The 113516-nt window shown below is 40.7% G+C and overlaps 5 protein-coding genes and 2 pseudogenes across 5 annotated transcripts; 6 read left to right on the forward strand and 1 right to left on the reverse strand.

Annotated features, from left to right (window-relative positions):
• Positions 1-120: 120 nt before the first annotated feature.
• Positions 121-22892, reverse strand: LOC131970538 (von Willebrand factor A domain-containing protein 5A-like). Its single transcript, XM_059331959.1, has 23 exons — positions 22813-22892; positions 20955-21157; positions 20647-20869; positions 19703-19878; positions 19497-19611; positions 19236-19384; positions 19059-19147; positions 18824-18968; positions 18576-18655; positions 18356-18470; positions 18055-18213; positions 17751-17854; positions 17194-17417; positions 16073-16141; positions 15003-15056; positions 11547-11582; positions 10888-10956; positions 6743-6802; positions 3465-3533; positions 2415-2468; positions 751-920; positions 520-646; positions 121-412 (listed from the first exon to the last, which is right to left on the reverse strand). The coding sequence occupies exons 1-23, from the start codon at positions 22856-22858 to the stop codon at positions 333-335; spliced, it is 2616 nt and encodes an 871-aa protein (XP_059187942.1). The 5' UTR covers positions 22859-22892; the 3' UTR covers positions 121-332.
• Positions 22893-25920: 3028 nt separating this feature from the next.
• vwa7 (von Willebrand factor A domain containing 7) lies at positions 25921-37327 on the forward strand. Its single transcript, XM_059331748.1, has 17 exons — positions 25921-26140; positions 27345-27627; positions 27781-28014; positions 28995-29091; positions 30423-30557; positions 30721-30916; positions 31084-31253; positions 32454-32566; positions 32651-32767; positions 32901-33110; positions 34036-34168; positions 34350-34502; positions 34592-34684; positions 34803-35098; positions 35990-36126; positions 36208-36367; positions 36477-37327. Exons 2-17 carry the CDS (start codon positions 27379-27381, stop codon positions 37023-37025), a joined length of 3042 nt encoding a protein of 1013 aa, XP_059187731.1. The 5' UTR covers positions 25921-26140; positions 27345-27378; the 3' UTR covers positions 37026-37327.
• Positions 37328-42613: 5286 nt separating this feature from the next.
• LOC131970675 (sodium- and chloride-dependent GABA transporter 2-like) lies at positions 42614-52764 on the forward strand. The gene is made up of 14 exons (XM_059332105.1): positions 42614-42773; positions 42853-42987; positions 43764-43904; positions 44150-44237; positions 44340-44472; positions 44551-44685; positions 44758-44861; positions 45017-45141; positions 50357-50469; positions 50552-50689; positions 51560-51662; positions 51866-51966; positions 52074-52244; positions 52660-52764. Exons 1-14 carry the CDS (start codon positions 42614-42616, stop codon positions 52762-52764), a joined length of 1752 nt encoding a protein of 583 aa, XP_059188088.1.
• A 263-nt stretch (positions 52765-53027) lies between these two features.
• LOC131969773 (sodium- and chloride-dependent GABA transporter 2-like) lies at positions 53028-62675 on the forward strand. The gene is made up of 14 exons (XM_059330973.1): positions 53028-53187; positions 53267-53401; positions 54899-55039; positions 56434-56521; positions 56624-56756; positions 56837-56971; positions 57046-57149; positions 57285-57409; positions 60081-60193; positions 60276-60413; positions 61432-61534; positions 61738-61838; positions 61946-62116; positions 62532-62675. The coding sequence occupies exons 1-14, from the start codon at positions 53028-53030 to the stop codon at positions 62628-62630; spliced, it is 1746 nt and encodes a 581-aa protein (XP_059186956.1). The 3' UTR covers positions 62631-62675.
• Positions 62676-63118: 443 nt separating this feature from the next.
• Positions 63119-89719, forward strand: LOC131970676 (sodium- and chloride-dependent GABA transporter 2-like; annotated as a pseudogene).
• Positions 89720-89983: 264 nt separating this feature from the next.
• LOC131970677 (sodium- and chloride-dependent GABA transporter 2-like) lies at positions 89984-103768 on the forward strand. The gene is made up of 14 exons (XM_059332106.1): positions 89984-90143; positions 90223-90357; positions 92862-93002; positions 93256-93343; positions 93446-93578; positions 93659-93793; positions 93866-93969; positions 94100-94224; positions 101235-101347; positions 101410-101547; positions 102571-102673; positions 102877-102977; positions 103081-103251; positions 103664-103768. The coding sequence occupies exons 1-14, from the start codon at positions 89984-89986 to the stop codon at positions 103766-103768; spliced, it is 1752 nt and encodes a 583-aa protein (XP_059188089.1).
• Positions 103769-104194: 426 nt separating this feature from the next.
• LOC131970678 (sodium- and chloride-dependent GABA transporter 3-like) lies at positions 104195-109298 on the forward strand (annotated as a pseudogene).
• The last annotated feature ends 4218 nt before the right edge of the window (positions 109299-113516 follow it).

A 113516-nucleotide genomic window follows, 5' to 3' on the forward strand; every position in this document is an offset into this window, starting at 1 on the left:
TTACTTAAAACTTGGCACAATGTGGCCAGAAATGTACGCAGGCAGCTCAAAGTTTGATTTGCAATCCAGTGTTTATTAAAGTGCTTGTAAGCTCCCAGTGTAAATGCATGATTTTACTTTACTTTTACAAAGTTAGGACAAAATTGGTATACATTTCAAAGACCAGTAAACATAAGGACAAGGGGAAACACCAAATGAAAATGTAAAACAAAAGAAGGGTATTTTATTGTTACTAAGGAGATAGTATGGTGATTATTGACAATGCAAAGCTTGTAGGATGCATTAAATCTCTTGTATGTTAATCCTGAGGAGAATCCACTTCAATGAAAACCTCAGAGCCCCAGGACGTCTTTCTGCACCTTACAGCCCAACAGAGTATTTCCTGCTTCCACACACTCTGTCACACATGATGCTGAAAGAAAACCCAGAAAAAAGTCAACAGCAGAGTAAATGTGGGTGAACAGCTGATTTTAACCAGCACAAACTGTTAAAAACAACACTTATTATTCTGGCTGTTACCATTTTGAGCATGGAGCCATGACACAGCCTTCATAGCCAGAAGCTCCCACTCTTCCTGAGCATCCATCTTGAAACCATGAAGCCAGATCAGAGCCAGAATGGTGGCCCACACATCCTGCTTCACCTGCTTCACCAAACCAAAGGAAGAAATGCGGAACAGACGCGATTCAATACTTTCACAGAAAAATCTGTTCTATTATTAATTTATATGACTATCTGACAGTAACCCACCGAAGCAGGTTTGGGCTTTTCCACCTCCTCGCTGGTCTTTCCCAGTGCAGCAGCCAGAGCTGGATCCAGCACCCAGCAGCCAGACGCCTTCTGGAGGGAGACCAGCTGCAGCAGAGGGTCTCTGGGAGGCTGCTTGGGGTCAATGCTGCTTCTCTCAGGTAAGGAGTGATCTAATATATAAAGAGTAAATGCAAAAGTCTGTACAGCAATGCAAGCATTCTATATATATGTATACATACTGATATATATATATTTTTAATTTGCTTTGCTTTTTATGAATAAATGCTTTTTGGAAAATACATGCTGTCCATTTAATGTTGTACATGGATGAGTGATGCAAACCACCAAATCCCTTAAGCCATTATTAATTATAATATGATAATTTAGTTATAATTATTAAGTTAATTATTAATCAAAGCTCGAATTTGATGGTTTAGTAACTTTATGAGACTGATTAAGTTGACTGTTTCATTCATTCAGGGTCGCTGGGAGGCTGCTTGGGCTTGGCAACCTGTTCCCTTAAATCACAATTTTGAATGGCTCAGCAAAAGAATCAAAGGAAGTGCAAAGACAAAATGATCCCCAGAAATTATTCTACAGTTATGAGTATTATGTTTTTAAACTTATTTGATACTAATGTTTATATGTAATATACTGTAAATGAAAAAAAACAGCCAGGGTTACTCCAGGTTCATGTCCATTTTCTTTATTTGTCTAAATCATATCTTTTCTTGCATGTTTATATATGCTTATGTTATATTTTGTGCAATAAAAAAGTGAGTGTAAGAAACGGCTTTAGTCTACAGTGTGTGAGCAGGTCTCATGGAATGACATTTGGTATCTATTGTTGATTACCTCTACCCTGGCTAACACCAGACCAAATCTCATTTGAGATTAGGTCTGGACACCTCCAATGCTTTTCTCCGTAGAGGAGGTGTGGTTTACGATCCTCCGGAGCCGTTTATTGGGTGCTTAGAATGTCTATCAAAAGCGTCTGTAGGTAGCTCTTAGCCAATCAGATCAGTTATACCAGATGACGTAGTAGAACAACAGAAATGGATGTTTGTTGTGTGTGTGTCTGTGAGAGAGTGTTGCTTGCTGCTTTGCTTCTCCAGTTCTCGCTTTCTGCAAGATTATTTATTTTCACGCTTTATTCCCCCTCATGTCATTCAGCCACACACATCCACTGATTTTATGGGCAATAAACAAGCTGCTGCGGCTCTCTCGGTGGCTCCGCTGTCCCCTGGCTCGAAGCGGAATCACCGGCGGTCTCGTCGGTGCGGCGCTAATAGCCCCGCTACCGGTGATCTCACTACCAGCCGGGGGACAACTTTCGCTCTAAACTATTTAAAACATCATCTACAGCTAAAGAGAGTTTTGCGTCTGCAGCAGCCATGTTGGATCCGGAAAGCTTCCAAGTGCCGAGTAGTACGCGTCATCGTCTCACCGTCCCTCCCCGCTCTGTGATTGGATCCCTAAAACAGAGCTAAGAAACTGCCGTGGTTTCCAGACTGGATGGAGGTTCGAAATTAAATTCGAGCGCGCAAGGCAGTCTGGGTATACCCAGGCTAGATTACCTCCATGAATAAAATCAGTTTGTATAAAAAGAGTCAATACATTTCATCAAGTCTAAAAAGTTTGTGTGCCACTGAAATACAACATACCTTCCTCATTACAGTCATCCAGATCCAAACTGCAAGGTACCGCACTGCAATCATCTGAAAGTCACAATAGCAACAGCAAACCAAACGTTCATGATTCAAAATGAGACTGTTTCCTAACATTAAATAGTGCAGTGCAATAAATTAATGCTTGATCTTGTTTTCCTGAGCTGCTCTGTGTGATCTTGGTTTGCTTCACTTCGATGACCCTGACAAGATTCATCAGTCCAGGGGAGCAATACATTCTAGTAATACCCATTAAACTGTTGCTGGTTTATTCAAACGCCTTCTGGAGGGAGACCAGCTGCAGCAGAGCGTCTCTGGGTTGTTGAGAGCTCGAGGATAAGCACAGCCTCATGAAACTTCACAGAAATATTTTATCATAAAACTCCAAAACTTTTCATTCCAAATCACAGCATGGGTTTTCTATGTTGTTCCTCAAGGTCTAGGTGTCTAGGTGAATTTCATACTTTTAATTAATGCTTAATCAAAACAAAAGGTTTATTACAAATATATGGCTAGGAAACCTGCACCCCCTGATAATAGCGTCATTCATTTTACAGGTATTTGGTCTTTAACGTATCAAAGTAAAGTAAAGTACAAATAAAAAGTTTGATCTGCATGGCACTGGACTAAAACTAAGAAAATCCCCCATTTTTTTGGCTTATAAAGATTTCTGCCATAACTCTTACTTGCTGTGCATGTTGTTTGTTCAGTGTTTATCCATTCCGTCATTTTGTAGAAATACACAGATATGTGTTAAAATCACATTTTGTTTTTATACTTTCCATATAAAATGACACCAATGTTTAGTTTGTTCATATATATAATCAAATAAATCATATATTCCACCCTTGCAAATCTCATGTTCTGATACCAGCTGTAATTGGAGTGAGTCAGGCATTTAGTGTGGCACAGCAGTCCATGGTCACAACAATAAAAGTGGCCAACGACATATCAGTAAAGTGATGCCAGTATGGTGTGGTTAACTATTTCTGTCCTGACATGCTGAAAATAATGGATCATAGCAGCTGACTGCATGTGTCTACTTACAATCTTCAGCATTGAGACTAGAAGGTGGTTTCTGTGCACCTCCCCTCTTCTTGTTTAACATGTTCTTCACTGTTGAGAGAGTAAAAGCAGCATGATGCAGTATAGCTTATCCCAATGTGCCACAGAACGCCTTACCACGACCACCACGTCTACTACCATCATTACCAGTACATCACCATCAAGTAGTAGTAGTGGTAGTGGTAGTTGAATAAAAATACACACAAGAACCATATTTGGCACTTTGGTGACATATTGCTTCATTATGATGTAGTTTGTTCTTTCAACATTCTGATCAGCACAAAGCTATTCTCCAGACACGGAAACTACAGGAGTTGTTTCTGAATAAATTCACTGGCTGTGGTCATTCTTATGACACAAGATGTCACCCAGTGCAATGGAACGTCTCTTAAATGCGGGATAATGACAATTATAGACTAGGCCTGTAAACAGGGCTGAACGGGACCGAGCCGAGTGGAGCCGTCGGGGGAGGCGATGTCAGCGGAGGCCACGTCGGGCGCAGCGCTGTAGACTCAGTCTCTATGCGTACCAAATGGCGTGTCTCCTACCACTGGGCGCATGGTAGGTTTAAAACATGTTACTTGCTGTTGCCAGCAGGGGGCGCTATGACTGTGTGTCACTTTTGACACGTGGGTGTGTCCCGGGCTGGACCCTCATCACGTGTGTGACATTTGGGACAGATTGGACAATACATTGTCAAGTTATGCAGTCTTGTGTTAGATGGCGAGACGCCATATTTTGCTGCCATGCCACGCCCAAATGGTGTGAGCGGCGGTGAAGCTTTCAATAACTTTTGATCCCAAAGGCCTTGTGATGCTACTGACCAAGTTTGAAGTCAATGGGGTGAAATCTGTAGGAGGAGTTCATTAAAGTATGCAGCATGGAAATGGGTGAAATCGATGAATTGTGCGAAATTTGAACCAAGATGGCGGACTTCCTGTAGGGTTTGAGGTATGGGTCCAAGAGGCTTTTTGGTGCTTCTCCACATGATTCATGTGTGTACCAATTTTCGTGTCTCTACATGAAACCTACTGCTCGGGCTAGGCGTAAAACATGTGACTTCCTGTTGCCAGCGGGGGGCGTTATCACTGTGTGTCAATATTGACACGTGGGTGTGTTCAGGGCTGGCCCCTCATCCCGTGTGAGAAATTTGCGACAGATTGGACAATGTATGGTGAAGTTATCCAGTCTGGTGATAGATGGCGAGACGCCATATTTTGCCGCCATGCCACACCCACATATTGTGAAGGTCAGTAAAGGTGTTGATAAGTTGTGTTCCCCAAAGCCTTGTGATGGTACTGACCGAGTTTGAAGTCAATGGGATTAAATCTGTTGTAGAAGTTATGTAAAGTATACAACGTGGTCATTTTATGAAAGGGGGCGTGGATAAAGCATAAGGGGCGGGGCTTTATGAAAAAATTGTTATGTAGAAGTGTTAAGGGCTGTACTCTGATAAAGCATGAGAAGTTTGGATCAGATGGGACAGAATGGAAAAGTTATAATGATCTCGTGTTTTAAGGCGAGACGCCATATTTTGGCGCCATGCCACGCCCACATAGTGTGACTGTCGGTAAAGATTTGAATAACTTTTGATCCCAAAGGCCTTGTCATGGTACTGACCAACTTTGAAGTCAATCAGGTTAAATTTGTAGGAGGAGTTCATTAAAATATGAAATGTGGTCATTTAATGAAAGGGGGCGTGGATATAGCATAAGGGGCGGGGCTTTATGAAATATTATGATATAGAAGTGTTAAGGGCTGGACTCTGATGAAGCATGAGAAGTTTGGAGCAGATTGGACAAAGAATGGAGAAGTTATAACGATCTCGTGTTTTATGGTGAGACGCCATATTTTGGCGACATGCCACGCCCACATCGTGTGACTGTCGGTAAAGATTTGAATAACTTTTGATCCCAAAGGGATTGTGATGGAACTGACCAACTTTGAAGTCAATCAGGTTAAATCTGTAGGAGGAGTTCATTAAAATATGAAATGTGGTCATTTAATGAAAGGGGGCGTGGATATAGCATAAGGGGCGGGGATTTATGAAATATTATGATTTAGAAATGTTAAGGGCTGGACTCTGATGAAGCATGAGAAGTTTGGAGCAGATCGGACAAAGAATGGAGAAGTTATAACGATCTCGTGTTTTATGGCGAGACGCCATATTTTGGCGCCATGCCACGCCCACATCGTGTGACTGTCGGTAAAGATTTGAATAACTTTTGATCCCAAAGGCCTTGTGATGGGACTGACCAAGTTTGAAGTAAACTAACCCTAGCCCTAACCCTAATTAGGGTTAGCCCTAGGGTTAGGGTTAGGGCTAACCCTAACCCTAGTCCTAACCCTAACCCTAATTAGGGTTAGGGTTAGGGTTAGGGTTAGGGCTAGGGTTAGTTTACTTCAAACTTGGTCAGTCCCATCACAAGGCCTTTGGGATCAAAAGTTATTCAAATCTTTACAGACAGTCACACGATGTGGGCGTGGCATGGCGCCAAAATATGGCGTCTCGCCATAAAACACGAGATCGTTATAACTTCTCCATTGTTTGTCCGATCTGCTCCAAACTTCTCATGCTTCATCAGAGTCCAGCCCTTAACACTTCTAAATCATAATATTTCATAAAGCCCCGCCCCTTATGCTATATCCACGCCCCCTTTCATTAAATGACCACATTTCATATTTTAATGAACTCCTCCTACAGATTTAGCCTGATTGACTTCAAAGTTGGTCAGTACCATCACAAGGCCTTTGGGATCAAAAATTATTCAACAACACACAAGACCGTATAACTTGACCATACATTCTCCAATCTGTCCCAACTTTCTCATACGTGATGAGGGTCCAGCCCTGAACACACCCACATATCAATATTGACACTCAGTCACAGCGCCCCCCACTGGCAACAGGTAGTCACATGTTTCATACTTAGCCCTAGCAGTAGGCTTCACTTAGAGACACGAAATTGGGTACACACATGAATCATGTGGAGACGCACCAAAAAGCCTCTTGGACCCATACCTCAAACCCAACTGGAAGTCTGCCATCTTGGTTTGAATACTGCACAAAATCGTTTTTTCCCATTTCCACCTCGCATACTTTAACGAACTCCTCCGACAGATTTCACCCCATGGACTTCAAACTTGGTCAGTATCACAAGGGCTTTGTACTTTGGGATCCAAAGTTATTGAAAGCTTTACCGTCTGTCACACTATGTGGGCGTGGCATGGCGGCAAAATATGGCGTCTTGTTTTACTTACATTTCTTGAAACCACCAAAGGACTTTGGAGCACGGCGTAGCATTCTAGAGTCCATCATCGCTGAAAGATTGTAAAAAAATTACAAATAAAGAAAGGTTACAGAAATATTAACTAAACACCTGGTGTCTGATAAACAAATACATTTCTCTTGACATAAATTATTTCCATAATTATCAGAGAACCAGATAAGAGGAAAACAAGAGCCTACAGTCATACTAGCAGCTCTTTGAGGCTGCACTAACCGCAAAATGCTAATGTCAGCATGTTAACATGCACACAGTGACAAGTTTCATTTTTAGCATGTTCACCATCTTGGTGTAGCATCTTAGCATGCAGACATATTAGTCATAATAACTACGTACAGTGGTGGTTTACCCCCCTACATCTTGGCTGATGTGACTTTTTAAGAGGCAGTAGTGTGTTCTTTTTTACATACAGAGTGACAACCTACAGTATCCTTTGGTACCAGTGGTGGGATGTAAGCAAGTACTGTAGTCGCTATAAGTACATTTACTCAAGTACTGTACTTAAGAACAAATTTTGAGGTACTTACTTGAGTATTTCCATTTTATGTAAATTTAAACTTCTACTCCACTACATTTTGGGACAAATATTGTACTTTTTACTCCATTACATTTAGCTGACTGCTTTAGTTAATTTTCAGGTCAATTTTAAACTTATTAGGGCCATGGGGCAATCGCACCGAGCACTGGTCCCATACAGCAATAGCTGTAAGGACCAGTGCTATATATCAAAACGTGCGGTTTGATCGGGATCGGTGTGCTATTACTTTTCTCTACAGAATACGAATTTTTTGCGACGTAAGTCTCGTAAAACTGCCCAAAATTTTGCATTTAAATGAATGGGACGGCCGAAAAAAAATGAGCGAAAAAGAACAATAATTGGAGATATTTAAACGTCTACTTCTCCAGCATAATTTCACCTAGAGACTCCATTTAAACTTTAAACAGTAGACACAAGTCTTGTGTATCGGTGTATTAATCCACGTTTCGATAGGTCATATAGTTTTTTATCAATCCCTGTTCAATGACCATGATAATTTTTGGAGAAATTCTGAGATTATAATGGGTGTGTATTGCACGGAATGTTCGTGTCACAGTGTGTGACATCATCGCCAGAGTGTAGAGGGAGAGAAAAAACTGTCAAAAAATACATTTGAAAACTGCGCTCCAGGCCGCAAATTCCACTAATTTATACATAGAAATGTAGGAAATATGGTGAATTTCATACTTTTAATTAATGCTTAATCAAAACAAAAGGTTTATTACAGATATATGGCTATCGTGGGGCGGATTTGCTCAATATTATACACCAATCGTTCACTTTGTGATAAAAGCATGAAATTTGGTAGATGTGCTGGTGAATATGTTTCAAACAAATCTGGATATTGGGCCACCTCAAAAGCGCCCCCTAGTGGCCGTGGCAGGCATTTGTTATACGAATAAATCAACGATGAATAAAAACTGCCCTTTTAATAATACCAACTGGTGATGAATTGTATATTGTTGGAAAGCCTGATTAGTCACCTTTACAACGAGGTACAGCTTGTAATGATCGTGCATTCATGGAATGAGCAACGGGGCTAAACGTGTGGGTAGCACCCCCCAAAAATGTGCATCCCCTGTGGGGCGGATTAGCTCAATAAATCACACGAATTGTTTATTTTGTGATAGAAGCACACAATTTGGTGGATGTGTTGGTGGATATGTTTCAAACAAATCTGTATATTAGGCCATCGCAAATTCGCCCCCTAGTGGCCATAGCAGTCATTTTCTTCGTTAAAATTACAAAAAATATTTAAATAATTTCTTAAAATATTTAAAAAATGTAAACTAAATATACAAACGTAAATTAAAAAAATGTAAATACATATAATAAATTAACAAAAATCCAGTTAGACACTCTTTCAGTTATTTTTCCTGCCCCACCACAATCCGGCTAGCCATCGAGCTATCTAGCAAATGAGCTAGCTAGCATTTGCTTCCTGGGACAAGCAGTGCAGTGGACTCTCCATCAAGGTATGTCTAAATATTTTATTTCACCTGTTATAATTATGAATAAAATATGCTATGAACATCATAAAGGCTAAAGAGAAAAACAATCATCATGGGCCTTGGCGGAAAAGTAAATTAGCAAGATAGCAAAAATAGGTACTTAAGCTAGCTAGTTAGCTTGGAACATGTATCAGTGGCTGTTGGGTGTGAAAGCTTAATAAGACACTGTTAAATTATGTCCTGTGGAATGTGGACATCCCTCTCTGCACACACACACACACACACACACACACACACACAGGCACACACACGCACACATACACTATATGTCATATGTCTCCTTTGCCCATGTGGTTCTTTTTTTTAAATGTATTTTATAACTCCATCACAGTTAGTCAGGTGCCTTAGGACCAGATTTGAGAAGAAAGGGGACACGCCGGACAAAAGCACCAACATTTTTCCACATGCTCTCTATCACCAAAGGTTTTAACTTTTGGTAGGAGCCACTTCATCAAGATTGCAGATCAGAGATGGCAGCCATATAAGCCATAAGCCATAAGTCTATGAGAACCAATATATCTTCCAAGCCACTTAGAAGGTCAATCTTGGTGTCAAAATATACATTTTCTGGGTCAAAGAATCATTTAAAGCTATTGAAAATATCACTAGATGACTCACTGTAAATAATTTGTTGATCAAGATCTGACATGAGATGAAAGCGTACCCTTGATTTTTTTGAGCAGTGCACATGGCAGCTAATCCACACTCTCCCGTGAACATTGATTCCAAACATTTTCAACTCAGGATACCCTGCTGCAGCACTTGAAGTGAGTTGCCCAGTCTGAGTGAAAATGAACATATCTATTTGATCAAATAATCATCTAGTGATATTCTCAATAGCTTTAAATGATTCCTGGACCCAGAAAATGTATATTTTGACACCAAGATTGACCTTCTAAGTGGCTTGGAAGATATAGCATTTCTCATAGACTTTATATGGCTGCCATCACCGCAATCTTGATGAAGTGGCTCCTACTAAAAATTGAAACCTATAATGATAGAGAGTTTGTGGAAAAAATGTGGTGCTTTTGTCCGGCGTGTCCCGTTTATTTGGCTAAGCCGCCTGACTAAGTCACACACCTCAGTACAAGGATTTTGCCAGAAAGAGTAACCTGCTACAAGCAACCCTAGTAGAATTTTTAAAATGTATGATTTTTTATTGTTGCAGGTCATACAATATTGAAAATTATTTTTTCTTTTTAAGGAGCGACAGAAGAATACAAGCCAAAGAGGAGGCCGTAGCCTGTGAATGGGAATATCAAGACCTAATAAAATGTTATACAAAGTTAATGTTCTTTTCTATTAGACTGTAATAAAGCTTTTGTCACTTTAACATGTCTCTAAATTATATTTGTGGTGCTGAAAACATGAAACAGCAGCTGTAGGGTAGGCAAAGCATTCCACGCAAGTAACCACCGGCGGCCATTTTTAAAAATGGCCGCTACAGCCATCAGAATTTTTTTTTGCGATGGCACAATATCCAGATTCATTAAACGTGTATTCAGCAATGAGTGTACCAAATTTGATGCTTTTATCACAAAAAAAAACGTCATTCATTTTACAGGTATTTGGTCTTTAAATATTGTACAAATAAATAGTTTGATCTGCATGGCACTGGACTAAAACTAAGAAAATCCCCCATTTTTTTTGGCTTTTAAAGATTTCTGCCATAACTCTTACTTGCTGTACATGTTGTTTGTTCAGTGTTTATCCATTCCGTCATTTTATAGAAATACACAGATATGTGTTAAAATCACATTTTGTTTTTATACTATCCATATAAAATGACACCAATGTTTAGTTTGTTCATATATAATCAAATTAATCATATATTCCACCCTTGCAAATCTGATGTGGTGCTTTTAAAATCTGATGAAATCTCATGTTCTGATACCAGCTGTAATTGGAGTGATTCAGGCATTTATTGTGGCACAGCAGTCCATGGTCACAACAATAAAAGTGGCCAACGACATATCAGTAAAGTGATGCCAGTATGGTGTGGTTAACTATTTCTGTCCTGACATGCTGAAAAAAATGGATCATAGCAGCTGACTGCATGTGTCTACTTACAATCTTCAGCACTGCGACTAGAGGGTGGTTTCTGTGCACCTCCCCTCTTCTCGTATGACATGTTCTTCACTGTTGAGAGAGTAAAAGCAGCATGATGCAGTATAGCTTATCCCACTGTGCCACAGAACGCCTTACCACGACCACCACGTCTACTATCATCATTACCACTACATCACCATCAAGTAGTAGTAGTGGTAGTGGTAATAGAATAAAAATACACACAAGAACCATATTTGTCACTTTGGTGACATATTGCTTCATTATGATGTATTTCGTTCTTTCAACATTCTGATCAGCACAAAGCTATTCTCCAGACATTGAAACTACAGGAGTTGTTTCAGAATAAATTCACTGGCTGTGGTCATTCTTATGACACAAGATGTCACCCAGTGCAATGGAACGTCTCTTTAGTGCGGGATAATGACAATTATAGAAAATCGTTAGAACAAAGCTAGAGAAAAGGCTCTGGTGTTTGAGGAGTGTCTCATTATTCTGAGCAGACATCCAACTGTTTGTTTTCAATGCCTAGGACTGCCATAAAGCTTTCAAACAGTAAGGAGTTCATGTTGTTTGCTCAGTGTTTATCCATAAAGTGTATTTATAGAAATACACAGATATGTGTATAAAATTTAAAAATCATAGGTTGCATTAATACTTACGTCCAGATGGCATGGAACAGGGAACACGACGGCTCACTTTGAGATTAAAAAGAAAGAGAGCATTAGGTCAGAACGTTACCTGAGAATAAGTGAACATAAATATCACCCAGAAAACCATTGAATCACATGTTTTAAAGAAATATATATTTATAGTGTTTGAAAGTGAATATATGTGCAGGACACACACAGAGGCAAGAACTGATGCACAAATGGGCAGACACAGATACGACAGCCTAACCTTCCTCACTTGCTGCACTCGGACATTGCATGATGCCTGTTAATGAAGCTCCTACTCTAGACACATCCATCAGAGCTAAACTCCTATTTATTTTTTTACTTACATCTCATTAAACCACCAAAGGACTTTGGAGCACAGCGTAGAGAGTCAAAGAGTGTACAAATAAAGAAATTAAAGAAAGGTATGAGGTCAAGACATCAGAATTAGTTAACAGAAATATTAACTAAACACCTGGTGTCTGATTAACAAATACATTCCTCTTGACATAAATGATTTGCGTAATTATCAGAGAACCAGACTAGAAAATTTCCTCTGGGGAAATTCTGAAAGGGCCACGGAGGCTACTGCCGGTGTGTGTACACTATGATGAGATTCTTCAGAGATTTCAAACTATGCCCTTTAACTTCAAAATGTGTGTGTGTGTCTGTGTGTGTTTGTGTCTGTGTGTGTGTGTGTGTGTGTGTGTGTGTGTGTGTGAGAAACATGTATCTTGAGGAGTGTGCGCGCTTACGCGCGCATTTGTGTGTGTGTGTGTGTGTAGCGAAAATCGCATAAAGTTACCTGTGTGTGTGTGTGTAATTAAAATCACATAAAGTTACCTGTGTGTGTGTGTAGCGAAAATCGCATAAAGTTACCTGTGTGTGTGTGTGTGTGTGTAATTAAAATCACATAAAGTTACCTGTGTGTGCGTGTATGAAGCATGTGTATGCATGTGTGAGGAGTGTGCGCACTTTAGTGCATGTGTGTGTGTGTATCTGTAACTGTAATCACATCAAAGATCAAAGGCAATCAGATCAAAGCAATCAACAGAATTAACTTACACCTGTTAATGAAAGAGTGACAGCAGCCAGAGGTGGACTGGAAATTCTGGCCTCGAACAGAAAGCATTTTTGGCAAAACCATAATACCTATCATTGATCCGACTTCACTTTGAGCATCCCGAGTTCTTCCTGAACGTCTACATATGATTTTTTTAACGAAAAATTAAAAAAATAGCTTTGTTAGAGCGATCTAAAAAAAAAAGTTCCATCCTCCTTTTTTCCGAAATCTTCCTGCGTTTTTAATATGGGACCCAATGAGGCTGTTGGTGGTGTTGGTGCCGCATCTGTGCGTCGTATGCCCAAACTATAACTCTGACAGCTTTACCAGAGGATTGTGAGTGAGAAGACAAATTTTCCTACATTTCTATGTATAAGTTATTTCTGTAGAGTGGAATTTGCGGCCTGGAGCACAGTTTTCAAAAAAAAAATTTGACAATTTTTTCTCTCCCTCTACACTCTGGCGATGATGTCACACACTGTGACACGAACATTCCGTGCAATACACACCCATTATAATCTGAGAATTTCTCCAAAAATGATCATGGTCATTGAACAGGGATTAATAAAAAACGTTTACCCAAGTACTGTACTTAAGAACAATTTTGAGGTACTTACTTGAGTATTTCCATTTTATGTAAATTTAAACTTCAACTCCACTATTGGGGCAAATATTGTACTTTTTACTCCACTACATTTAGCTGAAAGCTTTAGTTAATTTTCAGGTCAATTTTAAACTTATTAGGACCACGGGGCAATCGCACCGCGCACTACTGTTATACTGTGGATTTTTTCTTCTTCCTCTTCCGGACGCAATTTCGTCCTGCTACTAGTCCTATAACTTGAAGAGTTGCAGGACAAATTATATATCAAAATGTGCGGTTTGATCGGGATCGGTGTGCTATTACTTTTCTCTATGGAAGACGATTTTTTTGTGACGCAAGTCGCGAAAAACTGCCCAAAATTTTGCATTGTAATGAATGGGACGGCCGACAAAAAATGAGCGAAAAAGAACAATAATTGGAGATTTTTAAACGTCTACTTCTCCGGCATAATTTCACCTAGAGACTCCATTTAAACTTTAAACAGTAGACACAAGTCTTGTGTATCAGTGTATTAATCCACGTTTCGATAGGTCATATAGTTTTTTATCAATCCCTGTTCAATGACCATGACAATTTTTGGAGAAATCCTGAGATTATAATGGGTGTGTATTGCACGGAATGTTCGTGCCACAGTGTGTGACATCATCGCCAGAGTGTAGAGGGAGAGAAAAAATTGTCAAAAAATAAATTTGAAAACTGCGCTCCAGGCCGCAAATTCCACTCTACAGAAATAATTTATACATAGAAACGTAGGAAAATTTGTCTTCTCACTCACAATCCTCTGGTAAAGCTGTCAGAGTTATAGTTTGGGTGTACCACGCACAGATGTGCCATCAACACGCATTATCGGCTCCCATATTAAAAACACAGGAAGATTTCTGAAAAAAAAAGTTTTTTTAGATCACTCTAACGAAGCTATTTTTTCATTTTTCTTTAAAAAAACATATGTAGACGTTCAGGAAGAACTCAGGACGCTCAAAGTGAAGTCGGATCAATGATAGGTATTATGGTTTTGCCAAAAATGCTTTCTGTTCGAGGACAGAAATTGCAGTCTGTCCACCTCTGCTGTCACTGGAACAGGTGTCAGTTAATTCTGTTGATTGCTTTAATCTGATTGCCTTTGATCTTTGATGTGATTACAGTTACAGATACACACACACACATGCGCTAAATGCGCACACTCCTCACACATGCATACACATGCTTCAAAATCACACGCACACACGCGCACGCACACACAGACACACACACACACAGGTAACTTTATGTGATTTTAATTGCACACACATACACACACACACACACACAATTACACTTACTCTCTCTCTCACACACACACACACACACACACACACACACACACACATTTTGAGGTTAAAGGGCATAGTTTGAAATCTCTGAAGAATCTCATCATAGTGTACACACACCGGCAGTAGCCCCCGTGGCTCTTTCAGAATTTCCCCAGAGGAAATTTTCTAGTTTGATACTAATATTTATATCTAATATACTGTAAATTAAAAAAAACAGCCAGGGTTACTCCAGGTTCATGTACATTTTCTTTATTTGTCTAAATCATATCTTTTCTTGCATGTTTAAATATGCTTATGTTATATTTTGTGCAATAAAAAAGTGAGTGTAAGAAAAGGTTTTAGTCTACAGTGTGTGAGCAGGTCTCATGGAATGACATTTGGTATCTATTGTTGATTACCTCCATGAATAAAATCAGTTTGTATAAAAAGAGTCAATACATTTCATCAAGTCTAAAAAGTTTGTGTGCCACTGAAATACAACATACCTTCCTCATTACAGTCATCCAGATCCAAACTGCAAGATACCAGACTGCATTCATCTGAAAGTCACAATAGCAACAGCAAACCAAACGTTCATGATTCTAATCAAAATGAGACTGTTTCCTAACATTACATAGTGCAGTGCAATAAATTAATGCTTGATCTTGTTTTCCTGAGCTGCTCTGTGTGATCTTGGTTTGCTTCACTTCGATGACCCTGACAAGATTCATCAGTCCAGTGGAGCAATACATTCTAGTAATACCCATTAAACTGTTGCTGGTTTATTCAAACGCCTTCTGGAGGGAGACCAGCTGCAGCAGAGCGTCTCTGGGTTGTTGAGAGCTCGAGGATAAGCACAGCCTCATGAAACTTCACAGAAATATTTTATCATAAAACTCCAAAACTTTTCATTCCAAATCACGGCATGGGTTTTTCTATGTTGTTCCTCAAGGTCTAGGTGTCTAGGTGAATTTCATACTTTTAGTTCATGCTTAATCAAAACAAAAGGTTTATTACAGATATATGGGTAGGAAACCTGCACCCCCTGATAATAGTGTCATTCATTTTACAGGTATTTGGTCTTTAAAGTATTGTACAAATAAAAAGTTTGATCTGCATGGCACTGGACTAAAACTAAGAAAATCCCCCATTTTTTTGGCTTATAAAGATTTCTGCCATAACTCTTACTTGCTGTACATGTTGTTTGTTCAGTGTTTATCCATTTAGTGATTTTATAGAAAATACACAGATATGTGTTAAAATCACATTTTGTTTTTATACTATCCACATAAAATGACACCAATGTTTAGTTTGTTCATATATATAATCAAATAAATCATATATTCCACCCTTGCAAATCTGATGTGGTGCTTTAGAAATCTGATGAAATCTCATGTTCTGATACCAGCTGTAATTGGAGTGATTCAGGCATTTGGCACAGCAGTCCATGGTCACAACGATTAAAGTGGCCAACCACATATTGGTATAGTGATGCCAGTATGGTGTGGTTAACTATTTCTGCCCTGACATGCTGAAAATAATGGATCATAGCAGCTGACTGCATGTGTCTACTTACAATATCCAGCATTGCGACTAGAAGGTGGTGGTGCACCTCTCCTCATCTGGTATGACATGTTCTCCACTGCTGAGAGAGTAAAAGAAGCATGATGCAGTATAGCTTATCCCACTGTGCCACAGAACGCCTTACAATGACCACCACGTCTACTACCATAATTACCACTACATCACCATCAAGTAGTAGTAGTGGTAGTGGTAATAGAATAAAAATACACACAAGAACCATATTTGTCACTTTGGTAACATATTTCTTCATTTGATGTAGTTCGTTCTTTCAACATTCTGATCAGCACAAAGCTATTCTCCAGACATGGAAACTACAGGAGTTGTTTCAGAATAAATTCACTGGCTGTGGTCATTCTTATGACACAAGATGTCACCCAGTGCAATGGAACGTCTCTTTAGTGCAGGATAATGACAATTATAGAAAATAGTTTGCTTGGTGCCTGTTCATGAAGCTGCTACTCTAGACACATCCATCAGAGCTAAACTCATATTTATTTATTTTTTACTTACTGTTCTGATGAGCGATAGGAGCACAGAGTCGCATTTTATGGCCATTCATCACTGAGAGATTGTAAAAAAAATTATAATAATTATAATTAAACAAAGAAAGATTTGAGGTCAAGAATTAGTAAACAACAACATTAAACAACTGGTGACTGAGTCAATTACACTCACATCTCACAACAAGCAGTTACATGTAGTACTTAAGATATTCAGGTGTTCACAATATTCCAAAATCTCAAAATTTAGTTTTTCCTTACAAACACAAAGGCATGTGACATGTGAACAGAAATGCTTTCTCTCAACTTCAAATCAAATGCAGGTATAACAGTGATATGTTTATCTGCAAGTGATCAATCATGTCCTTAAATGTACATCTCTTAACTAGAGATTGACTTTTTAAATTGATTTATCAGAAATACTCATTGGGTAGTTGGGAATACACTGGAAACAAGAGAGAAGGATTGTAGATAAAGGTCATCAACTGGTGCAAAAATATCAATAGATTGAAAATAAATAGATAACTGATCAGAACTGTTTAATACTTTGATACTCTGGTTAAACTGAACATATTTCTTGCTATTTATTTTGTTCTTGGAAGAAAACACTTACTGGATGTTGGGACATTTCTGCGCACCAGAGGTCCTTGGATCGCCTCGCCGTCACCTTTGTTGACAGCAATGAAGGCAGTGAAGGCACTGCTCACTCCTGATTGGACACTGAGCTCCACCACCTTCTTCTTCTTCACTCCTCCATCTCCCTCCCCTCTGTGCTCCTTCTCCTCCATCTCCAGGGAGCGAATCAGAGTCCGAGCAGCCAACCTGTGGACTGTTAATCTGCAGACAGGAGAGAAGGATAAACACATCCGCACATTTGCTGTATTAAGTAACATTAGTAACATTTTCTAAGTATTGCATGTAAACAGTCTATTCTAGTTTTGTCTCCTTTTTGAAAGAATGTTTAGATTTAAAGCCATTCTCCACCAGCCACTTAGCAGACACCTAATGCCATGTATCAGTGCAATATTCTTTTCTTAAAAAGTGTGAAGTTTATCAGCGCTTGCTACCATTTAATCTAAATTTATCTTAATAAATGGATACATTGAACTTGACATTCATACGGTCAGGAGACCCAATGCACCCGTGCAGTCTGAGTGAAACTTGTTTTACCCAGTGTCCTCTGCAGGTTTGAGACTGAAGCGGAGCTGATTCTGAGAGGGTTGACCTGCCAGGCTGTACTTCACCGTCACACAGCCCTCTGCTGCCTCTGAACTCTGAGAAAACATTTCAGTATTAGAAAACATGTTTATCACTGTCATCACATCATAATTAGTTTGAGGGATCACATTTTAAAAAATGTAACAGTTCCAAGGTTTGCTGATCACTGGAATAGAGTGTACATTTATTTTGCTAAATACTAATTTAAATAATAAAGAGTAGGGATGTATTCCTCTATGAGATGAACTGCTCCTACCTGTCCAATGAGCTGGGCATAAACCAGTGACCTTTGACCCTGGAAAAGAGCTGTGATTGGTGGAGAGAGATCAGTGACAGAGACTCCCTCTGGTAAATCCCACTTGACTGAGATGTCGACCACAGCTGGTTGTAGAGCAAATCGCAGCGACTGCATCACCTGATGAGGAAATAAGTTTACAAAAAGTTGTGAGAGGCACTGAGATTTTGCTTAATATATTTACTTCCATTTGTGATCATGTCTTTTGTCCAAATTGCATTATTCATTAAAATGTACATTATTACTGTGATGTCTCTCTTACTTTGGGTTGCATCCTGTCAGTCCCTGTGATGAACTGAGCGTGACCTCCTCCTTCCTTGGCCAACCCGTTGATGAGAGCAGAGCTGGCCCCTTCCCCAATCCCAAAAGAGAAACACCTACAATACAGGAGTTTAGTTTTTAACACACACAACATTTGAACAGTTGACATGTTTTAAGAATTGTGTGGGTGTTGATTGTGCTTTGTGTTTCAGTAGTTTCACCTGTGGGAACCTGAATTCTTCTTCACCTGATTGATAACTTCTTTGGTGTTCCCCACCTCTCCGTCAGTAAAGACAAATAGCTAGGGAGGAACATTTTTAAGTCACAAGGCACCCAGAAAAAAAACATGCAGAGTATGTGTTGAGTCATCCACATAATTCTCTTCTGTGTGTGTGCGTGCGTGCGTGCATGCGTGTGTGCGTGCGTGCGTGCGTGCGTGCATGCGCGCGTGCGTGTGTGTGTGTATTACTTGTCTAGGTTGATTGGGAATACAGCTCTGGCTGTAAATGTGTTTGAGGGGATCAAGGATCTTTGTTCCTCCCAGATTAGCCTTCATCTCCTCAACTTTCTTCAGAGCCTCCTCCATGGTCTGCTGGCTGTACTCCACACTCTTACTGCCATCAACAGACACACACATGCACAAACACTGATGCCAAATGCAGGAACTAATCTGTTAGATTGAGTGGACTGAGGGAGTGACTAACGGGAAGATGTGTTCATATCTGGACCCAAAACTGATGATGTTGAAATAGCAGCCCATTGGTAAACTCTTCAACAGGAGCAGCAGAGTATCCTTAAAGGAAAAGAGAAAAGTTCATGAAGGCCACTGTGTGAAAGAAACAGTAGGAATGATTTATGATGTAAGTTACACATATAGATACCCTGGCACTCTTCATACGTGCCCCAGCCATACTACCAGATCGATCCAGTAAGAACACAAACTCTCCACATGAGGCGACTGAAGACATCACAGCCTGGGGGAACTCAGGGTACAGACTCAGCATCACTACTGGATCACCCATCAGAGTGCCTTGAACACAGAGACAGACAGGAAAATTGCAACGTTGTTCTAACATAACGTCCAGTGCAGGATGAAGATGATTAACTTTTGCAGAGTAACATGTTCACTAATTTACACTCACCAGGTTTGGCAGAGGCCTGTCCTGCCTCCACCACAGCAGTGGGCTGGTGAGCATCTTTGTAATAAATCAGCAGTTCAACATCTCTGTCAAACTTGTGTCCTGCAGACAACTTCACCTGCAATTCACAAAACACATTAATAAAGTGATATATTTCATTCTCATTAATATTACAGAACAATCATTAGACACATGATCAGTCTACCTACCGTGGCCTGGGTTTGCTCTGTGTTGAGGTACTGGAGAGGGTCAAGGGGACAGTTGGACTCTACTTTAGAGACTGGACAAGCAGAGGACACTCTGGCAGAGAAAGACAGACTGTAGGGCACCAGAGAGGCTGGAACAGAGGTCACCTGGACAGTGCCACCTACATTACCTCCACTCCCTGCAAATAAGAAAGAAATGCTATCATCTGAAGTGCCTTGGTAATCAAGTGGTTACAACACATGCCACATACCGTAACTACGATCTATTCCCATCAGAAACTTTCTCTCTCTGACTGTCCTTCCATCTCTCTGTCGTTTCCTTTCTTTTAGTGTATTGTAATGAGGGGAAAATATAATTAGGGAGAAGGGTTCTATTTACAACTGTGAATGCAAGCAACACACACATTGTGACAAAGTTGGTGAACGATGCACATGTCAAAGGAAAGTGTCAAAGGTAAATTTGGATCGGAGCTTTCAAAAATGACATGCTTTGAGGGCGAAAAAACAAGAAGAGTCTGCAGCCATGTAAGCTTTTCTGTGGGTAGTAGCCTATCAGGACAGAAGCCTCTGCATTTGCATCCATCACAGTCCCTCTAACATCCTACATCATAGCAATACTTATAGCGCAAACTGTCAGCTACCAGTCTTTGCATGAAAACTATTTATTCAAAATGGAGTGTTTTGTTTCAGAAAACATAATATCACAATACTTAAGTCTATTGACATGTTTTTAGTATTAAACTACTGGGATTCAGTGGATGCACTAATTCCATCTAAGCCCTGTGTCAAACTATGAATTCAACAGAAATGAATTTAATGTGTGAAAGACATTTTTTCAAAAGCAGTCTCGAAAGGCAAGTGCACTTTAGTCACAAGATATATTACTGTTGCAATTATGTGCAGGTGTGGTTTACACTAAGCTGAAAAGGGTTGGCTGGTTATCCTACCTCTAGGTTGGTAGCGAGGGTTGAGCACAGCGGGCAGACAAAACCTGAGGCCTTCATCAGCCTGCACAGCCAGCTCAGTGACGTACTCCAGCCTGATGGAGGCGCTCTCTCCTGGAGGCAGACTGCCCACACTCATAGAGAATATATCTGGACTCTGATCACTCTCCTCCAACAGGAAGGCCTGCCGACCGGAGCTCAGTGCATCATCATACTCCTCACGAGCCTGGAGTACAGATGACACATGTCACCAACATTCACTGTGTTTTTAAGCTCCATTGTAGTGAGTAAGTCTTTACTGTCCAGCTCACCTCCTGTTTCTCCTTCACCTCAGCTACAATCTCTGTCTGTCCAATCTTAGCACTGAAATGACAGACAGCAGCATCTCCAGGCAGAGGGAAGACAAAAACTGCCTCCAGTGGTTTGTCCTCCTTGTTCTCATAGTTCAGAGTGGAGACCACTGTAGCCACATGGTCCGTCACCTCCACCTCCACCTCCACGCTCTTCAGAGGAACTGACCGAGAAACAGAAATAACACAATGAACACAGACTCTCAGAAAACTTCCTTGTGTTTTGTGGGTGACAAAATCTGCAAATGGTTAATGATGTGACATGTCCATTGTATATACAGTTTTAAAGATGTTTGGATAAAGCCCTGTAGAACCTGATAATGTAATAATTCCCGATAATGTAATAAAAATCTGCACTTGAGTCCATTGAAAATGTAATAAAACCTGATAATGTAATAACTTCCTGATAATATAATAAAGTTATGATAATAAAGTATAACATTAATGGGAGGTTATTACATTATCAGGTTAGCCTTCATTTCGCAAGTCCTGATAATGTAATAATTCCCCAATATTGTAATAATTTAACAGCAGACCACCCATTACTTGGGTTCAAGTGGTGATACTGTGTAGGCAACTCTAGCTCAAGAGCTCTGTTGTGAGCTCTGTTGTGTTTGACACATTTGTTCAACTTGGTCTGAAGATCATATGCCAAATTTCATGACGATTGGACAGAATATGTGGCCCCCTAGAGGTCAAAGGTCACCAGATGTTTTGGGTCATATGATGATGTCATATGTACCAAGTTTGGTTAAGATATGCTAAAGGGTTACTGAGAAATGGGCTTACTTCCTGTTTGGCAACCTCACCATCAAATTTGATTGGCTGTTACAGTCAAGTGCCTTGAATTTCAAGAAGATGTTGAATGTATTCGTGTGTCATGGTCTGAAGATCATCTGGGCCAAGTTTAGAGAAGATTAGGCAAAATTTGTGATAAGAGAGGCCTTTAAAGGTTTTTGATCAAATCAAAGATAGCGGAAAATCCAATATGGCCGAAAAACCCCATTGAGTATCCATTGAGCTCGGATTGGCCCAAGGGTTCCAGTGATACATCCTTTGTGAAAAACGGATGAACAGGTCAAAAGTTAATAAACATTCAACTTTGACCTGTTGGTGGCGCTAGAGCTCTTGAGCTAGAGTTGCCTACACAGTATCACCACTTGAACCCAAGTAATGGGTGGTCTGCTGTTAAATTATTACAATATTGGGTAATTATTACATGATCAGGACTTGCGAAATGAGGGCTAACCTGATAATGTAATAACCTCCCATTAATGTTATACTTTATTACATTATTGGTAAAAAAAAAAGAAAGTATATTACATTATTTGGAAATGCACTTTTTTACATTATCGGGAAGTTATTACATTATCAGGTTTTATTACATTTTCAATGGACTCAAGAGCAGATTTTTATTACATTATCGGGATTATTACATTATCGGGAATTTATTACATTATCAGGTTCTACAAGCCCTAATAAACACTATTGCATGGACAAATATAAGCACACACAAGCCACCATATTCTCATGTACAATCATTCTGCACATGTACAGAAGGGAAATAAATGATTTATGGAAACCAAACAAACAAAAAGGTGAAAAAAACAACAACGAACAGCTTCAACAGAAAATAATTCCAAACTTCAAATCAGTTTTTGTTACTGAAAGCTGAACCATCAATCAATCAGTTTAAGGAATTATGAGACATGCAGGTCTGTCCTGATTTTGTGATTATGAAGGAAAGTTAGGAAATCCAGCTTTTGCATGGTTAAAACATAATGTACAAACACAAATATGTGTTCTAAAAGTGCAATACCTGGTTCCTTATTGGTCGTGAGCAGTCCACAGCCACTCACCATCATGCCAGTTCAACAGGTTACCGTCAAGGAAGTTATTCCTGTAATGATAATAGACAATAAACTTTTATGCAAAGGAACATCACAGCAACATTTGTACATGTTATGAAACCATTAATGTTCATTTTAATTTCCTTGAAAGTATTATTTATAAATAATATATATAATAATATATAAACCGAATCAGCTGCATTTAAGCACAATATGAAAGCTTAGGATGAATAATGCTTTCTAAATTAGTTGCTGAAATGATTCACGCTATGGAGTTTGTGAGCTCAGTAGAATTAAGGAAACAAACCAAAATAAATCACAATGTTAAATGTAACCAACGCATTGTCATCTTCAAATTAATTTCCACGACACTATAGCTACTGTCGACAAATATTATAGTCTAACTTATATTCTAACAGTGTAAACAATACCAGGTGCCTACCTCTGCGAAGAAAGCGCACTCCAGTTGAGGAAGTGTCCGGAGAGGGATGTCAAATACTGAAGGCTGCCTGTTTAGTAAATGCAGTCCAACCTCAACCACGCCTACAGGTTACGCACTTGGCAGGTGGAGATTTCCCGTTTCTTGTAAAACCTTCCATAGGAATGCTGCTCGGCATGAAGGCAGGCGGGGCACACAGCTGTGCAAGGTGTAATAGACGTATGTTTCCGTCTTGCATTTGGTTGTTTAATAACCTTTACAAGTAAACAAAGGTCAAATGATTATTCTGGCATTTGACAGTTTGTTTTGTAGCTTCTGTTTCTCCGCTGAGCGCGTGCACAGTGCGATCTGCGGCGTGTATGGTACCAGTATATTTTTAATTTAAGTTAGGTGTTTGGTACGTACAGTCACTCACAACCCTCTGATCTTTAAATTAATTTTGATGGTGGATAACCACTTGAAAAAAGTTGATGATGGTTGTTTGAGTTCACTTTATCACTTGATTAACTGTTTTACATTCCAAGGCAAAAAAAAAGATAATCTCTCAACTGATATTACCAATCATTGATTATGCTGACATTGAATATCAGAACACCTCTGGCATGTATCTTAGACCCCTTAATGTTTTGTATAATGCTCTATGTAGATTTTTTAGGTGTCCATATAGAACTCACCATTGCATAATGTTGCTTGATTGGTTGCAGCCTAAATTTAGAAGACAATTTTACTGAGTTATATTCATAATCAAATGTGTTCACTTTATTGTCCCTCCCATTTGAATCAGACTCCATATACGTCATTATATCCACTCAGATGAATACAACACCCATTTTTCTTTGTCCCCAAAATATACAAGGAAGTTGGGCGTAGGTCATTCTGATAAAGCTATAAAGTTCCATCTGACTGGTATCTTCCTCTTTCCTTACGATCTAGCTCCCCTTTCCACTGCTTCAGGACTTCTCTATAATTTCATCTTAAATCAACCTGTTCATGTTTTTAATTTTGTCTACTTCTCTCTTGACATTTCTACATGGCTGTGAAACTAGGTCATGAAGATCAGCTAACCACTTTTTAGAGTTTCAACAGAGAAACAAACTGGGTTACCTGACCACAGGAATCATGCACTCACCTCACCTGCAACTGGCTTCTTGTAAATTTGAGCGACTTAGCAGAATAGTTACCAGACATGGTTTTGCTTTTACAAGTACACTGATCAAGCTGCATGCATTCAGTGCTGGAAAAGGTATTCAGATCCCTTGAATAAGTAAAAGTACTAATACAACACTGTGAAATTACAAGTAAAAGTCCTGCATTAAAAAATTACTGAAGTAAAAGTACAAAAGTATCAGCATCAATATGTACTTAAAGCATCAAAAGTAAAAGTACTTGTTATGCAGAATGACCCCACTCAGATTGTTTGATATATCCTAAATATATTATTAGATTTGAATTGAGGCATTTATGAAAGCAGCATTTTAATTTTCTCGAAATGGTGCTCAATTGAACTTCTTAATTTACTGGTATGAGGTTTAATTTAAAAAACAACAACATCTTTTACAACATCACTTTAAATCATAATAATAATAATAATGTCAAAACCTGGGGGTGTTCCCGGTACCACAGAGGCCCAGTCCTCGTAAGCGGACGGCCCGGGTTCGAATCCGGCTCGGAGCCCTTTCCTGCATGTCTTCCCCTCTGTCTCCCCTGGAGAGCTGGCAGCTAAATGTAGTGGAGTAAGAAGTACAATATTTATCTTAAAATGTGGTGGAGTAGAAGTATAAAGTTACATCAAATGGAAATACTCAAGGAAAGTACAAGTACCTCTAATTTTTACCTAAGTACAGTAGTTAAGTAAATGTACTTAGGTACATTCCACCACTGCATGCATTGAACACTGGCTAAATGTTTTTACCATCCTTCCCTGACTCCGTGGTGCTGTGCTTCTGTGCGGTCACAGATCTACTTTCACTGTCTGACTCACTCATCAGATAAATACAAAAACATGAGACTTTTTGTGGTTTACAAAGGGGCTACAACAAAAGCCAACATAGACAACACTTCAAAACTGCATCAAAACTTATTTTTGTTTCTCTTTCACTCCTTAGAATGAAACATTTAAATTGTTTTCTTATTAAGATAGTTGAGAAACACACCTAACCCCTGAAGGCCAAAGCTGATATATAGCCCAATCATTCACCTCTTCTTTTTTTATAACACTCAATCCAACAAGTTCAACACTGTCCCTACGGTTGGCTAGCAACTGATGCCCTTCTTTCCATGAGAAATGTGGGTTACTATGGAGAGAGGAAGGGGTTGTAGTGTTTGCAGTTGTGAAAAGCAGTGTTTTTTGGTTTTGTGAGGAAAACAGAGAGTGATAGATGGAGGGCAGGGGGGTTGGGGAAGGCCTAAGTTGAACACCCTGGCTGGTAATATATGCAGCCCTATTGTGGTGAATCAATGCACCGTGCAATAATGGGGGGTAAGGAGGGGCACAAGGCTGTAGGGGAGCTATGACGAGACGTCTTCTGCCTCATGGTGTGCCCCCCAAATCCACTCAGCATCAACCAGACTGTTATCAGAGTTGAACAAAGTGCTTCTTCCATTCATATCTTGGTTGTTATTTGTCTTACTGAGGAGCTTGCCAGAGACAGGAGCCCAAGGACAAACTAATGTGAAGACTCAATATTTTTGTTACAGACAAGAATGCTGTGAGACAGTTTCCTCTGCTGACAGGTTGCGGTGGAAGGCTACGTTTTCATATGAACGTACAAGATTGGTGTTCCTGTGCACATACAGGACTGTGGTGTCTGCTAAATGCTAGGGTGTCTGAACAAAAGTCTACGCACCGATGAACTGAGGTGAGAACATTTTTATTTTGTGTAGAAAGTAGCAAAACTTTTGAGTTGCCTTGCAATATATACAAACCATGATCACATTTAAGTCAGAAAATAGTTTGTGCATTCCTACAGTAGTTGACATTATTGACTGTGATGAAGGAGAATATTTTGTATGAATCTAATCTATATGAACATTATAAGATAATGCACTGTACATACATGTTTCCGTTTATTTATGGGCACATTAAGCAAAAGATGAGCAGTCACTTAAATATGTACACATGTTACAGCTTGTACTTGTTAAAAATGTAAAAACAAAATACAAATGTTGTCAATAACCAGTGCATTAAACAAGGATTTTGCATCACTTGATTGAAAGTGGGCGCCCAATTTAAGAGCCCACGCCAATCAATTAAAACTGCTTTGCTGAATGGAGGCTGGCAGAGTTAGAGGGAGCAGTTGTTTATAGGCTTCATGCTTTGTTTCAGTCTCCTCTTGTGAAAGCACAGACCAAGAGAACAAAACCAAAGTATTGTATCAGAATAAAGATGGAAAAGAACAATAGGAGCCTATGTATAGACAATGCTGAGAAAAATGTGAGAGGAGGGTTTTTTTTGTGTTTTTTTTTTAGGGGAAGGAGGGCGGGGGTGACAGGAAAGGACACATGGATGACTGGCAAGAACTGATCAAATTAGCACAAAACATCCCTGAACAATAGGAGTTAGGTAATTTCAATACCATCCATTTAGCAAGCAGAAAATGCTTGTTACATGATTAAATCATGACTCATCATTGAACTCATTAAGAAATGTTTGCTCAGTTCAGCTAAACATGATGATAATACCATTTTAGCTTATTGTTTTTTTTCTGTCAACAACTTTACAGTTTTTGTTCAATTTTCTTGCTCAGAAGCAGCAGATAGCAGTTTTAAGAAGAAGAAAAAAAGGGGGGGATAAACTGAAACTACCAGTAATGGGCAAGTGACATACAGACAAAGATGGTGACTATCTGGTGAACATAATAAAGCATTTACAAATTCAGGAGCAAAAGGCTGGTGGAGACTAAAAAAAAGTAATAACAGAATTAACATTGGACTTTGTCAGGTGTAAAGAGACTTGCTCTACATCTGCTGGATGAGTTAATGTCAATCCCTGTCATACAAAAAGGATGTAATTTTGTATTGCAACTGACTGTAAAATCCATAGATCTCTTTCATTCCCTGCAGGTAGGATGTGACCTACTGACCCCATCTCAGGGACATGATGTCACAGGGCAGAGGAATAATTTGGGAAGGGAGTGGAAGGCAGATGCACTTGTTCATTCTCGCTTACCTTCTCCTCCTGGCTTTGCCATGTATGGGCTTCCTCCCCAACTTTTGGTCTCGAGTGTTAACGCTGTCCTGGGACTCATACACGCACCAGTACATCACAGAGCAGGCTGTTCTCAATGTCACCCTGGAGACTCTGAAGGGGAGCAGAAAACATCAGGGAAACCATGCAGAGGAGCACGTAAGTCAGGATACTTTACATTCAGTATAAAAACATTTATTACCCCATGGGGTTATCGAGAGCTTTCTTGTATTAAAAACCCCTTTCTTTACATTGTGATATTTGAGCACAGAACTACTTCTCATCCTAATGATCTGCCTGTGTCTCTCTCAGACCAGACTGGGCCGCGGCTTCTGGAGAGCTGTGGGAGAGGTGGTGAAGTCCAATGCGGCCATGGACTTCTGGAGCCACACCAGGTCCGATCCCGTGTACCACTTTGATTCAGAGCGGGTAGACAGTTCCATGGGGATGTTGCGGCAGTTCTGGACACAGACTCTGCTGTCAGTACGGGCCAAAGAGTACCAAAGTGCTCGCCAAAGCTTGGGCCAGCTCTTTCATTCCCTGCAGGTAAGCAGCGGCACTGAAGAAGGGTCAGAGGATATATGGATGAAAATGCTTCCAGTTTTTGGCATCTTGTGGGACCATAACAATAATCTCCAGGGACATCACATTTAATCAGCCCACATGTGATTATTATGGGCAATGCAGGCTGTATTTCCTAATATTGTTCAACAATTTGAGAAAAACGTTATGTAGGTACACAGTAATGATAAACAAAACATGTGCACAAAACATATTTTATGATTTTACAAACATATCAATAATAAACATATTAATCCCTCAAATGTTCAAACTGTTGCCCCGGCATTCACACACTCCACTAGTCGAGTGTAGACACCCATGCACACTCCAGCACAAGGGTCTTTATCAGCATCAATTTCCTGGCAAGCCTTCCATATGAACTGAATCATGGCATCAACAGAACATGGCTTGCATGCAAATAAACCTATCTTTAACAAATCCGCAGAAAAAGAAGTCCATAGGGCTGAGATCTGGCAATACTGGAATAATCCTTACTGTATACCTAATTTTGCAGCCCCCGTATATATATGTATATCTCCTTTATTTACCGAGGTAAAAGCCTCATTGAGATTTAAAAAAAATCTCTTTTACAGTTATATATTAGGTATTAGCAGAGCATTATCATTTGCATAATACAGCTAATAACAAGGCTAATCCTGGGTGAATATGCCTCAAACACTCCAGTTGTGTTTTGCAGAGCTATCTTTTAAGAGATCTTTCTGCATGTGCAATTTATTTTTTTCTCCATTTACATTCTGCTTGCATGGTTACTAAATGTGTATGTTGCAATGGTTTAAATGTTGCAGTGACAATGAAATGTTGTGAAAAGAGTATGATCTAGACCGACTATCATATGTGAAAAAGTGGGACTTCTGTTGTTATTTGATGCTATATAAATGAAATATGACTTGACATGTGATGGCAAAATCTCAAGTAATGCTTTGCCTTCCACACTGTCATGTCAGGACTTCTACAGCCACAGTAACTGGGTTGAGATGGGCCAGCGCGCCATCTACCTCCACCTGCTGCAGCCAGAGGAGCCGGCCATCCCTGTGGCTCAAGGTAACTCCCCACACTTGGGATTATACCAGCACATTAAAAAGTCATTAAGGAGGCTATAGAAGATGGTTCAGCAAAACATTATGACAATATGATATTATATAGGATCTCTTAACAACATTAGTTACTAAGGGTTCCATTTTTTGTGATTGCACACCTAATTTTTGATGTGATTAATATTGTGAAAATGATTTTATTACAACTCTAAGGGGCACATGGGCTTTTCCAATTGGATTCCTCATTTATCGCGCTCCAGATCAAAATATAAAAGTGAAGAATTTTGTTAGCTCCAGATTTTGAGTCACAGGTCCTTCTTTGTATTATCTGCTTGTCAACATGTGCTCTTACTGTGGTGTAATCCAGAAGTATACCATGATTTTCAAAGTCAAGACAGATGACCGATTTGACTTGTGTTTTATTAGTACTTTATTTTTTCCTCTGCATGCCTGTTAGAAAATGAATAGTGATGCACGACTCTGACAGCAGGTATGTGGAGGTTGTCTTTAAGTTTAACAAGATTACTTTGTCAGTAGAAAAGCAGTTACAACAGGCAGCACCTGACTGGTTCTACAACCACGCCAAACTTAGACATTCTGGCCATTAAACAGTGGAAACTATGATTATACACTGTGGATGCTAATGATGGGAGGGAAACAGGTGTTCCAGCAGGTTGCTGATGGAGGAGGGAGAACACTGAAAGCTACTAGTGGATGAGTGAGGCAAAAAAAAAAAAATCTAAAAAGACCTGTAGACGAAACTGCAATGCACCAATATTAACTTTTGAGTAAATTAGGAATTCAGTATTAAAAAAAGAAAATTTTAATCTCTGGACACCCATTTAATTTTTCAGTTTAAGATAATTATAAACACAAAATAAAAATCAATTATCTGAGTTAGGGATGTGTTAGAAAAAGATTAGTTTAGAGATTAGTTGATTATTTAATTATAAGTCAATCAACAAAAATCAACCAGCAACTATTCTGACAATCACTTAACAGTTTCAGCCATGTTTCATGTCTCATATTCACATATCTTCCTAACTTTTTGGAATTGGGTTGTAGTACTTGACCTTGAATTTTAGATGATATGAAGCCCATCCAGTCATACATACTTTTGAGCTAAATTTGATCTCAAGTCCCTCTATGTCTAATAATTTGGCAACCAATTTTAATCATTTGTCAGAATACTTGTTAGCAATAGCTGTAGCATACTGTACCAGAACCTCACATGGTGAACTTGATACGAGACGAAAAAGCCTGCTGCATTAATGATTTGGAGCTTGGTTGGACCTCACTAACAATACTAGATTAACCCGTCTTCCTTCCTGTCCACAGGAGACACTCCTACCTGTATGGAGTGCTTCAGTACCACCTGTCGAGACAACCTCCTGCCAAGAATGAAGAACACACAGCAAGACACCCAGCTGCTGACCACTGGCTATTTCAGCACATTCCCTCCAAAACCACATGGTATGTCGGAGACACAGCAACCATCCACAGCTGCATTCCTGCTAAAACAGCAAAGGAATAACTACAATCAAATGAAATTCTAATGCAATTTAAAATGTTTTTTTGTTTACTTTTTAAAACCACTTACATAAAGCTTTAAAGACACTGACTGTTTCTTTTTCAGGCAAATGTAGTCATGGAGGTATTATGGACAGTAGCCGCTATATGGGGGCCAAAGGGGGCATCAACAAGGACAGCACCTCACCCCTCTTCTCCCCTCACCATTATCTCCATGTTGAAGCTGCTAATTTGGCTACTGAGGCCACGCTGAGTGTACTGAGAGACCTCAGAGACACTGTGGGCCATAAAATCTTCCTCAAGTAGGTTCCACAACAATGGTTCTTTTTTTTCACATTAGAGAAAACACAAAAGGCTCACCTCTATTGGTTCATATTTTGAAGTCAACTCGGGAGATGTTCAATATGATTTTTCAGCTGTTGAGTGTGTGAAGTATGTCTTTGTTTCCTTCTAAAACTTATTTCGACAGGCTTTTCAGTGTGAAGCAGGTCCCTGCATTGGTGTTTGTCATGGACACCACAGGCAGCATGTTTGAGGAGATCACTGCTGCTCGCTACCGAGCCCACGCCATCATCCAGAGCCGAGCCAGTCGACCTGCGTACCATGGCACCTTTGTACTCGTGCCCTTCCATGACCCAAGTAAGGGCACAACAGTCATCTTAAATTTTAAGCCCAGTTAGCAGTCTTTTCTGTTTTCTGCTCTTTTTCTCCTGGAGTCTTTGTCTTATTCCTCAAAACTGATATTAAAGTAAAGTTTAGTTTCATTGCACACTATATTTAAAATATTGTCACCACCAAGCTTTTCCTATGGGGAACGTAGCCGTTGCAATAATCCATGTTCTCTTTAAAGGTACCAGACTCCTTTGACCATACTACTTTTACCGTTGAGTTTATTTGAGTTTTTGTGCGACTTTGGTGAGACACCAAACAAACTGCAAGGTAAAATTATTGTCAAAGGAGTCTTTGTCAAAGAAGGTGGCTTTGACAGTTCCTTGATGGAAAGGGCTGTCTGACAGAAAGGTAAAGCAGTGAAAATGTTCTAAATATAGCGTAGGCTACACCAACACGTCCTTTGTACACTAATGTGTAGGTGTTTTACTGCAGTCCCCGTCCACAGCAAAACATTGGTTAGCTTCTGTGTCGGTAGTCTGGCTTGCCTTTCCAATCTGGAGTCATGCCAGCCACTATCTGCTGCTCACTTCAAAGAATGCTCCCTTTGCATAAAGAAAGCAACCTCTGGCCAAAAAAAGTTCACAAGAAAATAACTATAATGTCCACATGAATGTCCATAAAATTTGTCTAACTCAAAAAAGTGCTCCCTAACAAGGCTGCACAATCCAACCAAAATGTCTAAAAGTATATATCCCTCTGTCAAAATGCAAAAATACCAATCAGGAAAACCAGTGCACCCTAAAAGAATTAAACTCACCAGACGTAGTAATAGGAAATGGTAATTTGGTCTGGTCTCCAGTTCCTGTCTTCTGTTAAATAGTCACAGATTTCCTTGTTCACTTCAGTTGGATAACTGTAAAAACAGCACTAAATGCTATTTCCTACTCGAACGTAGGGTACCTGACTGTCTCTTACATTATTAATCTTCCACAAACATTTTTCTTTCCTTTGTCCTCCAGGCCACACCCTCTTAAACCTGTGATCACCTGACCAGTGTCACCCTACCATATGACATTATGCATCGCAAATATTAATGCATAGGCAACATGATAAAGAACACAAGAACTGTACATCCCCTGCCCCTCATATGTGAATGTGATGGTTAATATTCTAATAGCCATCAGCTGTTGCTTTCATTCTAACATTTCTATCCCCTGTACTCTGCAGAGGTAGGACCAGTGTATGAGACCGATGACCCAAACCAGTTTATGCAGCATATGGAGGACCTGTTTGCGCTGGGAGGAGGGGATGAACCAGAGATGTGTCTCTCTGCCATTCAGGTAAATTTAGATGTTCTTTTAGATGTGTGAACACATGTATGAGGATGTGGCAGCTGATTTCCCACCTTGCTATGTGTTTTCCAGCTGGCTCTCACCCATAGTCCACCACTGTCAGAGATTTTTGTATTCACTGATGCCTCCCCTAAAGACGCCCACTTGTTTGATGCGGTAAAAGCCCTGGCACTTGAGAAACAGAGCAAAGTAGGTTTTCATTTTAACAAATGTAATTTTTTATTAAAACACATTTGGATGCATCTCAAACAAGTAGTTTCTCCTGATGACATTAACAATTAAAATAATTCATTGGTCACATTATGGATTAATTCTCCCACAGGTGACTTTTCTCCTGACCGAAGACCCCAAATACACATCAAAGGGCAGAGAGAGGAGGAGGAGGAGGAGGAATAAGGAACCTTTGTCCCCTGATCGTTTCTCTCTCTATTCTTCCCTGTCCTCCCTGTCAGGAGGACTGACAATATTCACCACCAACTCTGATATTCACAGGGTCTCTACCATAGTGGAGGATTACACCACTGCTGACAAGGTAAAGCAGCAAGATCCTTTGATAGTTCCTATCATTTTGGCATTGGCATTGGTGTTACTTGCAACTCCTCATCACTGGTTTGAGTTTTTTTTTTCTATTTGTTTTTTTTGTTTTTTTGAATTTTGCATCCTGTAAAAGTAAAATGATCCAGTAAAACATAAATAAAAATGGGGGAAAAATGGAAAAGAAAATCTAAAAGATATAATTAACACTATGTATACCAGATTTTTTCCTACCTTCAGATTTATCTTGTGACTCACTGTGTAGGTCCCAGAAACTAGGTGACATCATGAGGGCTTGTTTTATACTGCTGTCAACAACTTCCACCAATCTTAGGAAATAGCTACCTATTAGTATGTGGTAAACAAACAGCTTTAAACTTGCATTAACTCTCTTAACTTTTTGGCCACTTGGAGGCAGTGGAAACAAGCTGTAACTTGAAATAATATCACCCTATAAATATTACACATTCAGCGAAATTATAACTAATTAAGTGCCTGTCCACCTGATTAATGTAAGTCAAATATACACTCTCCTTTTAGCCCTATTTTTGGTCTTCACCAACTCCTGAAGAAAAATATTTGTCCCTAGTTGCTCAATGTTCACCAGCTAACAGGTAGTGTGCATTGAGGTTTAAGCTTATTATAAACAATGAAATATGCATTTATTGCCACAAGTCCTTCAAATCATACAACCTCATATACGTCCTCACCTCCCCCATTTCTTTCATACTTCACTTCTGCCTCGGTGTCATGCATAATTACTACTTCCATTAGAGGGCGTTGCTAATATTAAGGTGCTGTACAAACAACAGATTGGGGAGGACAGTCTTGTTTGTTGATTGTTTTTTGTTTGTTCATTAGGATCCCCAGTAGTTACCTTCCTCCAGCTGGTCAGATTGCACATTTTCCTCCTTCCTCCCCAGGTGACCCTCCTCCATGTGGAAAGTGACCAAGAGTTGATGTCCTCCCATTCCTTCAGAGTGGACAGCTCAGTAAAAAATGTCACACTTCATGTCACTGGCATCCTGACAGAGTGTATCCTTACCAGCCCATCAGGTAACTGCAGGGAAAAGCTACTAGCTGTTGATGGGAGGCAGTTTAAAAAAAATGAATATTCTGGGATCTACCATATGTGAACTGAACTTTGTACTTGCTCATGAAGCCTTACAATACCACTGCGCTTCTTTGCATTTAACAATAAAATAAGCCCAGATGTTCATCTTCCTCTTCTCGTTAGACCAAAGCCAGTCTCTGTTGAGTGAGGACGGTTCTCTGGCATCGTTCGATCGATTTGAGGGTCTGTATCGCATCAGTCTGCTCTTTCCCATACAGCCAGGCCAATGGAAACTCCAAGCCAAGAGTAACGGACACCTTACATTTAATGTCATAGGTAAAAATAAAAAAAAAGTGAGTTACTATGCAACCTTGCCTTGTGGTGAGAAAAGAGATAAGGATTTGTCTTTTGATCTGCACCCTCAGGTGACAGCAGTGTAGATTTCCTGTATTACTTTGCCACGGTAACCAATGAGACACACCCAGGTCTGGCCAGAGTGGAGGGAAGTCCAGTAGCAGGTAAGAAATTTTGTTTTGTTTTTTCCAATTCTTCAATAATATAATTAGTGATGTATCAGCGACAGTATATCTCACGACCATTTAGCAAAACCGCCTTGTTCCTTATTTGATTTCCCAGGTGTCCCTGCCTTTCTGGTCCTGGCTGTGACAGGCCTGGCTTCAGACGAGACAGCGTCTTTCAGTCATGTAACACTGCTGGCAGCTGATGGGGAGAGCCTCCAGCAGGTGAAGCTGAACTCCTCCTCCTCCTCCTTCTCCTCTTCATCATCCTACTCTGTGGAGGAGCTGGTGGGACAGGTGGACTCTGTTCCCAGAATTCCCTTCTGTGTTCGACTAACAGGCCGAGACAGCAGAGGAAACAAACTGGAGAGGGTTTCCACAGAGATGGTCCAACCCACTCACGTTCAGATACAGGTAATGCTAACGACACATGAGCTGCAACTCTTAGCTAATTGTTTTGATTTTGTGTCTCACAAATGTAGTTTGAGCCACTTCCAGATGCAACAGGAAGCTGCTTTTTAAGTTTAAAAAAAATTAATAATAATAAAAATATGTGATTAAAAAACTGAGCATGCCCCAGTCAGCACCAAAGAACAAACAGGTGAACATAGAGGAGCTTTAAGTAGCTAAAGTACAAGATATTGCTATACTGTCTTAAGAGACAGTGGACATTAATGAATGCACTCTCCTACATAATGCCATTGATGTATTACTAAATGGTCCTAGGGAGTTTAAGCCCAGGGGCCCAAAGTGTAGGGGGCTGACACATACTGACCCACGAAGAGATGCAAAATGAACACAGTGAAAGATAAAAAGGACTACAAAGAGATGCAAACCAACTGGAAAGAGACATAAAACAACTTGAGAAGGGGCAAAATGACCACAAAGAGACACAAAAACACAACAGGATATATAAAGACAAAAAACAACAACAAAAGCATCACAATGTCTGTGTCTTGAACCTATGTAGAAAGATAGTGGTGCCTTTTGCATGTGCCCGTTGTCTCATAATCAATCAGCCCATGCATAAATCTATAACTTGCTCTGCATCCCCCCCAGCTGGACGAACTCAATTATTGCTGCAATCATTTTCCAGATGGAAAACAATGAAGCACTGAATCAGCCAAACATATTTAAAATATCTCACATCTTATAATGTCAAATTAGGGCTCTTTCTTTACCAGATTTTCACACAACTTTGTTTTGGTGGATTTTCTGATTTATACGATTTCAAATTAACGTACCTCAATTCCACTGTGCTTGTTGTAAAAATATTTTATTTTTTATGTGTCTCTGTCTCTTCAGGTTTTGACTGTCCCCCGTCTGGTACCCGGTCATAGCACAATGGTGGATTTTGACATCCTGAACCACGGCCCCGCCCAACTCTTCAATCTGACTGCTGATGATGACTGTGGATATCTTCATAAGAGAGGACCTCACAGGTAGAGCAAAAATCAGATTGACTCCTGTTTTAAATTAAATTATTTTTTTGAGTTTTTTAAGTTTGAGTTTGTTTCCATCAGGTTCCATGTTGCAGAACAAGGGTCTTTCCGTGGTCAGGTGGACCTCCATACTCCTGCAACAGCTCAAGCAGGAGCGACTGTCACCCTTACACTCACTGTCCGCGCCCTTAATTCTCTGAATTTAAATTACGCAGTGGCCTACTTGACTGTGATCCCTCCGGTGAGCATTAACTCTAAACTAATATGATATACTCAATTTGGAGACAGCTTTTAATGTTTTATACAGACTTTTCTGTGTATAATGACATCACTTCCTCCTTCGCTTGTAGGATCCTGACACTTCCCCACCATCCTGCTCAGCTGCACGAGTACAGTCCAACTGTTCTTCCATTTGCAATGAATCCACCTGGGGTGTATCACTAGTCGTGTCAGACAGGGGCCGATCTGGCCTTGCTGCCCTTCAGCTACAGAAGGGTGAAGGCATTCTTACTTTATTCAACAGCCTCCCACCCACAGAGCCCAGCTTAGAAAAGGAGCAGCTTGGCCCCGAACAGCAACAGGCACACAGGGACAAGATGACCAGTGGAGGCCACCACCACAAAGCCAGATTAGAGAAAGGAGACCCCCCTTTTAATGTATCTGAATGGGTTGTGGGTTCATCTCAGCCACTGTGGGTGAGGTACACGTCTAGCTGCTGCTCTGCTCAGGCTGAGCTGCTGGTGTGGGACACAGCTGGAAACATGAAGCGCTGCCGTCTATTGTCTGGCCAGCAGAGGCAGCTTAAAAATTGGAGCACAGAAACCAATGAAGCTGGACAGACTGCACTCACAGGCAATTTTTTCCTTTTTTTGGGTCTACTGTGGTCCTCTCTGCTCTAGGCTGATGTGATAACAAATGTTTTGCAGGTCAAAATAATCTACGTGTTGATCAGTAGATTCCAGGTTCCAAAATACTTTTTTTGGGGGAGCACAGAAAACTGAATAAAAAAATTTAGTTTAAAATAAACGCACTTAATGCAAAAAGATATTTCTAAATTGTTGATTATATGCTCGCTACTGTAATTTGTAAAAGCTACACTGAATAAAGAATGAATCATGTTATTATTACTGTGGATAACTTGACATATTTGGAGTTTCAAATTCTGAACATATGAAATAACACAGAATACATCACTGTCATGGAGCGGACTTTGAACAGCCAGAAAATAATACTGTTCTGGTGGTCTTGAAGGGAATAAACAAAACAATTTAAGCAACGTTAGATATTGTCATCAGTAGGAATGGACAATCATGCATTAGTGCACAGTGTGTTCAACCTGGAGATAATTCACATTTCCACTGAGGACTGATTAACTGCTCAGGCAGTTGCTCTTTACATGCATTAGAGGTTCCTTACCTCTGCTACAAAAATGGAGGGGGTAAGCAAATGTGATGCTCACTACTTCTTATCCAAAATCTGTTGTCAGGTAAGTATTGCTTGTACTTTGTAAATGCAGGTGCATTCCTGGTGCCATACCTGCTGCTGGAGACAACTATGGGCCAGTACACCCAGGAGGGTGGCATCGCCTGCTGGAGAAAGTTATGCCCTCTAGCAGAAGGTATGCTGCTTTATTGTAGATTGACTGGTTGATTGATTTCACCAGGAGTAGCTGCTGGTGTCATTATTTGCTCCTTTACAGTTATTGGGAAAGTTTTCTTTTAAGTATTCAGTTAAGGCAGTTTAAAAGCCCTATTATAGAGAATTGGGGGTAGTGGGCAATGGAGTATTAGGGGGAGATAGCAGGTCAACAATAAATGCCACATAAAAGTTACGTTATCTGAACGTGGGTGATCTGAAGATTAAGAGATTAAGATTGAAAGGCAGCACTGTGTGTCATGTTGTTCCGGACATAGATATCTAATAAAAATTACTCAATTAATCAACTGAATCTCAGCTTTCCAATGATACCAAATTTATGCAATTCACATGCTGTTTAGTGACCCCAGTATGAAAAAAATATTAAAATACGGCAGGCGAAAAATAATCCATGAGATAAACTATAGGGATGCTGCCTTAAACTGCATTTTATCATCATAAAGCAGGCATGTGTGTAAAGGGGAGACTTTTGTCTACCCGCAGAGATCCAAGGGGGTAATGTTTTATCGTGTTAGTGACATAAAGGGGGAATGTCTGAGGCATTAATTGAATTGAATCCTTTTTTAAAAGTCGTGCATTGTTAGTCTGACATTGTTACAGAAACACAATGCCTATAGAGTGGAGTGCTCTTTTAAAATCAACTGTACTTGAGCCTCATTTTATTTTTATTACAAACATATAAAGATTCTTAGTGGGTATCAAGATTCTAGCCAGTTTACAAGCGCAGGTTTGCTTCTTGCGATTTCAAGCTGCACACAGTTTGGATATTATTTCTTTAAAATTGCACTCAAGCTGAAACAAGTGAGTGAAACTGCAAGGTACAAACAATTATTTCACAGGGCTGGAAGCACACTGTGGCTCTATCTCAATGTTTATCTCTTCTTTATGCTGAAATGCATGGCAGGAACAGCAAAATACAGCTCTCTATGTGCAAAGGGCCAGAGACACCCTGTGTCTTACTCAAAAAAGGAAAAAAGGAGCCCTTATTTCACAGAGCATGTCTGAAAAGGTGACAATGAGTACACTGTATTCGAATGCTGAACCAAACTTGTTAAACTTCTACAGAGTAGGTTTAACTTAGATAGTTAGCATAGTAATAGCAAGTGTTTAACTTTAGGACAATGAATGATATAAAGGTGGTAGTTGCCAATACACACATTTTTAAAATGACTTTTACTAAATTTATGAACAAATTAATTTACACCACAATGTACTTTTGTGCATACAGATTTTTATTGAACATTTTCAGAAATATAACAGTCCAGCACAGTACACATACAGATAATATGAAATATGTAGCAAATCCAAAACACGTCCACAGCAATGATCTCAAAAGTCCTTATTAGGTCTTTCAACTTTACTGTAAAGAGATCCTTCTTATCATTAATACAAAATATTAGTCTTTCCAAAGAAATATAGTCTGATAAGAAAGACTTCCAGAGATGTATTGAAGGAGGTTAATCTCCTACCCATTTGGTCATAACAGCCTTCCGGCCCAACATAAGTAACAAACTGAGCAATGTTCTTATGTGACCTTAATGATTCAGGCATACATCCCAATAGACATGATATGATGATTGGGCTCCACTCGCTGCTCGACTATCACACCAACCTCCGCTCATATGAATTGCCAAAAGTGTTGAATCTTATTGCATTCCCAGAGGCAGTGAAATCTTGTCCCTACAGTAACCTTGCATTTTGGGCAGTTTGGAGAAGCCCCTGCAGTATATTTACTAAAGATATATGGAGATATATAAACATTTTGTAAAATATTATATTGCATTTCTCTAAATCTGTTACATATGGATATTTTCAAAGGTAAATGTAAAATTTCCTCCCACACTTCATTATCTATTGTTATTTTCAACTGAGTTTCCCATAATTTCCGTAGGAATGATAGTCTGTCTATATTCAAATGCTGCACCTTGGAATAAAAAATTAGAGACAAAGTGACCTTGTTTAAGACGATCTAAAAGAGTCTTTTCTAATAAGTTAAAGTCATCTGGGAGATAAAGAGTGCCCATATTAGTATGCACATAGTATCTGACCTGAAGGTATTTGAAAAATACTTTTTTTGGTAATTTATATTTAGCCTGTAAGGACTCAAATGTTTTAAATTTTCCCCTATCCCAAAGATCATAAATATTGTAAATTCCTGCTTCGCTCCATTTCTGAAAGTTGGATCCAGTGGCCTTTCTGTTTAACTCAGGATTATCAGTGATTGTTGTTAAACAACTCAGTTATGTTTAGTCACATATATTTTCCTCAGAGCATTCCAGGAATTACACACATTAGTAATTAGAAAATTATCTATAGTCATAATTGGTAGTTCACTCCTGCGTATATTAATTAAATTGACAGGAGAGTATGGTTTGGAGAGGGTCGCTTCAATTTCAAATCATGGCAGTTTCTGTTGAGCCGTTGACCATATCAAGATAATTCTGGCTTGCATTGATGTTATATAATTTGTAATGTTCGGGAGGCCCCATGTTCTTTTGGTAGTTGTAAAATATTTAACTTAATTTGAGGTTTTCTGCCGGCCCATATAAAGTCAGAGAGAGCTTTATTTATATCTTTAATGTTGTTTCTCTGCCAAGAAAGGATATAGGAAGCTTTTTCCAGCCCAACATCTTATCCCTAATGTGTTCTACCATGGGGTTAACATTTTCAGCATAAAGTTGACTGATTTTAGGTGTTATTTTAACCCCCAGATATGTGAGGCATCTGGTGGCCAGCGAAAGGGTTTTACAAAGTCAGGTTTGTGCTCATATGAAGTACCTAGAGGCATGATTTCAGATTTGATAAAATTAACCTTGTATCGAGAAGATTTAACTCTTTCACACAATTGATTAGCGCAGGTATTGAGTTTGATGGGTGTGTTAATGTTAAAAGGAGGTCATCTGCGTACAACAGAATTTTGGGCTGCGTTGTTCCTATCACTGTTCCCTTGATATTGGAGGTTTGCCGAACTGGCTCTATAGCTAAAGAAAACAATAGAGGTGATAGTGGCGACCCTTGAGCTGTACCTCTATTACTAAGTTGAAATTGGGTAGAAATTAGACCATTTGTTAAGACTGAGGCAATAGGCATTTTGTATAAAATCTGTACCCATCGAACAAAATCTGAAAGCCAAATCTTTTTAACACTATGCCTCACATGGGGAACCACAATGTAGGGGTAATAGCTTTCAAATAAAGCAATCAGTAAAAGCAATCAGAAATTGTGTAAATTAATATTAACACTTAAATTAAAGATCCACAGGGCACCAAATAATGTAGTAGTATTTCACGCCAGGGCACCAAAATGTAATGGGCACAGGGGCATCAAATAATGCTATCCCTCACACGGAGGTACTAATATTGTATGGGTTCAAAAGTGGGTTTAGATGGCTATCGGCATTATTAGCAGTTATTATAATAATTATTTATTATAATAGATTATATGACTTGATTACTCAAGTAACCACAACATGGGCCACCACTCTGTAAAACAGAGAAAAGATAGCCAGTTCTGTTAAATCAGTCTCATAAAGTAAACTAAACCATCAATTTGAAACTATGGCTAATAATTAACCTAATAATTGCTATCAAATTACCATATTTACATTTAGCAATAGAAGAGGTTGGCATATCACTCATACATGTACAACATCAAAGCTGCAGCATGTTTATTCCAAAAAGGTATTTATTCTAAAAAGTAAAGCAAACAAAGTACGCAATGTCTAATCTAACAGATTATTTACAGTGTGAAAATGTGTGTGTGTGTGTGTGTGTGTGTATTTGTGTGTGTATCTTTTGTCTTGGGAGAACAAAAGACCATGCTAACTTTTAATGTATGTGTCTGTTTAAAAGCCAACTTAAAGTATACTGTATGTGATTTATTGTAGCAGACCAAAGTGAATTTGTTAGTAAGTTAGTAAGGGTCTGGTATGTGTAATCAAGACTAACATTCAACTTCAAGTGGTGTGACTAAATAAACATTACAATAATAGTACTTTACAACACACATCAGATCAAAACCATTGATTACTTGTTACTAACTGAACTAGCCCAGCAGGAGAAAGGAGGAATCCTTTTGGTGAATAAAGACAGAGAATGGCTGGAAGAATTGGTTCGTTGTTGGGTAAAGTCCGTTTCTATGTTTTCCAGAATAATTTGAGATTATTGAATTTATGAGAAATGGTTAGTGATGTTTAGAAAAAAATATTAGCTACAAATTCAAATCTTGTGAAGTTTCATAAAGAGTCCTTTTTTTCCTAGTGTAGTTTTATTTTATATTTAGTTTCAATTTGATGTTCACATTTATTTTTTATTAAAAAAAGAAAAAAATTACCTCTCAGAGTGAATGAGCAGGTTTATATGAGTAGTACATTTGGTCATGTTGTTGTAACCCTGTTAGGTAATGGTTTGTGCAGCATGGATTTTTTCTATGTTATTCCAAAATGTCTTGGCATATTGATGAAATATTATGGATTTTTTCTTCATTTCTTTATTTTACCATTTTTATCCATGATATGAATAAAATTGCATAATTTAGCATCCACTGCCCACAACCTCCAATTCTCAATAAAAAGGACTTTGATGCTAAAAGATCAAGCGAAAAAAAAACATTTCAAGCAACGTTAGATATTGTCATAAATAGTAATATAAAACCATGTATTAGTGCACAGTGTGTTCAACCTGGAGATAATTCACATTTCCACTGAGGACTCATTAACTGCTCAGGCAGTTGCTCATTACATACATTAGTGGTGCCTACAAAAGGGAGAAAAAGCCTGGAAATCAAACATGTAGGTTTACTGGACGACTGGGTTCAGACTGAGTTTTTGGAAATGTTGAATAAAAAATATGCAACGAAACCCAAGAAAGTGGAGGTGGAGGAGAGAGGACACTGGGGCAGTAAGGTGGAGTTTCTCCTGGCTGTAGCAGGAAATATTGTCGGCCTGGGCAACGTGTGGAGGTTTCCTTACCTCTGCTACAAAAATGGAGGGGGTAAGCAAATATGATGCTTACTACTTCTCATCCGAAATCTTTTGTCAGGTAAGTATTGCTGTGTACTTTGTAAATTCAGGTGCATTCCTGGTGCCATACCTGGTATTTGTGGTGAGCTGTGGCATTCCCTTGTTCCTGCTGGAGACGACTATTGGCCAGTACACCCAGGAGGGGGGCATCACCTGCTGGAGGAAGTTATGCCCCCTGGCAGAAGGTATGCTGCTGAGGACTTCATGTAGATTGACTGGTTAATTAAGGTGGTTAAGGCAGTTTAAAAGCCCTTATCATTCGGCTCCCTTTTATAGAGATTTGTGGGTTGTGGAGTATTAGGGGGACAGAGCAGGTCAACAATAAATGTTATAGAAAAGAGGGTACATTATCTGAACGTGGGGGATTTGAAGATTAATTTGAAATTCAGCTTAGCACCGTGTGTCATTACTTAATTAATGAATTGAGTCTCAGCTTTCAAATTTATGAAATTCACATGTAGTTTGGTGACCCCAGTATGCAGAATTATACAAATGCAGTAGACATGAGGAAAAACTATGTGGTTTTTGCCTTAAATTGCATTTTATCATCATAAAGCAGGCATGTATGTAAAGTAGAGACTTTTGGCTTCCCACAGAGTGCCAGGGGATTGTCTTGTTCTCTTCCTCTGTCAAACCACAAAATGCACAACTTCAAACATCAAACAGATAGGAACATTTCTTTACAACAAAGAAAAATGTTTCCACAATAGATTGTGAAGATTGATTTTTGTGATAAATGATTACTGATGTGTATAAAAAAATAAAAGCTTCTTACTAAACACCTCAAAGTACTTTCTCCTCCAGTTGTTATAAAAAAGCCTGTTCTTTCATTCCTAGTGTAGTTAAATTTTATATTTAGTTTCAATTTGCTTTAAAAAAAAATGTTCTAATGTGAACAGTAGGTGGTCAGGTTTTTCATAACGTTTGTCTATAACAGAAAGTACCAAATGTGGTCTTGCAGGTATCGGCTTTGCAGGGCAGCTGATCCTCCTCTACACTGGTATGACCTACAGCCTTATTCTGGCCTGGGCTTTGCTCTACCTGGTGTTCTCCTTCAGCTCACAGCTCCCCTGGGCCAGCTGCAACAACTACTGGAACACAGGTCAAATGGTTGCTGCCACATGTATCATAGCTGACTTGACTAAGATATACTTATGCTATGACAGCAGATATTAACACTTATGTCACTTTATTTCAATTAAAAGTGATTTAGTTTGCTCTTCCATAAATGTAGGGAACTTGTGGTCAAAATTAATGCAACAGAGGCTAATATATCCTGACTTTTAACCTCTAATATGTAAAGTCTCGAGCAAAAGCTCTATCAAGTTTTCCTCACAATCTTTTTAGATGACTGTGTCGACTTTTCATCGCGAAACACAACCCATGAATGGACCAACCAGACGAACACAACCTCTGCGGCTACACAGTTCTGGGAGTATGTCCATGCAGATGAAGAAACAAAACCTCTAGGTTTTATTTAAAATCTTCCAAAATGAGTCCTAAAAGTCTCAATCTTTGTCCATCTCTTTTTTCCAAGGCGACGAGTGCTGGCTATCTCAGGGGGGATTGAGGAGCTGGGCAGCATCAGGTGGGAGGTGATGTTGTGTGTAATTTCAGTTTGGACCATCTGCTACTTTTGTATCTGGAAAGGGGTCAGATCTACAGGAAAGGTATGCATATAAGCCCAGATACTGTGGTAAAAGTATATGTACTCTATTTCTAAATGTTTAAATCGTTGCCTTATCCAGGTGGTGTATTTCACTGCTACCTTCCCCTATGTGATGTTGATCATTCTTTTGATCCGTGGACTCACCCTTCCTGGGGCTCTAGAAGGAGTAATGTTTTACCTTCTGCCTGAACCCTCAAGACTCACAGACCCTCAGGTAGGTGCTTCAAAATGTAACAATGTAGAGTTTAGGTGGACACATTTACTCACTGTTGCTCTGTTGGAACAGGTTTGGATGGAGGCTGGAGCTCAGATCTTCTTCTCATATAGTGTGGGTGTAGGCACCTTAGCTGTGCTCGGCAGCTACAACACCTACAACAACAATTGCTACAAGTGAAGTATTGGTCAAAGTGTGACTGAGCTGTGACATCAACATTTATGACGATTTATGCACCAGAGGACAAAAGTTAAAAAAATAACACCTTCAAAAATTGGTCAACTACACCCTTTGAATTCATACAGAATGCACTTGTTTCTGTGTTTTACAGGGACTGTCTGTGGCTGTGTTTGCTGAACAGTGCTACCAGTGTGGTAGCTGGGTTTGCAGTCTTCTCTGTGCTGGGATTCATGGCTAACGAGCAGGGTGTTCCTATTGCAGAAGTTGCTGAGTCAGGTAATACACGCTGCCAGAGATATTCAGAAAGAAAAAAGAGTGCGACCGCCTCCGTAGAGAGCCAAGAGAACATCACCATTATTATACAGTAGTATGAGATGCATTCTTCCTACATCTCCAAGCAAGGCTTACTAGTCCACAACCCTGGTGAAAAGTAACTAAGTAGATATACTTAAAATAAAATATTTTCCTTATAAGTCCTCCAACCCATTCACCCACATCGGTAATTTTTTCCGAGCTCCTATATCACCCATAGAGGTGTTTCCTATATTAGCGGCCCAAAATGTAATGGTTGCAGCTTTAAGAACGTTAACATTGTATAACAGATGCAGTTTGGTCTGAAGAAGGCTGATTACCATGGTTTCAACGGAGAAGATTAATCAGACACAGGCAGGGTCAGCAATGGGAAAGTCAGACCTCCTCGTAAATGGAACCGTCCATCTCATCAGCAGAGTAGGAGGAGGGGACAGATCCCTCTTTGCCCAAGGATGTCCCCTCCAAATCAGAGGAAGACCTTTCCAAATCAAATCATCTGGAGGAGGAGACAGAGGCGCAGAGTGGGTTCTGGGCAGTCCAGCAGTCATTGTAGGCTGATCTGGGTACTGCTGATGGAAGTCCAAGATGAGCTGGGGATCTAGGATGTGTCGGGCAGGAACCCGTGATCTTTCCTGAGGAGGGCCATAATCTTCCCAGTCCACCAGGTACCATGTGGATGGATCTGCATGGACCAAGGGACAACCTTCTTGATGGCAAAGGAACCGATGAACCTATGCGCCAGCTTGGACTCCAACTGCAAGGGTACGGTCTGAGTTGACAGCCACACTCTCTGGCCGACTTTGGAACTGGGGGCTTCGGTGCCGTGATGATTGGAATGAAGGAGAGATGTTTTGGCCAGAGACTCAGTCCATCGACGGCTGAAGGCTTGGATAGACAGGCCAAATACTTTCTTTTCCAGGGCTGGAAACAGAAAGTACTAGCTCCAGTGGCAGAGCTGGTCAGGGTATTGTGGACATACTTGACCCACAACAGCTGCTGAGACCAAGCCTTGTAGCAGGACCAGTTCAGCAGTCTCTTTGGCCGAGGGGAGATGGGGCAAAGGCACACTAAAAGGGCAATGCCTCGTTTGGAGATGCCGCTTTTTTTCCTTGAAGGGCGATGCCGCTTTTTTCTTAAAAGAGCGATACCGGGTGTGCTGATACCGCGTAGGGCGAGGCTGCATTGAGGTGATTAACTAATATTTTCCTTAATAAACAGTAAAAGAGAGAATCTCCTTTGGAGTGGTAGAGATAAACAATACTTGCAAATAATGCACTGTAACTTCTATTTGATATTTTTTCTTAAATATTTTATCTTCTCGTTTTCAGTTTTGTAATTTTATATTTGAATGTCATTTTACATATGTCTCTTTCCAATGTTTTTAATGTTTTTTGTAAATCACTCTAAATTGCCTTGTTGTTGAAAGGTGCAATAAAAATACACTTAACTTGCCTTGGCGTGCCTTGCCTTGCCTTGCCTTGCCTTGACTGGATGTACTCAAGATATCTGTGGTCAGTCCAAACCAAAAACAGTTTGGTCCCAGTGGCACCATTCCTCCAGAGCCAGCATGACTGCCAGAAGTTACCGGATGCTAATATCATAGTTCATTTCAGCTGGGATCAGTTGTCTGATGAAGGCACATGGGTGGAGCTTCTGATTGCTGGTCACCAGGACTGCACCCACCCCCACGTCAGAGGCGTCCACCTACACTACGAACTATCTTTCCAGGTCTGATACTTGAAGGATAGGGGCCGCTGAGAAACAAGACTTGAAAGACTGAAGAGGCAGAAGGGCAAATCCAGATACTTCTGGGTTACGTCACCACAACAAACAGCACGTGAATCTGTCAAATCTCCGTCCCCTCCTTCAAGCCTCTCATCCAATCACAAAGCAATGTCACCTGAAACTGGCTTTGCTGAACACCCGCTCACTCAACAATAAAGGCCCCACCCTGAATGAATTCATAACTGACAATAACCTGGATTTCCTCTGCCTCACTGAAACCTGGCAGAAGCCCATGGACTATTTCTCCCTCAACCAAACCACACCCACAGGATATACTTACATGGACAAACCTCGTCTTGAGGGGCGGGGAGGTGGTATTGCTTCAGTCTACAGGAAGGACATTAAAACAATCACCATCTCCATTCCTCCCGTCCCTTCCTTTGAACACCTGGCTTTTAAACTCTCTGGTCCCACTCCTCTGGTCACTGCCATCATTTACCGCCCACCCAAGCCAAATCCCTCCTTTCTCCCTGAATTCTCAGACTTTCTCACCCACCTAAGTGCCATCTCACCCTTCATTCTCCTCATGGGCGATTTTAATTTCCACATCGACAACACAGACTGCAGACACGCCACAGAATTCCTGGAACTCCTTCAATGCTTCACCTTCACCCAGCACATCAACTTCCCCACCTACAGCCATGGCCACACTTTGGATTTGGTTTGCTCCACCGGTCTCACTGTAAATCGCCTCTCCAGCTTCAACCTCAACATCTCAGATCACCTGGCAATCATTATGGACATTGACGCCCCCATCCCCATCCCAAAGGACAAGCGTACCATATCATTCAGACACCTTAAATCCATCTCCCCCTCCGCTCTCTCAGCCTCCCTTGCCATTCAAATGTCCACCTCCCCACCCCCGCTGTCCGATAACCCATCTGAAATTGTCCTCTACTACAACCACACACTCTCTTCCTGTCTGGATCAGCTGGCCCCCATTAAAACCAAATCTGTCTCTTTCACTCACTCAGCCCCCTGGTAAACTCCTGAACTCCACAAAATGAAAGCCCACAAACGTCAGCTGGAAAGACTTTCAAATAAAACAGACTACCTCACAGAATACAAAGACGCCATCTCCACTGCCTGTTCCACTTACTACTCCGAACTCATACATTCTGGCTCCTCCAACCCAAAGGCTCTCTTCTCAACCATCAACAAACTTCTCAAACCCAGCGACAACACATCAGGCTCATTTACAGATGACAAGTGCAACTCCTTCCTGTCATTTTTTCAAACAAAAATTGACACCATCTACACCAACCTGACTACCTCCCCTACCCTCCTGCCCTCCCCAACTGCTCAACCATCACCCCTCAGCCCCCCTCCCTGCCATTTCCCCACTCATCACTGCTATCATCAACTCCTCCCTCAGCTCTGGTTACATCCCGCCTTCACTCAAACTGGCTGCTGTCACCCCCATCTTGAAGAAACCTGGACTAGACCCGGACATAATGGCAAACTTCAGACCCATCTCCAACCTTCCATTCCTGTCAAAAATACTTGAACGAGTCGTCGCCACCAGACTCAAAGCCCACCTCAACACTCACGATCTGTTTGAACCATTTCAATCTGGTTTCCGGTCAAAACACAGCACAGAAACTGCCCTTCTAAAAGTCACTAACGACCTCCTCCTCTCCTCTGACTCCGGCCATCTTAACATCCTCGTCCTCCTCGACCTCACTGCAGCTTTCAATACCATCAACCACATTTTTCTCTCCCGCCTGGAATCCAGCCTCAACAACACTGGTTCTGCCCTCTCCTGGCTAACATCCTGCTCTTCCTCCACCGCTCCCCTGTCCCAAGGCGTCCCCCAGGTTTTAGTGCTTGGTCCTCTCCTCTTCATCCTCTACTTGCTCCCCCTTGGCAATCTCATACGTCACCACGGTCTCCGTTTTCACTGCTACGCTGATGACGTCCAGCTCTACATCTCCACCAAAACCATCACTACTGCCACTCATCCACTCTCAGCAACTGCCTTACTGATATCAAAACCTGGATACAAACAAACTTTTTGAAACTCAACTGTAACAAATCAGACGTCATAATCATCGGTCCAAAATCCCTCATGAAAACCACAGACAACTTCAGCCTCACCATCGACAACTCCACTCTGTCCCTGTCCCCCCACATCCGCAACCTTGGAGTCATCTTTGACAGCAACCTCTCTTTTGAGCACCACATCACCCAAATCACCAGAACTGCCTTTTTCCACCTGAAGAACACTGCCCGTCTCCATCCATCACTCTCCTTCCCCGCCGCAGAAACTCTCATCCATGCCTTTATCACTTCCAGACTGGACTACTGTAATAGCATACTGTATGGCATTCCTTCCAAATCACTCAAAAAACTCCAGTACATCCAGAACTCTGCAGCTCGCCTCCTCACCCGCACCCCCTCCCGTGACCACATAACCCCTGTCCTCCAGAAACTCCACTGGTTACCGGTTCAAGAACGCATCCACTTCAAAATCATCCTCCTCACCCACAAAGCCCTCCATCACCAGGCCCCTTCCTACCTCACTGACCTCCTCCATCACCACACCCCTTCCCGCAGCCTCCGTTCCTCTGAGGCCAATCTCCTTGCCCCTCCCACTTGGACCAAGCACCAAACCTGAGCCTTTTCTATCGCCGCCCCCTCCCTCTGGAACTCTCTCCCCAAGAACATCAGAGACTGCTGAGATCCATCCACATTAAAAAAACTCCTCAAAACTCACCTCTTCAGAACTGCTTTTAATGTGTGAACTTTGTTGTTGATTTTAATTATTTATTTCATAATTTATTATTTGTTTGTTTTCTCTTTAACTGCATTTTAACAGTTTTAACTGTAAAGCGTCTTTGTGTACCCTGAAAAGCGCTCTATAAATAAAATGTATAATTATTATTACTATTATTATTATTATTATTAAGAGTATTAAAGGCTGTTTTCCGCTCGTCCCCTCAGTGATGCGGAACAAGTGATAAGCGTTCACAAGTACTCTCATCCACATGGATATAATCTATGGATTTTGGTCTTGTGACTTTAGTGTGAACTGTCTGCTTTTAAAAATGTTCACATTGTCCCAATTTCATTGTTCCACAAAGACAGAAAGAGAACCTGTAAATGATCAACAAACTCAAGTTGTCACTTTGGCCTTTATAGTTTTCAGTTACAACCATACACACATTTTCAGTACTGTGTTGTATTTCAGTGTTTCTCCTCTTCCTGGTGGATCTTCAATCCCTTTCTTATTTACAGACATTTCCACAGTTCCCTCCATCTTGACAGACTGAGGATGTTGTTTTTGTGCATTGCTATCTAAATCTATATTACTTATACGATACAAAATGATTGATGCTATATTGGTGAAACAAGAAAGGCAGTAGACAGTGACGAGACGATTGTTGTGTTCCAGGTCCAGGCTTGGCATTCATTGCGTACCCTCAGGCTGTAGCCCTGATGCCTCTTCCCCAACTGTGGTCCATCTGTTTCTTTGTCATGCTCCTTCTCTTGGGTCTGGACACACAAGTAAGATGCACTCTTGATGAACTCTTTCTTAACATGTTCACATTTGGAAATGTGCTGATTCTGTCTCATCTTTTCCCTCTAGTTTGTTGCTATGGAGGTGGTGATGACTTCCTTCATAGATATGTTTCCCACAGACATGCGCAGGGCAGGTCGGCGGGAATCTTTCCTCCTCCTCTTCTGTCTCACATGTTTCGTCTGTCAGCTTGTCATGATTACTGAGGTCAGGATTTACTGTTATGTACATACATTACCATATGCTCATAAATGTATCAATTAAATACATGTCCCTAGATTAACAAAAACTAAACTTAATATTAATAAAATATCACAGTTCTAGTATATTTAACAACTGCATTTATTAGTAGAGAGCAGCATCTCCTCGTTTCTGGAGAATAAAAATGTGTAGTAAAAACAAACATAAATAATAAACAACAAATACATATTGTTAGTGTATAATGTTAGTGGCGCTGCGTGCGACAATCTGATTGGAGAACCGAGGACCCTGTGCACGGAAGTATTTTTCTCACTATTTTAAGGATTTTCAGACCTTGGAAATCTGCCCTAACAGACTTAGATTCCCACAGCCCTTTGAGGGCTCTAAGTGCAAGATGTGACTGGAAAGGCCACAACATGAAGCTATTTTATTGTTGAATTATCAGTGAGACTTTGATGTGTTTGTGTTGAGAAATGTTGACGATGTCATTAAAAGAAATCCTTAAAATAGTGAGAAAAATACTTCCGTGCACAGGGTCCTCGGTTCTCCAATCAGATTGTCGCTCGCAGCGTCATGTAGGGCCGTGGTCGGGTTATTATTGGAGTGAATAGACGGCTATAGCCTCTGCTCTAAGCGTTGCTCAGCGCCGCGAGCGGGTTTATATTGTCAATTGAGAACCCAGAGCGTTTCACACAGACGTGGAAGGGTACCCTTTGCGTCAGTATGATACGTCTAGGGGTGTGACAAATCGTCGGTATTTTACGCGTTGGGAATGAGAACGGGTTGGGCAGGAACATGTTTTGATGCATCTGAGGTTAACATACAAGGTAAAGTCAAATGAAACCATCCAATAAATGTGTTTGCTGTTGTTTCCAGGGAGGAATGTATGTGTTCCAGATGTTTGACTACTACGCTTGTAACGGAGCCTGCATCCTCTTTCTCTGTGTGTTTGAAACCCTGGCGCTGGGATGGGTATTTGGTAGGTATGCTGTTTTTAAAGGGGCACTCCAGTAATTTAATATTAAACCTAAATAGAGGTGGTAGATTCATGAAGAACAGCTACTAGTGATCCTTTGTGTAAAAATGAGTGAAATTCCCCTTTAAATTACTTCGAGTCATTCATAAACATCTGGTTTGATCTGGCCATTATGTACTGATCATTCACCCTCATCTCCTGTAAAGGTGCAGAGCGGTTGTATGGCATCATCAAGGACATGACAGGTGTGAAGGCCAGCCCCTTCTTCAAAATCTGCTGGCTTTACCTCACACCGCTGGTCTCACTGGTGAGTCAGTGTTACACACTGTATAGAACAAACAACCACACAGTCTTGGAACTTTACTGAAATGTCCAGAAAACTTCTGAATCTCTCTCTTTTTATTGTTCCCCCAGGGGACTTTTATATGTTCTTTAGTTGAGTACAAGCCTCTGACCTTTAATCGATGGTACGTGTACCCATCCTGGGCGTACGTGGTGGGCTGGATTCTGGCCCTCTCCTCCATCTTGCTTGTCCCAGGTTGGGCGCTGTATAAACTGGCAACTGGGACTGGGAGCCTCAGTCAGGTGGGACAACTCTGATGATGTGATAATTAACTTAAGGAGTGGCGTGGTTTATATTTCATTATAATTACATTCAGATAATTCACTGCTCACATTCCATCTAAGGGATGAGTTGTAGTTTTTAGGATTATTATTTTGTTTTTTATGAGGAAGTTGTTGCTGTGAGGGTTCTTAAAAGTGTGAAATATTGAAGTTTAATCATCAAAGTATAGTGTAATTTACAGACTACATCTCATTAGTTTGCACTAACATGAAGGGTCCAGCTGCCAAAGCAACCATGCAGGATTATGTGATATTGATTATTGCATGGATGTAGTTCACCACTGCAACAATGCAATAAACACATACACAACCACCTTAAAACATTGCAATAGAGGTCATGTTTTACAATTTTTTTGTATTTCTTTGACTTTCTTAGCGTTTCTATCAACTGTGCCAGCCTGACCTTGACTACTCACTGACCCCAAAGAAGATAGAAACTGAGCTGCAGCACATCAGAGGAAAACATCTACAATTAATGTGATCCAACAAATAAATAATTGACTCCGATAAAATACTTTGTGTTTGTTTCATTTATAGTAAACATAAGTGGACTTTTACAACTAGTTGTTTGTTTAAAGATTGCATGTTCAGCCTGGAGATAATTCACATTTCCACTGAGAACTGATTAACTGCTCAGGCAGTTGCTCATTACATACATTAGTGGTGCATACAAAAGGCTGAGAAGACCTGGAAATTAAACATGTAGGTTTAGAGGACAACTAGGTTCGGACTGAGTTTTTGGAAATGTTGAATAAAAAATATGCAACGAAACCCAAGAAAGTGGAGGTGGAGGAGAGAGGACACTGGGGCAGTAAGGTGGAGTTTCTCCTGGCTGTAGCAGGAAATGTTGTCGGCCTGGGCAACGTGTGGAGGTTTCCTTACCTCTGCTACAAAAATGGAGGGGGTAAGCAAATATGATGCTTACTACTTCTTATCCAAAATCTTTTGTCAGGTAAGTATTGCTGTATACTTTGTAAATTCAGGTGCATTCCTGGTGCCATACCTGGTATTTGTGGTGAGCTGTGGCATTCCCTTGTTCCTGCTGGAGACGACTATGGGCCAGTACACCCAGGAGGGGGGCATCACCTGCTGGAGGAAGTTATGCCCCCTGGCAGAAGGTATGCTGCTCAGGACTTTATGTAGATTGACTGGTTGATTGATTTGCTATTTTACAGCTGTGAGAATGTATTCTTTCTGAAGTTAAGGCAGTTTAAAAGCCCTTATCATTCGGCTCCCTTTTATAGAGATTTGTGGGTTGTGGAGTATTAGGAGGAGATAGCAAGTCAATAAATGTCACATAAAAGAGGGTATATTATCTGAACGTGGGGGATCTGAAGATTAATTTGAAATTCAGCTCAGCACCGTGTGTCATTACTTTAGTCAATGGAGTTTCAGCTTTCCAATTTATGTAATTCACATGCAGTTTGCTGACCCCAGTATGCAGAAGTATACAAATGCAGTAGACATGAGAAAAAAACCATGTGGTTTTGCCTTAAACTGCATTGTATGACCATAAAGCAGGCATGTATGTAAAGTAGAGACTTTCGGCTTCCCTCAGAGTGATAGGGGGTTAATGTTTCATTGCGATAGTGATACAAAGGGGGAATGTGTGAGGCAATAACAGATTACCCACTGGCTCTTCTGCATGGATTTTAATCCTTTTTTAAAAAGTCATGCACTGTCAGTCTTAAAATTTTATAGAAGTACAATGCTAGTAAGTGGAGTGCTCTTTTAAAATCAACCGTAATTGCGCCTAATTTTATTTTTATTTCAAACATGTTAGGATGCATTTGTTAATACTTCTGCACAGCGTGTATTCGTAAGCTCAGCAAACCTTATAATTAGGTATGTGGCATTTCAGGAACAGACTTTGTGTCTGCACTGACCACTTCATTCAGCTAAGACAGGCTGACCATTTAAATTTACCACACCTGACCAGACATATATGTTACATCTGTTTGACACGTTGGCTATGTATGTACAAGGATCAGCAACCTGCAATGTCCCAGAATAACTGGCACCATGCCAAGACAAGTACATAAGGTGCTCAGCCTCTGTAACATCCATTCAGTACTGTATGCATGTCAGAATTGGGTCCGACGTCAGGTGGAATAAATACTTGTTAAATAATCACTTCTTCACTTGTTTTTCTTCCTCTGTCAAACCCCAAATGCACAACTTCAAACATATAAAGATAACAGATAGGAACATTTCTTTACAACATAGAAAAATGTTTCCACAATAGTGTTTGAAGATTGAATTTATAAGAAATGATTAGTGATGTGTGTAAAAAAATATTAGCTTCTCAAATCTTGTAAAGTTTCATACTAATCACCTCAAAGTACTTTCTCCTCCAGTTGTTATAAAGAAGCCTGTTTTTTCTTTCCTTGTGTAGTTTTATTTCATATTTAGTTTCAATTTGCTTTTTAAATAAATGTTCTTGTTTATATTTTAATAAAAAAAGAAAACAATTGTCTCAGAGTGAATCAGCAGTTTGTTTTAGTAGTGCATTTGGTCACGTCGTTGTAACCCTGTTTAGGAAATGGATAACAGAAGGAGGTCAGGTTTTTCATAAAGTTTGTCTATAACAGAAAGTACCAAATGTGGTCTTGCAGGTATCGGCTTTGCAGGGCAGCTGATCCTCCTCTACAGCAGTATGACCTACAGCCTTATTCTGGCCTGGGCTTTGCTCTACCTGGTGTTCTCCTTCAGCTCACAGCTCCCCTGGGCCAGCTGCAACAACTACTGGAACACAGGTCAAACGGTTGCTGCCACATGTATCATAGCTGACTTGACTAAGATATACTTATGCTATGACAGCAGATATCAACACTTATTACATTTACATTTAGTCATTTAGCAGACGCTTTTATCCAAAGCGACTTACAGGAAGAGTAAAAAGCAAACAACCAAGGTATAGTGCAATAAGAGCTATTAGTGCTAGTGACAATTCTTTGAGGAGTAGACTTATCATGTGGTCTAGGAGAGAAGATGCTCTTTGAAGAGCTGGGTCTTCAGGAGTTTTTTTAAAGGTAGAGAGGGACGCCCCTGCTCTGGTAGGAACTGGTAGTGTGTTCCACCAGCGGGGAACAAGAAGTGCAAAGAGTCTGGATTGCCTTGGACCAACGGGGGGCAGAGCCAGGCGCCGTTCATGGGAAGAGCGCAACGGTCATGAGGTAGCATATGTCTGAATCAAGGCGTTCAGGTAGGTAGGAGCAGTACCGGAGACAACTTTGTAGGCCAGCATTAGAGATTTGAATTTGATGCGGGCTGCAACAGGTAGCCAGTGGAGCTCAATGAGCAGCGGAGTGACGTGACCTTTTTGGCTGGTTGTAGACCAGGCGCACCGCCGCGTTCTGGATCATCTGAAGCGGTTTCACTGAGCAGGCTGGCAGGCCTGTCAGGAGGGCATTACAGTAGTCAAGTTTTGAGATGACAACAGCCTGTGTCAGGAGTTGAGTGGCATGTTGAGTTAGGTGAGGTCTGATTTTTCTGATGTTGTAAAGTGCAAAGCGGCATGACCGGGTAACTGAGGCGACATGACTGGAAAAGGTGAGTTGGTCATCAATCATCACCCCTAAGTTTCGCACCACCTTGGTGGGTGAAAGACACAGGGAGTCAATCTTGATGTTGATGTTGTGGTGTATTGTGGGTTTAGCAGAGAGGACCAGCAGTTCAGTTTTTGAAAGGTTCAGCTGGAGGTGATGTGCCTTCATCCAAGTGGCTATGTCTGAGAGGCAGTCAGAGACCCGAGCAGAGACCGATGGGTCATCAGGAGGAAATGACAGATAGAGCTGAGTGTCATCTGCATAGCAGTGATAGGAAAAGCCATGTGAGCGGATAACCTCACCCAGAGAGGTGGTGTAGATAGCGAATAGCAGGGGTCCCAGCACTGAGCCCTGGGGAACCCCTGTGGTGAGGCAAGACAAAGTAGACAACTGTCCATGCCAGGATACACTGAATGAGCGTCCTTTGAGGTACTTATGTCACTTTTATTTCAATTAAAAGTGATTTAGTTTGCTCTTCCATAAATTTAGGGGACCTGTGGTCAAGATTAAAGCAACAGACGCTAATATATCCTGACTTTTACCCTCTAATATGTAAAGTCTCAGGCAAAAGCTCTATCAACTTTTCCTCACAATCTTTTTAGATGACTGTGTCGACTTTTCATCGCGAAACACAACCCATGAATGGACCAACCAGACGAACACAACCTCTGCGGCTACACAGTTCTGGGAGTATGTCCATGCAGATGAAGAAACAAAACCTCTAGGTTTTATTTAAAGTCTCCCAAAATGAGTCCTGAAAGTCTTAATCTTTGTCCATCTCTTTTTTCCAAGGCGACGAGTGCTGGCTATCTCAGGGGGGATTGAGGAGCTGGGCAGCATCAGGTGGGAGGTGATGTTGTGCGTAATTTCAGTTTGGATCATCTGCTACTTTTGTATCTGGAAAGGGGTCAGATCTACAGGAAAGGTATGCATATAAGCCCAGATACTGTGGTAAAAGTATATATACTATATTTCTAAATGTTTAAATCGTTGCCTTTTTTCCAGGTGGTGTATTTCACTGCTACCTTCCCCTATGTGATGTTGATCATTCTTTTGATCCGTGGACTCACCCTTCCTGGGGCTCTAGAAGGAGTAATGTTTTACCTTCTGCCTGAACCCTCAAGACTCACAGACCCTCAGGTAGGAGCTTCAATGTATGTAACAATGTAGAGTTTAGGAGGACACATTTACTCACTGTTGCTCTATTGGAACAGGTTTGGATGGAGGCTGGAGCTCAGATCTTCTTCTCATATAGTGTGGGTGTAGGCTCCTTAACTGTGCTCGGCAGCTACAACACCTACAACAACAACTGCTACAAGTGAAGTATTGGTCAAAGTGTGACATTTCTGACATGCCAAATGCACCAGAGGACAAACATTTTAAAAAACATATTCAAAAATGATCAACTACACCCTATGAATTCATACAGAACACACTCGTTTGTGTTTTACAGGGACTGTCTGTGGCTGTGTTTGCTGAACAGTGCTACCAGTGTGGTAGCTGGGTTTGCAGTCTTCTCTGTGCTGGGATTCATGGCTAACGAGCAGGGTGTTCCTATTGCAGAAGTTGCTGAGTCAGGTAATACACGCTGCCAGAGATGGTCAGAAAGACGCAACCTTGTCTTCTTGCACCTATGTTACTTTATGATGTCATTAACTCATGTTTGAATCAACTACAGTTTCAATAATGAAGCCTTCAGCTGAAATTGTGATATTTGACATTTTGTGGCCACATCACCATTATTATACACTAGTATGAGATGCATACTTCCTACATGCCCAAGCAAGGCTTACTCGTCCACAACCCTGATTAAAAGTAACTAAGTAGATATACTTAAAATGAAATATTTTCCTTATAAGTCCTCCAACCCATTCACCCACATAGGTAATGTAGCGGAGCGGGGTTAATTTGGACAGTGTTAGATAGTTGCGACAACACCACCTGGGGAATTGCACCCCAGGGAATACAATGGAAAGCCCAAGATTATTATAAGGACTCACAGGTTCGTTGCTGCTACAAATAGGACAGAGAAGTGTTTCAAAATGAAAGAGTTTTTATTTAAAATGGCAGGCAAAGAAGGGAGAAAAGAAGTTAATGCACACAATATTAAAACCATAAACCAAAATGACAATTAAGTGTGTTTATTAAATTATTTTGCATTAAAATTATTTTTTATATATTCTCTAAACTAGTGCTTAAAATATACAAACTACCAGTAGTAAATTATGACAAATGAAAATAAGAGCCAAGCCGAGGTCAACTGAGGCAGGCAGGCTACTACAAGGAATGCCCAGGGGTGCCACGAATACTCACCTCTAGTGCAGCACAGCAACTCACAGCAAACTGGTGGAAATCCACACGTGTCCCTGGTGAACCTATTCACACGCGCACACACACACCAACATAAGTGCGAGCCTCCCTTCACTCAACTTGCTGAAAGAAAAAAACGAAACAAAATTAATTAAACAACAACAAACACAACCCAGTTGGTTAACAGAAATAAATCAATATGATAACAAAAAGCATACACAAGCAGAAAGGCAACAGGTGAACCTACAAAAAGAGTTACATAGTTTCTTAGTTCACCATGCTGCAATTGTGGATGTTGTAGCTCATCCTACTCACCACCTCTAGCAGGAATTCTACTCTTGGGGACTAATGGAATGGCAGGCTTGTGTAGCACACTGTTCAGACTGTTGGCAAACAGCAATCACACCACTGACCGAGGAGGGAATGAGGCAGAGGTCGAGCCGGGCTCCCAGCTGCCTTTTATTTAGCCCTGATTAGAGGGTTGGCTGAGGGGGAGGAGTCAAGCCTGGAGCTGCACTCAAGGGTGTAAATGCAGCACTCCACTACAGTAATTTTTTCCGTGCTCCTATATGACCCATATATTAGTGGCTCAAAATGCAATGGTTGCAGCTTAAAGCGATGTAAGTCGCAAAAAACTTCGCAAAACTTTGCATTGAAGTGAATGGGACGGCTGAAAAAAATGAGCGAAAAAGAACAATAATTAGATATTTTAAAACGTCTACTTCTCTGGCATGATTTCACCTAGAGACTCCCTTTAAACTTTAAACAGTAGACACAAGTCTTGTGTATTGGTGTATTAATCCACGTTTCGATAGGTCATATAGTTTTTTATCAATCCCTCTTCAATGACCATGATCATTTTTGGAGAAATTTTGAGATTATAATGGGTGTGTATTGCACGGAATGTTCAAGTCAGAGTGTGTGATGTCATCGCTCAGAGTGTAGAGGGAGAGAAAAAACTGTCAAAAAATAAATTTGAAAACTGCGCTCCAGGCTGCAAATTCCACACTACTGAAATATTTATACATAGAAACGTAGGAAAATGTGTCTTCTCACTCACAATCCTCTGGTAAAGCTGTCAGAGTTATAGTTTGCACGTAGGACGCACAGATGCGCCACCAACACGCACCAACAGCCCCATTGGCTCCCATATTAAAACCGCAGGAAGATTTCTGTAGAAAAGCATATTTTCAGTTTTTCAGATCGCTCTTACAAAGCTATTTCTATATTTTTCTTTACAAAAAACATAAGGGCTGTTCAGGAAGAACTTAGGACGCTCAAAGTGAAGTTGGATCAATGATAGGTATTATGGTTTTGCCAAAAATGCTTTTTGTTCGAGGCCAGAAATTCCAGTCTGTCCACCTCTGGCTGCTGTCACTGTTCTGTGACATTCTACAGCTGCAGTTAATTCTGTTGATTGCTCTGCTCTGATTGGTCGACCCCGAAGCCTTTGATCCTTTGATGTGATTACAGTCACAGATACACACGCGCGCACACTCCTCCAGATACACATGCTTCACACACACACACACACACACACACACACACACACACACACGTAACTTTATGTGATTTTAGTTTCACACACACACATATGCGCGCATAAGTGCACACACTCCTCCACATACACGTTTCACACACACACACACACACACACACACACATTTTGAGGTTAAAGGGCATAGGTTGCTGTATAAATAAATACTTGAAAAGGAATGCTTGTTGTAGGTGTGCTCCTTGTGTATAATATAGTATCATAACATTACTAGTATTAATTGTTTGAAATCTCTGAAGAATCACATCTAACCGGCAGTAGCCCCCATGGCCCTTTCAGAATTTCCCCAGAGGAAATTTTCTAGTTACTCTTACTATACAATGCTATATTGGTGAAACAAGAAAGGCAGTAGACAGTGACGAGTCCAGCATTGTTGTGTTCCAGGTCCAGGATTGGCGTTCATTGCGTACCCTCAGGCTGTAGCCCTGATGCCTCTTCCCCAACTGTGGTCCATCTGTTTCTTTGTCATGCTCCTTCTCTTGGGTCTGGACACACAAGTAAGATGCACTCTTGAAGAACTCTTTCTTAACATGTTCACATTTGGAAATGTGCTGATTCTGTCTCATCTTTTCCCTCTAGTTTGTTGCTATGGAGGTGGTGATGACTTCCTTCATAGATATGTTTCCCACAGTCATGCGCAGGGCAGGTCGGCGGGAATCTTTCCTCCTCCTCTTCTGTCTCACATGTTTCGTCTGTCAGCTTGTCATGATCACTGAGGTCAGGATTTACTGTCATATATGCATTTATTAATCGTATAGATTCATTATGTATTAATCTATTTTGGCAGTGTATTGCTACAGTGAATCATGATTTAACATTATGCAAGATGCTTTAAGTTTTTAATTATTACAACACATACATTGATATATTGTTATAATTGATGGTCAGCCAATACCTGTTTTTTAATAGCCTATGCTCATAAATGTATCAATTAAATACATGTCCCTAGATTATCAAGAAACTACACTTAAAATAAAAAAATATGAATAAAATATCACTTTTAGTGTATTTAACGAATGCATTTATCAGTACATAGCAGCATGTTCTTCTTTTTGAAAGAGAACAAAAATTTGTAATCCTACATAAATAACAAATATATATTGTTTGTGGATATTGTTAATGGCCTTCCCTGTTGCTTAGTGAAATAGTTTTGTGCCTTGTGAGTGCAGGAAATGATCAATGCTGATTAACTTAACCCATAAGAACCCAGACCTATTTATCCTTGAAGGAAAATTATGGGGGATTACCACAGACCAAGTGGACCACATAGAACACATTCCTGATGTTTAAAAAAAATATATATACTACCCCTAAATGTCAAAGATCTGAGATGTGACATATACGTTACATTGGGTGTTAATGGAGTTTATGTTTAGGATATTTCTTATTTTAAAATAAATAAACTACATTCCTTTTCTGCTTACAGAAACACAAATTTGCACAACAGGCCATTAACGGATTAGAATTGTTAAATGGGTTTTAAGTCTAAGGGACTTTATGGGTTAAGGTGAAGCATAAAGCTGTATATGGGATATTCTAGAACGTGTGTTTGTTACACGTGTCACCATGGGTTCTTATGGGTTAAAATGGCATTAATTTGCAGACTGATTAATTGGTCTCCCACTTTGCTTTGATGTTAAAGAGTGGCAGGAACATGTTTTGATGCATCTGAGGTTAACATACAAGGTAAAGTCAAATGAAACCATCCAATTAATGTGTTTGCTGTTGTTTCCAGGGAGGAATGTATGTGTTCCAGATGTTTGACTACTACGCTTGTAACGGAGCCTGCATCCTCTTTCTCTGTGTGTTTGAAACCCTGGCGCTGGGATGGGTATTTGGTAGGTATGCTGTTTTTAAAGGGGCACTCCACTAATTTAATATTGAACCTAAATAGAGGTGGTAGATTCATGAAGGACAGCTACTAGTGATCCTTTGTATAAAAATGAGTGAAATTCCCCTTTAAATTACTTCGAGTCATTCATAAACATCTGGTTTGATCTGGCCATTATGTACTGATCATTCACCCTCATCTCCTGTAAAGGTGCAGAGCGGTTGTATGGCATCATCAAGGACATGACAGGTGTGAAGGCCAGCCCCTTCTTCAAAATCTGCTGGCTTTACCTCACACCGCTGGTCTCACTGGTGAGTCAGTGTTACACACTGTATAGAACAAACAACCACACAGTCTTGGAACTTTACTGAAATGTCCAGAAAACTTCTGAATCTCTCTCTTTTTATTGTTCCCCCAGGGCACTTTTATATGTTCTTTAGTTGAGTACCAGCCTCTGACCTTTAATCGATGGTACGTGTACCCATCCTGGGCGTACGTGGTGGGCTGGGTTCTGGCCCTCTCCTCCATCTTGCTTGTCCCAGGTTGGGTGCTGTATAAACTGGGAACTGGGACTGGGAGCCTCAGTCAGGTGGGACAACTCTGATGATGTGATGATTAACTTAAGGAGTGGCGTGGTTTATATTTCATTATAATTACATTCAGATAATTCACTGCTCACATTCCATCTCAGGGATGAGTTGTAGTTTTTAGGATTATTATTTCGTTTTTTATGAGGAAGTTGTTGCTGTGAGGGTTCTTAAAAGTGTGAAATATTGAAGTTTAATCATCAAAGTATAGTGTAATTTACAGACTACATCTCATTAGTTTGCACTAACATGAAGGGTCCAGCTGCCAAAGCAACCATGCAGGATTATGTGATATTGATTATTGCATGGATGTAGTTCACCACTGCAACAATGCAATAAACACATACACAACCACCTTAAAACATTGCAATAGAGGCCATGTTTTACTATTTTTTTGTATTTCTTTGACTTTCTTAGCGTTTCTATCAACTGTGCCAGCCTGACCTTGACTACTCACTGACCCCAAAGAAGATAGAAACTGAGCTGCAGCACATCAGAGAAGAACATCTACTGTAAATAACTTACTATAATTAATGTGATCCAACAAATAAATAATTGACTCAGATAAAAGAATGAATCATGCTATTATTACTGTCGATAACTTGACATATTTGGAGTTTCAAATTCTGAACATATGAAATAACACAGAATACATCACTGTCATGGAGCGGACTTTGCACAGCCAGAAAATAATACTATTCTGGTGGTCTTTAAGGGAAAAAACAAAACAATTTAAGCAACGTTAGATATTGTCATCAGTAGGAATGAACAATCATGCATTAGTGCACAGTGTGTTCAACCTGGAGATAATTCACATTTCCACTGAGGACTGATTAACTGCTCAGGCAGTTGCTCTTTACATGCATTAGAGGTTCCTTACCTCTGCTACAAAAATGGAGGGGGTAAGCAAATGTGATGCTCACTACTTCTTATCCAAAATCTGTTGTCAGGTAAGTATTGCTGTATACTTTGTAAATGCAGGTGCCTTCCTGGTGCCATACCTGCTGCTGGAGACAACTATGGGCCAGTACACCCAGGAGGGTGGCATCGCCTGCTGGAGAAAGTTATGCCCTCTAGCAGAAGGTATGCTGCTTTATTGTAGATTGACTGGTTGATTGATTTCACCAGGAGTAGCTGCTGGTGTCATTATGTGCTCCTTTACAGCTGTGGGAAAGTTTTCTTTTAAGTATTCAGTTAAGACAGTGAAAAAAAGTCCTATTATAGAGAATTGGGGGTAGTGGGCAATGGAGTATTAAGGGGAGATAGTGGGCAGTGGCGGTTCTACACAGGGGCCTACAGGGGCCACTGCCCCTCTGAAGAAGCCTTTGGCCCCTGCTGCTGCCCCTGTGTCAAATAAATAATAAAATGATCAATTATTTATAACGATGAACAATGGAACAATTCTAACCTTTTTTTGTTCAAACAATATCTCATTGTACACAAAAGGAACCCAGAATGTGGTCATTGAGTCTCATTATTTAAATCAATGTATTTGTATCTTCCAAATATACTTAAATGAGATGTTTAAATAAGCTAAAACAAAGATTTTGAATGCTTGATTATCATCTTTGCCATTTTTTTATGTGCTAATGTGCCCCTCTGATTAAACACTGGCCCCTCCTTGGCCCCCACAGTAAAATTGGTCTAGAACCGCCACTGATAGCAGGTCAACAATAAATGCCACATAAAAGTTACGTTATCTGAACGTGGGTGATCTGAAGATTAATTTGAAAGGCAGCACTGTGTGTCATGTTGTTCCGGACATAAATATCTAATTATTAATTATTATTCAACTGAATCTCAGCTTTACAATGATACCAACTTTATGCAATTCACATGCTGTTTAGTGACCCCAGTATGAAAAAATATTAAAATACAGCAGGCGAAAAATAATCCATGAGAGAAACTATAGGGATGCAGCCTTAAACTGCATTTTATCATCATAAAGCAGGCATGTGTGTAAAGAGGAGACTTTTGTCTACCCGCAGAGATCCAAGGGGGTAATGTTTTATCGTGTTAGTGACATAAAGGGGGAATGTCTGAGGCATTAATTGAATTGAATCCTTTTTTAAAAGTCGTGCATTGTTAGTCTGACATTGTTAAAAAAACACAATGCCTATAGAGTGGAGTGCTCTTTTAAAATCAACTGTACTTGAGCCTCATTTTATTTTTATTACAAACATATAAAGATTCTTAGTGGGTATCAAGATTCTAGCCAGTTTACAAGCGCAGGTTTGCTTCTTGAGATTTCAAGCTGCACACAGTTTGGATATTATTTCTTTAAAATTGCACTCAAGCTGAAACAAGTGAGTGAAACTGCAAGGTACAAACAATTATTTCACAGGGCTGGAAGCACACTGTGGCTCTATCTCAATGTTTATCTCTTCTTTATGCTGAAATGCATGGCAGGAACAGCAAAATACAGCTCTCTATGTGCAAAGGGCCAGAGACACCCTGTGTCTTACTCAAAAAAGGAAAAAAGGAGCCCTTATTTCACAGAGCATGTCTGAAAAGGTGACAATGAGTACACTGTATTCGAATGCTGAACCAAACTTGTTAAACTTCTACAGAGTAGGTTTAACTTAGATAGTTAGCATAGTAATAGCAAGTGTTTAACTTTAGGACAATGAATGATTTAAAGGTGGTAGTTGCCTATACACACATTTTTAAAATTACTTTTACCAAATTTATGAACAAATTTATTTACACCACAATGTACTTTTGTGCATACCGATTTTTATTGAACATTTTCAGAAATATAACAGTCCAGCACAGTACACATACAGATAATATGAAATATGTAGCAAATCCAAAACACGTCCACAGCAATGATCTCAAAAGTCCTTATTAGGTCTTTCATTCAGTTCCAAGATAGTCCAACACTTTGCCAAACTTTACTGTAAAGAGCAGAGCCGGCCCAAGGCATAAGCGAACTAAGCGACTGCTTAGGGCCCTGAGGCCGCTAGGGGTCCCCTAAGAGGAATTAAAAAATATATATATATATTTTTTTTTTGCATGTATGAGTGATGATTTATATTTGATCAAATATATATTATTGTACAAAAACACAATTTTATGTCAACAGATTGCTGCTGCTGTAGGCTTAGTGATTCTTACTGCCTCTCTTTATAATGTCAAAGCTCCGCTGCTCCGGTAACGTGGGCCTCCTGCCGTGCAGTGCGCACTGCTCATCCAAAGCACAGGTAGTTGAAGGCAAAATATTGTCGCAAAAAGGACATATCCTTCAGTGGCAGAGATAAGAAAGAGGAAGAAAGAGGAGGAGGACAAAACACCAAGATAAAGGTATGTTTTCATGGCTTGGTAATGGATTGTCTATCAAAGAGATTTGTGTAGCCGTTAATAGCAAATTAGCTTGTTAAAAACGAGAGAAATGTGTCTTTTAACTGGCCGGTTAAATACATACTAGTCATGCTAACATGTTTGTATTTGACTTGAGTACTGAGCTTAACTTTGCGTTGATTCTCGGGGTTGGTCCAATATATTTCTGCTTCAAAATAAAGTTTTTGCTAATGTTTGATAGCAATCATTAATTAAAACGTCACCACGTTTTTGCATCGGGCTACTAGTTATAGTTTGAGATTTGTTGTTTGCACAAATTGTTTGCTGCAGAGCATGGTTATTTTTGTGAGTAAAATAAACATATTCTTTATTACATCAACTCATAAGTTGTGTGAAACTTCCCCAGGAGCTGTTAAAATCCTTTGGAGGATCAGCCCAGTATCAGTCCACATCCTCAGGCTCCACTGTGGGTAAAGCATCAGGTGAGGGAAAGACTGTCACCATACACTATACATTTTATTTATAAGTATCAGAATTGCACCTAGAGGGAAATTAATTTTGTCAAATATCTCATTAATATGTGTGTATATGTAAGTATGTATTTCATCTTAGGTCCATCTCCATCATCTACAGAGCTCAGTCTGTCCCCCATCCTCTATGCCCACTGTCCCCTCTGTGTCTACAACCACAGCTGATCTACCTGGTGAGTTAACAGTAAACACCCTTTATAACTGCTCATTGTACTGCAGAACTTTCTGAGATTAGTAATTATGTCCAAAACTGTAATTAATGTCCATATTGTTTGTCATTGTCTTTCTTTGGTCACTTCCTTAGCACCACAACGTCCCCTTGGCACCATGGATCATCATCAGCTCACCAGTTGACCCAGCTGAGTGGCCTTCTTTCCTCTCTGATAACAGAGAACAGGACTGAGCAGGTGATCAGAGGGCCTCTGCCTATTAACGAGAACTATTTCATTCCCCAAAAGGCATGCCACTATATCCATAGACAGTTAGTCAATGGGGCAAAAGTCAAGCGGAGGTGGCTGACTTATTCATGAAGTAAAGGTGTTATATGATATAGATATAAAGATATTTCTAAGTGATTGTATTTGTTGTTGCACTTTATTGTTGTTCTTGCACTACAATTTATTTTCACACAATGCTGTTGCAGTTTTTTGAAGCCAAAAATAATAAACCATATGACACTTTTAATAAAATATATATAATATAGTTTTTTTATATAATGTTTTACCATTTGGAACGTTGTGTAAATCAACCCTAGCTCGCTCTTCTAGTTGAATATGCTACATTTTGAGAATAAAAACCATATGTGACACCCTGGACATCATTCATTCATTGGTATTATTTGTATTATTATTGCATTGGTATTATTTATGTTATTAACTGGGACACCCCCATAAATGTGTAAAGACATATCAGGCTGGAAAAAGAATAATGTAAACAACACTGCCAGAGCCGCAATGAGTTTATAGTAGGTGTGTTAATGATCAACAACCAAAAAGTCTTGGCATATTGATGAAATATTATGGATTTTTTTTCTTCATTTTTTTTATTTTACTATTTTTATCCATGATATGAATAAAATTGCATAATTTAGCTAGCCTGGGTATACCCATACTGCCTTGCGCGCTCAAATTTCATTTCGAACCTCCAGGCAGTCTAGCAACCAGAGAGGTTTCTTAGCCCTGTTTTATGGATCCAATCACAGAATGGGGAGGGACGGCAAGACGATGACGCGTACTACTCGGCAGACGGAAGCTTGTAGTTTACTTACGGATCCAACATGGCTGCAGCAGACGCGAAACTCTCTTTAGCTGTAGATGGTGTTTTAAATAGTTTAGAGCAAAAGTTGAAAGGCGAAAGGTCTCTGGGCGGCTCCGCTGTCCCCCGGCTCGTATAGTGGAGCGGCTAAGTGCTCATTTTTGCCAGAATCTTTCAGTTTATGAAACAAGCGTGGAAATTGGCATGAACACTCTCCATGGGTCACTTAACAAGAAAATTATCCGAGACATTGGAAATTTTAAGATGGCGGCCATTTTTCAAGATGGCCGACACCTAAGTGGAGCAGTTAAGTGATATAATGGTTTATTTGGTGATACAAGCATAAAAATTGGCATGAGCAGTCTCCATGGGTTACTTGACAATAAGCCACCCACAATTACTTGGGTTGACAAAAAAACACTCCCAGCCACTTGAAATTTCTATTTTCAAGATGGCCGCCCCCTAGCCTGGCTAACACCAGACTATTCTCAAATGAGGTCTAGTCTGGCAACGAGCAATGGATTTCTCCGTAGAGGAGGTGTGGTTTCCGATCCTCCAGAGCCGTTTATTGGACACTTAGAATGTCTATCAAAAGCCTACCAGATGACGTAGTAGAGCAACAGAAATGGATGTTTGTTGTGTGTGTGTCTGTGAGAGAGTGTTGTTTGCTGCTTTGCTCCTCCAGTTCTCGCTTTCTGCAATATTATTTATTTTCACGCTTTATTCCCCCTCATGTCATTCAGCCACACACATCCACTGATTTTATGGGCAATAAACAAGCTGCTGCGGGCCTCTCGGCGGCTCCGCTGTCCGCGGTATCGGTGCTAATAGCCGCTAGCGACGCTAATAGCCCCGCTACCATAACGCTGGTGATCTCAGCGGAGCCGCCGAGAGACCTTTTGCCTTTCAACTTTCGCTCTAAACTATTTAAAACACCATCTACAGCTAAAGAGAGTTTCGCGTCTGCAGCAGCCATGTTGGATCCGGAAAACTACAAGCTTCCAAGTGCCGAGTAGTACGCGTCATCTTCTTGCCGTCCCTCCCCGCTCTGTGATTGGATCCCTAACAGGGCTAAGAATCCTTCCTGGTTTCCAGACTGGATGGAGGTTCGAAATTAAATTCGAGCGCGCAAGGCAGTCTGGGTATACCCAGGCTAGCCGCCCCCTGGATCCTCAAAAGATCAATTTTCTCATAGAAATGTATTGGGTTTTAGATTATTCTGGAAAACCAGTTTTAACACATCATAATACAGTTGTGTTGATTTGTTGATCATAGACAGATTAGACAAGAGTGAGTATCTGCACTACCAGGGCACACTGGTGATATATGACTGCTGTTAAACTCAGAATGGGGTTCAATGTCAGCCAATTGTAAAGTTAGTCAAAGAAGAGACGACAACTCTCTGAGTAGTTTTAGTTAACCGGGTGGTGTACAGATCGTACAGGGAAAAAATGGCATTGGATGAACGATTGGACTAAGTGTAGGGTTAAGGCATGAACTTAGTTGTTTCCCATACATCAACGTGATTGTTAAAAGGTGGTAAAAGGATAAACCCTCGGCCTCTGCCTTTGAATTTGCTGCAGACATTGCAGAAGCCATCATAACAGTTGAGAAAACAAACAGCAGGACACCAACATCATACTGGTTATGATACCATTGCAAGAAATGTTCCATTATTTCATAAAATAAATGCTCTGCCTATCTTACGTAGTCCAACCTGACTAGATGAAGGTGATGGCATAGAAAGCACATTGACAAGAAACAGAGCAAAATATCACTCAAGCTGTAAACTTATGTTCAACAGCACACAGCTGGAAAGGGCACAAAAAAAGGCACCTACTGCTGCTAAAGACACTGAAGATACCAAAGATATCCATGTCAAGAGGTCAAGAAGATCCCAGACTTCTTATGAGGCTGGATATGTGTGGGGACAGGCACTGAAGAGACACCCACAAATTCCAAGCCCGTCCGACTGGGGATGGGTTAAACAGGACAAGGAGTGGAAAGTCTTCTGGACTCCACTTCCACCTATTGCGGAGAGTTGTTGGGAGTTGATAAAATGTGGGTGCACCAAGGCTTGTACTGGAAAGTGTAAGTACTACAGATATGGACTCAGTTGCCCCTGCTAGAACTTATTTGCTTGTTTCTTTTGCCAGTGTTATTCCTTGTTGTCCTTTGTGTTTTCAAGTGTAGGCCTATGGCTCGGCTTCCCCTCGCCACATCGGCACATTATGTTCTATTTTGTCACCATCCAATTACTGTGACATGTTCAGTTTTTACTTTGTAACATTGCTTTCACATTTTCAGTTTAGTTCCCTAGTATAGTTTCAGATACTGTTTGCCATGGTTCCGTGTCAGCCAGAGCTGCTGTTGCCTCTGGATCTGTCATTATTGCCATTCAGTATTAACCATTGCTCAATTATTATTTTGGAGCGCTGTCCGTTCAGCACCACAACTTTGTTTCCCCACCCCTTAGTAATTATTTGGCATGTTTAATGGCAGTACTAATGGTTAGTTATAAAAAAAAAGTAATTTAAAAAAGTATTTTTAAAAGCCCTCATGGTAAGGGAGCATGTGTACCTCGGTGAACCCGGAGAGCTACGCCGGTGGGAGGGAAGTCCTGTCAGGTTTTACCAAACTGGACAGGTCGTGGGCAAGGAGTCAGACAAAGCAGTCAAACAACCTCTCTTGAGGAACCCAATACATTTCTATGAGAAAATTCATAATTTAAAGGTCCACATGGCAGGCAGCAGTCGTCCTGAAAAAAAAAAATTGCCACCTTGAAATTCCAAGTAGCTGTGGCTGGCTTATTGTCAAGTGACCCACAGATACTGCTCATGCCAGTTTGTATGTGTATATCACCCAATAAACCATTGTATCACTTAACTGCTCCACTAAGGTGTCGGCCATCTTGAAAAATGGCCGTTATCTTGGAATTTCAAGTAACTGTGCGTTGTGCATTGTCAAGTGACCTACAGATACTGCTCATGCCAATTTTTATGCTTGTATCACCAAATAAACCATTATATAATTTAATTGCACCACTAAGGTGTCGGCCATCTTGAAAAATGGCCGCCATCTTACAATTTCAAATGTCTCGGACAATTTTCTTGTTAAGTGACCCATGGAGACTGCTCATGCCAATTTTTATGCTTGTATCACCAAATAAACCATTATATCATTCAATTGCTCCACTAAGGTGTCAGCCATCTTGAAAAATGGCCGCCATCTTGGAATTTCAAGTAACTGTGGGTGGATTATTGTCAAGTGACCAACAGAGACTGCTCATGCCAATTTGTATGCTTGTATCACCAAATAAACCATTATATCACTTAACTGCTCCACTTAGGTGTTGGCCATCTTGAAAAATGGCCACCATCTTAAATTTTAAATGTCTCGGACAATTTTCTTGTCAAGTGACCCATGGAGAATGTTCATGCCAATTTTCACACTTGTATCATAAACTGAAAGATTATATCACTTAGCCGCTCCACTAGTAGCGAGATCACCGGCGTTACGACAGCGGGGCTAATATCGGTAGCGTTACGCTACTGTTATGGCGCTATGAGCCGGGGGACAGCGGAGCCGCCGAGAGACCCGCAGCAGCTTGTTTATCGCCCATAAAATCAGTGGATGTGTGTGGCTGAATGACATGAGGGGGAATAAAGCGTGAAAATAAATAATCTTGCAGAAAGCGAGAACTGGAGAAGCAAAGCAGCAAGCAACACTCTCTCACAGACACACACACAAAAAACATCAATTTCTGTCGCTCTACTACGTCATCTGGTATAACTGATACGATTGGCTAAGAGCTACCTACAGATGCTTTTGATAGACATTCTAAGTGCCCAATAAACGGCTCCGGAGGATCGTAAACCACGCCTCTTCTACAGAGAAATGAACGGCTGGTTTCCAGACTAGATCTCATTTGTGATTAGTCTGGTGTTAGCCAGGCTATAATTTAGCATCCACTGCCCACAACCCCCAATTCTCAATAAAAAGGACTTTGATGCTAAAAGATCAAGGGAAAAAAAAAAATTTCAAGCAACATTCATAAATAGTAATATAAAACCATGTATTAGTGCATAGTGTGTTCAACCTGGAGATAAATCACATTTCCACTGAGGACTGATTAACTGCTCAGGCAGTTGCTCATTACATACATTAGTGGTGCCTACAAAAGGGAGAAAAAAACCTGGAAATCAAACATGTAGGTTTACTGGACGACTAGGTTCTGACTGAGTTTTTGGAAATGTTGAATAAAAAATATGCAGTATATACAGTTTGGTTACCCCAGTATGCAGAATTATACAAATGCAGTAGACATGAGGAAAAACTATGTGGTTTTTGCCTTAAATTGCATTTTATCATCATAAAGCAGGCATGTATGTAAAGTAGAGACTTTTGGCTTCCCACAGAGTGCCAGGGGATTGTCTTGTTCTCTTCCTCTGTCAAACCACAAAATGCACAACTTCATGAACAACAACATAAAACAGATAGGAACATTTCTTTACAATAAAGAAAATGTTTCTACAATAGATTTTGAAGATTGATCTTATGAGAAATGATTACTGATGTGTATAAAAAAATAAAAGCTTCATACTAAACACCTTAAAGTACTTTCTCCTCCAGTTGTTATAAAACAGCCTGTTTTTTAATTCCTAGCCCTGTAAGACCCAGTGTTGCAGAATTACAACAATTTTGGTTATCCCCAAAAAACCTCTACATTTTTTTATTTTTTTGGTTCAACCACATTAACATGATCATTAGGTCCTATTGTTTGTTCTCACAATGCGATTGGATCCAACATTTGTATATAAGGCCCGCCCTAGGGTCAAGAAGTCACACAACTTCCAATTTTTTGATCGAGCAACATCCATTCGATTTACTGGACTTGATTAATCTGATTCAAGTACGTAAAATGCTTTGAATATTTTTTGTGTGTTTATTACAGTGTCTAGAACATGAACATATGTAGTGTTTGTGGAAAATGTGCCCTACATTTTATTTAGAGCTTGTTTTATAAGTGTTGCAATATTACAACGTTGGGTCAGAGTGGTAGTCAAAACAGCCCTGTTTTTGAGAGGAATGTCTTGAGAGGAACTTCAATTAAAATTTTTACAATATAACTTTAAACTACACATGATTTACACATTCTAGCCTGAGCCTTATATTGAATTACATATTTATTGTATTAGAAACTAAAGTGCAAAGATATATTGCTGTATCTAAACATTTTCATTTACTTATAATGATTTTTAACCACCTTCAACACTCCTTTTTCTCCTTATCACAGAATGCAGGACTTTTTACCAAAGAAATTCTGTTTGTGCATGTCTGCCCTTTGTCTTAGTCTCTATTGATAAGAAAATGCTCCTATCAATTCATAGTCAAGCAGTTGTGGGGGATGCTCCTGGTGCACTTGTTGCATTGTTCTGGAACAGGTGCTAATGTTCAGGAATGTAAGGTGTGGTTGTAAGGTGGAGGCTACATGCATTCCTATTAGGATGATAATCACAGTCTACGATAGGTCAATCATACAGTATTGTATGGCCTGTGAAATGTGTGAATTGGCTACTTCAGTGCAATGTGTAAACACTTCAAAATTAAATCAGTCTCCCCACCACCCCATCTTTCCTGCTCGTCATCCGGAATCTAGTAAGCATGTGTGCTATTTGTATGTACAGTGTACATTTGTTTCAATTTAATTTTTTCCATTTCAGAATGCCACAAGCAAAGAGAGATTCTCGATACAGGGTGCAGGACGTAATTTCCATCGTCCAAAACGGAGAGAGTGATGTGGACCTGGATTTTGACGACACTGATGCAAGTGATGAAGAATCAGATAGCGATGCCTGCGTGGACAAAGAAAACAGAGAACCTGATTGCCCAGCCAATGTGGACTCTGGAATGTGGATCTTCATGCATATTTGAGATGTATATAAATTGATATATTTATTCTTTTTTTTCCTAATCAGGTGGGCACAGCACCCAAAACTCCAAAGAGAGGACAGCCATCGGCAGGCAACAGCAGCCCAGACGCAGCAGGGAGCCCTTCGGATGCTGTAAAGAGACCATCCTTGGGTGATGGGAGTCCAAACGGTCCCTCCTCCAAAAAAACATGTGCACACCCCCCTCTGGATGTGCACAGAGACCTCACTGGACACTTTCCATACAAGACGACAAGAGGACGCTGCAGACATTGCAGTAAAGGAGTAAAGGGTATACAAATACCCAATGCAGGAAGTGTGATGTCCGCCTCTGCTTTTCAGAGGACAAGAACTGCTTCTGGGACTATCACTGCAACTGACTGCAACTTAAAATGTAAATAATGTAAATAAATGTCAAAGTGCTTGTTTGAATAAATCACACTTCATAACAACATGACTAAGATTATTATTCATGCTATGTACTGGTTTGGGAAAAGCAAAACCCTGCAAATGAATCCTTAGTTCTGTACTGTTGTTCAGACAATGAGTGGAAATACAGGAGATTCTGCTACCCATTAAGCCCAACGTTGCAATATTACAACGTTTCCGTAAAAACTTACTAAAACATAACATTTTTGAAAACACTCCATTTTCACCCCCAAAGGCCTCCTACAACAACATCTTAATGGTTGAAAACATTTTTTTTTTTTGCGTTTTTCTATATCTGGGTTTTACAGGGCTAGTGTAGTTAAGTTTTATATTTAGTTTCAATTTGCTTTTTAAAAAAATGTTCTCATTTCTTTTTTAATGAAAAAAAGGTAATAGATAAGAGGAGGTGGTCAGGTTTTTCATAAAGTTTGTCTATAACAGAAAGTACCAAATGTGGTCTTGCAGGTATCGGCTTTGCAGGGCAGCTGATCCTCCTCTACAGCGGTATGACCTACAGCCTTATTCTGGCCTGGGCTTTGCTCTACCTGGTGTTCTCCTTCAGCTCACAGCTCCCCTGGGCCAGCTGCAACAACTACTGGAACACAGGTCAAATGGTTGCTGCCACATGTATCATAGCTGACTTGACTAAGATATACTTATGCTATGACAGCAGATATTAACACTTATGTCACTTTGATTTCAATTAAAAGTGATTTAGTTTGCTCTTCCATAAATGTAGGGAACTTACTCAAAATTAATGCAACAGAGGCTAATATATCCTGACTTTTAACCTCTAATATGTAAAGTCTCAGGCAAAAGCTCTATCAAGTTTTCCTCACAATCTTTTTAGATGACTGTGTCGACTTTTCATCGCGAAACACAACCCATGAATGGACCAACCAGACGAACACAACTGCTGCGGCTACACAGTTCCTGGAGTATGTCCATGCAGATGAAGAAACAAAACCTCTAGGTTTTATTTAAAATCTTCCAAAATGAGTCCTGAAAGTCTCAATCTTTGTCCATCTCTTTTTTCCAAGGCGACGAGTGCTGGCTATCTCAGGGGGATTGAGGAGATGGGCAGCATCAGGTGGGAGGTGATGTTGTGCGTAATTTCAGTTTGGACCATCTGCTACTTTTGTATCTGGAAAGGGGTCAGATCTACAGGAAAGGTATGCATATAAGCCCAGATACTGTGGTAAAAGTATATATACTCTATTTCTAAATGTTTAAATCGTTGCCTTTTTTCCAGGTGGTGTATTTCACTGCTACCTTCCCCTATGTGATGTTTATCATTCTTTTGATCCGTGGACTCACCCTTCCTGGGGCTCTAGAAGGAGTAATGTTTTACCTTCTGCCTGAACCCTCAAGACTCACAGACCCTCAGGTAGGAGCTTCAAAATGTAACAATGTAGAGTTTAGGTGGACACATTTACTCACTGTTGCTCTATTGGAACAGGTTTGGATGGAGGCTGGAGCTCAGATCTTCTTCTCATATAGTGTGGGTGTAGGCACCTGAGCTGTGCTCAGCAGCTACAACACCTACAACAACAATTGCTACAAGTGAATTATTGGTCAAAGTGTGACTGAGCTGTGACATCAACATTTATGACGATTTATGCACCAGAGGACAAAAGTTTAAAAAAATAACACATCAAAAAATTGATCAACTAGACCCTATGAATTCATACAGAATGCAATTGTTTCTGTGTTTTACAGGGACTGTCTGTGGCTGTGTTTGCTGAACAGTGCTACCAGTGTGGTAGCTGGGTTTGCAGTCTTCTCTGTGCTTGGATTCATGGCTAACGAGCAGGGTGTACCTATTGCAGAAGTTGCTGAGTCAGGTAATACACGCTGCCAGAGATATTCAGAAAGACGCAACCTTGTCTTCTTGCACCCATCTTACTCAACTACAGTTTCAATAATGAAGCCTTCAGCTGAAATTGTGATATTTGACATTTTGTGGCCACATCAATCAATCAATCAATCAATCAATCAATCAATCAATCAATCAATCAATCAAACTTTATTTATATAGCGCTTTTCATACATATAAATGCAACTCAAAGTGCTTTACAAAAGCCATCAGCCCGTCTGAACATATAAAACACAAACACAAACAGTATGACAGAGGTAAACAGGACAGGAAGACAGGCATTTACGGCGCTGTTCACAGACAGAGAACATGACACGCCCCCTGTCCCACGCGTCCATCGTGTAAATGGTAAATGCTTTTCTAGTCGCTTTGCGAACACTGAAAGTGCTTTACACTACAGACTGCGCTCATTCAGGAGAAAAAGAGTGCGACCGCCTCCGTCGAGAGCCAAGAGAACATCACCATTATTATACAGTAGTATGAGATGCATTCTTCCTACATCTCCAAGCAAGGCTTACTAGTCCACAACCCTGGTGAAAAGTAACTAAGTAGATATACTTAAAATAAAATATTTTCCTTATAAGTCCTCCAACCCATTCACCCACATCGGTAATTTTTTCCGAGCTCCTATATCACCCATAGAGGTGTTTCCTATATTAGCGGCCCAAAATGTAATGGTTGCAGCTTTAAGCACGTTAACATTGTATAACAGATGCAGTTTGGTCTGAAGAAGGCTGATTACCATGGTTTCAACGGAGAAGATTAATCAGACACAGGCAGGGTCAGCAATGGGAAAGTCAGACCTCCTCGTAAATGGAACCGTCCATCTCCTCGGCAGAGTGGGAGGAGGGGACAGATCCCTCTTTGCCCAAGGATGTCCCCTCTAAATCAGAGAAAGACCCTTCCAAATCAAATCATCTGGAGGAGGAGACAGAGGCGCAGAGTTTGTTCTCCACCGAGCTTGTCCAGCAGTCATTGTAGGCTGATCTGGGTACTGCTGATGGAAGTCCAAGATGAGCTGGGGATCTAGGATGTGTCGGGCAGGAACCCGTGATCTTTCCTGAGGAGGGCCATAATCTTCCCAGTCCACCAGGTACCATGTGGATGGATCTGCATGGACCAAGGGACAACCTTCTTGATGGCAAAGGAACCGATGAACCTATGCGCCAGCTTGGACTCCAACTGCAAGGGTACGGTCTGAGTTGACAGCCACACTCTCTGGCCGACTTTGGAACTGGGGGCTTCGGTGCCGTGATGATTGGAATGAAGGAGAGATGTTTTGGCCAGAGACTCAGTCCATCGACGGCTGAAGGCTTGGATAGACAGGCCAAATACTTTCTTTTCCAGGGCTGGAAACAGGAAGTACTAGCTCCAGTGGCAGAGCTGGTCAGGGTATTGTGGACATACTTGACCCACAACAGCTGCTGAGACCAAGCCTTGTAGCAGGACCAGTTCAGCAGTCTCTTTGGCTGAGGGGAGATGGGGCAAAGGCACACTAAAAGGGCAATGCCTCGTTTGGAGATGCCGCTTTTTTTCCTTGAAGGGCGATGCCGCTTTTTTCTTAAAAGAGCGATACTGGGTGTGCCGATACCGCGTAGGGCGAGGCTGCATTGAGGTGATTAACTAATATTTTCCTTAATAAACAGTAAAAGAGAGAATCTCCTTTGGAGCGGTAGAGATAAACAATACTTGCAAATAATGCACTGTAACTTCTATTTGATATTTTTTCTTAAATATTTTATCTTCTCGTTTTCAGTTTTGAAATTTTATATTTGAATGTCATTTTACATATGTCTCTTTCCAATGTTTTTAATGTTTTTTGTAAATCACTCTAAATTGCCTTGTTGAAAGGTGAAATAAAAATACACTTAACTTGCCTTGGCGTGCCTTGCCTTGCCTTGCCTTGACTGGATGTACTCAAGATATCTGTGGTCAGTCCATACCAAAAACAGTTTGGTCCCAGTGGCACCATTCCTCCAGAGCCAGCATGACTGCCAAAAGTTACCGGATGCTAAAATCACAATTCATTTCAGCTGGGATCAGTTGTCTGATGAAGGCACAGGGGTGGAGCTTCTGATTGCTGGTCACCAGGACTGCACCCACCCCCACGTCAGAGGCGTCCACCTACACTACGAACTATCTTTCCAGGTCTGATACGTGAAGGATAGGGGCCGCCGAGAAACAAGACTTGAAAGACTGAAGAGGCAGAAGGGCAAGTCCAGATATTCGTAATATCCAGTAAAAGTATTAAAGACTGTTTTCCGCTCGTCCCATCCGTGATGCGGAACAAGTGATAAGCGTTGCACAAGTCCTCTCATCCACATGGATATAATCTATGGATTTTGGTCTTGTGACTTTAGTGTGAACTGTCTGCTTTTAAAAATGTTCACATTGTCCCCATTTCATTGTTCCACAAAGACAGAAAGAAAACCTGTAAATGATCAACAAACTCAAGCTGTCACTTTGGCCTTTATGGTTTTCAGTTACAACCATACACACATTTTCAGTACTGTGTTGTATTTCAGTGTTTCTCCTCTTCCTGGTGGATCTTCAATCCCTTTGTTATTTACAGAAATTTCCAGTTCCCTCCATCTTGACAGACTGAGGATGTTGTTTTTGTGCATTGCTATCTAAATCTATATTACTCATACGATACAAAATGATTGATGCTATATTGGTGAAACAAGAAAGGCAGTAGACAGTGACGAGACGATTGTTGTGTTCCAGGTCCAGGATTAGCGTTCATTGCGTACCCTCAGGCTGTAGCCCTGATGCCTCTTCCCCAACTGTGGTCCATCTGTTTCTTTGTCATGCTCCTTCTCTTGGGTCTGGACACACTAGTAAGATGCACTCTTGATGAACTCTTTCTTAACATTTTCATATTTGGAAATGTGCTGATTCTGTCTCATCTTTTCCCTCTAGTTTGTTGCTATGGAGGGGGTGATGACTTCCTTCATAGATATTTTTCCCACATTCATGCACAAGGCAGGTTGGCGGGAATCTTTCCTCCTCCTCTTCTGTCTCACATGTTTCGTCTGCCAGCTTGTCATGATCACTGAGGTCAGGATTTACTGTTGTGTGTACCTTTTTTTTAATAGTATCAATTCAATATTTATTAATCTATTTTGGCAGTGTATTGCTACAGTGAATTTTAAATTGTGATTTTATCATTTTGCAACGTATAAATTGATATATTGTTATAATTGATGGTCAGCCAATACCTGTTTTTCAATACCCTATGCTCATAAATGTATCAATTAAATACATGTCCCTAGATTAACAAGAAACTAAACTTAATATTAACTAGGACTGCGCGCAGTACTGAACGGGCCCTCGCAGTACACGCGTGTCGTGGTATGCTGCCGTCGGGGTTTGTGCGTTACAGGGGCCAGTCTATACCACCCCTATGAATTTCATTGCCTTAAGTCTTACGGTCTGGGCACAGTGGCACTTATTAAACTAAACTGCCGCCAGAGCGCCACCTAGGGGCCGATCAATAAAATCTTCAAGGGTTATCCTCACGAGGGCATTGACAATAAGTATACCAAGTTTGGTGTTAATCCAACCAACCGATTTGGAGATATAAAATACTTCAATTTAAAGAGCGCCACCTAGTGGTAATCGTCCAAAATTTTGCAGCAAGCCTCAGGGCCTCATGGGGAAGTAGTAACCTGAGTTTCATGTCATTCAGACACACCAATGAGGAGATATGCAACATTTCGTGTTTTGTGTTGAAAATAGCGCCACCTGCAGGAAGTTGTTATTTAATAACTTGAGTATTCTTTGGGTAATCAAAATTCTTTTAATAACTTTTTGTCATGAGGGTCCATAGATGCTCTGTGCAAAGTTTGGTGCAAAACGATGAAATTGCCTAGGAGGAGTTCGAAAAAGTAGGTTTGCGACATTTCGCGAATTTGCGAAAAAAAACTCCAGGCGAAAATGGGCGTGGCTTATATCACGAGATTCAGCACAACTAAGTGAACGCGTGGATATAAGTTTTTTGAATGTGCGATGAAGTATGTGGGAGTTATTAGCCAAAACGCACTTTCCATTATTATAGCGCCACCTAGTGGTGAAAATTCAGGATGACAATAGATTATAAAATTTTTCGCCAGTTGTGAGTTATATTTAAAGTTTCATGAGTTTTGGGGTATGTTCAGGCAGTGAAATATGCGATCATTTTGGACAAAGAATAAAAATAACTAGGACTGCGCGCAGTACTGAACGGGCCCTCGCAGAGTGGAGCCGTCGGGGGAGGCGGCATCAGGGGAGGGCACATCAGACGCGGCGCTGTTGGCTCAGTCCCTATGCGTACCGAATTGCGTGTCTCCTACCACTGTGCTTGTGGTAGGTGTAAGACATGTTACTTCCTGTAGCCAGCAGGGGGCGCTATGACTGTGTGTCACGATTGACACGTGGGTGTGTCCTGGGCTGGACCCTCATCACGTGTGTGAAATTTGGGACAGATTGGACAATTTATGGGCAAGTTATACAGTCTTGTGTGTTATGGCGAGACGCCATATTTTGCCGCCATGCCACGCCCACATAGTGTGACCGTCGGTAAAGATTTATACAACGTTTGATCCCTAAGGCCTTGTGATGGTACTGACCAAGTTTGAAGTCCATGGGGTGAAATCTGTCTGAGGAGTTATGTAAAGTATGCAACGTGGTCATTTTATGAAAGGGGGCGTGGATAAAGCATAAGGGGCGGGGCTTTCTGAAAGATTGTTATGTAGAAGTGTTAAGGGCTGGACTCTGATGAAACTTGAGAAGTTTGGACCAGATGGGACAAAGAATGGAGAAGTTATAACAATCTCGTGTTTTATGGCGAGACGCCATATTTTGCCGCCATGCCACGCCCACATAGTGTGACCGTCGGTAAAGCTTTATACAACTTTTGATCCCAAAGGCCTTGTGATGGTACTGACCAAGTTTGAAGTCAATTGGATAAAATCTATAGGAGGAGTTCGTTAAAGTATGCGACCTGGAAATGGCCAAAAACGATGACAAGTGCGATATTCAATCCAAGATGGCCGTCTTCCTGTACGTTTTCGAGTATGGGTTCTTGAGGCTTTTTGGTGCGTCTTCCCATGATACACGTATGTACCAAATTTCGTGTGTCTACGTGAAAAAAACCAATATTGTGAGGATGTTTTGAAAATTTCAAGGGGGCGCTAGTGAGTCATTTTGCAAGGTCCATTCCCGTGAATACCAGAATACGTAAATTTCAAATCTGATTTATGTATATTCCAAATTTGGTGACTTTTTGAATATGATAAAGCCCCCAAAAAGGCAATTCATTTGGGAGAAGAATAATAATAATAATAATAATAAAAAACGGACCAATTACAATAGGGTCCTTGCACCGTTAGTGCTCGGTCCCTAAAAAGGCGATTCATAATCCGGAAGACAAAGAATAATAAAAAACAGACCAATTACAATAGGGTCCTCGCACCGTTAGTGCTCGGTCCCTAATAATAACTAGGACTGCGCGCAGTACTGAACGGGCCCTCGCAGAGTGGAGCCGTCGGGGGAAGGGCACGTCGGGGTAGGGCACGTCGGACGCGGCGCTGTTGGCTCAGTCCCTATGCTTACCAAATGGTGTATCTCCTACCACTGTGCTTGTGGTAGGTGTAAAACATGTTACTTCCTGTAGCCAGCAGGGGGCGCTATGACTGTGTGTCAATATTGACACGTGGGTGTGTTCTGGGCTGGACCCTAATCACATGTGTGAAATTTGAGACAAATTGGACAATGTATGGTCAAGTTATAAAGTCTCGTGAAAGATGGCGAGACGCCATAATTTGCCGCCATGCCACGCCCACATAGAGTGACTGTCGGTAAAGATTTATACAACTTTTGATCCCAAAGGCCTTGTGATGGTATTGACCAAGTTTGAAGTCAATTGGATAAAATATGTAGGAGGAGTTCGTTAAAGTATGTGACCTGGAAATGGCCCAAAACAATGACAAGTGCGATATTCAATCCAAGATGGCCGACTTCCTGTACGTTTTCGGGTATGGGTTCTTGAGGCTTTTTGGTGCGTCTTCCCATGATTTATGTGTGTGCCAAATTTCGTGTCTCTACGTGAAACCTACTGCAAGGGCTAAGTATAAAACAAGTTACTTGCTGTTGCCAGCAGGTGGCGCTATGACTGTGTGTCAATATTGACACGTGGGTGTGTTCCAGGCTGGACCCTAATCACGTGTGTGAAATTTGGGACAGATTGGACAATGTATGGTCAAGTTATACAGTCTCGTGTGTTATGGCGAGACGCCATATTTTGCCGCCATGCCACGCCCACATAGTGTGACAAGCGATAAAGATTTATACAACTTTTGATCCCAAAGCCCTTGTGATGGTACTGAGCAAGTTTGAAGTCCATGGGGTGAAATCTGTCGGAGGAGTTTGTTAAAGTGTGCAACGTGGTAATTTTATGAAAGGGGGCGTGGATTAAGCATAAGGGGCGGGGCTTTTTGAAATATTGTTATGTAGAAGTGTTAAGGGCTGGACTCTGATGAAGCATGAGAAGTTTGGATCAGATCAGACAAAGAATGGGAAACTTATAACAATCTGATGTTTTATGGCAAGACGTCATAATTTGCCGCCATGCCACGCCCACATAGTCTGAGCGGCGGTAAAGATCTATACAACTTTTGATCCCAAAGGCCTTGTGAGGCTACTGACCAAGTTTGAAGAGAATTGGATGAAATCTGTAGGAGGAGTTCGTTAAAGTATGCAGCATGGAAATGGGCAAAAACAGCAGGAAACGCCATTTTCGATCCAAGATGGCCGACTTCCTATACGTTTTAGGGTATGGGTTCTTGAGACTTTTTGGTGCGTCTTCCCATGTTACATTTATCTACCAAATTTCGTGTCTCTATGACATTCCTGTGCGAGGGGCTGAATTTTCTTGACTTTCAAGGGGGCGCTGTTGAGTCATTTTGCCACGCCCATTCCCACGACCACTAGAATATGTAAATTTCAGTGGAGATTTATGTATATTCCAAAAATGGGGAGTTTTTGAATATGATAAAGCCTCCAAAAAGGCGATTCATTTTTCGGAAGAAAAAGTATAACTAGGACTGCGCGCAGTACTGAACGGGCCCTCGCAAAGTGGAGCCGTCGGGGGAGGCGCCGTCAGGGGAGGGCACGTCGGACACGGCGCTGTAGGCTCAGTCCCTATGCGTACCAAATTGCGTGTCTCCTACCACTATGCTTGTGGTAGGTGTAAAACAAGTTACTTCCTGTAGCCAGCAGGGGGCGCTATGACTGTGTGTCAATAATGACATGTGGATGTGTTCTGGGCTGGACCCTAGTCATGTGTGTGAAATTTGGGACAGATTGGACAATGTATGGTCAAGTTATACAGTCTCGTCTGTTATGGCGAAACGCCATATTTTGCCGACATGCCACGCCCACATAGTGTGACAGGCGGTGAAGATTTATACAACTTTTGATCCCAAAGGCCTTGTAATGGTACTGACCAAGTTTGAAGTCAATGGTACGAAATCTGTTGGAGGAGTTATGTAAAATACGCAACGTGGTCATTTTGTAAAAGGGGGCGTGGATAAAGCATAAGGGGCGGGGCTTTATGAAATATTGTTATGTAGAAGTGTTAAGGGCCGGACTCTGATGAAGCATGAGAAGTTTGGACAAGATCGGACAAAGAATGGAAAAGTTATAACAATCTCGTGTTTTATGGCGAGACGCCATATTTTGCCGCCATGCCACGCCCACATAGTGTGACTGTCGGTAAAGATTTATACAACTTTTGATCCCAAAGGCCTTGTGATGGTACTGACCAAGTTTGAAGTCAATCGGGTAAAATCTGTAGGAGGAGTTAGTTAAAGTATGCAACCTGGAAATGGCCAAAAACGATGAAAAGTGCGATATTCAATCCAAGATGGCCGACTTCCTGTTCGTTTTCGGGTATGGGTTCTTGAGACTTTTTTGTGCGTCTTCCCTTGATACATGTACGTGGAAAATTTCGTGTCTGTACGACATTCCTGTTCGAGGGGCTGAATTTTCTTGACTTTCAAGGGGGCGCTGTTGAGTCATTGTGCCACGCCCATTCCCGTGACCACAAGAATACGTAAATTTCACCAGAGATTTATGTATATTCCAAATATGGTGAGTTTTTGAATATGATAAAGGCCCCAAAAATGCGATTTATTTTCCGGAATAATAATAATAATAATAATTCCTTCAATTTCAATAGGGTCCTCGCACCGTTAGTGCTCGGTCCCTAACTAGGACTGCGCGCAGTACTGAACGGGCCCTCGCAGTACACGCGTGTCGGGGCATGCTGCCGTCAGGGTTTGTGCGTTACAGGGGCCAGTCTATACCACCCCTATGAATTTCATTGCCTTAAGTGTTATGGTCTGGGCACAGTGGCATTTTTTAAATTAAACTGCCGCCAGAGCGCCACCTAGTGGCCGATCAATAAAACCTTCAAGGGTTATTCGCAAGAGGGCATTGACAATAAGTATACCAAGTTTGGTGTTAATCCGACCAACCGATTTGGAGATATAAAATACTTCAATTTAAAGAGCGCCACCTAGTGGTCATCGCCCAAAATTTTGCATCGAGCCTCAGGGGCTCATGGGGAAGCAGCAACCTGAGTTTCATGTCATTCAGACACACCAATGTGGAGATATGCAACACTTTGTGTTTTGTGTTGAAAAGAGCGCCACCTGCAGGAAGTTGTTATTTAATAACTTGAGTATTATTTGAGTAATCAAAATTCTTTTAATAACTTTTTGTCATGAGGGTCTATAGATGCTGTGTGCAAAGTTTGGTACAAAACGATGAAATTGCCTAGGAGGAGTTCGAAAAAGTAGGTTTACGACATTTCGCGAATTTGCGAAAAAAAACTCTAGGCGAAAATGGGAGTGGCCTATATCACGAGATTCAGCACAACTCAGTGAACGCGTGGATATAAGTTTTTTGAATGTGCGATGAAGTATGTGGGAGTTATTAGCTTAAACGCGTTTTCCTTTATTATAGCGCCACCTAGTGGTGGAAATTCAGAATGACAATAGATTATAAAATTTTTCGCCAGGTGTGACTTATATTTAAAGTTTCATGACTTTTGGGGTATGTTCAGGCAGTGAAATATGCAATCATTTGGGAAGAAGAATAATAATAAATATAAAATACTTCAATTTAAAGAGGGCCACCTAGTGGTCATCGGCCAAAATTTTGCAGAGAGCCTCAGTGGCTCATGGGGAAGTAGTAACCTGAGTTTCATGTCATTCAGACACACCAATGAGGAGATATGCAACACTTTGTGTTTTGTGTTGATAATAGCGCCACCTGCAGGAAGTTGTTATTTAATAACTTGAGTATTCTTTGGGTAATCAAAATTCTTTTAATAACTTTTTGTCATGAGGCTCCATAGATGCTGTGTGCAAAGTTTGGTGCAAAACGATGAAATTGCCTAGGAGGAGTTTGAAAAAGTAGGTTTGCGACATTTCGCGAATTTGCGAAAAAAAACGGTAGGCGAAAATGGGAGTGGCCTATATCACGAGATTCAGGACAACTCAGGGAACGCGTGGATATAAGTTTTTTGAATGTGCGATAAAGTATGTGGAAGTTATTAGCCTAAACGCACTTTCCTTTATTATAGCGCCACCTAGTGGTGGAAATTCAGGATGACAATAGATTATAAAATTTTTCACCAGGTGTGACTTATATTTAAAGTTTCATGAGTTTTGGGGTATGTTCAGGCAGTGAAATATGCGATCATTTGGGAAGAAGAATAATAATAACTAGGACTGCGCGCAGTACTGAACGGGCCCTCGCAGTACACGCGTGTCGGGGCATGCTGCCGTCGGGGTTTGTGCGTTACAGGGGCCAGTCTATACCACCCCTATGAATTTCATTGCCTTAAGTCTTATGGTCTGGGCACAGTGACACTTATTAAATTAAACTGGTGCCAGAGCGCCACCTAGGGGCCGATCAATGAAATCTTTAAGGGTTATCCTCAGGAGGGTATTGACAATAAGTATACCAAGTTTGGTGTTAATCCAACCAACCGATTTGGAGATATAAAATACTTCAATTTAAAGAGCGCCACCTAGTGGTAATCGTCCAAAATTTTGCAGCAATCCTCAGGGGCTCATGGGGAAGTAGGAACCTGAGTTTCATGTCATTCAGACACACCAATGAGGAGATATGCAACATTTCGTGTTTTGTGTTGAAAATAGCGCCACCTGCAGGAAGTTGTTATTTAATAACTTGAGTATTCTTTGGGTAATCAAAATTCTTTTAATAACTTTTTGTCATGAGGGTCCATAGATGCTCTGTGCAAAGTTTGGTGCAAAACGATGAAATTGCCTAGGAGGAGTTCGAAAAAGTAGGTTTGCGACATTTCGCGAATTTGCGAAAAAAAACTCCAGGCGAAAATGGGCGTGGCTTATATCACGAGATTCAGCACAACTCAGTGAACGCGTGGATATAAGTTTTTTGAATGTGCGATGAAGTATGTGGGAGTTATTAGCCAAAACGCACTTTCCATTATTATAGCGCCACCTAGTGGTGAAAATTCAGGATGACAATAGATTATAAAATTTTTCGCCAGTTGTGAGTTATATTTAAAGTTTCATGAGTTTTGGGGTATGTTCAGGCAGTGAAATATGCGATCATTTTGGACAAAGAATAAAAATAATAATAAATAATCATTCGAAATACAATAGGGACCTCGCAGGTCGTTGCCTGCTCGGGCCCTAATAAATAAACATTCGAAATACAATAGGGACCTCGCAGGTCGTTGCCTGCTCGGGCCCTAATAATAAAGTACACGCGTGTCGGGGCATGCTGCCGTCGGGGTTTGTGCGTTACAGGGGCCAGTCTATACCACCCCTATGAATTTTATTGCCTTAAGTCTTATGGTCTGGGCACAGTAGCACTTATTAAATTAAACTGCAGCCAGAGCGCCACCTAGGGGCTGATCAATTAAATCTTTAAGGGTTATCTTCAGGAGGGTGTTGACAACAAGTATACCAAGTTTGATGTTAATCAAACCAACCGATTTGGAGATATAAAATACTTCAATTTAAAGAGCGCCACCTAGTGGTAATCGTCCAAAATTTTGCAGCAAGCCTCAGGGGCTCATGGGTAAGTAGTAAACTGAGTTTCATGTCATTCAGACACACCAATGAGGAGATATGCAACATTTCGTGTTTTGTGTTGAAAATAGCGCCACCTGCAGGAAGTGGTTATTTAATAACTTGAGTATTCTTTGGGTAATCAAAATTATTTTAATAACTTTTTGTCATTAGGGTCCATAGATGCTCTGTGCAAAGTTTGGTGCAAAACGATGAAATTGCCTAGGAGGAGTTCGAAAAAGTAGGTTTGCGACATTTCGCGAATTTGCGAAAAAAAACGGTAGGTGAAAATGGGAGTGGCCTATATCACGAGATTCAGCACAACTCACTGAACGCGTGGATATAAGTTTTTTGAATGTGTGATAAAGTATGTGGAAGTTATTAGCCTAAACGCACTTTCCTTTATTATAGCGCCACCTAGTGGTGGAAATTCAGGATGACAATAGATTATAAAATTTTTCACCATGTGTGACTTATATTTAAAGTTTCATGAGTTTTGGGGTATGTTCAGGCAGTGAAAAATGCGATCATTTTGGACAAAGAATAAAAATAATAATAACTAGGACTGCGCGCAGTACTGAACGGGCCCTCGCAGTACACGCGTGTCGGGGCATGCTGCCGTCGGGGTGTGTGCGTTACAGGGTCCAGTCTATACCACCCCTATGAATTTCATTGCCTTAAGTCTTATGGTCTGGGCACAGTGGCACTTATTAAATTAAACTGCCGCCAGAGCGCCACCTAGGGGCTGATCAATAAAACCTTCAAGGGTTATCCTCAGGAGGGTATTGACAATAAGTATACCAAGTTTGGTGTTAATCCGACCAACCGATTTGGAGATATATAATACTTCAATTTAAAGAGCGCCACCTAGTGGTCATCGGCCGAAATTTTGCAGAGAGCCTCAGGGGTTCATGGGGAAGTAGGAACCTGAGTGTCATGTCGTTCAGACACACCAATGTGGAGATATGCAACACTTCGTGTTTTGTGTTGAAAATAGCGCCACCTGCAGGAAGTTGTTATTAAATAACTTGAGTATTCTTTGGGTAATCAAAATTCTTTTAATAACTTTTTGTCATGAGGGTCCATAGATGCTGTGTGCAAAGTTTGGTGCAAAACGATGAAATTGCCTAGGAGGAGTTCGAAAAAGTAGGTTTGCGACATTTCGCGAATTTGCGAAAAAAAACGGTAGGCGAAAATGGGAGTGGCCTATATCACGAGATTCAGCACAACTCAGTGAACGCGTGGATATAAGTTTTTTGAATGTGCGATGAAGTATGTGGGAGTTATTAGCTTAAACGCGTTTTCCTTTATTATAGCGCCACCTAGTGGTGGAAATTCAGGATGACAACAGATTATAAAATTTTTCACCATGTGTGACTTATATTTAAAGTTTCATGAGTTTTGGAGTATGTTCAGGCAGTGAAAAATGCGACCATTTCGTCACGAGAATAAAAAAAATAATAATAATAATAATAAATAATCATTCGAAATACAATAGGGACCTCGCAGGTCGTTGCCTGCTCGGGCCCTAATAATAATAATAATAAATAATCATTCGAAATACAATAGGGACCTCGCAGGTCGTTGCCTGCTCGGGCCCTAATAAAATATCACAGTTTTAGTACATTTAACAACTGCATTTATCAGTAGAGAGCAGCTTCTCCTCGTTTCTGGAGAACAAAAATTTGTAATCTTACATAAACAACAAATATATATTGTTAGTGTATAATGTTCGTGGCCTTCCCTGTTTCTTGGTGAAATAGTTAGAACAAATAACAGTCTCATGAGTGCAGGCAATGGTCAATGCAGATTATCTTGAAATGGCATTAATTTGCAGACTGATTAATCGGTCTCCCACTTTGCTTTGATGTTAAAGAGTGGCAGGAACATGTTTTGATGCATCTGAGGTTAATATACAAGGTAAAGTCAAATGAAACCATCCAATAAATGTGTTTGCTGTTGTTTCCAGGGAGGAATGTATGTGTTCCAGATGTTTGACTACTACGCTTGTAACAGAGCCTGCATCCTCTTTCTCTGTGTGTTTGAAACCCTGGCGCTGGGATGGGTATTTGGTAGGTATGCTGTTTTTAAAGGGGCACTCCAGCAATTTAATATTAAACCTAAATAGAGGTGGTAGATTCATGAAGGACAGCTACTAGTGATCCTTTGTATAAAAATGAGTGAAATTCCCCTTTAAATTACTTCAAGTCATTCATAAACATCTGGTTTGATCTGGCCATTATGTACTGATCATTCACCCTCATCTCCTGTAAAGGTGCAGAGCGGTTGTATGGCATCATCAAGGACATGACAGGTGTGAAGGCCAGCCCCTTCTTCAAAATCTGCTGGCTTTACCTCACACCGCTGGTCTCACTGGTGAGTCAGTGTTACACACTGTATAGAACAAACAACCACACAGTCTTGGAACTTTACTGAAATGTCCAGAAAACTTCTGAATCTCTCTCTTTTTATTGTTCCCCCAGGGCACTTTTATATGTTCTTTAGTTGAGTACCAGCCTCTGACCTTTAATCGATGGTACGTGTATCCATCCTGGGCGTACGTGGTGGGCTGGGTTCTGGCCCTCTCCTCCATCTTGCTTGTCCCAGCTTGGGCGCTGTATAAACTGGGAACTGGGACTGGGAGCCTCAGTCAGGTGGGACAACTCTGATGATGTGATAATTAACTTAAGGAGTGGCGTGGTTTATATTTCATTATAATTACATTCAGATAATTCACTGCTCACATTCCATCTAAGGGATGAGTTGTAGTTTTTAGGATTATTATTTCGTTTTTTATGAGGAAGTTGTTGCTGTGAGGGTTCTTAAAAGTGTGAAACATTGAAGTTTAATCATCAAAGTATAGTGTAATTTACAGGCTACATCTCATTAGTTTGCACTAACATGAAGGGTCCAGCTGCCAAAGCAACCATGCAGGATTATGTGATATTGATTATTGCATGGATGTAGTTCACCACTGCAACAATGCAATAAACACATACACAACCACCTTAAAACATTGCAATAGAGGTCATGTTTTACAATTTTTTTTGTATTTCTCTGACTTTCTTAGCGTTTCTATCAACTGTGCCAGCCTGACCTTGTCTACTCACTGACCCCAAAGAAGATAGAAACTGAGCTGCAGCACATCAGAGAAGAACATCTACAATTAGTGTGATCCAACAAATAAATAATTGACTCCGATAAAATACTTTGTGTTTGTTTCATTTATAGTAAACATAAGTGGACTTTTACAACTAGTTGTTTGTTTAAAGATTGCATGTTCAGCCTGGAGATAATTCACATTTCCACTGAGAACTGATTAACTGCTCAGGCAGTTGCTCATTACATACATTAGTGGTGCATACAAAAGTTCTGAGAAGACCTGGAAATTAAACATGTAGGTTTAGAGGACAACTAGGTTCGGACTGAGTTTTTGGAAATGTTGAATAAAAAATATGCAACGAAACCCCAGAAAGTGGAGATGGAGGAGAGAGGACACTGGGGCAGTAAGGTGGAGTTTCTCCTGGCTGTAGCAGGAAATGTTGTCGGCCTGGGCAACGTGTGGAGGTTTCCTTACCTCTGCTACAAAAATGGAGGGGGTAAGCAAATATGATGCTTACTACTTCTTATCCAAAATCTTTTGTCAGGTAAGTATTGCTGTATACTTTGTAAATTCAGGTGCATTCCTGGTGCCATACCTGGTATTTGTGGTGAGCTGTGGCATTCCCTTGTTCCTGCTGGAGACGACTATGGGCCAGTACACCCAGGAGGGGGGCATCACCTGCTGGAGGAAGTTATGCGCCCTGGCAGAAGGTATGCTGCTCAGGACTTTATGTAGATTGACTGGTTGATTGATTTGCTACTTTACAGCTGTGAGAATGTATTCTTTCTGAAGTTAAGGCAGTTTAAAAGTCCTTATCATTCGGCTCCCTTTTATAGAGATTTGTGGGTTGTGGAGTATTAGGAGGAGATAGCAGGTCAATAAATGTCACATAAAAGGGGGTACATTATCTGAACGTGGGGGATCTGAAGATTAATTTGAAATTCAGCTCAGCACCGTGTGTCATTACTTTAATCAATGGAGTCTCAGCTTTCCAATTTATGTAATTCACATGCAGTGTGCTGAATTATACAAATGCAGTAGACATGAGAAAAAAACTATGTGGTTTTGCCTTAAACTACATTGTATGATCATAAAGCAGGCATGTATGATGTGTATATGTATATGTGTGAAGTTATCTTCTTGTACTTGTATCATTTTTCCAGCCTGTGTTATGATGACGGGGTTGTGTTCACTCCACGCTCATTTAAATTTGCTGCAATTTTTGTTCAACGCAGCTCAAAATATTATAACATTTTCTCAACTGATCTGCTTTCTGCCTCTGATCCTGAGCCTGTCATCATCCTCCACCTTTAATTTGGCTATAAAAAATCGTATTGCATTTTGTTTTTTTGAAATTTTTTGATTGGGGGTGCGTCAACCCGGTTGGGACATAGAAGGGCTGCACGGCTAAAAAAGTTTGGGAACCGCTGCTGTAAGCAATACTGTAAAACTTTTTCTGTTCTATCATATTGTAAACAGTATTTCTAATGTACCTCCTGTAATACAGTTTTTCTCAATTGCTAAAACACATTTTTCGAATCCTCCTGTCCTTTTCTCAGAATTCTTACTGCAGGAGAATTGTGTTTAGAGTTTTGCAAAAGGAATGACTGAGATCTGCAAATAGTGTTTTACTAGATGAAGATAGTTTATGGTTTTGTCAAAAGGATGTTTGATTCGGGGAATGAGTTTCGATAACCGAGCAATTGATTCACACAACAGGAATTATTTGATTTAAGTTTATTTCGAATATGAAAACAAATAATAATAAATAAAAAAAGAGTCAGACAAAACATTTAACATCACAGAATACATATTCAAAAAGGAGTGAGTAGAAGTAAAACTTATAAACTCCCACCCCTTCTCCTTAAATATGACAAGTTAACATCCTTGTCTAAACATGTCTTGTATTACAAAAACATAAATATAATTTACCTATACAGCGAAATTATACATACATACATACACGCGCCCACATTTGGATACATACCCAAACACAAGCACACATACATATGAAAGGAGAAGAAACAACAACACAAGGAAAAGAACAACAACACAAGGAAAAGAACAACAACACAAAATGACAACCTGTGTAAAAAGATCAAAATAAATACAACACAGTATCCTCATAACACTTGGTGCTACCCAACATCTCCCTCATCCATGTACCTCTGGAAAATAGTGTCTTTGTACCTAATTATTGTTTAAGCAATTGCGAAAAACTGTAAACAGTAAAGGAAAAAACAAACTGATTTGCTTTCTACTGGAATGCTTTTGAATGTGAACATTACATGTGGACATACAGTTCCCAACCAAGAAATTTAGTGTAAAAACGGTGGATTGCATGTTTTGCATGCAAATACCTGTAAAACTGAAACATAAAAGTCCATGCACTTTTTGTAATGTCAACAACAGCCAGTATTTTGAAACCTGGTGTACTTTGATTGACTGCATGTACCTTGTGAAGTGAAAACAAGTCTTTGACAGATTTAATTTTAATTTTAATTTTGAGTCAGATTTCCAGTGTTTTGGTAAAGTTAGTGCGTGCAAAGAAAGATGTGTTCTATTTTGAAATGAAGAGTTAATATATATTTAAAAAATGTGTTTTTGAGAAGAAAATTATCCATTTGGTCAACTGTGTTATGTAGGTGTGAGTCTGTGTTAAGAGTTTAGAAAAAGTATCTGAAGTATGGGTAAGCGCTTGTTAGCGATTGAAAAAAACTGTAAATAATCACTTCTTCACTTGTTTTTCTACCTCTGTCAAACCCCAAATGCACAACTTCAAACATATAAAGATAACAGATAGGAACATTTCTTTACAACATAGAAAAATGTTTCCACAATAGTGTTTGAAGATTGAATTTATAAGAATTGATTAGTTATGTGTGTAAAAAAATATTAGCTTCTCAAATCTTGTAAAGTTTCATACTAATCACCTCAAAGTACCTTCTCCTCCAGTTGTTATAAAAAAGACAGTTTTTTCTTTCCTTGTGTAGTTTTATTTCATATTTAGTTTCAATTTGCTTTTTAAATACATGTTCTTGTTTATATTTTAATAAAAAAAAGAAAACAATTGTCTCAGAGTGAATCAGCAGTTTGTTTTAGTAGTGCATTTGGTCATGTCGTTGTAACCCTGTTTAGGAAATGGATAACAGAAGGAGGTCAGGTTTTTCATAAAGTTTGTCTATAACAGAAAGTACCAAATGTGGTCTTGCAGGTATCGGCTTTGCAGGGCAGCTGATCCTCCTCTACAGCGGTATGACCTACAGCCTTATTCTGGCCTGGGCTTTGCTCTACCTGGTGTTCTCCTTCAGCTCACAGCTCCCCTGGGCCAGCTGCAACAACTACTGGAACACAGGTCAAACGGTTGCTGCCACATGTATCATAGCTGACTTGACTAAGATATACTTATGCTATGACAGCAGATATCAACACTTCTGTCACTTTCATTTCAATTAAAAGTGATTTAGTTTGCTCTTCCATAAATTTAGGGGACCTGTGGTCAAGATTAAAGCAACAGAGGCTAATATATCCTGACTTTTACCCTCTAATGTAAAGAGGGTAAAGTCTCGAGCAAAAGCTCTATCAAGTTTTCCTCACAATCTTTTCAGATGACTGTGTCGACTTTTCATCGCGAAACACAACCCATGAATGGACCAACCAGACGAACACAACCTCTGCGGCTACACAGTTCTGGGAGTATGTCCATGCAGATGAAGAAACAAAACCTCTAGGTTTTATTTAAAATCTTCCAAAATGAGTCCTCAAAGTCTCAATCTTAGTCGATCTCTTTTTTCCAAGGCGACGAGTGCTGGCTATCTCAGGGGGGATTGAGGAGCTGGGCAGCATCAGGTGGGAGGTGATGTTGTGTGTAATTTCAGTTTGGATCATCTGCTACTTTTGTATCTGGAAAGGGGTCAGATCTACAGGAAAGGTATGCATATAAGCCCAGATACTGTGGTAAAAGTATATATACTATATTTCTAAATGTTTAAATTGTTGCCTTTTTTCCAGGTGGTGTATTTCACTGCTACCTTCCCCTATGTGATGTTGATCATTCTTTTGATCCGTGGACTCACCCTTCCTGGGGCTCTAGAAGGAGTAATGTTTTACCTTCTGCCTGAACCCTCAAGACTCACAGACCCTCAGGTAGGAGCTTCAAAATGTAACAATGCAGAGTTTAGGTGGACACATTTACTCACTGTTGCTCTATTGGAACAGGTTTGGATGGAGGCTGGAGCTCAGATCTTCTTCTCATATAGTGTGGGTGTAGGCACCTTAGCTGTGCTCGGCAGCTACAACACCTACAACAACAATTGCTACAAGTGAAGTATTGGTCAAAGTGTGACATTTCTGACATGACAAATGCACCAGAGGACAAACATTTTAAAAAACAGATTCAAAATTATCAACTACACCCTATGAATTCATACAGAACACACTCGTTTGTTACAGGGACTGTCTGTGGCTGTGTTTGCTGAACAGTGCTACCAGTGTGGTAGCTGGGTTTGCAGTCTTCTCTGTGCTGGGATTCATGGCTAACGAGCAGGGTGTTCCTATTGCAGAAGTTGCTGAGTCAGGTAATATAAGCTGCCAGAGATATTCAGAAAGATGCAAACTTGTCTTCTTGCACCTATAAATGTTACTTTATGATGTCATTAATTCCTTTTTTAATCAACTACAGTTTCAATAATGAAGCCTTCAGCTGAAATTGTGATATTTGACATTTTGTGGCCACATCACCATTATTATACAGTAGTACGAGATGCATACTTCCTACATGCCCAAGCAAGGCTTACTCGTCCACAACCCTGATAAAAAGTAACTAAGTAGATAAACTTAAAATAAAATATTTTCCTTATAAGTCCTCCAACCCATTCACCCACATAGGTTATGTAGCGGAGCGGGGTTAATTTGGACAGTGTTAGATAGTTGCGACAACGCCACCTGGGGAATTGCACCCCAGGGAATACAATGGAAAGCCAAAGATTATTATAAGGACTCACAGGTTCATTGCTGCTACAAATAGGACAGAGACGTGTTTCAAAATGAAAGAGTTTTTATTTAAAATGGCAGGCAAAGAAGGGAGAAAAGAAGTCAATGCACACAATATTAAAACCATAAACCAAAATGACAAGTCTGTTTATTAAATTATTTTGCGTTAAAATGATTTTTTAATATATTCTCTGAACTAGTGCTTAAAATATACAAACTACCAGTAGTAAATTATGACAAATGAAAATAAGAGCCAAGCCGAGGTCAACTGAGGCAGGCAGTGTACTACAAGGAGTGCCCAGGGGTGCCACGAATACTCACCTCTAGTGCAGCACAGCAACTCACAGCAAACTGGTGGAAATCCACACGTGTCCCTGGTGAACCTATTAACACACGCGCGCACACACACACTGTGAAGGGACCCCACCATAAGTGCCTAGCCTCCCTTCACTCAACTTGCTGAAAGAAAAAAACGAAACAAAATTAATTAAACAACAACAAACACAACCCAGTTGATGATGATGATTACGCCTTACACCCTACTGGGGTATAGGCCGTCGACAAGGGACCTCCAGAGTTCACGGTCACTGGCGTTCTTTTCTATCTGCGACCAGGTGCCTCCCAGTCTCTTGGTATCTGCCTGTAGGTCCCGGCGCCAGGTGTTTTTAGGACGTCCTCTGCTTCTCTTCCCTTGAGGGTTCCAGGTCAGAGCCTGTCTGGTGGTGTTTGGCACTGGTTTGCGTAATGTGTGCCCGATCCATCTCCATCTTCTTCGTCCAATTTCGTCTGCTGCTGGGGGTTGTTTTGTTCTTGTCCACAGATCGTTGTTGCTGATCTTGTTCGGCCAGTAGATTTTCAGGATTCTTCTGAGACATTTGTTTATGAGGGTCTGCACTTTATTTATTGTGATCTTATTGATTCTCCATGTCTCTGCCCCATAGAGCAGGACGGATTTTACATTAGAGTTAAAGATTCTGATTTTAGTCGTTTCCCGTATCTCTCTAGAGTTCCACGTGGACGTGCCCGGAACACCTCTAACGGGAGGCGCCCGGGAGGCATCCTTACCAGATGCCCAAACCACCTCAGCTGACTCCTTTCGACACGAAGGAGCAGCGGCTCTACTCCGAGCTCCCTCCGGATGTCTGAGCTCCTCACCCTATCTCTAAGGCTGAGCCCAGCCACCCTACGGAGGAAACTTATTTCAGCCGCTTGTATCCGCGAACTTGCTCTTTCGGTCACTACCCAAAGTTCATGACCATAGGTGAGGGTTGGAACATAGATGGACCGGTAAATCGAGAGCTTTGCCTTCCGGCTCAGCTCCTTCTTCACCACGACGGTCCGGTACAACGCCCGCATCACTGCTGGCACCGCACCAAACCGCCTGTCCATCTCACGCTCCGTTCTACCCTCACTCGTGAACAAGACCCCGAGATACATGAACTCCTTTGCTTGAGGCAGTACCTCTCTCCCCACCCAGAGGGGGCAGTCCACCGTTTTCCGGCAGAGAACCATGGCCTCAGACTTGGAGGTGCTAACTCTCATCCCAACCGCTTCGCACTCGGCTGCAAACCTCCCCAACGAGTGCTGGAGGTCCCGGCTTGATGAAGCCAAAAGAACCACATCATCTGCAAAAAGCAGAAATGCAATTCTTAGGTCACCAAACCGAATCCCTTCCTCCCCCCGACTGCACCTTGAGATCCTGTCCATGAAAACCACAAACAGAATCGGAGACAAGGGGCAACCCTGGCGGAGGCCAACACCCACTGGGAACGTGTTTGACGTTGTGCCGAGTATGCGGACACAGCTCTCACTTTGGTTATATAGGGACCAGATAGCTCGTAGCAACGAGCCCGGTACCCCATATTCCCGCAGTACCCCCCACAAGACTCCCCGAGGGACACGGTCGTAGGCCTTCTCCAAGTCCACAAAACACATGTAGACTGGATGAGCAAACTCCCATGACCCCTCCAGAAGTCTCGCAAGGGTAAAGAGCATGGTCCGTTGTTCCACGGCCAGGACGGAAGCCGCATTGTTCCTCCTGAATCCGAGGTTGACAATCGGCCAGAGCCTCCTTTCCAGCACCCTGGAGTAGACTTTTCCGGGGAGGCTGAGAATTGTGATTCCACGGTAATTGGAACACACCCTCCGGTCCCCCTTTTTAAAAATGGGAACCACCACCCCGGTCTGCCATTCCACGGGCACTGTCCCAGACCTCCACGCACATTGAAGAGGCGTGTCAACCATGACAGCCCAACAGTGTCCAGAGCCTTCAGCATCTCAGGGCGAATCTCATCCAACCCTGGCGCCTTGCCGCCGGGTAGCTTTTTGACTACCTCGGCGACCTCTGCCAGGGATACTGGTGAGTCTTCCCCTGAGTCTTCAGACTCTGCCTCCTCTCCAGAGGACTTGTTGGCTGGATTAAGGAGTTCCTCAAAGTGTTCTTTCCACCGTCTGACGACGTCCACAGGTCGGGTCAGCAGGTCTCCGCCCCCGCTGAGCACAGCTTCGGAGGATTTGTCTACCCAAACAGTTACTAAATCAGGACTTTTCAACAATTTCAACCCCCGACCCACCATCCATATTTAATGACTGACTGATTGCAAGTCAGTTTCCTGTCTATGCCATTGACTGAATGAATGCAAACCAATGACCACATGCAACAAATGAATTAAAGACTCAGTTGATAGTATTACTGATTTTTTGGATTTGATTTTCTTCTTCTGCGAATGAAACAAACTTTAAAGTCAGTAATGACTAGCAACACTGCTCCAAGTATTTCTGGATTTCCCTTCCTCTTTGAGGCCGACCGAAAGTCCTCCTCCATGGCCTCCCCGAATTCCTCCCATACCTGAGTTTTTGCTTCAGCGACTGCCGCAGCTGCAGCCCTTCTGGCCGAACGGTACCTGTCTGCTGATTCCAGAGACCCCCCGGCCAGCCAAGACCGAAAGGCCTGCTTCTTCAGCTTGACGGCCTCCCTCACCGCTGGTGTCCACCATCGGGTCCTTGGGTTGCTGCCACGACAAGCACCGACAGCCTTCAGGCCACAGCTCCTACCAGCCGCATCAACAATTGAGGCTTTGAACATGGCCCATGTCCCCAGCCTCACCCGGGATGTTGGAGAAATTCTTCCGGAGGTGTGAGTTGAACACCCTGCAGACAGGGGCCTCCGCTAGACGTTCCCAGTTCACCCTCACTACACGTTTGGGTTTGCCAGGTCTGTCCAGCATCCTCCCCCGCCACCTGATCCAACTCACCACCAGGTGGTGATCAGTTGACAGCTCTTCTCCTCTCTTCACCCGAGTGTCCAGAACATGCAGCCGCAGATCTGACGATACGATAATGAAATCGATCATCGATCTTTGGCCTAGAGTGCTCTGGTGCCAGGTACACTTATGAGCAACTCTATGTTCGAACATGGTGTTTGTTACGGACAATCCGTGACAGAAGTCCAATAACAAAACACCACTCGGGTTCAGATCGGGCAGGCCGTTCCTCCCAATCACCCCCCTCCAGGTACCATCATCGTTGCCCACGTGAGCGTTGAAGTCTCCAAGAAGAACTATAGAGTCTCCAGGTGGTACCCCTTCCAGGACACCACCCAGAGACTCCAAGAAGGCAAATAGGCACAAACAACAGTCAGAGACCTACTCCTCACGACTTGCAGCCGCAAGGAGGCGACCCTCTCGTTCCTCGGGGAGAACTCCAACACAGCGGCACTCAGTCGGGGGCTTGTGAGAATCCCCACTACCCGCCTTCGCCTGCTGCCCGACTCCCACTGCACCCGACCCCTATGCCCTACTCTGCGGGGGGTGGGCCCACAGGTCGGCGGATCCATGTAGCTTCTTCGGGCTGAGCCCGGCCGGGCCCCATGGACAAAAGCCCGGCCACCAGACGCTCGCCTACGTGCTCCCCTCCCGGTTCTGGCCCTAGGAGGGGTCCCCGGTTTACCCGTGCCGGGTGAGGTGAGCTGATCTTTTATGGTCCGCTTCATAGAGGTCTTTTGAATCGCTCTTAGTCTGGCCCCTCCCCATCCTTATGTTTTTTGTTTTACCCTCATGAATGTTAAGTCCTACTTGTGAGGAAGTCTCTTTGAGTGTATTGATCTTGTCTTGCATCTGGTGGTAGCTATGTGACAGTAGTGCCAGGTCATCTGCGAAATCTAAGTCATCCAGTTGTGTCCATAATGTCCATCGGATTCCGTTCTTCCTTTGTTCTGTTGTTGTTCTCATGATCCAGTCAATGGCTAGTAAAAACAGGAATGGGGATAGAAGACAACCTTGTCTGACCCCAGTCTTGATCTGGAACTGTTCTGTGAGCTGTCCATCATGTATCACTCTACAGGTGATTCTAGAATAGCTGTTTTTAATGATGTTCACTAGCTTAGTGGGCACTCCATGTTGTCTCAATAACTTCCATGCTGTCTCTCTATGTACACTGTCGAACGCCCTCTCGTAGTCGACAAAATTGACATAGAGTGGGGAGTTCCACTCTAGTGACTGCTCTATGATAATGCAAAGAGTGGCAATCTGGTCGACACAGGACCTATTCTTTCTAAATCCTGCTTGCTCGTCCCTCAGTTGGTGGTCTACTGCATCCTTCATTCTGTCCAGGATGACTCTATTTAGCACTTTGCCTGGCACAGAAAGTAGGGTGATCCATCTATAGTTGTTGCAGTTTCCCAGGTCTCCTTTTTTTGGGAGCTTGCTAATAAGGCCCTCTTTCCAGCCTGATGGTATCTCTTCTTCTTCCCAGATCCTTTTGAAGAGTGGATGCAGCAGGCTCACCGTGGTACCAACGTCTGCCTTTAGGGCTTCTACCGGGATGTTATCTGGCCCAGTTGCTTTCCCACACAACCCAGTTGGTTAACAGAAATAAATCAATATGAAAACAAAAAGCATATACAAGCAGAACGGCAGCAGGTGAACCTACACAAAGACAAACACAAGTTACATAGTTTCTTAGTTCACCATGCTGCACTTGTGGATGTTGTAGCTCATCCTACTCACCACCTCTAGCAGGAATTCTACTCTTGGGGACTAATGGAATGGCAGGCTTCTGTAGCACACTGTTCAGACTGTTGGCAAACAGCAGTCACACCACTGACCGAGGAGGGAATGAGGCAGAGGTCGAGCCAGGCTTCCAGCTGCCTTTTATTTAGCCCTGATTAGGGGGTTGGCTGAGGGGGAGGAGTCAAGCCTGGAGCTGCACTCAAGGGTGTAAATGCAGCACTCCACTACAGTAATTTTTTCCGTGCTCCTATATGACCCATAGAGGTGTTTCCTATATTAGTGGCTCAAAATGCAATGGTTGCAGCTTAAAGCGATGTAAGTCGCGAAAAACTGAGCAAAATTTTGCATTGAAGTGAATGGGACAGCTGAAAAAAAATGAGCGAAAAAGAACAATAATTAGATATTTTAAAACGTCTACTTCTCCAAAAGGATTTCACCTAGAGACTCCCTTTAAACTTTAAACAGTAGACACAAGTCTTGTGTATTGGTGTATTAATCCACTTTTCGATAGGTCATATAGTTTTTTATCAATCCCTCTTCAATGACCATGATCATTTTTGGAGAAATTTTGAGATTATAATGGGTGTGTATTGCATGGAATATTCAAGTCAGAGTGTGTGATGTCATCGCTCAGAGTGTAGAGGGAGAGAAAAAACTGTCAAAAAATAAATTTGAAAACTGCGCTCCAGGCTGCAAATTCCACTCTACGGAAATAATTTATACATAGAAACGTAGGAAAATGTGTCTTCTCACTCACAATCCTCTGGTAAAGCTGTCAGAGTTATAGTTTGCGCGTAGGACGCACAGATGCGCCACCAACACGCACCGACAGCCCCATTGGCTCCCATATTAAAACCGCAGGAAGATTTCTGTAGAAAAGCATATTTAACAGTTTTTCATATTGCACTTACAAAGCTATTTCTTCATTTTTCTTCACAAAAAACATAAGGGCTGTTCAGGAAGAACTCAGGACGCTCAAAGTGAAGTTGGATCAAGGTACTATGGTTTTGCCAAAAATGCTTTTTGTTCGAGGCCAGAAATTCCAGTCTGTCCACCTCTGGCTGCTATCACTGTTCTGTGACATTCTACAGCTGCAGTTAATTCTGTTGATTGCTCTGATTGGTCGACCCCGAAGCCTTTGATCCTTTGATGTGATTACAGTCACAGATACACATGCGCGCACACTCCTCCAGATACACATGCTTCACACACACACACACACACACACACACACATACACGTCATTTTATGGGATTTTAGTTTCACACACACATATGCGCGCATAAGCGCACACACACACACACACACACATTTTGAGGTTAAAGGGCATAGGTTGCTGTATAAATAAATACTTGAAAAGGAATGCTTGTTGTAGGTGTGCTCCTTGTGTATAATATAGTATCATAACATTACTAGTATTAATTGTTTGAAATCTCTGAAGAATCGCATCTAACCGGCAGTAGCCCCCATGGCCCTTTCAGAATTTCCCCAGAAGAAATTTTCTAGTTACTCTTACTATACAATGCTATATTGGTGAAACAAGAAAGGCAGTAGACAGTGACGAGTCCAGCATTGTTGTGTTCCAGGTCCAGGATTGGCGTTCATTGCGTACCCTCAGGCTGTAGCCCTGATGCCTCTTCCCCAACTGTGGTCCATCTGTTTCTTTGTCATGCTCCTTCTCTTGGGTCTGGACACACAAGTAAGTTGCACTCATGTTCACATTTGGAAATGTGCTGATTCTGTCTCATCTTTTCCCTCTAGTTTGTTGGTATGGAGGTGGTGATGACTTCCTTCATAGATATGTTTCCCACAGTCATGCGCAGGGCAGGTCGGCGGGAATCTTTCCTCCTCCTCTTCTGTCTCACATGTTTCGTCTGTCAGCTTGTCATGATCACTGAGGTCAGGATTTACTGTCATATGTGCATTTATTAATCGTATAGATTCATTATGTATTTATCTATTTTGGCAGTGTATTGCTACAGTGAATCATGATTTAACATTATGCAAGATGCTTTAAGTTTTTAATTATTACAACACATACATTGATATATTGTTATAATTGATGGTCAGCCAATACCTGTTTTTTAATAGCCTATGCTCATAAATGTATCAATTAAATACATGTCCCTAGATTATCAAGAAACTACACTTAAAATAAAAAAATATGAATAAAATATCACTTTTAGTGTATTTAACGAATGCATTTATCAGTACATAGCAGCATGTTCTTCTTTTTGAAAGAGAACAAAAATTAGTTATCCTACATAAATAACAAATATATATTGTTTGTGGATTTTGTTAATGGCCTTCCCTGTTGCTTAGTGAAATAGTTTTGTGCCTTGTGAGTGCAGGGAATGATCAATGCTGATTTATTTAACCCATAAGAACCCAGACCTATTTATCCTTGAAGGAAAATTATGGGGGATTACCACAGACCAAGTGGACCACATAGAACACATTCCTGAGGTTTTAAAAAAAAAATATATATATACTACCCCTTAATGTCAAAGATCTGAGATCTGACATATACGTTACATTGGGCGTTAATGGAGTTTATGTTTATGATATTTCTTATTTTAAAATAAATAAACTAGATTCCTTTTCTGCTTACAGAAACACAAATTTGCACAACAGGCCATTAACGGATAAGAATTGTTAAATGGGTTTTAAGTCTAAGGGACTTAATGAGTTAAGGTGAAGCATAAAGCTGTATATGGGATATTCTAGAACGTGTGTTTGTTACACGTGTCACCATGGGTTCTTATGGGTTAAAATGGCATTAATTTGCAGACTGATTAATTGGTCTCCCACTTTGCTTTGATGTTAAAGAGTGGCAGGAACATGCTTTGATGCATCTGAGGTTAATATACAAGGTAAAGTCAAATGAAACCATCCAATAAATGTGTTTGCTGTTGTTTCCAGGGAGGAATGTATGTGTTCCAGATGTTTGACTACTACGCTTGTAACGGAGCCTGCATCCTCTTTCTCTGTGTGTTTGAAACCCTGGCGCTGGGATGGGTATTTGGTAGGTATGCTGTTTTTAAAGAGGCACTCCAGTAATTTAATATTGAACCTAAATAGAGGTGGTAGATTCAGGAAGGACAGCTACTAGTGATCCTTTGTATAAAAATGAGTGAAATTCCCCTTTAAATTACTTCGAGTCATTCATAAACATCTGGTTTGATCTGGCCATTATGTACTGATCATTCACCCTCATCTCCTGTAAAGGTGCAGAGCGGTTGTATGGCATCATCAAGGACATGACAGGTGTGAAGGCCAGCCCCTTCTTCAAAATCTGCTGGCTTTACCTCACACCGCTGGTCTCACTGGTGAGTCAGTGTTACACACTGTATAGAACAACCACACAGTCTTGGAACTTTACTGAAATGTCCAGAAAACTTCTGAATCTCTCTCTTTTTATTGTTCCCCCAGGGCACTTTTATATGTTCTTTAGTTGAGTACCAGCCTCTGACCTTTAATCGATGGTACGTGTACCCATCCTGGGCGTACGTGGTGGGCTGGGTTCTGGCCCTCTCCTCCATCTTGCTTGTCCCAGCTTGGGCGCTGTATAAACTGGGAACTGGGACTGGGAGCCTCAGTCAGGTGGGACAACTCTGATGTTGTGATAATTAACTTAAGGAGTGGCGTGGTTTATATTTCATTATAATTACAATGAGACAACTCACATCTCACATCCCATCTTAGAGATGAGTTGCAGTTTTTAGGATTATTATTTGTTTTCTATGAGGAAGATGTGGTGTGAGGGTTTTTAAAAAGTGAAAGATTGAAGTTTAATCATCAAAGTATAGTGTAATTTACAGGCTACATCTCATTAGTTTGCACTAACATGAAGGGTCCAGCTGCCAAAGCAACCATGCAGGATTATGTGATATTGATTATTGCATGGATGTAGTTCACCACTGCAACAATGCAATAAACACATACACAACCACCTTAAAACATTGCAACAGAGGTCATGTTTTACAATCTTTTTGTATTTCTCTGACTTTCTTAGCGTTTCTATCAACTGTGCCAGCCTGACCTTGACTACTCACTGACCCCAAAGAAGATAGAAACTGAGCTGCAGCACATCGAAGGGGAACAGCTGCAGTTAATGTGATCCAATAAATTATCCTGAAATCTTTGTCAAGTTTATTTAAGTGTCAACAACCATGATGACATACTGAGCGGGGTGATTACTGATAGTGACATGACTAACTTTGCTTCTCTTATGTCTACAATTAAAAGGTCAAAGACAACTCGACTTGCCTTATTAATGACACAAAGAATATTTGAACCACAATTTAATAAATGTATTTGACTCATATAAAATATTTGTATTTGTTTCATTCAGTGGACTTTTATAACTTTTTTTTAAAGATTGCATATTCAGCCTGGAGATAATTCACATTTCCACTGAGAACTGATTAACTGCTCAGGCAGTTGCTCATTACATACATTAGTGGTGCATACAAAAGGCTGAGAAGACCTGGAAATTGAACATGTAGGTTTAGAGGACAACAAGGTTCGGATTGAGTTTTTGGGAATGTTGAATAAAAAATATGCAACGAAACCCAAGAAAGTGGAGGTGGAGGAGAGAGGATACTGGGGCAGTAAGGTGGAGTTTCTCCTGGCTGTAGCAGGAAATATTGTCGGCCTGGGCAACGTGTGGAGGTTTCCTTACCTTTGCTACAAAAATGGAGGGGGTAAGCAAATATGATGCTTACTACTTCTCATCCGAAATCTTTTGTCAGGTAAGTATTGCTGTATACTTTGTAAATTCAGGTGCATTCCTGGTGCCATACCTGGTATTTGTGGTGAGCTGTGGCATTCCCTTGTTCCTGCTGGAGAAGACTATGGGCCAGTACACCCAGGAGGGGGGCATCACCTGCTGGAGGAAGTTAGCTCAGCACCGTGTGACAAGTTGTTCTGGACATAAATTTCTAAGAAAAATGACTTGATCAATTGAGTTTCAGCTTTCCAATTTATGAAATGCATATGCTGTTTGGTGACCCCAGTATGCAGAAATATTTAAATGCAGTAGGCATAAGAAAAAAAAAAGGTTTTTGCCTCAAACTGCATTTTTTCATCATAAAGCAGGCACGCATGTAAAGAGGAGATTTGGTTACGCATAGTGTGCCAGGGGTTTAATTGCGAGATTGACACTAAGAGGGAATGTGTCAGGCATTAATTGAATCAGATTGCATTAAACTGAATCCTTTTTTTAAAGTCATGTACTGTTAGTGTGACAATGTTATAGAAGCACAATGCCTCTTAACTGGAGTGTTCTTTTAAAATCAACTGTACTTGAGCCTCATTTTATTTTTTATTACAAACATATAAAGAAAACAGATAGGAAAATTTCCTTACAGCAAAAGAAAAATGTTTCCACAATACCTTTTGAAATTGAATTTATGAGAAATGATTAGTGACGTTTATAAAAAATGATTAGCAACAAACTAAAATCTTGTGAAGATCCATACAGAAAACTTCACACACATTCTCCTTCACTTGCTATAAAGAAGCCTGTTTATTCTTTCCTAGTGTAGTTTTATTTCATATTTAGTTTCAATTTGCTGTTTAAATGAATGTTCACTTTTTTTTTTTTTTAAGAAAATAATTGTCTCTCAGAGTGAATGTGCAGTTTTGTTTTAGTTGAGTTTAGTACATTTGGTCATGTTGTTGTAACCCTGTTCAGGGATTGGACTACAGAAGGAGGTCAGGTTTTTCATTATGTTTGTCTAGAACCGAATGTACCAAATCGTTAGCCTCATAGCGTAATTGCTTAAGTCATATATATTGGCCAAGCTGAGATATCTTCCTAGCTCTACTCTCCTAAAACTGCTGATACACCATGCATAACTGGCCAAAATATGACATAGGCATTTAGGCTATGAGGCTAACTCTACCTGGTGTTCTCCTTCAGCTCACAGCTCCCCTGGGCCAGCTGCAACAACTACTGGAACACAGGTCAAATGGTTGCTGCCACATGTATCATAGCTGACTTGACTAAGATATACTTATGCTATGACAGCAGATATTAACACTTATGTCACTTTTATTTCAATTAAAAGTGATTTAGTTTGCTCTTCCATAAATTTAGGGGACCTGTGATCAAGATTAAAGCAACAGAGGCTAATATATCCTGACTTTTACCCTCTAATATGTAAAGTCACGGGGCAAAAGCTCTATCAAGTTTTCCTCACAATCTTTTTAGATGACTGTGTCGACTTTTCATCGCGAAACACAACCCATGAATGGACCAACCAGACGAACACAACCTCTGCGGCTACACAGTTCCTGGAGTATGTCCATGCAGATGAAGAAACAAAACCTCTAGGTTTTATTTAAAATCTTCCAAAATGAGTCCTAAAAGTCTCAATCTTTGTCCATCTCTTTTTTCCATGGCGACGAGTGCTGGCTATCTCAGGGGGGATTGAGGAGCTGGGCAGCATCAGGTGGAAGGTGATGTTGAGCGTAATTTCAGTTTGGACCATCTGCTACTTTTGTATCTGGAAAGGGGTCAGATCTACAGGAAAGGTATGCATATAAGCCCAGATATTGTGGTAAAAGTATATATACTCTATTTCTAAATGTTTAAATCGTTGCCTTTTTTCCAGGTGGTGTATTTCACTGCTACCTTCCCCTATGTGATGTTGATCATTCTTTTGATCCGTGGACTCACCCTTCCTGGGGCTCTAGAAGGAGTAATGTTTTACCTTCTGCCTGAACCCTCAAGACTCACAGACCCTCAGGTAGGAGCTTCAAAATGTAACAATGTAGAGTTTAGGTGGACACATTTACTCACTGTTGCTCTATTGGAACAGGTTTGGATGGAGGCTGGAGCTCAGATCTTCTTCTCATATAGTGTGGGTGTAGGCTCCTTAACTGTGCTCGGCAGCTACAACACCTACAACAATTGCTACATGTGAAGTATTGCTCAAAGTGTGACTGAGCTGTGACATCAACATTTATGACGATTTATGCACCAGAGGACAAAAGTTAAAAAAATAATATATCAAATGATGAAAATGATCAACCACCCTTTGAATTCATACTTAAATGGCACTTGTTTCTGTGTTTTACAGGGACTGTCTGTGGCTGTGTTTGCTGAACAGTGCTACCAGTGTGGTAGCTGGGTTTGCAGTCTTCTCTGTGCTGGGATTCATGGCTAACGAGCAGGGTGTACCTATTGCAGAAGTTGCTGAGTCAGGTAATTCACGCTGCCAGAGATATTCAGAAAGACGCAACCTTGTCTTCTTGCCCCTCTAAATGTTACTTTGTGATGTGACTTTTTTTTATTACCAGGGTTTCAACAGAGAAGATGAGTCAGACACAGGGAGGGTTGGCAATGGGAAAGTCAGAACTCCTCGGAGATGGAACCGTCCATCAGCAGGGTGGGAGGAGGGGGCCTGGAGGATGGATCCCTTGTTGTCGGAGGATGTCCCCTCCAAATAAGAGGAGGACCCCTTTTCATCTGGCGGAGCAGACAGAGGCACAGAGTGGGTTCTCAACTGAGCTTGTCCAGCAGTCATCGTAGGCTGATCTGGGTACTGCTGGTGGAAGTCCAAGATGAGCTGGGGATCTAGGATGTTACAGGCAGGAGCCCATGAGCTCTTCTCATGACCATAACCTTCCCAGTCCACCAGGTACTGGATCCCCCATCCCTGGCGGATGAATCCACATGGACCAATGGTACATTTTCGCCAACTGATTTAACTTTTACATCTAAAAAAAGGTAATGTCTTCATCATGTTTCAGAGTTGTCATCAGTTCTACCAAAGAAACATTTCCCCATTGAACTTCTCACATGTTCTCTTTTTAAGAACAGCAAAAAAATATTATATTAGAGAAATTTTCAAAAACTGAAAACAGATTGGTTTGTCAGAATTCCGAATAACGCTCCCACAACCCTTCAGATTTATCTTGTGAACCTTTGGAGGGCCTTGGCCCATAGGTTGGGAACCACAGGACTAAACCAGCTAACTGTATATGAAGTACTTACAACTAAAACTGTTGAATGCAGTGTTTACATAGTGCTGAATCAGTATTAACAATCTAATTCTGTAGAGTAAAATGTGTCAATCGCAGTGAACATTTTACTGAGTACTTTTACCTTTTATAAGTACATTTAAGTGATAATAATTCTGTACTTTTTCACATTATTGTACTGGTAATCAAGTAAAGGTCCTGAGCACTTCCTCCACCTCTCCTCCACATGGACAAAATCAATGCTGCCATCTTGAGGACAAACACAAAACAAACACATTACGAGTTTCTCAGCCCCAAGCCAGTGTGTGTACATCATTAGCAGACACTCAGTCTACTCTTTAGTAGTCATTCAGTGCTCAAATTCATTAATAAATCTCTTTAAGTAAGATGTTCATTTTTATCTATGCAGGCCTATGCTCAATGTTGTTACCATAGTACATTTTCTGGTTCAGTCCATGTTGGGTTTTGCTCTTTTGACTTGAGTGCACGTGGCCTGCTTTTTAAATTTTTCACATAGTCCCTGTTTCTATGTTCCACAAAGACAGAAAGAAAACCTGTAAATGATCAACAAACTAAACTCTCCCTTTGTCCTTTTTAGTTTTCAGATACAACCATACATACATTTTCAGTATTGTGTTGTATTTCAGTGTTTCTCCTCTTCCTGCTGGATCTTCAATCCCTTTGTTATTTACAGATTTCTGGAATCTATATTACTCATACGATACAAAATGATTGATGCTATATTAGTGAAACAAGAAAGGCAGTAGAGAGTGACGAGTCCAGCATTGTTGTGTTCCAGGTCCAGGCTTGGCCTTCATTGCGTACCCTCAGGCTGTAGCCCTGATGCCTCTTCCCCAACTGTGGTCCATCTGTTTCTTTGTCATGCTCCTTCTCTTGGGTCTGGACACACAAGTAAGATGCACTCTTGATGAACTCTTTCTTAACATGTTCACATTTGGAAATGTGCTGATTCTGTCTCATCTTTTCCCTCTAGTTTGTTGCTATGGAGGTGGTGATGACTTCCTTCATAGATATGTGTCTCAGTCATGCGCAGGGCAGGTCGGCGGGAATCTTTCCTCCTCCTCTTCTGTCTCACGTTTCGTCTGTCAGCTTGTCATGATCACTGAGGTCAGGATTTACGGTTGTGTGTACATTTCTTAATAGTACATATTAATTATTCATTAATCTATTTTGGCAGTGTTTGTATCATGATTTTTATCATTAATCAAGAGGCTTTAAGCTTTTAATTATTACAACATATGCATTGATATGTTCTTTATGGTCTCGAGACTCTACTCAGTTACATTTCTCATTTGAACGGGGAATGACCCCCCCTGCTTGTCAGGGTAAGCACCTGTGTCGGCATGCAAGCACTGATCTCCACCTGAGTCACGGTGCAGTGTGTGTGTGACAATCTTGTAAAATCTGAATGATAGTGTATGGGGAGCAGCACTGTATCCACTTATTGGTAACAAAGTGACAAATTGCTCCAAATTGTTCCTTTTCTGTTTGTTTCTGTTTGCAGACGAAAGTCGGCTGACAGTAATGAAGTTGTCCTGGTCCTGGCCGCTGTGTCCCTGTTCTCCAACCTGCCAGTGTTCCTGCATGAGGAAAAGAGTGAAAGGTTCCGGTTTCCTCCGGTTGCGTTCCCGACATAGCGTATTGCTCACGGTTGTTGGCTGACACGCGGTGCAGGGAACCCATGCTGAGCGCTGACATAAAGTCGGTTAACAGCGGGTGAGAACACACTTCTCCAACCTGCCGGTGCACCTGCATTGTGATGCCGTGCTGATGTAGCGGCTTGGTAATCTATCTGCCGTTATGTAATTTACGACGAGATGAGACGAAGACAACCATCTCATTTGGCATCCAGCCGTTTATTTCGGACACTGGCACAGGAATTAATTGTGCAGTCAGACAGGTTTTTGCTCTCTCACACACACATGCACATCAGGGAGCCACGAAGGTCCAACTGTTGCTTTTCATTTTTTTCTTATTTAACCCTCAGGGCCCACTAAGGACATTTTCAGCCATTTCAGAAATTTTTCACTTTATTTTTGGCAATAATTTTGGCTGTGATACTGCAAATGACATGATTTTTGGAAGAAGGATTTCTTTCTTGATATATTTTGAAATTCTAATTGAATTTTTTCTAATGGATCTATAATACACTGTGTACAAGCTTACTACCCTTTCGGGCTGAAAATGTCTAAATCTGATTGCACAATGTCACTGTTTTTCAAAGAAAAAATACAAAAAGAAAAATAATTAAAAAAAAAAAAAAAGATAATTTTTGGCTGGGGCATTGGTTTTTATCACAGCCATCATAGGTCAAAGATTAAGAGCAAAATTGATTTTGATGCATTTTTAGTTTTTGTGTAGTGTCAGATTTAAAATGTAAAAACCCCTTTTTGGCCACTTGATAGCAGACATGTCCACTTCTAAATAACGCTTTAAAAATATTACTGAAATATATGTTTTCCCAACTTTTTGGGGTTAAATCTTTTGATCAACTTCAGTCCTGATAAAAACTATCAAATATTCAATTATTTTCAGGATTTTAATCCTTTAAATGCCAGGTTGATTCCATGATGTCACTGTTTTTCAAATAAAAAACACAAAAATTGAGTTATTTTCCATATAATAAATAATTTTTGGCTGGGGCATTTATTTTTTATCACAAAATATATATCAGTAATAGTTTTATAGTGTTTTTGGAAGTGGACATGTCTGCCATAAAAGGGTATTACATTTTAAATCTGACACTACACAAAAACTAAAAATGCATCAAAATCAATTTTGTTCTTAATCTTTGACCTACCCAAGGCTGTGATAAAAACCAATGCCCCAGCCAAAAATTATTTATTATATGGAAAATAACTCATTTTTTTTGTTTTTTCTTTGAAAAACAGTGACATTGTGCAATCAAACTGGCATTTAAAGGGTTAAAATCCTCAAAATCTTTGAATGTTTAATAGTTTTGAGCAGGGCAGAAGTTGTTTAAGAGGTTTATGCAGAAAAAAGTAGAAAAAAAATATTAATCTGTAAAGTTTTTATAGCATTTTTTTGGAAGTGGACATTTTCAGCCCAAAGGGCTCAAAAGGGTATTACATTTTAAATCTGACACTACACAAAAACTAAAAATGCATCAAAATCAATTTTGTTTTTAATCTTTGACATATCCAAGACTGTGATAAAAACCAATGCCCCAGCCAAAAAAAATATATTATATGAAAAATAACTAAATTTTTGTGTTTTTTTCATATGAAACATCAGTGACATCATGCAATCAAACTGGCATTCAAAGGGTTAAAATCCTCAAAATATTTGAATGTTTGGTAGTTTTGAGCAGGGCAGAAGTTGTTTAAGAGGTTTATGCAGAAAAAAGTAGAAAAAAATATTAATCTGTAAAGTTTTTATAGCCTTTTTTTGGAGGTGGACATTTTCAGCCCAAAGGGCTCGAAAGGATAGTAAATTAAAGTGGGCCCTGAGGGTTAATTATTTTCAACATGAATATAAAATAATATACAAAGCATACCTGGCACAGGAATTAATTGTATAGTTAGTCAGGTTTTTGCTCTCTCACACACACATGCACATCTGTAAAATATAAAATGAAAAGACAGTGCAGGTTAGCTAACTTGTGGCACTAGCCATTTTGTAAAACAAAAATAAAAACACTGTCAACTTTTTACGAAAAAGGGCTCAACCATAAGGGAGTTATATGTAAAAAAAAACAACAACTTAAACCACCCATTTGTAGTGAAAATAAAGTCATTAATATGGAAAAATGACGGAGCTCATGGTTTGTGCATCTACCAGGGAGCCACGAAGGTCCGACTGTTGCTGCCCCCGGGGTGCACCACCCGAAACCACAGGGGTGCTGCGTTTAATTACTATGGGACAAACAAGTTTGCGTGTTGAGAGATTACTTTTTATAGGTCAAGTGGAATCAAATTTCTTATTAACTCCCTTACAGTGGCGTCCCTAGGCTAAAACATTCGGGGCTACATCCTCAAACTTGCTTCGATAAAACAGTGTTTTGGGACAGGTTTGAGTAGCAATTAATTAATTTTATTTTTTAAAAAGACACTACTTTGGCTTTGGCACACAAGTGGTTAACACCATAGACATATATATCTATGGTTAACACCTCCAGGTCGCACGTGACGTCATTCACCCAAAACAGCGACTTCAGGCAGCAGGCACACTTGACAACAGCAAGCTGTTCAGATGAAGTGTAACAAGATATCATGTCATATCATGTTTTTCCCCCCAAAGGTGGTCAGCAATCAAATAGGTAATGGGAATAGAAATATAATAAATAATATAATAAAAAAGAATAAAATAGAAATTATGTAAAAATGTAAAATTTCAAAAGAGTGTTGCAGCTGGAACTACTAGAGGGAAGTAGCTAACGTTAGCTAGCTAGCAGCTAGTTGAAATTACGAAAAAAACGATATTTTATTATTATAGTGTGAATTGTGTGTTCTTAGGCTATGTGGAGAATGTCTCTATGTCTAAAAATTTCGGCGCGCGCTCTGCTTAACTCTTCTGGGCTGAGCCCCGGATGTTTCAAAATCCTAGAGACACCCCTGCTCCGTTACACTGAGTGCAGACCTAGTCGGCTATACAGCGGCGCAGGATGGCCGCTGTATAAACTGGGAACTGGTTGTGATAATTAACTTAAGCAATGCCATGGTATATTTCACAATAATTACATTGAGACAACTCACAGCTCACATTCCATCTAAGAGAAGAATTTAGTTGTAATTAGGGACCGAGCACTGGCCCCTACAGCTATGCAATAGCTCTTGGATCAATGGATTTTAGAGCAGTAAAGACGTACTCTTCTAAAATGGGACTAAACATAAAAGAGATTTCTGATGACCCATCCTCTGCAGATTGGATAATGAGAACCTGATTTAGACTCATTTAGTACGCAGCCAGCAGATACAAAGTGTTTAAGTGCTCAATTATATCATTTTTGTTATTAAATTTGCATAAATATGATCAGGTGGACCAGAAGATGCGTTTGAACAGGACAATGACTGAATTTGGTTCCAGAATTTAGAGGGATTGTTTAGATTTTCTGATATAGTTTTTAGATAATAATCTGATTTGGATTTTCTGGTCATACAGCATCAGAATTTGTGGCTCGAGCTTTGACCCATGAGGCATTTCTTTCTCTGATTTTAAGAACCAATTCTTTGGAGAACCATGGATTATTTCTCCCCATGATCCCAAATGTCTTCCTAAAACTTCATGCATATAAATCATGGTGGAAAACCTGCATATCAAAATGTTTAAAACATCTTTTAAAAACATACCGAGGTTTGTGTTTTGGTAATCTTGTGTCTCTTATACAAGCTATAGCACAATGATCACTGATATCTTTGCAAAATACAGCTGTTGATGAGCATTTATGGTCTAACAACAACTGTGAAATATGAGTCTTTAGATAAGTTCACTTTCACAGCCAGCAATTCAAATTGTTTGGGTTTACGTAAAGACAATGTCATGGAGCATTTAAATTTTGATTTAAGGTATACAGCAACTCCTCCCCCTTTGTTTGAGCGATCTGCTCTAGCAATCATATTATCTTGTATTCATGCTTTTGACCAGGTTTCAGATAGGACCATAATATCCATATTTGTTGTATCAACCCATAATTTCAGCATGTCCATTTTGGGAGGAGACATCTAACATTGAAGTGCACAAAGCCAAGACCTGTTCTGTTTTTAAAGTCACATGGAGAAGGCATATTTTGCATTAGGCCAGGCCCTGGGTTTGGTTGTATTTTTCCCGATAACAGTAGCAGCAGTATAACTAAGCACTTTGAAATTCTTGGAAATATTGAACTTTAAGCATCAAAT

Source organism: Centropristis striata, chromosome 4 (genome assembly GCF_030273125.1).
Source record: "Centropristis striata isolate RG_2023a ecotype Rhode Island chromosome 4, C.striata_1.0, whole genome shotgun sequence".
NCBI classification, from domain to species: Eukaryota; Metazoa; Chordata; class Actinopteri; order Perciformes; family Serranidae; genus Centropristis; species Centropristis striata.

What these genes read in the sequence shown, in the direction of transcription:
- LOC131969773 (XM_059330973.1), top strand. Translation starts at nt 53,028, where the DNA reads ATGTTGAATAAAAAATATGCAACGAAACCCAAGAAAGTGGAGGTGGAG. An exon ending in CTGCTACAAAAATGGAGGGG is followed by an intron (nt 53,188 to 53,266) that starts GTAAGCAAATAT and finishes TTGTAAATTCAG; the next exon opens with GTGCATTCCTGGTGCCATAC. An exon ending in GCGGCTACACAGTTCTGGGA is followed by an intron (nt 56,522 to 56,623) that starts GTATGTCCATGC and finishes CTTTTTTCCAAG; the next exon opens with GCGACGAGTGCTGGCTATCT.
- LOC131970677 (XM_059332106.1), top strand. Translation starts at nt 89,984, where the DNA reads ATGTTGAATAAAAAATATGCAACGAAACCCCAGAAAGTGGAGATGGAG. An exon ending in TACAACAACAATTGCTACAA is followed by an intron (nt 93,970 to 94,099) that starts GTGAAGTATTGG and finishes CGTTTGTTACAG; the next exon opens with GGACTGTCTGTGGCTGTGTT. An exon ending in GGACTGGGAGCCTCAGTCAG is followed by an intron (nt 103,252 to 103,663) that starts GTGGGACAACTC and finishes TGACTTTCTTAG; the next exon opens with CGTTTCTATCAACTGTGCCA.
- LOC131970675 (XM_059332105.1), top strand. Translation starts at nt 42,614, where the DNA reads ATGTTGAATAAAAAATATGCAACGAAACCCAAGAAAGTGGAGGTGGAG. An exon ending in GGGTCAGATCTACAGGAAAG is followed by an intron (nt 44,473 to 44,550) that starts GTATGCATATAA and finishes TGCCTTATCCAG; the next exon opens with GTGGTGTATTTCACTGCTAC. An exon ending in TGCAGAAGTTGCTGAGTCAG is followed by an intron (nt 45,142 to 50,356) that starts GTAATACACGCT and finishes GTTGTGTTCCAG; the next exon opens with GTCCAGGCTTGGCATTCATT.
- vwa7 (XM_059331748.1), top strand. Translation starts at nt 27,379, where the DNA reads ATGATGTCACAGGGCAGAGGAATAATTTGGGAAGGGAGTGGAAGGCAG. An exon ending in AGCTCTTTCATTCCCTGCAG is followed by an intron (nt 28,015 to 28,994) that starts GTAAGCAGCGGC and finishes CTGTCATGTCAG; the next exon opens with GACTTCTACAGCCACAGTAA. An exon ending in ATTCCCTCCAAAACCACATG is followed by an intron (nt 30,558 to 30,720) that starts GTATGTCGGAGA and finishes TTTCTTTTTCAG; the next exon opens with GCAAATGTAGTCATGGAGGT.
- LOC131970538 (XM_059331959.1), bottom strand. Translation starts at nt 22,858, where the DNA reads ATGATGGTGAGTGGCTGTGGACTGCTCACGACCAATAAGGAACCAG. An exon ending in ATGCCCAGCTCATTGGACAG is followed by an intron (nt 17,855 to 18,054) that starts GTAGGAGCAGTT and finishes ATGTTTTCTCAG; the next exon opens with AGTTCAGAGGCAGCAGAGGG. An exon ending in AAACCTGCAGAGGACACTGG is followed by an intron (nt 17,418 to 17,750) that starts GTAAAACAAGTT and finishes TCCTGTCTGCAG; the next exon opens with ATTAACAGTCCACAGGTTGG.